The sequence below is a fragment of the Platalea leucorodia genome (assembly GCF_965183815.1).
Source record: "Platalea leucorodia genome assembly, chromosome: Z".
Lineage (NCBI taxonomy): Eukaryota > Metazoa > Chordata > Aves > Pelecaniformes > Threskiornithidae > Platalea > Platalea leucorodia.
In genome coordinates this window covers 46,331,087-46,451,160 of record NC_138858.1, presented here as the reverse complement: position 1 = coordinate 46,451,160, position 120,074 = coordinate 46,331,087, and the positions used below count along the sequence as shown (strand labels likewise).

At 39.3% G+C, this 120,074-nt stretch overlaps 1 protein-coding gene across 1 annotated transcript; it reads left to right on the top strand.

The window, feature by feature from the left end:
- Positions 1 to 27,952: 27,952 nt before the first annotated feature.
- Positions 27,953 to 119,609, top strand: FANCC (FA complementation group C; the record flags this gene model as incomplete). The annotated part of the gene is made up of 15 exons (XM_082336208.1): positions 27,953 to 27,984; positions 44,197 to 44,370; positions 45,976 to 46,060; positions 51,581 to 51,675; positions 85,828 to 85,947; positions 86,756 to 86,820; positions 90,720 to 90,884; positions 95,674 to 95,830; positions 101,822 to 101,874; positions 104,874 to 104,973; positions 109,685 to 109,760; positions 110,586 to 110,667; positions 114,319 to 114,490; positions 117,374 to 117,574; positions 119,466 to 119,609. The coding sequence occupies exons 2-15, from the start codon at positions 44,206 to 44,208 to the stop codon at positions 119,607 to 119,609; spliced, it is 1,680 nt and encodes a 559-aa protein (XP_082192334.1). The 5' UTR covers positions 27,953 to 27,984; positions 44,197 to 44,205.
- Between the last annotated feature and the right edge of the window lie 465 nt (positions 119,610 to 120,074).

The window sequence follows — 120,074 nt, the reverse complement described above, 5'->3', positions numbered from 1 at the left end:
TGGCTTGTCCTGTGCAAACATAATTTCCTGAGCATCCACCAAAGTGCCGTGGAGCCAGTGATCTTCTACTTTATCCTATTACCCTTAGGTGATTTTTTTCACGAGTCTTCTAAATTTCTCATAAACAAAAAGCCCAAACCTGTCTTGGGATAATTTGTAAGTCAGCCTCTACTTTTCACAGTCAGAGGAAATACAACTTTTTATTTTATGTTTTCTGGGAGTTTAACCAGAAAAGGGAAAAAATACACTGAAAGGACTTGAACTGCAAAACTCCTCCACATGTTTTTTTTGCTGCTCAAAATACTCTCCTTCAGATCCTCAGGACCAGCCAGACTGAGTCAGGTTGCAGATTTGGCCTTAGCAGGTTACAGCCCGTGAGAACAGTGACCACTAAAGTCTTGCATTGGCTCAACTCACTGACTTTGCCTTTTGTGTCCCAGCCATTCATGGGAGCAGCTCCATTCACAGGACTGGAAACCGTATGAATAAATCAATACATTCTGCCAGTCAGAACACAGGATTTTTCTTCAAAAATTCCATTTTGCATCAACGATAGCTTACATTTACCTTACGTTACTTGTCATGTTTAGATTTCTTATAAATGGCTCTTCTTGCTGTCAGTCTTATTAATGCCCGGTAAGACCTTAATCAGATTTTTGTCAGAGATTGGCCATATTTATTCAGGCCTTAAGTAAACATTTGGCTGAATTTTTGTTGGCATAATACATGTATTTAACAGCTTCAGGAATGCTGCATGCTGCTGAACTGCAGCAGCACCGATGTATGAACAGGTGTTTCATTTTTGTTAACTTTCACTCCCAATGAGCATCTGAGACACCGGCTGTTTATATCTGAAAAACACCGTTGCCAAATTGTAATTACCTTTAATGGCTGCTGCAAGTAATGAGAACAATTACTACTTCCCTACTCCATTTAATCATTCTTGTCCTTTTTGTTGCAGACATGTTGAACCTTACTGCTAGAACACGATGCATGCCAGGAAACTGCACTACCCAGCCTGAGCGGCTTGAAAAAGTGCATGCCCAGTTTAACTTTACACAGTTAATTGTAGCTAATTAAACACAAAAATGAAGCAGTACTGCTGCTTTTACAAAAAAAAATACACGTATCCTGGCATAGTTGGTACTGCAGAAACCATTCTGCCTCTGTGGATGTGACATAAGCAAAGGAAATCTCTGCCTCAGATTTTTGGTTGTCTGCAGTGGCATCCAGGCCACTTACCATCCCACAACAGCTTTTCTTAGGAACATTCCCACCCCCATTTTAACAGTTGTAGCTGCATGTGTGACTAGTGTTTCTACTGCCACGGCAGCTGTACCTGCTTGCCACTGATGTAGGGTAAGGCTGCAATGGAGAAAATTGTATCTCCCTTGGGTTAGTGAACGTGCCATGTTCCGCTTGCCCTAAGACGCACTGAACACAAGGCAGCATGCATTATAATTATTTGTTTTGCTAATCAGAGCATCGTCCCAGGCTCTTCTCCAGGCTTAACTCAAGCTGCCAGTTAGGAGTTTCTGGTTTGAGTCAGCTTCTTTGAATTGGGACCTCACGTTCACATGGTGGAGATACACTTTGACACAAGGGAGCACAAAACCCCATCCATTTTCTGCCTGGTCTTCCCATCCCTTGAGCTCAAACCTTTGCAGAGGGGCTGACTTGGCAGGTCCCCAGCTGCCTACAGACACCACAGCCTTCTGAAACCTGCTGGGGGGCGAGGCTGTAAGCCACGGCAGCCGGGAAGGGGGAGGGCTGGAAGCTGGAGGTTGGAAGATGCTTCCCAGGCAAGGGAGGGCTCTGCCCCGGCTGAAGAGGAAGGGCTGGGACGCAGGGGCCAGGCTTCATTCACGGGTGAGTGACTTAGGTGGGTTTCCCCATCTGTTGAGGGGGAAAGACCACTGAAGTGTTTGAAAAGTGATTTATGGCAGAAGTGAGAGACCCTGGAGGCTCTGGAAGAGGGAGAGCTCCACCATCTGATTTAGGAGACCCAAAATGGTATTGCAAGTGTATTTCAAAGCCTAGGTAAGACTGATTTTTCTGTTCCAGGTTGTGTCTGGCTTAGCAACCCTGGATTTTTTGTTCTGAAGTTTACACTGGGGAATAGACTTGTAAGGAGGAATGTCTGGCTAGCCTGTTGAAAGAGAGGGGAAGGGAAAGGAATTAAACAAGAATTATTTGGTAACTAGAAAGGACTCAAGGGAAGAGTATAATTATGCTTCTTTTTCCCAGCTTTTGTTACTTCAACGAAGGGAAATCTTTCCTCTTTCTCTCCCTTGTGACAGACGACGTGTCTTGCCCAGAAGACAAGAGGTTGCACCTCTCTGGTCTGCCAGGTCTGGGCAGGGCTTTTAAGTGGGGAGTTACCTTCAGGAGAGCCTGTCACCGCAGAGCACTGCTCCTGCACTACGGTGGCTTTAGTGGAAGTATGTGTGACTCTGTAAGCCACCAAACATGGGTGACAAATGACCTTTGAGATGGCTGGATTTAAACTAATAATCTTGAAGTTAAAATGCCAATTTACTCTTTCCTAGTTACCAGACATATAGCCCATCTGTAATTACAGTTTACCTCTCTGAGCCAAGCGGGTTATTTCTTCTCATTAAACAAGGGACCAGATATTTTATTAGTTGTTAAGACTAATAAAGGTAAAATATTTGAGTACCTTATTTCAGTAAGAATAACTGGGGTAAATAGGAAACTCACAACTTTCATGCCAAATAACTAGCATTTGCTGTAAGACAATTCAAACCCTCTTCCACTTTATTGCTTCCCTATTATGCAATCATTTTAAGTGGGCTATTTATTTTAACTTAAGACTATTTATTTTGGTAGCCAATATGATATGCTTCTGTACCATTCAGCGACATTTTAGAAGACTAACAGGTTCAACTTTAAATGGTTGTAAAGACTAAGGGAGAGTGTTACTGCACAGCATCACACACCTTAGCGTAGCACTTGCGCAAATTTTCAGATGACATCTAAAAGACAGCTAAAACTTTTCATTTTGGAGTTAGTAGTACAGAGCTTTCTACCTGGCAAAAGGGCAAGGGGAGGCTCTTTTTGTTCACTCTTGTCTTCTCAAAATTTGCAAAAAATTGTCAACAAAGTTCTTGTGAAACAAAATGGATGGAACAGAAGTATCCATGGCATGAGATCTATGAATGCCATGCATTTATAGTTTCATTCAGTCTGGCCCATACTGAATTAAGTGAGGAAACAGAACTGTAAATTAAGATGAGTTATTTTTAGCCCCTAAAAAGATCTGCGTATGACTATAACTATTTATTAAGCATATAACTGGTGAAAATACTAAATAATACCTAAGCTGTGGTGTCCAACTTGTCTGCTTAAGTTACTTAACATTGCTCCATTTAGTTAATTCAACTTTTCAATCTGCATCTCTGTGCTGTTGTCAGGCATTTCAGCATAATTTTGAGGAAAAGTGTATGTATGGGGGCAAAAAGTGCTTTTAAGCACATTGCCTGTGAAAGTTTTAATCTCATTCATAAATAGGTTTCCCAATTAGATAGGACATGGATTTAAACTAATTTCAATGGATGTTCTCTAATGCAATAGACTATAATGCTCCAAAGTAACCGTTACAGTCCATTGAATCAGTAGCCTATGAACTAATGAGGATTTACACATTAGCTGGTTAAGGTTCCTTAGGAACCCCACAATTTCAGAAAGATGTGAAGGTCCTTGAATGCATCCAAAGGGGGGCAACGAAGCTGGTGACAGGGCTGGAAGGCATGTCCTGTGAGGGGCGGCTGAGGGCTCTGGGCTTGTCTAGTTTGGAGAGAAGGAGGCTGAGGGGCGACCTCATTGCTCTCCAGAGAGAGAGGAGGGGACGTGGAGAGGGAGGTGTTGATCTCTTCTCCCTGGGATCCAGTGATAGGACGCACAGGAATGGTTCAAAGCTGTGACAGGGGAGGTTTAGACTGGACATTAGGAAGCATTTCTTTACGGAGAGGGTGGTCAGACACTGGAACAGGCTTCCTAGAGAGGTGGTCGCTGCCCCGAGCCTGTCAGTGCCTTAAAAAGAGGCATTTGGACAACGCCCTTAATACCACGCTATAACTTTTGGTCAGCCCTGAAGCAGTCAGGCAGTTGGACTAGGTGATCGTTGTAGGTCCCTTCCAACTGAAATATCCTCTCCTCTCCTCTCCTCTCCTCTCCTCTCCTCTCCTCTCCTCTCCTCTCCTCTCCTCTCCTCTCCTCTCCTCTCCTCTCCTCTCCTCTCCTCTCCTCTCCTCTCCTCTCCTCTCCTCTCCTTCTGAACATGTAAACATTTTGTTATTGAAACATACATACATGGAGTAAGGAAATTTCTGCCAAATCTGATGGGAACAATCCATGAGTCAGCAAGGACATTTAAGAGCCTTAAGCAAATATTGCTTTTAAATTGTCTTCCGTGGGATTACTCGTAGGTAAATCTGCATTTGTATTAGTCTTTGCATGGCTTGGTCCATAGAGTGTACAGTGAAAAGTGTGGTCCTGGTTATGCTATTCATACCCTTTCTTTAATCCACAGTATGTAACTTTGGCACAGTGAGTGATCCATGTGGAGGTGTCCCTCTACTGTCAATGACTACAAAATGTACATGGATTTCTGACCGTAGAGGCTCCAGCTCATACTTGAGCTAGATGTCTGTAGCTGAGGGTGGGAATCAAGTCAAAAAAATCAGGTTTTTTTTCCCCCTCAGACTGTAAATTGCAATTTAGTCAATGGTACTCTGGGATTTCTTGAATGGATTCACATACTTCAGAAGCCTTTTTGAGCTGCGGCTGAAACAGACAGTTGCACAAGGAAAACCAACAAGCTGAGGGTTTTGTTTGTGGAAGTGGCCTGTCTCGTGCCCATCTGAGACGTGCAGAAGAGCTATGCTGGAATATGCTTGTGAACCTTAATCCTAGGCCTCCAGGTCACTGCCATTACATCCAGTCTTTCATTATTGTGATATTTTATAATTGTGTTCTGCTTTGGCCATTCTGTATTAAATTATCACCTTTTTATTTTCCTTTTGTTTAAATCTTACATAACCATTTAAGTCAAGAAAATTGCTGTAACCGAAGTGCAGTGACCTAGATTGCACCCTTTACCTTTCTGGAACTGGATCTCTGTAGGGAAATAGCTCTTTTTTTTTGGTTTCGGTTTTGCATGAGTGTAATGGAGAGTTTTACATTTTTGAAAGCCAAGTCATTTATATCAGACATGTTTAGCAGAAAAAATACTATTACAGAAAACCCAAGATTCTCCTAACAAAAAGTGACATGGGCTCTGATCCTTTGGATGTGTTAAAAGTCCTTTGTTTCACAACCACAGTGAAAAGCTGCGACTATTTAAACCGGAAAAATTGAAAAAGTACTAAAGTAAGTTGCAGAAATGGGATGCGAGTGCTGCAACTGATAAAAATACGTATAAGAAAGTTTGAGTTTTACAACTAATGACGATGAGACTTGGTTCAGCTTGGCAACATGGGACTTGGATATTCTGCATGCAGTAGTACATGCTGTGGTGCTTGTTTTCTTGCTTTCATAGATGCAGGGTGAAAGGATGCTGAGACACAGAGAAGCAAAAAGCCAGCGAGCTGTACAGTAGAAAGTGAAAGAAAACAGCAGGAAAAGAAATGAGAGAGAACTATACCTGAGCCCATGCGGGAGGACTCACAAAAGTGTCTTTAAAAGGTGCATTTGAAGTTTGTGTAAAATGACTAGGGTGCCATTCTGCTGGACAAGGGAGGCTTGGCTGTGCCTGGATGCTGAGCATAAGAGCCCAGTGTTCCTACTCATAGGGGAGGTGATAACTTGCTTTGGGGGATATTTTTTATAATGTTGATGCTGGCTTTTTGAATGTTTTTCTATGCAACGTGTGTGTGTCTGTGCGTGTGTGAGTGTGTATGATGGGAAACACGCGAATGTGTAGTAAGAACTGTGGTTTCAGTGTGTGGAATTTGCTACTGGCAAGTTATTCTAGCACCGAGTCCAAGATAAATACCAGGTAGGCTTATATTTTTACATGTGCTTTTTTGTCCTGAAATGTTTTAAAAGTCTTCCAAAATGCAGGAAGTTGCACCTGGGGTTTCGCAATTTTCTTGGGGCTGACATTCCCAGCGCACATCGCTTCATTTTCTGTTCCTGCTTTAATTTTTGTTGTTTGGCAACCTCCTGAAGGAAAGCTTAGAAGAAGAGGCTCCAGACAAGTGTTTTTTTTCTTGGTCTGAGGGCTGGCTTCGCTCCCTCTTCCTAAAAAGTTTTCTTCTGCGCTGTCTTACAGACTATGGGAGTATCTAGACCTCCTTTCCACACTCCTGTTGTTTGGATTCATTTCTTCAGAGTACAAGTAGGGATTAAGCAGAATGGAAGGGTACTGACTTACTGGAAATGGTCTTGTCAGCTTCCTTAATGTACATGTAATAGAAGAAAAAGACTTCGAATTGAAGACACTCCACTGTGTCATTTAAAAATTATTTTCTCTGGCCTCAGAGTACCTTTCCCTTCAAGGTCTTCTTTGCATGGATACTTGGACTGACGCTTAGTTTTTTCCCACTGAAACTGTGCGTCAGACCCAGAAGTGGGCTGTGGCCCAGCAGACACTTTTTTCCTGTTCCAGAGAACACACATCGCCCTAATAACCACCATATTATTCCTCACGTGCCACCTAACAGGCTAAGTATGTGAAAAAGCAAAGACTCTGGAAGCCCTCGCGAAGAAGCATTGCAGTAGGGGTGCATAGGAAGCCATCGCTTATGGGACAGCTGGGAGCCTGGCTGTCGCGCTGGCTTTTCCTGGCTTTTCTGTGGGGATTTGTGATACGCGTCTTGGTGTGCGTTTTTCAATCATCCCGGCACTCGGGTCAAAAAGAAATGAAAGAGCAAATGGACTTGGCTAGCTATGAAAGCCAGTAAGACGGTGGCAGATGGGGAGAAAAGTGCCAGAAAGGGCATTGTCTGGCTCTGAACTGTGGACAGCAGCAGCAGTATTCCCTTGAACAGCCACAGGAGCTGGGGAAGAAAGCCTGTCTTTGTGTTTAGACAGTGACAGGGAAGGTTTGGGAGGCGTTGGGAAGCCGGGGATTTGGCTGGGGAAGGGTGAAAGGGGCTTGAGCCAGGGGAGGATGAGTTAGAAGGAGCAGGGGACTTCTGAGATGGGAGCATGGGCTGGTGGCTTGGAGAGAGCCAGAAGTTGGGATCAGTTTGGGAAATGGGGATTTTTTAAATGAAAATGTACAGAAAAGTGAATGAAACCCACAGACCTGAGGAATAAATCCATCTTCTGCACTTTAAAATATTAAAAAACTTAAAATATTTGTAGAACTTTGTAATAGACCAATGAAATGCTGCACGAAACAGACAGAAAACAATGCAATTGTAATTAAAATATACTACAACATCATCAAAATTCTTATGTTTTCATCACAAGAAATCAGCCCTTGTAAAACATTCACTAAATGCATGGAACAGTTATGATCTGTTCAGTCCAGATATTATATTTAAGAGTCCTACCTTACAATAATAATAATAAATACTACACAAGATCAGGTCATTGTTTGGAGGCACCACCATCACAGGGGTAAGTAATGCACTTGCAGTTCATAGAACTGAGAGAAGGAGTCTTGTGCTGGCAAACTGCAGGCTATATCCTCTTATAAATGTGCTTCAGTTGACGCTTTGCCCATTTTGCTGTCATTTTTTTCATAATTCTCAATGACACAAAACCCCCCAAAATATAAGAGGGGCCAGTGTTGTCCTAGATCCTTTTCTTTCAGAATTCTGCTACATTAAAATCACCAACAGGGAAGAATGCATTTTATATTTGTTTTTCCTGTTTTGGCTACAAGCAGGTTCTTTTTTCAAGATTGGATTCGTAATTTCTAGCTTTTTTATAAAGAAGGACTTAAAAGGCAAATGGGATTTTGTGTAAGAGTATAACCTTGCTATCAATACTCAGACAATTAAAGATATTCTTTAACTCAGAAATTCTGCTTGCAATTCATAGATGCACATCTACAGTCAAAGAACACTTCTCACCGAGTTAGCACCTCAAACATTTGTTTCTCTAAAGCTTTGAGAACAAAACACCGCTTCAAAAAGGAGCAGGACAGAGCCACAATAGAAAGAAGTGACATTGTGGACCTGTGACAAGCGAATAGGGAATTCTGCCTTCCCACAAGTCCCTTCTGGCTTTGGTTTATCCTGTGGCCCTCTCCAGGATCATACAATTTTATTTAGGCACCAAAATAGGTCACCAAAGTTTCAGGAGCACTGAGAACTCAGCTATGGTTTCTCTGTTGGATGCTGGCCCTTTTATTCCACCTTACAGAGGTAGGAAAGAACTATCAAAGCTTTCTTCTCTCTTTTCTTTTTCTTGCTATACTTTGTTCCAAAGGAAGTGGGTTTTGGAAACATTCACCGTTGTAAATCATGGCTTAAATTCGATACTTGTTCATCTGTTTAACTGCTGCTCTGTGTTTTCAGACTCTCACCCAGTGCTGCATTGTTGGGAGAACAGACATAGCTGTATTGTCACTTGAAAATATATGAAAATCGTAATGGATAGTAGTAATTTACATAAAATACTGATATTGAAGAGTTCTATAATCTCTGTTTTAAAATTTGAAGTGGCTACACATCTTATTTATTGTGTGCCATGAATCCTTTCCCATTCTTTTATGATGATATCTTACCATAACTGATAAAATCTAAGCCTTTCATCCACCACAGACGCTCCATATCCCAGTGGGCCTTTGATCCAGTATGATCTTCCTAAATGGCACTATAGGGTCAGAGCATTTTCTGCAGAGAGTTTTGAGCTGAAGCATATTTCATAATGAGGCCCTTTTATTAAGATCTCTTCTGCCACTCTAATGGAAAACACAGATTTGTGATCTGTCCCTTACAGGTTATTAAACAAAAAATCATACTATCATTATTGGATTAGTTACCTCAGAGCTTTCAGAGATTAACTTGTTATCATTACATTTTTCTAAATGGCATAGTGCTTGTTTAATACGAATGGATTTTGAGTGGTCCTCTAAGTAGAAAATTGATAAATGGATGAGCAGTGTAATCTTTTAGACTAATAAAAAAATTTGTGATTCCCAGCTTCATACAATTGAACTTCATTCAAACTCTCTTCCACATCTTTATCAGGGTTTTAATTCTCTTGTGCTTTTCCATGAAAGGGAAGTTCCATGTTTAGTAGCTCAGAAGGAGGCACTGGGAAAGGATCTTTTCTGTAACTAGTTGAGATGAGATGAGATGAGATGAAGTGAGTGTGGAAATCTGATAGCAGGATTTATGCTAATGCAAAGTCTTTAGATCATGTAGTCTGGTCAGATATTTACTTCTTGAGCTTCATATGTGTTGCAAAACATGTTGCTGAAAAAGGGTGTTCACTGGGACAGCAGAAACATCGCCACAAGACTGGTCCTCCTTCCCACGCCCTCTGATAAAGATAGTATATCCTAAGTACATGCCCATTTAAGCAGTTTATTGTCATAGCCAGGGGACGATGATGTACAGTGCTCCAGAGCATATGAAATTTGAAATTGCATGTTGTTTGCAAGCTGCTGAAAGAAGACATTGCCTCAATGAAATGTACAACTTTGCTGCTATATATATATATAACAATTTATACAAATTCTATGCAAAAGCACCTCTGTTAGGTTCTCTCTAATATCTTTACGATACATGAGAGCAAATAAAGATGGATCTGAGGAGGACCCTGGGAGTAAATAAAAGTATACCTGGAATCCTATTATAGAGGGTGCACTGCTTTCCCCATGAAATGCTGTGACTCCAAGATGTGTATGCTACCTGAAGTAACTCATCTTCCTAGTAGGCATGCATCCAAATTGTTATTCTGGGCATCGCCATTAGTGGTTCTGGCACTGCAGTAAAACCTAGGAACTTTGGGCATAGATCAGCTTAATCCTTCGTGGAATCTAACCACATCATCATGTAAACATCTACCGTTTTGATTGGCTTGACTTCAGAACTGTGAAATGAATTCAGTGGATGTTGCTTACTAGGGTCTGTGACTTCTGAACGTTTCTGCAGTGGCTGTATCTCTTTTATCAAAATACAGAAATTTGTGTTTGCTTCTGTTTTCCAGCATTCTGGTTTGGACCTCCTCCATATCACTTACATATGTCCACTTATGTTTTTCACTTGGATTTTTACTTGCGTTTTCCCTGATTTCCCCCTTCTGTCAACATAAAAAAATGAGACACTTGAGCTTGGCCCTCTAAACGGTTGTCAGGTAACGTAGAAATAATAAATGATAAGGTGTAGTGCTGCAGGAAGGTTTCTTTTTATTTTGATACAAGCTATTCAGTTCAGGAAAAATGTGCTTTCTACCCAGCTGAGTGACATCTAGCTGTCCTCGCAAGGAAAGAAGTCTGCCTAAAACCTTATGAATATGAAGAAGTGTTAATTGTTGGAATATCCCAGTGAAAACAAAAATAATTTCAAAGGGTTTTGTTTTCAAGTATTTGTCCTCAGGAAGATAAGCTGCAGTTTAAAACCTAGAGGCATTTGCCAGTATACCTCCTGAACGTCTGGTATGGATTTCAAGATTGAAGCTATCCATTTGGTGAGAAATTTTTGTTCAGAGCAATGTGCAACATGTTGGACAATATCAGATACTGCTAAACTCGGGTATATATCTGGGATGCTAAATTGTGTTTTGGAATGGTGTTTTTATTATTAATTGTCTGGTTGAGAGACTTAAACCATTTGGTGCTTGGACAAATTGGAATCCTTTAAGTAAATAGTTTAGTCTTGGCATCCTTTCACTCTAACTGCTGCAACTTATCCAGTTAATGTCGGAGGGGTGGATGTTTCATCTCGAAAGCACATTTAGAAGGACAAAATTTGGTTTTATACACACTGTCTCTTAAACTAAAAGCACAGACTTTCAAACAGTGCATAAAAGTCCATAATTCATGCCCAGCCAGAGGCAGCATTTGCAACTATTTCAGCATAAACCGGGAAAGCACCTTTTTTTGTTGGAGAAACCTGCATTTCTTAGAGTGCCTTGAATTCAGGTTGGGAGTCTGACTTCATGGATTGCATTCGGCTATTGCTATCAGAAGCTGGTGGCTGAGGGGATAGTACAGATAGTACAGTCATGGGATATAAGCATACTCCTACATGCATAATGAAATATTACAATAAAAAATACTTAAGCTTCAATCCTGCAAATGTTTACTAAGTGCTTAACTCTCAGAGGGCTCTTAAGTCTGTAAAATTAAGCAGATGTGTAACTGTTTGTAGGATTTGTGCCTTCGGACTTGCTCTGTATCCTACCAAGCTCAATGGAGGTTGGGTTTGGAATATTCAGAAGTCTTCAGGTAATGCATATGCACGTTGTTGAGGTGTCGAAACATTTTTGAAAGGAAGATAGAAGAAACCCATATGCCAGCAGAAATAATCTTAAAATAGGATGGAACAGCTGTGGGGGTGTGTATATGTGTATGGAAAGCAACCAAATAGCTACAACAGTATTTCAGCAGAAGTGACAGAAGATTTTGTAGTGCAGCAGGATGTTGACAGGATTGCTGCAATCAACTTTTGCTCTACAGCTCTGAGTATCTTAAGAAAATAATTACTTTCACTGCTGTAACATAGTTTGCCCAGCAGGATGACTGGCTTTAGAAACTTCCCCATTTACTCATAGTGATTCTAACAGTAGCTGAGAGGGATGTGTTGGTACTTTTACCTTCATCTTATTAAAAGTGGTGAAGTCAAATCCCAAAGCCCTGCCACCTCCCCCTGAAGGTAATCACCCAGGGCGTTAAATTACGGTGAAACAAAAATCTGTCATTTGGCAAGAGCAGAACTGGTTTTATGCAACAATCAAGCTCAGAAGCTTCAGGTAAGTCATCTGACTTTTAGTCTGGAAATCAGTAGTGAGATAAAAGACTCGGGTATTATAGAATTGGCAGAGTGAGAGGCTGCAGCTTTATCCATACCTGGGCTTATTTGTGTTACCACAGTACAAACACATAAAAGAGTAAAAAATAATGTTTTCTACTAAACTTCCAGAATTTCCCTTTTTCCCCCAGCAGCAATAGCTATATTTCTATGACAATTTTTTTACTGTGTTTTGGGTTTGTTTTCTGAAATCAGAATGTTACAAAAATATAAAGCCATGTGTGGGTGGCTGTTCTGAAAGATAACTGACCTATTAGACACATAAGTTTCAGGATTTATTCAGTAGTTTGCAGAGCTTAAATCAATTCCTGTTTTATTCCAAACTGTGCCCATCTCCACTTATGAGCAGGCTCCACTTATGAGACTTCCACTGAATGCTCCTCTTCTGTTCTGGCAAATCAATTCCAAATGTATTTTCTTGAATTCTTCTTTTGCTACTACACTGTCTCCCCAGAAGATGTTTTAAGTGGAATTATTTATTATTTATAGGCTCTTGTTAAAGCCTATAAAATCCTGCCTGTGTTAAATTTTCATTTTGGCCTGTTGGCCAGCTGGTATTCTGAATGATCATGTCTCTGTGCAAATGTACTAGAGAATGAGGAGAAGAAGATGGAGTACTTACTTCCTGGTGAATATAGGCACATTTCAGGGGTTTTGTTTCTTTGTTTGGTAGGCAAAAAACATTCCATGACTGCCAGCAGATCTGAAATGATAATCAGATAAACTGATCTGAAAGTTGTCAGAGTGCTCTGCTTCCATTTTTCATAATAAGCATAATTAAAAGTGTGTGACTGGAATGCCGAGAGGTGACTCTATTAATTGGCTGGTTAACATTAAGAAGGTGTAAATTATCCAGAAAAGGCCTCTGCATACCAACTGAAAATGCAACTCATGAAGTAAATCCATCTGCCTACATTTGTTTTAACAGTAATACTGACCTTAGAGCAAGGTATTTCCAAAGGATTTTTAATGACCAGCTGGAGTTAATAGCCTCTGGCTGTACCTCAGGCTTTAAACTCTGCCCAGCCAGCCATTAACTCCTAGGAAATGCTCTGTTCCTTGATTGTTACTGCTTAATGGCATGACAACCTAGACTGTAAATAGCTGTTAGCAGAGAAAATATTATTGTTGTTAAATGCACATAGTACCTTCCTTCAGAAAAGACTCCAAACTATTTACAAGCTGAGGGTTCTGAAAAAAAGTAAGCAAAGATGATTTTTTTTTGCTGGGAAAATAGCCTATTTCATAACAGACAGGGCTAGGAAGAATATTCTTACTATGTCTCTGAGAAATTAGACACCCTTAGGGTTGTCTTATTGCCCACTGCTGGTGTTTCTGGCTATAGGCTAGAGATTCATTAGCATTACCCTCTTCTAGCCCTCACTGTTGGCCAAGAGGATCTGAATTTTGTGGATATTTACCAGTCTTCTGGGGAAACATGTCAAAAGTGTGCAAATGTCTGCCACCAGAGGTCCAACATGGAAAAAAAAATATGCTCATATAAGTAGTTTGTGGTTAAGTCTTATCGTATAGGTACAGCATCTAAGGCAGTATAGCTTTATCTGCGATGGCTGCATGCTGCAGGGGACTTAGGAGGAGAACATTTGATTACTGAATGGGATCAGCCAGACAAAAGAAGTCTTGATTTCTGCCATGTCTTCAAGAACATCCACAAAGACATTAGTGACCGGAAGGATGAAGAGATGGACCCAGATAAACCAGAGGAATCACACGGCTGAAAGCGAGATTTTCTGGCTTACTCTGTGCCACTGGCGTGCTCAAAGGGGGCGCATTCAGGCCACCATTTCCCATTCAACCACAAGCATTAGTGAGGTGCTGAGGACGTTGGCCCTGATGCTGAGGAACCGTGTAAGCTTGCGTTTAACAGCGTGCACGTCAGTTTCACTGTCACTTGCCGCAATACTTTGCCTAACCTTAAGCACAGGACCAAGGGTTTTGCCAGGCTACCAGCAAAGGCTGTACAGAAGGCTTTGCTAGGCATGCAGCTGCACTGTACAGAAACACACCGTTTCTGGAGCTTGAAATTAATTCATAACAAGCCCCTGTTAATCTTGCCCGTTTTAAAATTGTGAATGAGAGGAGACTGATACTACAGATTTGTAACAGTGCTAAATATAATATGATAAATGACTTTTGACACATGTTGGTTAAGGAATTTTATCATGTGGTTATGAATAAAAACTGGTGATGAGCATAAAGCTGCTAGAGATTTCACAACCTCAGATCCACACCTGACAGAAAAAATAGTGTTTTTTCTGATAGAGAATATTTCACAGCAGTGATCTTTTTAATTTTATCATTATTTGTAACTGGCCTACTATGACTTTTCTAGATCTAACATGTTTACAAGTTCTCTGAACAAGTACTAATAGATTTTACTATCATTTTAAATAGAATGCTGCTGAAGCTAGCAAAATGACATTCTGAAACCTTTTTTTTAGTGGTTGCAGATTTTCTTAAAAGAACAGACCTCTTGTGTTTTCTCCCTGCTGTTTCTTAATTAGGCTTTCTTTATTCCATGACAAATGGGTATCACACCATTATCCAGTTACAGATCAGTCTTCACATGTCTTTCCCATTCCCATTAATGTACTGGCACAACTCGGAGCAGCATTTAATCATGTTGCATTTTTGATTCCTCTCAGAGGTACAGAGCAGCCACCACTGAACAGAGCGCTTGGCAAAGCGTGAATCATCAAGATGTCAGCAGCAGCACCAGGGCAGCTCTGACAACAGAGGCACAAGGTCTCGCTGGTGGAGTTTTTGCTCCACCCTTGTTAAAGCCTGAGAAAAACTGCAGATGGGGGGCAAGCTCCCAGTCTCCTTGTCCTTTTGGCCATCTGTTCCCATCAACAGCTTGGCTCTCACCCCGTGGCATGGAGAAGGGTTTTTGGGAGGCGACAAGTAGTGCTGCAGCCCCTACAGAGGTTTTGAATATTGAGGAAGTTGGAACCACTAGAGATCGATAATGTCTCCCTAAGTAAAATTTAGTTACTTCTTTGCCACATTTCATATGCTGTAATGCACAGCTACGTATTATCACTTTTAGAACATTTCACTGCTGTATCCCGTATGTTTCTAGTAAATACACTCACTGGGAAACCACTCAGAAACTTTTTTGCATTCTAGATACTTTCCCACTGACACTTTAATTTTCCTACTTAGTTACTAAAGCTACTGATGCTTTAATTTTTTTTTTTTTTTTTTTTTTTTTTTACTTTTAATTCTGGCCTTATTGTATTTAGTGTATGGAAAAGGCAAAGGTTAATGACTTCCCAGAAATCACAAAGCCAATTAATGAAGACTCTCAGGAACCAGGCTTCTTGATTCTTACCATTTGAATGTCTTTTTTCCTCCACAATAATTATTAGACTTACTTTTTGCATCACATTCCTTAGTCCTCATTCCTAGAGCATTTTACAATGCTAGTATCATTTTGCTCATTTACCAGAGGGAGAAAAATTGCCACTTGAAGGGAGGAGATAAAATGCTTTCAGCCACCCAGAAGACTCATGGTTCATCCAGTGCACTCTGCACAAAAGTCATTGCCCACTAGGTGCATTTTGAGTATCATTTTACTGCCTGTGACGTGCTTGTACACAAGGCACTGTGACTTCAAGGAGAGAGAGTAACATTTCTGGATAGGATAGCAATGGATGCTCAGGTCACTAGCTTTTCGGTGAGGTCAGGCTGGGCACATTTTACATTCAGGCATAGGTGGAGCTCATGGGGGAACAGGGTACAACCTCTGTTCTCTTACAGGCAAATGCCACCTGTTTCTTGAGTTTTTCCAAATGTCGTTGGCCATTTGGTCAGTTTGTACAATCCGACCATCTGAAGTAAGAGCCTAGTTATTGAGAAATTTTTAGGACTCTTGATATTTACGGAATTGAGAGTAGCTAGTATTTCTAAGTGTTTAAATTTTAAGATTGGAAATATTAATTATTCTTCTATTCTCGTTTGTACAAACTGTAGCTTAGGAGCAAAGAAATTACCACAGTGTATCAGGCCACTGGTATAGCCTGCAGCAGTAGTCCTTAGATACATAACTCTGAGCTGTTATTCACGGATGCAGAATTGCTTACACGAGCTTTACTGCTCACTGCAGGTTCTGCGGTTTTATGCCAGCTCGGGTATCAGTAACTGAAAGGCTCCCTAATACAGTCCTGCCTTCACAGCTGGACAGACTGACACCAGCATTGAGGAGCACATAAAGCATGGACACATCAGAGCTTAATCTATGGGGCTCCCTGCACAATTTCTTTATTTGATGCTTTGTCCAGACCAGTGAATTTCAGGTGAGAGTTTAACAGGCAAGACGGTTGCTTGCACTTATTTTCAGGTCACTATGAGCTCCATGTGGTAGCATTTAGTAGGGGGGGGGACTCAGCTTCATATTCTTATTTGATATCATATTCTTTCATTACAAAAACTATTTTATAAGATCAAATATAGAAGAACCTCTAATGACATTGTACCTGCCCCCAGAGTTATTTTATGTCCTATGAAAAGAAAGTACATAAACATAAGGAAATGAAGAGTTAAATTCTACGTTTGAGCTAAAGCTCTTGAGCAAGCTTCCAGGGACACTGCTGAGAGAAAACAGGGTGTGACATTGTGGGTACAAGAGAAACAGGGGACAGGCGACTATTTCCAAAATTAATAAAATCTTGTATGGAGCAACAAACTCTATGCCTTAAACTTGTGATTATTGCACAAACAGCCTTACGAGATTTTTGGCTCATACTTTGCGTTTCTTAATACCTTTAGATTTATTTTATATGAGATCTTAATTAATAACTTAGCATTGTGATGCTCAGATTTGGGTTAATTCAACACAATTTGTGTTGAATTTATTTATTTGTAATTTACAGGTCCATATTCTCAACCTTATCTCCATCATAATACAATATTTGTCTTTGCTATTTTATTATGTATCATGTATTTGCATAGAGATATCTGAAACAATGCCTTTAAACCAGGCTTTACATGGTCTGTACAAAGCTATGTAAAGCACTTTTGAGCCATATGCGTTATATGCATGAAAATGATTATCAGTTGTGAATCAGATTCACCATATTAAATTATGGACCATTTAAAGGTGATCCAATGTAAATATTCAGTTAATGCAGCAAGGAGATTAAGGAAACAAAGGAACACTGTTTTAATGAGAGAATGATGGAAAATAAATTGATATTTTCTCTGGGATGTCACAAGGAAGGGACTAAATCTGAAGATAGACAAGGTTAAAGAAAGGTTAATACCAATAAAGGAAGAAGGATTGTTAAAACAACTGAGAGGAGATTTATGAAAGAGTGCATTCCACAGATTTGCAACTATAAGTATTGCAGGCAAAGGAGTGTGGATGACAAACTGTTTAAAGAAGCAGTGAAGGCACTGGAATATTGGAGTTATATTTCCTTTGGGAGGTCAAAGAAGCACCATATTGTAGTGTCCAATAAAATAAACGAAGGAATGAGAAATATGAGGTTTTCAGTTAATGTATAGAGAATGTGGGTGCAAAGTTGGTAATCCACGAATTGCAGTTCTTGTTTTCTGCCGCAGAGCTGTATTGTTTCAGCCTTGTTTTGACTAACACTGGAATGACAGTGATTCTACAGACGTGCTATGTACTATTTTGGTAGCTACTTTAATACTTAGTAAGTGGAGATCTTTTCCATTTTGAAGGGAATCCCTACTCTAGGGACTTTTTTGTGAGGCCGGAGTCTGCAACACTGAAAAAATATGTAATTTGCAAAGGCATGAAAGCTACACTAGCAGACTGGCCTATCTTACTGTGAACAAAGGTTCATATACAACATTCAGCCAACGTTGAAAAATGCAGACCATGGAGACGATTTCTCAAACTGGTTAGCTAAAGCTGCCTGCATGAGATGACTGGGGTAAAGCCAAAGAGAGGTATCTTCTCACTGTCTCTCCATCCAGTCTTCTTTTCCTGTGTTCTATGGCATTTTAATATTTTATTATTACTTTTTTTTTTTTTTAATAGGCACCATAGAAGTCAGCATTAGGGAGACTATGGTTAATAGGTTGAAATTCATGAATTGAGTAAATATTGGTCATTTCTTCATTTTTCATCTGATGTACAGTATTTATGTTTACACTTAGGAGTTGTTTGGTTTTGATGGAGACATATGCTTGGGAAGGCTTATAGATGAAAAAACAGTTTCATGTTTCAAACAAAACTATGTCAGTTTGGCAACTGTGCTTCCATTTTTAATAAAAGCATTTCATCCAGATGATAAAAGGCAGTTATAAGAGAAATTTATCCGCTTACATGCTTACATTTTCTCCTTGTATTCTTCCACTTGTCGTCTTCTCTATGGACAGTGACTCTCTTTTGCTGTATTTTTAGTACAGTGGGATGTTACAAGGCAACATTCTGTTTTTACCTCAGTTTATGATTTGTATAATGCCATGAAAAGTTGAGGCATACCCTTTGTGTGCGTGAATTTTGCTTTTTGTTTTATTTCAAAATTTCTGCATTTAATGGAGTAAGAACTTATAAACTGTTTTACTTGGAACGTTTTACAGTGTTGTGGGCTTGTTTGAAATTTCAGTTTCAAGTGGACTAATCAGCTTTCTCATACTTTTAAACTGTGCAGAAAAAAAGCAATTTATTGAGATTTAATTTCTTAATTTGAAAATCTCACTTGTAATAATCAAGTTTGCAAAGGAAGAAAACTAGTGTGTGATGTCTTTGAGTTCACTGATGTACATTAAATTATGATGGTAACTTCATTTTCTAAGATTTCATGCTTCTTATCTTGACACGAGTTTGAATAATGATGTAAGTCATGGAAGAATATAAAATTTTGTAGCTGCATTCTGATTCTCAACAGGCAGTTTCCCACACATGCAAACTTCTGTAAATTGGTTCAAGCATGATCTTTATCACATTTTGTTGGTTTGTTATTTTGGCTCCTGCTTGCTGCCAGTAAAATCAGCATTTCCCTTTTTATTATCTTAAAGTTTGCTAAAACTTTTCAGGTTCTAGAATGTGTAAATACCTCTTCTAGTTAAGGAGAGTATTTTATGTAAAGCCAGAAGGAATATAGTCACACACATGAAACTGAAATTCTTACTAAAATATTTCATATTGTTAACAGCTGTCAGTAAGAGAACAGGTCAAGGCGAAGTCATTAACTTACCATTCCATAGCAAGTATTTTATACTCCTTCCATATATGCCATCGAAACTTTTCAGAGTATCAACAGGGAATACCGTAGAAATGAGTAAGCTCTCTGCTGCTATGCACTGTGCTTAGTTCCTGCGGACCAAGCTTCAGAAATGCTCCATCACACAACAGCAACTTCGGAAATGCAACCATCACACAACAGCAGCAGGACGTCATGGAAAATTTTTGTATCTATCTTTGCTGTCTCCATGTCTTGGGAATGATAGACTTCACTCATGTATTTTTCTATAGCAGCTGCTGAGAGTGCAGATAGGTACAGGGAAAGGAATTATTTTCAGGATTATTTTTCATGAGGAAGTTTATAAATGATAGATAGAAACATAATCAGTCACCAAGCTAAATAATTCAGCTTCTCTAACAATGCACATATTGGAAAGATACGCAACAAGACAAATTATGAAAATCTTGACTGCGTCAAGATTAGCTCATTGATTGATATATGGTATAATTTCCAAATTTTATCCTCATGAACATATGTTTTATACAAACATATGTATCTATCACTTGGAACACAGAACACAGAAAATGTTACTGCCCTTCCTCAGAGCAAGTAAATCATACTGGAAAGTGAACGGGAGATACGGGAGAGAATGAACACCTGGAATTCGAGGATGTTAGTATGCCTAGCTATTACACTAACAGTCGCCCAAAATACAGTATTTTAGTGGAGAAATTTTCAAAGATAGAATCACCATCTAGAAATGGCACAACCGCCTATTCAGAAATCCCCCAATGTGGCTAGCAAACAGCAGTAAACTGAAGTGTACTGGTGGCGTGTTACACGCTGTGGTCTTCTCTGGAAGGACAGGAAACCTCTCGAATATTACTGATGCTTTGCTTGCCACTCTAATACTTTGCCAGTTCCAATTCCATCTGTAAAGGACAACAATATGTATGCAGTGACTACATTAGCTCCTTGTTGTCTTGTAGCAAGAATTTTGAACTAGCCACAGACCTGTATCATAGAATCACAGAATGCTTTGGGTTGGAAGAGACCTTTAAAGGTTATCTAGTTCATCCCCCCTGCAATTGGCAGGGACATCTACAACTAGATCAGGTTGCTCAGAGCCCCATCCAGCCTGGCCTTGAATGTTTCCAAGAATGGGGCATCTACCACATCTCTGGACAACCCATTCCAGTGTTTCACCACCCTCATTATAAAAAATTTCGTCCTTATATCTAGTCTGAATCTACCCTCTTTTAGTTTAAAACCATTACCCCTTGTCCTATCGCCATTGGCCCTGCGAAAAAGTCTGTCCCCACCTTCCTTGTAAGCACCCTTTAAGTATTGAAAGCCTGCAATAAGGTCTCCCCACAGCCTCCTCTTCTCTGGGCTGAACAACCCCAGCTTTTTCAGCCTGTCCTCATAGTAGAGGTGTTCCATCCCTCTGATCATTTTTGTGGCCCTCCTCTGTACCCTCTCCAACAGGTCCATGTATCAGTACCCCTGAGTCCTTCTCAGGAGGGCTGCACTCAATCCCTTCATCCCCCAGCCTGTACTGATACTGGGGATTGCCCCGACCCAGGTGCAGGACCCTTCACTTGTCCTTGTTGAACCCCATGAGGTTCACACAGGCCCACCTCTCCAACCTATCTAGGTCCCTCTGGATGGCATCCCATCCCTCAGGTGTGTCAACTGCACCGCTCAGCTTGGTGTCATCTGCAAACTTGCTGAGAGTGCACTCGATCCCGCTGTCTATGTCATTGATGAAGATATTGAACAGCACTGGCCCCAGAACGGACCCCTGAGGGACACCACTCATCACTGATCTCCATCTGGACATCGAGCCATTGACCACTGCTCTCTGGATGCGACCATCCAGCCAATTAGCTATCCACCGAACAGTCCACCCATCAAATCCATATCCTTCCAGTTTAGAGAGGAGGATATTGTGGGGGACTGTGTCAAAGGGCTTACAGAAGTCCAGATAGATGACATCCGTAGCTCTTCCCTCATCCACTGACGCAGTCACTCTGTCATAGAAGGCCACAAGGTTGGTCAGACAGGACTTGCCCTTGGTGAAGCCGTGCTGGCTGTCTTGAATCACCTCCCTGTTCCCCATGTGCCTTAGCATAGCTTCTAGGAGGATCTGTTCCATGATCTTCCCAGGCACAGAGGTGAGGCTGGCGGGTCGGTAGTTCCCAGGGTCCTCCTTTTTACCATTTCTAAAAATGGCTACAATGTTTCCCTTTTTCCAGTCCCCAGGGACTTCACCTGACAATATGAAGGTATGGATAATTGCCTGGTGGGTGAGGTAGTGGTCGGAGGCTATCTCGGGCTCAGCAACCATGACATGATAGAGTTTTCGAGTCTTGGAGAAGTAAGGAGGGGGGTCAGCAAAACCGCTACCCTGAACTTTAGAAGGGCAGACTTTGGATTGCTTAGCAGTCTGGTGAACAGAGTCCCTTGGGAGGCAGTCCTGAAGGGCAAAGGAGTCCAGGAAGGCTGGATGTTATTCAAGATGGAAGTCTCAAAGGCACAGGAGCAGGCCGTCCCCATGTGCTGTAAGTCGAGCATGTGGGGGAGAAGACCGGCCTGGCTGAACAGAGAGCTTTGGCTGGAACTCAAGAAAAAAAGGAAAGCTTACTGCCTTTGGAAGAAGGGGCAGGTGGCTCAGGAGGACTATGAGGATGTTGTGAGGTTATGCAGGGAGAAGATTAGAAAGGCGAAGACCCAGCTAGAACTTAAACTGGCCACCGCCGTTACAGATAACAAAAAATGTTTTTACAAATATATCAGTGACAAAAGGAGGGCCAGGGAGAATCTCCATCCTTTGTTGGAGGCAGAGGGAAACTTTGCCACGAAGGATGAGGAGAAGGCTGAGGTACTTAATGCCTTCTTTGCCTCAGGCTTTAATAGTCAGACTGGTCATCCTCAGGGTTTTCAGGCCCCTGAGCTGGGAGATGGAGATAGGATGCAGAATGAAGCCCTGGTTGTCGAAGAGGTGGCAGTCACCGACCTGCTCCTCCACCTGGATGCCCACAAGTCCCTGGGGCCAGACGGGATCCACCTGAGGATACTGAGGGAGCTGGCGGAGGAGCTGGCCATGCCACTCTCCATCATTTATCAGCAGTCCTGGTCAACCGGGGAGGTCCCAGATGACTGGAAGTTAGCAAGTGTGACACCCCTCTACAAGAAGGGTCAGAAGGAGGACCCAGGGAACTACAGGCCTGTCAGCCTGACCTCAGTGCCAGGAAAGGTCATGGAGCAGATCTTCTTGAGTGCCATTATGCAGCACGTGTGGGACAATCAGGGGATCAGGCTCAGCCAGCATGGGTTTATGAAAGGGAGGTCCTGCTTCACTAACCCGGTCTCCTTCTGTGACAAGGTGACCCACTTAGTGGATGCAGGGAAGGCTGTGGATGTTGTCTACTTGGACTTCAGTAAGGCCTTTGACGCTGTCTCCCACAGCATTCTCCTGGGGAAGCTGGCTGCTCACGGCTTGGATGGGTGCACTCTGCGCTGGGTTGAAAACTGGGTGGACGGCCGAGCCCAGAGAGTGGTGGTGAATGGAGTCAAATCCAGTTGGCGGCCGGTCACGAGTGGTGTTCCCCAGGGCTCAGTACTGGGGCTGGTCCTGTTCAACATCTTCACTGATGATCTGGATGAGGGGATTGAGTGCACCCTCAGTAAGTTTGCAGACGACAACAAGTTGGGTGGAAGTGTCGATCTGCTGGAGGGCAGGAAGGCCCTACAGAGGGACCTGGACAGGCTGGGTCGTTGGGCCGGGGCCAACTGCATGAGGTTCAACAACGCTCAGTGCTGAGTCCTGCACTTCGGTCACAACAACCCCATGCAACGCTACAGGCTTGGGGAGGAGTGGCTGGAGAGCTGCCTGGCAGAAAAGGACCTGGGGGTGTTGGTTGACAGCCGCCTGAACATGAGCCAGCAGTGTGCTCAGGTGGCCAAGAGGGCCAATGGCATCCTGGCTTGTATCAGGAATAGTGTGGCCAGCAGGACCAGGGAGGTGATAGTGCCCCTGTATTTGGGACCTCAAGTCCTGTGTTCAGTTTTGGGCCCCTCACTACAAGAAGGACATCGAGGTGCTGGAGCATGTCCAAAGGAGGGCAATGAAGTTGGTGAGGGGTCTAGAGCACAAGTCTTATGAAGAGCGGCTGAGGGAGCTGGGGTTGTTTAGCCTGGAGAAGAGGAGGCTGAGGGGAGACCTTATCGCTCTCTACAGCTACCTGAAAGGAGGCTGTAGAGAGGTGGAGGGTTGGTCTCTTCTCCCTAGTGACAAGCGATAGGACGAGAGGAAACGGCCTCAGGCTGCACCAGGGGAAGTTTAGGTTGGATATTAGGAAAAACTTCTTCACCGAAAGGGTTATTAAGCATTGTAACAGGCTGCCCAGGGAAGTGGTTGAGTCTCCATCCCTGGAGATATTTAAAGAATGGATAGATACGGTGCTCGAAGACATGGTATAGATGGACTTGGCAGTGCTAGGTTAACGGTTGGACTCGATGATCTTAAGGGTCTTTTCCAACCTTGACGATTCTATGATTCTATGATAATGTTCATTTCAGCTAAGGGGTCAGGGCATTTTGCTTGGTGCTGTGCATTTGTTCGTTTAAGCAGAAGCTCTTGTGTTGCTTAAAGCAGTATGTGCTCTTTAGCTAATCACTATAATGTGCATAAAATACATTACATATGTGGTGGTCATGTGCATTGATAAATTGTATTTACCATGCACCTTTGTGTGCCTCACCTGCAGTTTGTCCCATCAATCTATCTCCCCCAGTATTTATTCTAACATTCCAAACCTCTGAGCAGCTTCAAACAGCTGGGACTTCTTTTTTCTCCCCCCCCCCCCCCCCCCCCCAACCTGTCAAAGATATATTTCCTTCTTTTCCCCCAACAGTGGATTTTTTCCTACCAAATTAATACTGGCCAAAAGACAAAATGCTGATATTTTGCCCTGAACCAAAGTGTAGTATCTGCTGTATCTCATCAAAGTGCAAAGCTTAACAAGGGGCTTTAGCAACATACCTTGGGGAAGAGGAGATTGCTAGGGTTCTCAGGGAGCAGGCAGCAATTCTCTGGCATTTGGAAGGTCCTTTCCTAAATATTCGGGTTTTGAAGTCATGGCATTCTTATCTATAGCAGTGCTATTCCTGGTGACTTTTAACAGTTTCAAATATTTCTTGGAAGTTTCAAGGATTTACTATTAGTAATTCTCTGTTTGAGACTAGGCAGCTGGATTAGCTCTAAGTGTAGTAGTACCTGCTATTAAAGATCAAGGCTACGAAAACCAGTCCCAATAACATATTTTTAACACTCAAATGTTTTGCATTTATTGAGTGTAGGAGAGTGGCAAACTGGATACAGCATGTCTGAAGTAACATAACATTTGTATTGGCATTCACTTGATTTGTACTACCTAATTCATTATTCATATCATAGCCACTCATTTTGTGACTATTTAAAATGAGGGCCATTGAAAGTAATACTACCAAGTGTTCTTTCCACCCGCTGGAGTTTATGCATATTAGTCATTTGCTTTCATCTTTGCTATTATATTTATTCCTATTTTTATACATCTGTCTACACTACCCTTTCCCATGACTTTCTTAAATGCTCTTTTTTTTTTTTTTTTTTTTAAATTCCTGAGTCTATTTTTCATAGCTTCTGGTATATTACAATGATCTTTGGCCGTATGTCCGGGTGTGCGTGAGAACTGGGATATGGCTTCTTGCATAGCAAGAAGAAAATTGGCTCTGCTGATGGCATAAGCATCAAGCTGAGTAACAAAAGCAGCTTTTTGCTACTCTGTGACTATGGGATAGAAATAGACTTTGAAAACAGTGGAATATGTTCTATCAATCAGAAACATGAAAAATGATGTTATCAAACTTCTTCCACTCAAGCTTCTTCCACTGTACCAGAACAGTTACACGTTTCAGCAATTAAATAATTGATAATGCTGACATCTGAGGAAGCGTTAACAAAATTGATGGTAGAAAACAAAAATAAATTCTCCTGTGTTTTCAATTGAGAAGAAAGAGAAGGAACAGAATGATTAAAGACTTGAATGAGTTATGAACTGGACTCACTGTGTGAATATGGGCATTACACCCAAAGCTCTGAGTTGTGCTCTGCAGATGTGTGGGAAACATCCCCGCCAGCTTGCCTTGGTGAGTTGCCTGATGAGCAATTGCTGTTTCCCAAGAAAGTACTTTGAAACTTCCACAGACAAGCCTTTAATTCTTCAGGTGTTGCTGATTTGATAGGATGAAATGAAAAAAAGTAACGTAAGTATTCACGCATGGGGTTTTCACTATACAGGTTAGGTTGAATTTCGCTTTGTACTGAAGGGGATTTTGTCTCATTTTACAGAAAATTGAAAGCAGTGGTGATGAGAAAAGACGACACACTGCACAAAATCTGAAGAATATGAAAGCTGAATGACAGTAAGGAGTTTGGACATCAGCTGGACTGGGTAAATTGTAAGGAGAAAAACAGCAGCTTCAGCTTTAGCAGCAGCGGTGGTCCTATGTTCATGCAGAGTACAAATCTTGAATAGAAATCTAATACAAACTAGCCTGTTAGTTCAGACTGATGATGTCAGTGGGATTTAATTTAAAACCCATCTAAAAAGATACATTCCAACCTAGGTTCAAGATAGAGAGCATTTTCCCTTAACGACTTTGTCCTTTCAAATAATTTCGTTTTTGTTTTTCTTTAGGTAGGATGACAATGAGTGCCTCACTATCCACAGTTTGTTCAAGGGGGAAGTGAGGACAGAGTGATGTATACGTAAGCATACGTATTTGGGAGGAGGAAGATGCTAGGAAAGAAAGAAATTTTAAGTGCTGATGGCTTCTCAAAAAGACAGGTGGAAATATTGCAGCAATTTCCCATCAGCTCTTCATTGCAAGTAGTGAACGTGGAGGCAAAACCAGTCAGGAGTAGAAAAACTACCACGGCAGACAGGAGAAGCAGCTGAGCAGCTGAGCAAAAGAGGAGGAATGACAGGAAGGTGACTAAAGTATGAGCGTGTAAGTGGGCTAGGGAGTGATGAGCAAAACTGCACGAAGTAGTCAGATTGTGTAGTGTCGGTATTTTCAGCAGAATTTCCTTGAGGACCAGCATAACTCAACAGTGGTTAAGTGACAGAATATGGGTCTTGGTAGTTTTACTACTGATGCTTTTTAACAAATTGAGGGCTAGTAAGGCGCACCATGTGTATATTTCTCATTTTAGCACCAGCACAAATTTCAGTTAGAGAAATCAGGTATTTTTTCAAACCCTAAGTTTATTCAAAGCAAAGTTTCTTATCTACTGTACATCTGTACTCACACTGTTCGCATTTTTTTCACATGGGTGAAAAGGCCTGTTGATGTTGACAAAACTGAAAACAAGCAAAAGTTTAACAGGTTTTGCACTTAGTCTTACCAGAAGGGGAAAAACCAAAAGATTTTATTCATTCCTGCTCAGAGACCAGGATGGTGAGTCATGGGCAGGTATTTTTACGGGGCCACCACCACCAAACGGTCCCTGGTAGACTCACCACAACGTTCACCAGGGGCATAACATCCCTGTCATTTTGATTTCCCCACAAAGTTGTTACCTTAGCTGCATACACAGGATCAAAACTGGCTTTACCTATCTTGCTCTATTTCACCCAGTAAATTTCTGGATACGTAGGTAACGCATACATCTGGATATGCAGACATCTTTGGATACGCAGGTAACAAGGCCAAGTGCAAGGTCCTGCACATGGGTTGGGGCAATCTCAAGCACAAATACAGGCGGAGCAGAGAATGCATTGAGATCAGCCCTGCCAAGAAGGACTTGGGGGTGTTGGTTGATGAGAAACTCAACACAACCTGGCAATGTGCGCTCACAGCCCAGAAAGCCACCTGTATCCTGGGCTGCACCAAAAGCAGCGTGGCCAGCAGGGTGAGGGAGGGGATTCTGCCCCTCTACTCTGCCCTGGTGAGACCGCACCTGGAGCGCTGTGTCCAGCTCTGGGGTCCTCAGCACAGGAAGGACATGGACCTGTTGGAGTGGGTCCAGAGGAGGGCCACAAAGATGACCAGGGGGCTGGAGCACCTCTCCTATGAAGAAAGGCTGAGAGAGTTGGGGTTGTTCAGCCTGGAGAAGAGAAGGCTCCGGAGAGACCTTACTGCAGCCTTTCAATACATGAGGGGGGCTTATCAGAAAGATGAAGAGAGACTTTTTAGTAGGGCCTGTAGTGACAGGACAAGGGGCAATGGTTTTAAACCGAAAGAGGGTAGATTTAGATTAGATAGATAGAAGGAAGAAATTCTTCGCTGTGAGGGCGGTGGGGCACTGGCACAGGTTGCCCAGAGGGGCTGTGGATGCCCCGTCCCTGGCAGTGTTCAAGGCCAGGTTGGACAGGGCTTTGAGCGACCTGGTGTAGCGGAAGGTGTCCCTGCCCACGGCAGGGGGGCTGGAAGCAGATGATCTTTAAGGTCCCTTCCAACCCAAACCGTTCTGTGGTTCCATCATGCTACGGTCTTGGTTCCCAGTCCTTAGCAGCCCTCGGAGCCCATCACCCGTGAAGACCCATGAGGCTTCAGCTCACGCTGGCGTCCCGTGCTCGAACCGGGAAGCGACAGGCGCGTGGGGAGCGAGAGGCCGCGACACCCAGGGGGGCGGGCGGCCCCACGGCCGCTCGGGGCCGGACCCCGCTCCCGCCCGGCGCCCGCCCCGCCCCCGCGGCTGCCGGCGGCGACACGCCGCGCGCGCAGGCGCACCGCCCGCGGGCCGGGGGGCAGAGCGCGCGAAAATTCCAAACCGGCGGCGCGAGCCGGGCGGCGGGGTAAGCCTCGGGGGAGGGGCCGGGGCCGGGGGGCGGGGGCGAGCCGGTGCGGCGGCGGGGGGCGCGGCTCCCCCCCGCCCTCCTCTCGGAGCGGGGGGCTCGGGGGCGGCCGCCGGCTCCGCCGCCGCGGCGGTGGCGGGGGCCTTCCCTGGGCCTGGCGTCTCGCCCGCCGCGCCCCCAGCGGCCCCGCCTCGGTGGGCGCGGGGTCCGCGCATGCGTGGGCGCGCCCGCGCGGGCCAGGGTCTGGCGTGAGGGGCGGGTGCGGTCCCCGCGCCGGCAGCGGTGGCCTGGCCGCGGGGGCGGGCGGCCGGCAACCGGCTGCGGGGGCGCCGGCGGCGGCACGGCGGGGTCGAGGCGAGTCGCCCCGGCCCTCCCCAGAGCCGCTTCCCCGCTCTGGCAGGGGAAGAAGGCAGTGGCGCCGGGGCCGCTGAGGTCGCTGCTCGGTGCTTCCCGTGCCGCTGCCGCCGCGGCCCACGCTGGCCTTGGCGCCGGGGGGCGGGAGGTGTGAGGCGCCTCCCCGAGCACGGGGCGCGGAGCCTGGCGGGAGGGCCGCTTAGGCTGTGGGCTGCCGAAGGCGGGAGCGGCGGTGAGGAAGGAGGTAGCCGGGGCGGCCTGCGCGTCCCCGTCAGAAGCTGGTGCTTGGTCGGTGTCGCCTGGCACTGAAAACGTTTGAAAAGAGGGAGACTTCCACATCTGCCCTGTCCGCATCTTGCTGTTCCCCTGCGTTCTAGGAACGTTGGAAACCGGGTGACAAAAGTGCCCTTTTGTCATACCTGTACGAGATCCGTGCAACTGTAATACACAGATCCCTTCCTGGGCGCTTTACAGAGAGAGGGAGTAAAAAGTGTACAGCTTTGTTTCTGATTTAGCAGATGTGCCAACTTTTGTGCGGTCTGACACTCGCAGGCATCTGCTCCAGTGGAGGAACTCCAGTACCGTATGCTTTCACAGTATACTGTCAGATAGTGTAGCTGGCCTTTTATTTAAACTAAAGATTAGGGATGACCAATGCCTTGTAAGTGCTAGGAGAAGTTGCCATTTTTATTTTTGGTTTTGGTTCACAAATGTAGGTAATTAAACCACTACCTTCCACTCTCAAAATTTGTTTTCCAAATCACCATTTTTGATGTGGAAGAATAACTGAACTGGAGTAATGGTTACTGCTCTGTATCACAGTGAAGAATACTTCAGGTAGAATTTGTGGGACATCATATTCAGCGACGGGCCTTTGAAAACCAGGAGAATCGTAAGAATTAGGAAATTTTTTCTAATACATCATTATAAAGATCTGAAGGTCTCCCCCCCCGCCCCCCCAGTGCAAACTCTATGAATGTTTTCTGTAAAAGGAAAGCTTTTGTCTGCAGCCATTAAACGACGTAACATTCAATTTAGTTTCTGAGTTAGATGGATTATTTACTGTTACTTGTTTTTATCTTCATCTTCCCTTCTTTGCTCGAGGTTCAAAAGAAAAAGTTCATCATCATATGATATTTGAAGCAGAAATTGAGATATTTATCAAAGTATATTGTGAGCTACTGACAGGTCCATGAAAATCTTCTTTCTGTTGAACTTTGGCATTGCTGGAAAGCCCTCTTGTTTATCGTTTTTTCCTCCCTGTTGCAGTCTCTCTTCCTCTCTCTGTGGATGTTTGTTTGCTACTGCCATCTCTCGGATAGAAGCAGGCCTGCTGAACGCCTGTGATGGTTGTCCTCCAGGGGTTGGTTTGTACAGAGAATATAAACGCTGCTACACTTGCCCCTCAGTGGAGACTTTCTGTAGCGAATTTGACAGTGGGAAAGTATGAGTCAGGAAGAGATCCTGGAGGTTATCTTTTCACTTATAGGCATGGATCAAGTTTTGATAATAATTTCTGTGCTTTCTATCTTAGTTTTCTCGGGAAATGAGATCTGTGTGATTCCACATCTTCCTGTCTTTGGCTACTAAGAATTGAACATGTTAGTCAATTTTAACCAAGTTTGAAACCAGGATAAAGGTTTAAAACAATTCTATTGCTATATATTTTCTAAAAATTGAGAGCAGGGTCAAAGAGGGAGACTGTTGTTCCATGTTTGGTTTGGCAGTAGTCCTCCATCTAGTCAGCCCATGCATATGGGCCAGCCGGATGGTATGTGCCTGAAATTAACCATAGGGTACCATGGGTGAAAGTGTCGTAAGGGACACCAGTGGGAGCTGGCGTTTTAAGGGTGATGTTACAGAGAGTTAAAGCAACAACAGACACCCATTTGAAAGTACTAGACACAGTTGTTCTCCTGTTAATGGAGTGGCCTTGTGCACTCGGTGTACTTTTAAACTGTATTTTCTTTTCCTTCTTTTTCCCTAAGCCACATGTTTCAGTATACTGACCTACTGTTGTGAAGGTGCTGTTTTTGACAATGATGTCTTTCAAAAGAGGTTTCTGTTATTTTTTTAACTGTCCGCCTTGCATATGGTTGCAGGTTTCTGACACAGAACTTCTGCATGCATTTTTAACTTCTAATAGAAATTCTGTAGGTAAGCAATGCCATGAGATATATTTTCGTAAACTTACTAGTCATGAATTATATGGATATTATTGGACACAATCAGATGACTTGCTCATATGTAATTTGCACAACATCAGTTATGCTAATCTGGCGAAATAAAGTCCACGAGGCTACTGCAGCACAAGGAACTTTGTAAATCTTTGAGAGGAGTAAATTCTTTTTGTTGCAAATGGAGCAAATCTGATGTTATCAGACATGTATTTTTAGTTTGATTTAAAAAAGAAAAGTAAAAATGTAGACTGTACTATTAAACTTTAAAATTAGAGCAGTACTAATCAGGCTCCTGTAGATGTGATCTAGAACAGGCCTTGGAAACTTAAATGACTTCTTTAGTGTCGTGTGTGAGATGTGTCAGAAGTGAGAATCAGACTCTTAGGCTTCTGACTCCTGGAGCCAAACTGCAAGGCTGTCCTTCCTCCCTACTAGTAGATTCACTAGACATGTTTGTTTTATAAATCTTGATTAACTACGTGACAGTATTGAAATATTCCAAACAGTGACCGTAATAAAGTATCATAATACACAACTAAATTGACATATATGAGTGTCCAAAGAGAAGAGGCCAAGAGACATACCACTAGCTAATACTATTTTCCTGTGTTGTACATTAAAAGTTCTCATCTATCATCAACTGACCCAAATTCATAAGGAACTCCCTTCCCATAGAATACCAGAACTATATAGCTTTAATTTCATGACAAAGGTGGCATTGCTAAATTTTGAGTTTTTCATGAATGGATTTGACAAAAATCTTACTGGCAAGTCACAGGATCCACTGTTAACACATTAAAAAGTACATGTGCATAGAATATGCAGGAATAATTGACTGAGAATTCCCCAAATCAATGCCTCATCGCTCATCAGTGCCCTGTCTCCAGTCTAAATGCCCACATAGCGAATTGTTGCTGCAGTATGAGTTTGACTGGGTGAATCGCTGAAAGCCTTTGCTCGAGATGTTTCTGAGGAAACTTATCTCTTCTTGTTTGTAAAGAATGAATAGCCTGATTTAATGCCTGTGAATAGCATGAAACCCTGTCAATGGACTCCAGGGACAGCTGTCTGTGGGAGTATGTTAAAATAATGTACAACAAAAAGGTGTAAATGTTGATGTGGATGTCATGAAGTTATTTTTATTCTTCTGAAGAATACATTTTTCTTTTTCTGTCAGGTGTACTTAGTGCCATAAATAGATCTTTATTCAGAAGGCTTTATTCTGTGGCTATTTCTGGGTGTGAGTAGTCAGGGAGAGAGGGGAGAAAAGTATGAGACTCTTCAGTATTTTTTTATTGCAAAGAGAAATAGATTCTTTCATTTGCAAACTTGCTTTCGTTGTATATGGACTATGTGAATGTTTTTCACCGAATTTCAGTAGCCTCAACTGATGTTAGAATAAATATGTTTCATTTTTACTTACACTTATGCTGTCAGTAGAGTTCATACAAAAATAAGTATGTATAATAAAACTTTGAAAGAAAATACTTTACCATGATTGTTGTGTGGCCATTTTCTTTTTGGTGGAATGTTGCCCTTCACCATTGCATAAGCCATTGTGTCATGCCTGAGGAGCTTAGACTGAGTAATAGATTATCTTTGAGGAAATCCTGGAGAAGCAGTGTTGTCTAATGGGCTAGAACATACAAGATTTGTGTCTCTTCCTGTCTTTTGTTTCCTCAGTGACTTTGGACAAGTCATTTTCTGTTTGTGCCTCTGTTTACTTATTCTTATGTAGAAATGCTTTAACTCTGTAGAGCTGAAGAATTTCAGTGAAAGGTATGTGCTTCGTTACTATAGTAAATGTTAGAGGTTCTTAAAGAAATGGTTCTAGAGATCTTCAGAGAAAAGGAATTCACTTAGTATAAGCAAGACAGCTCTATACGCTGTATGAATGGCTCTGGATATCAATACCATAGGCAGTATTTTAACATGTTCAAATACTTGCCATAAAGATTTTGGATCATGTGTCGTCTTTTCTTGTATCTGTGTAAGTCAGGGGTAAAGCTTGAATTTAGCAAAGTTGGGTGGCTATTAAAGAAGCATAATTGTTGGAAATATGAAGCCCTTTAGTGTTAACTTACAATGTAATTGAAGAAAGAAAGGCTAGTCATTTTTCTCTATGTCTAAATAGATTGTATGCCCCTGCCCCATCCCTTTTTTTTTTCCAAATGGTGAAACAAAGGTGAATATTTTCAGACTGTGCTACCCATTTGCAGAATCTTCTCCACAGCTTAGTTGGAGGAAGATGTTGTTCTGGCAGGAACTTTTTTAGGCTTTCCTCCCTGCCTCCTTGTAATTTTGGTGTGTACAGGTAGAGGCGAGTACTGTTCCTTGATATAGTAATACAAAGGAATACACTTTTTTCTTTTTATGTTACAGGTCTTATATGACTCCTCTGAAGAGAGGACTAATGTTCTAACTTGCTGTGTACAATTTAATATATGTTCTTCTACTTATGCTTGGAAACTATGCAGGGAATTACTGCATTTTTTTTAATTGCAGAACTTAAAATGAAACATCTAAAAAGCAAAAAAAATGTGCCAAGGATTGGTGTATATGCAACCCCACCTCACTGGTAGCTCAAAGTATTCTAACTCTGGAAGGAGAGGAATGCTGTTTATTTCATGGTGAAAGTTTGAATTAAGCTCTAGTTAATTATTTTTTTCCAGAGGAACTGAATTTTAAGGAAATACATGTCTGTGTATTTCACTCAAGCAGTATACAAATACATCATAATTGGAGAGGAGGCTCAGTGATGAGGGAGGCTTGGATTATTGCTTTTGTTTATGTTCAGATCAGAACAGAATAGACTAGACTATTTCAGTTGGAAGGGACCTACAACGATCACCTAGTCCAACTGCCTGACTGCTTCAGGGCTGACCAAAAGTTAAAGCGTGGTATTAAGGGCGTTGTCCAAATGCCTCTTTTTAAGGCACTGACAGGCTCGGGACATCGACCACCTCTCTAGGAAGCCTGTTCCAGTGTCTGACCACCCTCTCTGTAAAGAAATGCTTCCTAATGTCCAGTCTAAACCTCCCCTGTCACAGCTTTGAACCATTCCTGTGCATCCTATCACTGGATCCCAGGGAGAAGAGATCAACACCTCCCTCTTCACTTCCCCTCCTCAGGAAGCTGCGGAGAGCAATGAGGTCGCCCCTCAGCCTCCTTCTCTCCAAACTAGACAAGCCCAGAGCCCTCAGCCGCCCCTCACAGGACATGCCTTCCAGCCCTGTCACCAGCTTTGTTGCCCCCCTCTGGATGCATTCAAGGACCTTTACAGCCTTCTGAAATTGTGGGGCCCAGAACTGCACAAAATACTCAAGGTGAGGCCACAGCAACCTTAAAATACAGCGGGATAGTCGCCTCTTTTGACTGGCTGATTATACCGGGTTTGATGCACCACAGGATGAGGTTTGCCCTCCTGGCTGCCAGGGCACGCTGCTGGCTCATATCGAGCCTGCTGTCAGCCAGCACCCCCAGATCAGTTTGTTTCTGCAGAAGTGTTGTTCTGTAGAGAAGAGGTTGAAGAAAGCCTTTTAGGCATGTGAAGTTACAGTAAAAATGTCTAATAGTGGATTTAAGCTGGAGGAGACAGTGATAACCAGAAGTAAAAGTTTAACTGAGAAAATACAATTTGTGTTTGGTACAAAAATGTCTCTGTGTCTAGGTAATTATAATTCATTCACATCTTTGCTTTGGCTTACATGAGGCTATGTGAGAGCATAATATTTGCCGGAAGAGGGTAAAGAAAACTTTACAGTCAAAGTTCATGTCAGATAGCCCACAAGATACTGAGTGACACATTAGCTGGCAGATTGGGTACAGGAGAAGGGATGCAAACAATAAATTATATCTAACGAGAATTTACCGTTATTGCTAATAGGTCTAACTTTTCCGGTGTAGTGACTTGGTAAGCTCGTATGTGGATATGTGTCTCAGTGTCTTGAATGCACCATGTGAAATTTAGGCTCCATTGAGGCTTAGAAAAATTTTGCTGTTGATGTAAACAGAATCAGAATTTCATTCCGTTTCCTGTAACCTGCAAAACAAGGTCTAACTTACGTAGTGTTTAGACTACTGATATTGGAGGCCCATGCACAATTGATGTGTGATGTTGCTAGCCATAGTGAAGCTAAACTGGTGTTAGCAATGATTGGACTTTTTGCGAAGTGGTGTAAAAATGTGTTAAATTTTATTTTTGTGTTACCAGATATTCTGCAGAAGCAGTTCTGCCTCCTGTAGTTTAGAGGCTGGATCAGACCTAATGCCTCTTTCCAGAGTTGCATTTATTCTTTGTTTGCATTGTCTTCTTAGCTGCATTTTCCTTTGTGTGGCCTTTATTGCAGCTGTTGTCACAGAAGTCAGCTGAAAATGAATTGGGCTGAGTGAAAAGGCTCTGTCCAGCAAGTTAAATCCAAGAATATTTTAACATTCGTCTTCATTAGAGCTATCCCAAAAAGTCTTTATCACTTAAGCACTAGGAGAAATTGCCACATTACAGTGACCTGAGTGTTACCAAAATAATCTTGGAAGGTTTGCTATTGTCCTGGTTTCAGCTGGGATAGAGTTAATTTTTTTCCTGGTAGCTGGTACAGTGCTGTGTTTTGGATTTAGGATGAGAATAATGTTGATAACACACTGATGTTTTGGTTGTTGCTGAGCAGTGCTTACACCGGTCAAGGACTTTTCAGCTTCCCGTGCTCTGCCAGGTGCACAAGAGGCTGGGAGGGGGCACAGCCAGGACAGCTGACCCAGGCTGGCCAAAGGGCTATGCCATACTGTATGACGGCATGCTCAGTATATAAACTGGGGGGAGTTGGCCGGGGGGGCAGCAGTCGCTGCTTGGGGACGGGCTGGGCATCAGTTGGTGGATGGTGAGCAACTGTATTGTGTATCACTTGCTTTGTATATTATTATTGTATTATTATTATCTTATTATTACTACTACTACTATTACAACTATTCTATTTTACTTTACTTCAATTATTAAACTGTTCTTAACTCACGAGTTTTCTCACTTTTACCCTTGCAATTCTCTCCCCCATCCCACCAGGGCGGGGTGGGGAAGGGAAGTGAGTGAGCGGCTGTGTGGTGCTTAGTTGCTGGCTGGGGTTGAACCACAACAGCTGTTTAGTTTGTGAAAGACAAAATATGTAACTTTCTGCCTTACTGAGGAAATACATTGAAAGGAGATGTGCTTCATCCCCACCCCGCTCCCCCTTCTAGAAGATTATGAAGGTGCGAACTTCTTTGTGCTTCCGTTCACTGTGCCCAGTACATGATTTCTAGGTTGTGCTGTATTTTGTCATATATTGTTGTTACCCTTTGTGGCAGATCTCTGTGTGCTCATGAGAGGTAAGCAATTCAGATATGGAAGAACAAGCAAGGAGTTAAAGGGTGAACTGGAAGCACGCTGTTTCTTTCAAGTCTGGCTTTTGTTTTGGAAGGCCATGTTGATCTGCTTAACATCAGCGTGCACCAGTCAAGTCTGGGATTTGCTTTATTGCCTTGAAACAAATTTCCATTTTGTACATGCATCTGATTCCCTGCCTGGTGGTAAGGACAGCTTTATGTGGGCCTTGCTGGATTTTGATCTGGCTAGTCCTGACATTGAAATTCTTTTAAATTACGACATCATGTGGTTTGGTACTCTGCTGAATTGCGCAGAGCCTTCTGCCAGAGATATAGTTACTTTACCTCATTGTCTGTTTTCTCCTCTTAAATTTAACTTTCTTAAAAAAAAAAAAAGTTCTGGTGTTGCAGTCTTAATAACTCGGTGCATTTCTTGCAGGAGCGACTTCCAGCAGCTTGTGATCAGACCTTGTATTCAGTTTGTGCCTAAAAACATAGTAATCCATTCTGTGGGCTGGTAATTGCATCTTTTGTATATGGAATTGATAATAAATTGCCTTGTTGTCCTGTTAGGATTCATTATGGAAAGGTAACAAATAACATCAGTTAACTTCAGCAATATCACTCCTAAATGTCTTTCACATCTTTCACTCTTCCCTTGGGCAAAAGATAAGAGTTAGATGGATGTGCTGAGGTATTATTTCTGGCTTTCCCATTAAAGAATGTTTTATTCTTATCCTCTTGAAATGGGGTAGATCGGAAGGAAGATTTGCTGCTGCAAGACAAGCCTGCCATTAGAACCAGAAAGTTTTAAAATTCATTTTTGTGTGAAGTGGATACTGTTATCAGGGAAGGCTAATAAATAGTATTTTTTTGGTCATGAAGCTTATAGCCTGATGAATGGGGAGGAGACGGCTTTATTATGATCATACGGTCCTCTTGGGGAGAGAGGGAGATGTAACGTCTTCAGAGTGCTCTTGAAAAGGAGATCTTGTATGAATCCCAGCAGTGCATGCTTCCTGGGGGCATCGAGTCTTCTCCAGTCCTGCAGGGCAACAGAATGCAACTGGAAAAATCATTTTGCTGTTTGCAATGTTACTCAGATTAAACCTATGCAAGAGTTTTAATACCTCTGCTGTCCACAAAAGTAGCTCTGTTAGTGGCCACAGTCCCTTAAAGATAAAAATTGGGCTCTTTTTCCAGTGAGACCTGATAATGTAATTCAGAAGGCAGATCTGGCAACTCTTAAAATACTAATTATTGGAGTAAATAGAGGAAACAAATACAGAGGAGCAAAATAGAGGAGTTAATTACTTTCTCCAGGAGAATTGTTAGTCTAAATGTTGAATGGTAATGCCACCCATATGCTTGACAGCTATTGAGTTTACCAGAGTTTGTGTGCTGCTTAGCCAACGTTAGTTCCTTTCTTTTGGCAAAACTCTGTTCTTTGGTTTTATTTCCAGAGGAAGCTCTATTTGCCTGCAATTTGTTTTAATTTGGAAAGTCTGCATATAGACAGGCAGTTTTCTATAATAGTGGTTTGTTCTTGCTGTAAAATATCTGTGGATGTAGGCACAAAGAGGAATAGGCAAACTTGCTCTTATCTGAAAAGTTACTAAATAAAAAATCAACAGTAATCAACACTGGATGTAAGCACACTGTCCAGAATCAAGATGGAAATTATTCTCTAGATTATTCTTGACTGCTGGACTGCCAGTGAGCATAGATTGGACTTACTACCAACCTATAAACCAGCCTGTGAACCTAATTTCTCAACAAGGGACACTGAAAAATAAGATGACAGGAATAAATGGCATATATTTTTAATTTTGCAAATAGTTTTTACTACTCTTGCGCCTTTCTGAAGTTTCTAAAAGATTATTCGCTTTTTCCTAATAAACTTTTCTGAATTTTTTGGGGGGGGCTAGTAATAGGTTTTCTTTAAAGTAGGAAACAAATCATGTTTGATGTTACTGCCTAATTAAGTACGTATTACATTTTCTTTTTGTTCTTGGCAAGTAAAAGGACAGTTGTCAAGGTGAAGATGAAGAATATACTTGTGGGAACAAGCTGAAAGAACCTAATAGGCATTTTACATAGAGAAATAATAAATGAGAAAATAGTATCTATGTTCTGGATAACTGCTACTTTTTTGTCTTTTGGCATAACCTCAAAATACCATCCATTAGATAGTAAATTTGTGACATGATTATCATCACGTTTGAACCATGGAAACAGTACATTAATAGTCTTCTGCTCTATTAGTCTATGAGCCATGCTGTATCATAATCGAGTTAAGGGTGATTAAGGAGTCAAAATCACGTTATCTTTTGATTATATAATATACTGAAGTGCCTACCTAATATCTAGCCCCCTGATTCCTAGTGTTAGTCTCCTAATATCTATTAGAGTAATAAGCAAAAGGACTGTTCTACTGCTTTTGTAAGTGTTAACAACCCTAAAAATAATTTGGAATTTGGAACGTATGTTTGTGTGTTCTGTTAGCTCAATGGTGACCTGTTCTGCTTGGGGCCTGTGGACCCTGATGTCATATAAGTATTTTAATGGTTTTCTTCCTCTGTTTTTTCCTCACAAGCTGAGGTTGCTGATGGGCAGGATTTGAGAGAGGAGATGGAGTAATGGAAAGTGAAGTGTTCATTTGGAGTGTGGAGCTACTTATCACGGGTTCAAGGAAAAGTACACAAATGAGAGCTTTATACCTTGAACGCAAGTTTTTGTCACATTTATTTGGAATGCTGTGACATAAGGCAATATTATACCTTAATGGTATCTCAAAGATCCTTCTACTTGAAATGCTTTTATTTATTTAAAAATAACAGCTGAATTTACACGATTAAAGACAAACTAAGTAATAAAAGTTTAGTAGTAATTTTTGGCAATCTATTAAAGCCAGGTTTTGGGACATTGAAAGCTATGAGAGTTTGTTACTGCATTTTCTATGACTGACAGAAATTGTTTCTGAGGAGCTGTAATGTTTTAGCAACCGCATATTTCCTTTTTATTATAGCTGAGTCCTAGGTTTCAGACTTTGTAATAGTAAAGAAGTTACTTTGCTTTCACTTGATTTTTCTCTTTTTATGGTTTCACTTCAAAATATTTTATTTCTACAGTTCTAGAGCAAAAAACCCCTTTGTTCTTTTGCTCCCTTAAATGCCGAATACGCAAATATTTCATTTTCAGACTCTAGGTAAGGAGATAGTTGTGAGAAGTCTTCTGAACACTTTGTTGGTGTCTCTTCTACCCGTGCAAGCAGTTCGCCGCCTGTCACCGAGGGGTAGGATGCAGGTGTGTCTGGGGTGGCAGGCTCTGGCAGCGGGGTGTTTGTGACGTGCGTGTCCTGGAGGATGTCGCCCTCACTCCGGTTAAGTGGAGTGCCCCGGTATACTGTAGGGCTTTGCCTCAAGATCTGGTAACAAAAGTTACTGACTAAAGTGTTACGTTTCAGACACTAATCCAGATAGCTCACTTGACAGAATAAAGCTAATCCAATCCTTGTTAGAAATGCTGCCTTCAGCTTCTGAAAGATATAACAAGTACCCTCATGCCTGAGCTCCGCAGGGTTCCCTGTGCTTGAAAGTACAAGCCCAGGAGGCTTTGACTGCGGCGGTCCAAGAGACGAGGTCTAAAGAATATTTCCTCCCCTCTTTTCTAGAAGTAAAGCTTATTTTAAGGCGATTCACGGTAAATCAATCATCTTCTGAATTTCTCATCTCCTGGAGTAAATAGTCATAAATAAGAAGCAGGTTTTGATTCTTGGCAGCTGAAATAAAAGGAGTCCCAACTAAGAGAAGAGAGTGGAAATGAACCTGGAAGAGACTTTAGGAATATACTTGACAGTATGGCAAGTCAAATTATTAATCAGGTCTCTATTACCTATAATTTCTGTAGGTCTTTTAATATGTTCTGTGTCTTACTGGGATCTGAATGTTTAAATTACACTTAATTAACTGATAGTTTTATATTTCTCTTGTTAATAAATATATATCCTGTGACAGTTTTTGAGATGAAATCTGTGTGTCAGGTTTGGTATGTTAGGATTTTTTTTTTTTAATTACATTATTTATACATTCAGTAATTTTACTGTATGCTTTCCAGTAATATTGAGGTGAAGACAACAGTAAGCTATATTAATAAAATTGCTCTTTTCAGGACTAGATGCTGTAGTTAAAATAAACAATCAATAAAATAACTATTTCATTGGAGGCTTCTAAAGAAAGCAAACACATAAGTACAGTTAAAAATCATGCTATTGCAAATAGAACAGGTGCTTGGGATCATTTTTTTCTGGTTTTCTTTTAATGTGGCATAAGCAGCGTTGTGATGCAGCAAAATACTAGCGCATATTACATTAAGCATGATCTTGATCAAGGATGAATTGAAGCACATACTAAATGCTAAACAAGGGCCAATGGCCTAGATGAACAACTTAGCAGTTCTTGGAAATGTCACTTTAATATACTCTTCTGTAGATCTCAGGATAAGTTTTATAAGAATGTGAATTAATTGTATGTCAAAACCGATAATAGCAATATTTTTAGCACTTACAGATTTTTTTGTGGTGATAATTTTTGAAAATCTACATTCAGTTCCTAATAGTTGCTGTAAGGTATTCTGCTACCATTGAATTGGCAAGAGTAGTTTTTGTCTAAAGCTTTACAGAAGTGCTCAACCTTGCCTCCTCGCCCCAAAAAGAGTGTAAACAAAGATCATTATTCATGTCACTCCTAATGGTTTAATTCCATTTTTTTTTCAGTGTATATACCACAGTTTATTACAGATACGCATTGCGGATTACCTGTTCTCTTAGTCATATAGATCACTTGCTCCTTATTTCTGATATTATAGTATTTTGAGCAGTTTCAGAAAATTAATTGCACAGAAAAATACATTTATTTGTCCCTTAACCCACTTTAGAAATGGGATGGAAAACTGACTCCTCCATTTTTTGCCTTTAAACTTGTCCATGAATGAGCAGTAGACTGCAGCTAAAATTTCTGAACTCTGTTTTAGGAGAGGTGTGAAATACAGAAAATGATGTGAAAGGAGCAAGTTGAGGATTGATCCTTCTGAAGATAGGCTCTAGAATGTATAGTTTGGAGTTTTTTTGGTGTACGTCCTTTTCTTATGCTTTCATACAAAAAGACAACTGTGGAAAATACACTGCATTTCAGCTGAGGATTTTGAATAGCACTGAACATAGAACTACTTTGTTTTCTTGGTGAAGGAAAGACAGGTTTATTTATGTGACTAGTACAGGTCTGTTGATGGGACAGTACTTTGCTCATATCCCAGATACCCAGGAGTGGTATCTGAAGGGAATTAACTATCCGAAACTGTGAAAAATGCATACTTGCAGTAAGCAGCATATAGAATAGATATACTTCTAAGATTTCTTTTCTCTTAGGATTCATGCTGGTGTTCTCCTTTTGGTTTTGGTGTTGTAGTTAAACAAGAATGTACATCTCAGTCTTTGATATTTTTTTCTGTAAGGCAATGGCTCTTGACCAGCGAAGGAGTTGCTAAGGTTCAACAACGCCAAGTGCTGGGTCCTGCACTTGGGGCACAACAACCCCATGCAACGCTACAGGCTTGGGGAGGAGTGGCTGGAGAGCTGCCTGGCGGAAAAGGACCTGGGGGTGTTGGTTGACAGCCGCCTGAACATGAGCCAGCAGTGTGCTCAGGTGGCCAAGAGGGCCAATGGCATCCTGGCTTGTATCAGGAATAGTGTGGCCAGCAGGACCAGGGAGGTGACAGTGCCCCTGTACTCAGCACTGGTGAGGCTGCACCTCGAGTACTGTGTTCAGTTTTGGGCCCCTCACTACAAGAAGGACATCGAGGTGCTGGAGCGTGTCCAAAGAAGGGCAACGAGGCTGGTGAAGGGTGTGGAGCACAAGTCTTATGAGGAGCGGCTGAGGGAGCTGGGGTTGTTTTGGAGAAGAGGAGGCGGAGGGGAGACCTTATCGCTCTCTACACTACCTGAAAGGAGGCTGTAGAGAGGTGGGGGTCGGTCTCTTCTCCCAGGTAACAAGCAACACGACGAGAGGAAATGGCCTCAAGTTGCGCCAGGGGAGATTTAGGTTAGCTATTAGGAAAAATTTCTTCACGGAGAGAGTGGTTAGGCATTGGAACAGGCTGCCCAGGGAAGTGGTGCAATCACAGTCCCTGCGTGTGGATGTGATGCTTAGGGACATGGTTTAGAGGTGTACCTGGCAGTTAGGTTAACAGTTGGACTCAATGATCTCAGAGGTCTTTTCCAGCCTTAGTGATTCTATGATAAGGAGTCTCTTCGGACCAGCAATCCAGTTTATTTAGCTGTAATTAAGAAGGGAGATAAAACACCTTTCTCATTGTGGAGCTGGGATTTCAGACTTCTGGAAAAAGACCATCCTCACCCTGTAATAGCTGTGCCATTCTGCATAGTGGAACAGTAGTTACAGGTACCTGGTATAGGAGATAAGCCTGCTTGATTTGCTTACCTCTAATCCTCTCTTAATACATAGTCAACTCATGTGACTGGCTCCAAAATGCTGGAATATCTGTGGTTCTTTTTTCCCTCCCCCCCTTCCCTTTTTTCCCTTTTTCTTAAACTTTTAGGAGCCATTTTGTTAGGGGACTTATTTTTCAGTTATTCAGGGGGAGTAATCTTACCTGGGAACATCAAACACACTCATTAATTTACTCCAATCTGTAAATTCAGTTCCTGGCTTTCATGCGTTCTTAAAGTCTTCGTTATGTCCCTGTGATGATAAGAGTGTTTGATGGCTAATTGCTGCTGGGTGTTTGACCTATGTCACTTCAGAGAGCTATGGTGATGAAGTCTTACAGCCTGTTCTTGATACTCGTAGAGGATTAGTAAGATCTTGGCACTGCACAGGTCTGTTAAGAGTTGTGTTGACAGCAATAGTTGCAGGTAGAAATGGAAGTGTAATAAAGAACACAAAAGCATTGTCTTTGCTTACATTACTTTGAACATGTTTAGGGCAAATATGGATTAACTCTGGCAAGCCAACAGCTTTACCTTACCTGTTTTTGCTGGACAGGACCCAAAGTCAAATAATAGTTGTGATTCACTATGGGGTATTTATTTATTTATTACCCATAGAAATTAAACAAGTTTATTAATCATCTTCAGATTTTTATCTGGCTCAGGTTAGCATGCTATATAAATGATGTGATTGTAAGGGTTAGCTTTATAAAGCAAGCTTGATTTGCAGGGCTGCTGCACAGGTTCAGGTTTATTTTTTTGGTCTGTAGCTTACAAAGATAAATATTCATTGATTTCTGTTGCTTCTATGAGCGTCTGAATTTGTCTCCAAGTGGGCAACAGTTCATTTCTGAAAACTGCCACCACATTTGTGTTAATTGACAGTTGTCTTTACAGTCTTGACAGAAAGCACAATGATTGAATGTCTGCAAGAGCTCGTTTGCTCTTTCAGCCTACGAGGTGTTTCTTTCAGAGAGATTTAAAGGTTGGTGTAGTGCCTGCTGTGCTATTCTCTGTCCTTCTGCCAATGAAAAATATAATAGCAAAGCAGAAAAATGGAGGGGGAGGGTTGGTGTCTTTTACTGAGGCAGTTTGGTTAGATTTTAACATTCTGGCTTGGCAATAATGCTTATCTCTCAAAGACCCAGTTTTTACAGCAAAGTATGCCATTGGATATAGATTATATATGGTACAGCTTTTATTCAGAACTGAGTTATATGTAAAGCTTCATGTGGTTATATTTTTCCCCTCTCCTTTGTACAATAATAAAAAGAAAAACAGACCTGACATACTAAATTTATTAGTTTCCTTTAAGGAGAATACTCTTTTTGCACTTAAAACTAATGATTGATTACAAGTGTAGAACTTAGAAGCAAAGGCCCCTTAACCCCTTTTGTTTTGATTGAGCCTTATTTTAACGCTTTCATTTATCTTGAAATAGGCATTTTCAGTTTTTCATCATGCAAAGCATTCTAAATAAATGCACACTCATTATTCTAATATTCTTCGAGTGAAATATTGGTGATGACAAATTCAGATAATAAAAGCCTGAGACACAGCTGGGTGGTACATTCTAAGGTAATTTACTGATTACTGTGCCCCCTTTGCTGCTTTGTCACAATGGGGTTATTATTTAACCCTCTTACTACTAGAAAGAGAATTGGCACCCTTATGAGATGTAAATACAAAGACACCCTCCACACTCCCTTCACATGTGAACACAAAAAAACTTAGCAGAAATCCTTCTTCTGATTTTCATTTTTGGTTTGAAGCCAGTGTTTAGTGCTGCCTGATGTGGAGTTACAATCTTTTTTTCAGGATTGTGGAATGGCCCAGGACACGACAGTGCCCAAACTGAACTTTGAATTTTGGTTGGATAAAGCTATTGAATGGGGTCAAGCCACTACACTGGAATCCCAGAAGGATGTGTGTCTTCACTTGCCCCAGCTCCAGGAGTTTCTACATCAGATTTATGAAACTTTAAAACATATGGTAAGCGACTTTAAAAGGAAGAATGACCTGTTTTGAAGACACCCTCGGAAACAATCTGCACTATGTTTTGACAAAACCAGAAGCTAACAGTAGCAAAGAGGTTTGTGTTATTGACCTGATGTATTGCTGGATCAGAGAGGCAAATTGGGGAAACAGTCACAGGTAATGCAAACAGGAGCGTGCTTCCTGTTCCCCTGATTTATTGTGAAAGGAGCTTTTTCTTCTTGATTGGTTGTTGTCACGTGAGATTTCCCAGCCAATGCTCTAGCCTCTTTAAAAAACTCTTTAAAATAAACAAGAATTTGATTCTGGTTGTCAGGTCATAAATTGGATTATTTAAAGGCCTTAACATGCAAAACTAACTGATCCTTTAAATCTTACAGAGTCTGTTGACACGTTAACCCCAGTGTTGTGGCACATGTAGTGAATTCTAGCAGCATGGTCAGATCGTTGGCATATGCTGCTGGCTGTTCTGTTCAGTAATTTAATTATTGTCTGTACTCACTGGAGTGCTTTTTTTAGAAGTAAGTTTAGTTCTTTATATGTTTAGTTGTGTTTATGTTTTTCTGAGCATGGCTTTTTCCGTATATGTATTCAGTATAATTAGCTTTAGAAATATTGCATTATGGCATGAGGCTGACTTCTTATGGAAGTACTTATTTTTAAACATTCTTCCTATCTGAAGACTGCAGAGTTGTTATTTTTTTCTGACCTGAATTTAATTTTTAAATAAAAGATTTTTGGGGAGTGGTGTTTCTTCCCACATTTATATATGTCTTTTTCTTAAGAAGGGGAGAAACATCTATTTTTAATATTGCTACTTCAAGTAATCTGAGGCTTGGCCTGAAATGGACCTTGTGAATATGGCCCCAGAAAGTCTAGGGCTAGCCCCAAATGTGAGACAAATGTAAGGAATTTATTGCAGCAGCAGGAGATGGTTATCGTTCCTGCTACTAGCATGTTATCTCACCACAGCACCATTTTTAAAAGCCTTCATTTATTAGATAGTAAAGCTACAAAAATGGAAAAATGAAACTGATTACACAAGATTGTATATAAACTACATTGTCTACTACTTTTATAGTGAAGCTGCTTTCTATTTGGTTAGAAGTTAAATTGCAGTTTTTTACTGGCTAGTCATTACGTAAGTTAATCTAAAGAAAGCAAGCGAAAGTAACAGAAAGATAATTAATTTTATGCCAGAGTAGGTATTCATTTCTTCAGAAACTCCGTGAGACCGTGTATTAAAGCAATGAGGATCAACAAAAATATAGTTTAATTGTGCTTTTATTATCATGAAATCTTAGTTACCCATACTGTTTTCTGATTACTGGATGTGAGGAAAATGAAGAAATTTTCTACCATAATTATTAGGTGAGGAAATAACTTACTTAAGCTTTAACTTATTTGAATTATGACATTATAGCCAATTTCAGGAAGTTCCATTTTTATTACATACCTGCAGGTGTTTTGCTTCCAGAGCATTTCACAGCAAAACCATTGGGACTGTAATTTACGACAATCTGTACCATTAACAGTTCTCCTAACCTACTTCTGATGTTCAGTATATTTATTATCTTTTTGTTTGTTTTTATGTTTTAACAGGATTCAATTGTGGCAATCCAGCACTTCCCTTTAATTGGCCAGCTTCTAGGAAGGCTTTGTTGGAATCCTTTTGTTATAGGATATGGTAAGAACATGTAACGATATTTCTGCAGCAGTTCCGTAAACTTTATTCCATAGGAATTAGGAAAATACAACTTGTTATATACTTTGATTTTTTCCATAAAGACACAGCATTCTTTTTTACTTAAGTAAATTTAGAGATGAAAAGGTTAGCCAAGTTACTTAAAATATGTGGCGTGGAGAAATCTTAAATTTACTTTTGGAGCTAATTAATTTCATAGATTAGTTACAGAATCTTGACTTAGGAGCAGTAGGTTTTAAACCCAGTGAGTCTTTATGTGCATCATGATTTCCATTTTTCTTATTTTCTTGTTGTATTAATTACATTGTTGTTAGGGTCTCAAAATGCACAAAATCTAGTGTGTTCAGATTACTTTCAACAGAAGTTTCTTCCAGTTATACATTAGAATATTCTATTGTGTATGCTAATATAGAAGAATTAATTTTTCTGATGCTTGGTTTGTTTTTTTATTAGTGTAAAGCTCTGCTAAGTTATGATTGTGTTTGTTTTTATTGAGTTGATTCTGAATGTGTGTTTTCCCCATCTTGCAAACTAGTGAAAATGCACATAGAATCAAAAGCAGAACAGTGAAGTGGTAACATAAGAAAAAAACCCAAAAGTGTAGTGTATATGTGTGTAGATGAGAATAAAGAAGAGAAAAGAAATTGGGGACGGGAAGACTGTTGGGAGGTAGGAGACACTGCGTGTGCTACCTCACCAGCAGTTCCAGTACATTTTTCAGGAAGTGAGATGTTGATATGTTGATAAATGACTCGGGATCTACTTTTAAGCAGAAAAGTAATTCTGAGGTTCTCTGTGAGCCCCTTAAAATACTCTTTTGCCAGACTTCTGCTACTACTACAACAACTAGGAAAAAAAAGCCCCATTTTGTCTCTTCTGCTTTATGCTTCCTTTTGGTGAAATACGGGAAAGGACAATTTTTGTGTTCACCTGCAAGGGCTTATTAAGTCAAGCACAGCATTAGGCTAAAGTGATCATACGTCTTTTGGTTTGGCTTTATTTTCTTCTAGTCAGCTCCAAGCACAGGCAGAATGAACTTGTCTGCAAAACACATGGTTGCTGTGTGTTATGTCAGCACTTCCCTTCTGAAAGGAAAATTTGGGAAGGAACCATAGATTTAAACATATTCACTTTCGCAGAGCAGCAAATGTCTGCTTTTGTGGCACCTTTTGAGACAAGCCTTTTTCATACTTTCTAGACTTATTTTTACAATGGAGAAGTTCCCTTTTTAATCATAGTTTCAGTTTTTGAGTGTGTTGATAACTGTTGATGTTTACAATTATACACATGCTTTTCTTCTAAGTTTTTGTTTGGAATATACTTTAGACCATCAGTTTTTCTGAGCTGACAATATATTGTGTATAGAAAGTAGCTTCATCTATATCTTTCATCAAAGTTGAAAGCCGTCTCTTTCTGCTTTTGACTCCTTTTCACAACAATCCCAGCAATACGTTCTTGGTTTCCTCTACTTCCTTCCTCTTCTTTGGGATCCCTCTGCATATTCTAAAGCGAGAAAAGCACTTTTTCTGCAAATCGATCATTACTTCTGATCTTCTGATCATTACCTGGATTTTTACTACAGGTTTTTTTTGGTCTCAAAGTTGCAAGCAAGCCAGTTCAGAGAACTTCACTTGCTCAGAATGGAATCCTTCCCTTTAATGCTTAAAGATGAGTCAAGGAGATTTTCTGACATCAATAGGCCTGAAGATGTCTGCTCATACATTCCCACCACTTCCTCTTTTTAGAGACACCTGAGCACTCTTTGGACTGCTGGCATTTTAGATTCAGCAGATTTTAATTTTGGTTGGCATTAGTTCTGAAGATATTCTTTAAGATAGTGCTGGCTATAGCAGATGCTGACTCTCAAGTGGGTTTCATGTAATTTCTCATTTGGATAAATAGCTCATTCAGGCATGTGTCTGAGAGCAGGCCACCCTCGCAGTAGAAGGAACTAATTTCGTTCAATTCAGTCTTTCATACTAATAAATGGGGGAGGAAAAACATTATACTTCTGCATCATGTCCAAACCACAATACCTATCACCTTAGATGAATGTCTGTTGGTGCTGGAAGCTGACATGGCTGACCACTCAGTACAGGAAGTGTGGTCTCCAAGGGAAAATAATCTCCTCATAAACACTCCTGAGCAGGAGGTGACCGAGTTAGCCTTATTTAGAACGCTAATGTGAAGGAAGCACAACCGAAGAAAATCTCATGGCTGTACTTGTGATCCTAAACCACAAGGGATACATGAGGAATTCAGTCTTGGTAAGGAATTCCAGTGTTTTTTCTGTGGGCTAGGGGATTATCTTCTCAGTAGGACCCTCCTGGTTTGAGTTTTGAGCCCAAATGTCTTGAATCCCAAACTAATACTATAAATGCTGGGGAATTTCTTGGTGGCTCTGTATGTCAGTATATGTATGTGAGCGTGCATGCTTATGTATGCATTCATTTCCACAGAAAGTTCAGTTTTAGCTAATCAACATTTTCTGATATATTTCAATAAAATTTTACAGCAAACTCTAAGAAGAATGTTTCTGGCTGTAAGATTAGGGTTTTCTTAGTAGTTCCTTGCATCTGGCCCCATTCGTGACAAGGTATTTATAAACTGACTGTATCATAGGATGATTGAGACCACACTGTGTTATGAGAATAACATTGCCTTTTTTATTTTTTATTTATTTATATTTTTATTTTTATTTTTAATGTGAGACTGGCAGGGAGGAAGTGCAATGTGATTAATCATAAAAGTTTAAGCTTTTGTTTGGCTGGTTGGTTGGTTTCATTTTTTACAAAACAGCTTCCAAGCTGTCCTAAATTTCCTACAGAAAATTTTCATTCCTTTAGTTGGAGTTACAACATTAACCTACTTAAGCAGTCCAGTAGATAGTTGGTGACCATTTTTGGGATGTAGTTTCCAACTTTCAGTTACTAATTTTGTTCCTTGGGAATGTATGAATTGGATATTTATTTGGGTAGTGAGCATTCTTTTATGACATAGTAAGATCCAATGCCTTCATTCGTATTCCGATAATGGTTTTCAGTGCATACCATGATGGTATGTTTTCCATGGGGATCACAGAAAAAACCCACCAGTAAGTTTTCTGTGTCTCTCTGTGTTTGGTCTTTTGATGTGTTTATCTTTTGCAGCTGCCATAATTATTTTAAGATCTGTCCTGCCTTAATCTTCCCATCTTTCATCCCCAGTTCCAAAGCAGTTGTGAAAAGAAAACAGTGAACCTGAGAGTGGCCCTCAAAGTGTCATTGGGTACTTCAGCAAGAGGACTGTATGGTCCCTTTTCCTACTTTTCACCGTTCTATGGGAGGCTACTGCAGTTCTGGTTGTAGCCAAAAACTAATTTTCACTGGGAAAATTGTGAAGCTGTACAAGTCCCTTATTTTTTGGGAACTGTTGGCATAGCTATGACACCAGTATAAGTTGTTTTCACTTAGGTTGAGGTTTGAATGTATCTAGCTAAATCTGTTTAAACACATTATGCTGGTGAAGTGCACCAGTATATCATTTATCTAAGCTTTGTTTTCATCATTTTAGCTTTCATCGTACTGATTTACATTTCTGACAGGCAACAATATATGCAATTTACTTTATAGTATGCAGCAAGTCATCATGTGTAGCAAAAAGTCTTCTCATCCAGAAGTCTGATTAAGCTGTTTGTTAGATGCATTTTTTCACCTCTTTCCTTTATTTTTTTAGGTCAAAAGAAAAACATAAATAAGATTACTTAATGGAATACTGTGGATATACAGTATAAATAGGATGAGTCAAAAGAAGGAACACTTGAACTATGTATATTTTGTTCGGGATAGGTGATTTGGATTTGATTTTCCTCTTTCTGTATAGTTTGACTTGTGTAAAAACATAATTCATATAACTGAAACTTATCTCAAAAGCCAGACATTATAAACAGACAATATTTTAGTACTAGTAATTAATAATGTCCAAAATCTGAATTTTCTATGGCTATCATGTAGTCATTTAAACAAATAAAACAGTATTTGTTTATTTTTCCTCCCCTATAATTTCATATCAGAGTTTAGGTGAAATGTTTTTTGAAGCAGATAGTGTTGCCTCTTAGTGCTGGTGTCTGAATGCTAGTTGGATATAGTTACAATCAAAGTATAAGGATACTTTGAATTTCTGCTGAGCAGTATGCAAGATGTCTCCTTTAACTCCAATCTTAAACCACCTAGGAAATTATTAGCCTTGTAAAAATCCATATTAAAAAAAAATCCCCAAACACATAATGGCAGAATACCCCAAACCGTAGTCAGTTAAATGTGTATGTTTGAGAAACCATTTCTGTGCAGAGATCTTAGTCAGTGGGAGGCCAGTAATGGCCTACAGGCATGTTGGACATTTATTGAGGAATACTGTTTTAAATCAATATTAACTTCTCCGATCACCTGGTGAAAATAGAGGCATTACTTAATGGAGCTTTTATTTTTTCTTCAGGCTTTGCCAACAAAGCACTTCCAAATAATACTGTTTATTACATCCGGGATAACAAATCAGAGAAAATAAAAGAAATCACTTGTTGAGCTTGATAATCAAACTATCTCCTAATATAATTTCTAAAACTCATGTGGTATTACTCATTTGTATGGTTTTTAACAAGACTAATATCGCTTACTAAGTGAATGTTATATCAAAGCTACAATACTACATCCAGTTTTCATAATTTTTATTACAATCATGCACTTTTATTTTGGGGTGAAATTCAGTGAGGAGACTCCTGGTATCTGCCAAAGAACATTTTTTAAAAAAAAAAGCCTATTGAAAACAAAGTTGTGGGAAATAATCATGAGTTAAATGGCTCTTCAACTGCTTACTCCAAATTATCGGCTCCTCTATAATAGTATTTGTTCATCTGAGCAGTGACAGTATTGCTCAGTATAGTAGGTTTCTAGAGAAGGCAACTCATTTCCAACAATGGGCTGGAATTAAGTAAAACCTGATCTGATCCTCAACAGAAAGTCACAATAGGATTTTTTTCCATCAGCATTTAGCTATTCTGCTGTCTGCAGAAATGTCATTTTCCTGAAGCATAGAGAATCTTAATATATTCTTACAGAAAACTTTATGTTTTACATTGTTGTTATGAATGGTTTCATACTTCACGAACGTAACTTTTTCAGAAGTGAGCATTCTTTAGTTGTGCAAGCTTTGGACACAATGTATTATTTATGTAAATTAATCACTAGGTCACACATGTTTCTTAAGACCATCTAAATATTGTATAGATTTGGAACTCTTTGATACCTTTTAAATTGCTATTGAAGGAAATGATTACACAAGAACTACATATGAATAACATTAAATGTGTGGTGTGAATCTGGTAGAATAGAAGCATTATGAGTTGAGACTGATATTTAGGGCCTGGGTTTTGTGGATGGATAGGGATTGTTGTGTGTAATTCTGTCTGTGTTTTGATTTTTCTTTTTTTTTCTCTAAATGTATCCTTATTTTCTTTTTTCCTTGCAGATGAAAGCCAGAAGACTCTGATGTGGTGCTTATGTTGTCTATACAGCAGTGAACCACAGAACCCTGTGGAATTGAAGGCCAACAGCTGGATACGGGTAAGTGAATGAATCCTTCCCAGGACTGCTTTGAATTAAATTGATTATTTAAAGGTGCTACATCTATAGCATAGAGACACTGTCATTTAAGAAACTGCTCCAAACACAACTTGCATACATATTGTGTTGAAATATATATCACTCTAATTATAACACAGTGAGTGCTAGTCTGTCATTTTAAATATTAAAAAGATGTAGCATTTTAAAGTGGATAGTTTTGATGGCTTTTAACCTACTAGATTAATCAAGTCTAGTAACTGTGAATAGTGAGCAATGACCACAAATCAGAAGGGAAGCAAGTGTTATTAAAAAAAAAGAACCTTTCAATTAGGATAAAATAAACAGCCTGGAGAAATGCCATAGCTTGTTTTGAAATCAGCTTATATTTGCTCCTTAATTTTATTCTTTTTTGCTTTTGTTTAATCTCCTGCCTATGAAGAATTTAATTGTATCCAAACTTTCTTCAAAGGCAGGCGGAGACGGGAGGGGTAGTGCTTGTGTGTGGATTTATATTTAGTGACTTAAGGAGTCATGAATCCTTAACTTTAATCCCAAATTTAGGGTTTTGCATGGCACATCTGTTCATATTTTATATATTTCCACACTAAACTAGCAAAGCACATCAGCATATAAATAACTTGCAGCACATCGATGCTTAATGCTTTCAATTGCTGAATAGCAATTTGAGGGTGCAGTGTTGTTGATTTTACGTCCTTACATTCTCCGTGAGTCCCTATCAAAATATGGTTAAAAATATTAATGGAATTGTTAATGTATTTTTTTTGTATCTTATAGTCCTCACAACTAGTGAGACTGTAGAAGCCTGATCATTAGTTATGACACATCTGCTAAAGCTGAAGGTACTTCTAGGGTTCTCTAAGTAGTTAATTTCTTACTTACTAGATGACTTTCTACATGTCATTTTATCTAAGTATGCATGTAATACTAGGATGTACAAATTATTATAAAATAGATAATGATACTGCAGATGTTTATGTTGGTAAATAACTGTATTTAACTATGTAGTAGTGTTGATTTAAGTGCAGTAATTCTCAGCAGTAAGTTCTCACAAACTTTCAGATGCCCTTGGGTGCCTGTGTGTACCTATTTGGTGGGTTGTACCACACGCCGTGAAATTCTCAACAACTTAACACTAACTAAAATCACCCTTATTTTCTTCCTGTTTTTAACCTTTTTCAAGAGGCTTTTTCTGAGGTTAGTATACTTGGAATTCACAGTGTGGCAATGCTTGAGTACCAAACTAAAGTGATGCAAAAAAAAAATCTGCCTTTTCTAATGAAGTCTTGCTGGTTGGATATATTCTTCATAATGACATAGAAGGTGCACAATAGCATGCACTTAGTTATCAAACATAGCAAAATTTGTCAGTTTATTTGTTATTAGCAGCAGCATATGCATTAACGATGTTAAGTGGAAGGGAGAATTGTACCCAGACAGTCTTCTACAGGTAGCTTCCATTTCTGGGAGGGAAAAAACACGTTATTTTAATCTAGATCAGTTGCCTTATCTGATTGATGTAACTGAATTGATGGTGTTGCTGATATAAGAAAAAGTATCAAGTAAACAAGAACAAACAGTTGGGGATGGATGAAGGTGGGGCTGCTGCTTTTGGCAGCACTGCCACCTGAAGCTGTCTTAGATTGGGACTAGCATGTAAGTGTCTGATTCAAGCCTCACTGCAGTCTGCAGGAATTTTTCACCCGCTCTGTGTGTTTGAATCAACCTTAACAGTCATGGTGACTTGATAAGTCAAGAGTTAAAAGTGATAGGGAAGAGGGCATGGAGGAGTGCAAAGCACAAACATGTCTTACTAGCTATTTTTACCATTCAGTGCTTCCCTAGTTGCTTAAAGTGGGTATAGCATAATATGATCTGAAATGTAATAAGTTCATATTTTGATTGGAGGGAAAGAAACAGCTCTTGGAAAACTTCTAATTAAAAAAAAGAAAGGATAGGTAGAGAGGTTGTAAAATGCACGGCATAAGGATACAAAAGTTGAGATTAAAAGAAAGGGCATTATTAAATTTTTTTCTATAGTCATTAGAACTTCTTATTGGTTTCTTACTGTCCAGTGTGCATCATCACAAAGCTTTTTGAAGAAGGTGGTTTTATCTCCTTTTCCTAATCAGCATTGTAATTCTAGGCATCAGCAATTGTGATATAATAAAGAATATCATGTTTGTTTGTACAGAAGAACCTAAGTTAAATATTTTGCTACTATTGAAGTGTTTCTTTTGCCATGTGTGATAAAGATTTATGTTTAGAAAAAATAAGCATACAGTAAGTCTGTTGACCCACCTAGTGCATACTTAACATTGTTTTCTCCTGAACTGCTTTATTTTCCATATTATATGTGTCTCAAAAGATTGTGTGTCCTGGTTTCAGCTGGGATAGAGTTAATTTTCTTCCTGGTAGCTGGTGTAGTGCTGTGGTTTTGGTTTAGAACAAGAATAATGTTGATAACACACTGATGTTTCCGTTGTTTCAGAGCAGTGCTTACACTAAGTCAAGGACTGTTCAGCTTCTCATAGTGCCCTGTCAGCAAGGAGGCTGGAGGTGCACAAGAAGCTGGGAGGGGGCACAGCCAGGACAGCTGACCCAGACTGGCCAAAGGGCTATGCCATACCCTATGGCGTCATGCAGAACAAAAAAACTGGGGGGAGTTGACCGGGGGGCGCATAGCCGTTGTTCAGGAGCTGGCTGGGCATTGGTCAGCAGGTGGTGAGAATTGCATTGTGCATCACTTGTTTTGTATATTATTTTATCATTATTATTATTTTCCTTCCTTTTCTGTCCTATTAAATTGTCTTTATCTTAACCCACGAGTTCTACCTTTTTTCCGATTCTCTCCCCCATCCCACTGGGGAGCAGCGAGCAAACATCTGTGTGGTGTTTAGCTGCCTGCTGGGTTAAACCACAACATTGTTACAGAAAGGAATCGAGAGACATTTGCCATCAGAGCCATAACTGGAAGTTTGCATCAGCTGTTTTCATATTGACTGGATGACCAACCTCTGCAGTGGTTTGATCTGACTTCGGCCTTGTTTGTAATAAGGCGGAAGCGCTTTACAGCAGGGTTATTCACTGTCTGGTGGAGAAGATGCCAAATACACTGTGGTACACTATGGAAAAAATGGCCATAAGTCTAAAATATATAGTTGAAACAAATTCCTGGGGGTGGGAAGGAAGGCAGTTTTGTGGCTTCATGATGTAAAGGGCACTGAAATCCAGAAATTAATTCTAAATAAAGCTCTGAAATTTGAACGCTACTTAAATGGGTTTTAGTATTATGGAAAACTTGCCCGTACTTGGAATGAAATGATATATTATCTGAGATATTTAAGCTCTCCCTAGAGGGTATGGATGGAAAGCCATCCATGACCACACAGAATGGGGGTCTGCGTCAGGTCCATACACGCTGACACAGGAGCCATGGAAGAGGGGTTTACATATAGGAACTGCAGTTCACTTCTGTGGAACTGACCTTCGCAGCAGCCTTGTCCTTTGGCCCTGTCGCTGAGAGTTAAAGTGGAGTAGTTCACTGTGTAAGCCAGCACACATCAAATAAAGTGGGACCTCTGGGTGTACATTTAGTTGATGACAGAAGAAATAAAATGTAAAAAAGCAAAGTAAAGCAACCAACCAACCAAAAAAAAGCCCCACCCAAACAACCAAAAAATGAGGAGAAGTGTGTAATGGAGATAGACAACTTTACCTGCTTACTATTAACTGTTTAATTTTAACAACAATAACAAAAAACCTTTTTAAGATTGCTGCCTAGTTTTATGGGTTTTAACTGTGGCTTACAGGAAAATTTTCCTCCCAAAATGCAAAGTTATATCTGATTGGAAAATGACATTATTCAGCAAGTTAGTGGTGAATATCCTTTGTTCCTTTGTTTTTATAGCTATGTACATTGGCTATTAAATTACACCTTTCTTTTTGTCATGGCAAGCGTGAGTTCCTAAACAGTACTTCGTGGCCTTTCATTGTGTTTGACTAAGGTCATTGATAGGAAGGCTGATCTCAAGTCTTTTGTTTTCAGCTACTAAATTGCATTTTCAAAGTAGCAAAAAATGTATTTGATGCTTGCTTACTTTTTAACTTTCCTGCCACTGTCATGGAAAAGCTGTGTTCTTTTTAAGGACAAGAAGGGTAGCTACCCACTTGAACTGCATTATTAGTAAGTTTCAGAAACCAAGATCATGCAGGTCTGCAAGTCTTCTGAAAGAATAAAATGTGCAATGAAATGACTTGGAGTTTAATTAATGTGCGATGTAGACGGCAGTTTTTTTAGGATCAGATGCTGTTTAAAATAGTAGAATTTTTTTTTTTTTATGATTCTGAATTTTAGTGCTGGAATCTAGGTTCCATAGGTCTTCTATAGGGCTAGATGCAGTGTAGGAAGCCAAGATACCAATGCTGCCCCAAATTTCTCACTGATTAAATCAACCATGACCTGGTGAAACTAGTCTCTGAGAAAGAAAGCAATTTAGATTTTCCAGCTGGCCTTCTCTGAGCAGAGAGCTTTGGAGCTGTGCAATAAGCATGGTTCTAACATGGGCTTCTGTCTGGTGGGGCTAGAACAGCTTCCTTGCACTGTGGGTTGCTCTTGCAATCATATTGCAGCAACTAGAGAGCTTTTCTGAAGTAGACTTGCATTTCATTAACTTGGTCACACCTCCTTCTCTGCTCTCAGTTTATAAACTGCGTTTATGAATTGTTTATGGCTTTGGAATTTGTTTCAAATACCGCTTTTGTTGTCTCATTTTGGAAGGCCATACATACTTGTGAGAGTCTTACAGCCCATTCCTTTTTCGAATTGGGTAAAACAGGAACAGTTAATATGCCTGTTTTAATTTTTTTTTTTTTAATATAAGATACATTTTCTCAATGCTTTACTTTCCCTCAAAGAAATATAAGGGAACAAGACAGTGTATACATAATAACTTAAACACAGGGGTGGAGGGCCTATCAGCCTTGGCACATGTTTTTAGAAGTGGTTTTTGGGCTTGGCCAAATTTTCATTTCTGGAAATGTGTAGTTCTTTTGGCTATCTGTATCCTGTGCAAGGCCACATTATATTAATGGCCGCAAAAGTAACAGGTTCTTTGTAAGAGTAATTTTTAATGGCACTGGAATTATAAAATCAGTTTTGTTATATTTTCCAAAAATACCTAATGAAATGTGTGTTTTGTCTTTCATAAGATTTCATACTTGTTTTCTCTTACCAGTCTTATTCTGGGTAATTTTTGAACTGAGGACGGTACGATGCCAAATCGATGTAAAAATTTTGATTCAGAAAGTTTTAATTTTATTGCATCAGTGAGTTTCTAGTTCCTCAACAGAACTGTGTAAAAATAATGTTCCTATGAAAATACTAAAACTGATAAAAAAAAAAAAAAAAGCCTCTAAAACTCTGACTCATCTATGAATCATCTCTGAATGTTGCTGAGATATTTCTGCTGTAAGATCAAGGTTTTGAATTATGGTGTGCATTCCTTGCCTCCGCCTCTTGGAGTTTGACAATTTTCTGCTGAGCTAAGCAATGTTGGTGGAAAGGTGGTGGACACCAGTTATTTCCAAATGCATGCAATGGAAAGCAGACACCATATTATTATTTCCTTTGGACACTGTCAGCACTCAATGAACAAAGTTCACCACTTGAGAGTACCTCTTTGAGAATGCAAAAGTAGTGTTTTCAGGTAAAGGATTTCCATTTTGCCAAATTTAGTGTTTGCAGTAGAACTGCAATATTTGCTTGCTGGAGTTTCTCTGCTTTTTGGGGAAATAGAAGGTATACCAGAACTTCAATGTCATCTTGTTATTTTCTGAATAGCAAACATGGAAACATGTTCGAAAACCATTAGTTTAATATGGTATGTATTTAGTAGAACCCCTGCTTGTACAGCAATGCTTGAATGTTTCTGGTAAAAAAGTTTTTTTGTTGTTTTGGTTTGGTTTTGTGTTTTTGAATTTGAGTTATAAATCTGAAAACATAATGTCAAGGCCTTCTGTGTGGCATCTTTCCCTTTAGTATTGTTACACTTGCCTCCTGCATTAAAACATCTGAATCGAAGTCTTGTTTTCCAGAAGAGTGGAAGGCATGTACCTGTCCTCAACATGCCAACCTTTTGATGTACCTTCAAGTTGTATTTGTTTAGAGTAAATTTGATGGAATTCTGTCTATTGTATTAAATTGTATTAAAGTGTTTTGCAGGGGGTTGCTACTCCTCAAATAGGCCAGATAAGAAATTTACTGCCAATTAAGCACAGGATGTTTGAGATTTTTAGTGATGTTCTCTGGATGACCTGTTTTTTTTATGATCATCTTGACTTTTTAATTAAACTACAGTTTTAATTGAGTTGGTTCAGTTAATGAAGCACTGACCTTTCACACCTACTTCTGAAACTGTGCCAGAATTTTGAGCAAAATGGATTTTTAAGACCTTTGCTTTCTATGTAGCAATATATCTAAGACTGTGATGAATTAACATTGAAAGAGTGGTCTCTTAGTGATGGTTCAAAATGGAAACATTTGTGATTTACTTCTTGGGACAGATGCACCTGCATTGAAATGCTTAGTTACCTCTCACTATAAACTTGCACTTGTGTGTGCACTTCCTTTCCTCTTTAGATGTCAAGTGCTGCTTCACTCGTATTTTGGATCATCCAGCTGGCTGATCAGGTGTTACGTTATTTGTCATTCTTAATAGTTTAATTCATTGACATATATTTTGCTTAGGTGACAATATTCAGGAATAGAAGAAAAACAACACTGTTATAAAAACAGGAGTTCAGCAAAATGAAATTTCCTAAAATTTTAGGATTTAAGTGGACTTACTCTTTTGTCTGTGAGGGAAGAGTTGCTCATTGATTTACTGGGACTTTGCAAGATTATTTAGTTACTTCTGAGGAAGTCTCATACAAATCGAAATAGAAGTATTACAAGGTCAGGGAGCTTGAAACGTGTGTGTGTGTTTTCATGTATTATGGCTTCTATTTTGAATGAGTTACCAAAGCGTTTTCAAAATTTCTATCACAACAAGGATAGTAAGGACAGTAAATCATGAAGGAACTGAGAGGGACTAGATTATCTTTGAGAAATACAGGGATTCTCATCATATCTTTATAAAGTATCCAAAATAGCTTTTATGTGAAATGGAAGATGAAAAAGGGAGGTAGACTCTATACTTCTCATTATAGAATCACAGAATGGTTTGGGTTGGAAGAGGCCTTTAAAGGTCAGGTAGTCCAACCCTGCAATGAGCAGGGACATCTTCAACTAGATCAGGTTGCTCAGAGCCCTGTCCAGCCTGACCTTGAATGTTTCCAGGGATGAGGCACCTACCACCTCGCTGGGCAACCTGTTCCAGTGTTTCAACACCCTCATCGTAAAAAATTTCTTCCTTGTGTCCAATCTAAATCTACTGTCTTCTAGTTTAAAACGACTACCCCTTGTTGTATCGCTACAGGCCCTACTAAAGAGTTTGTTGCCATCTTTCTCATAAGCCCACTTTAAGTACTGAAAGGCTGCAATAAGGTCTTAAGACCTTAGAATAAGAAAACTATATTTTCTTCCTGTGTCTGTTTTATGGGAAGAAGCTTATTTTGCAGGATATATGGCTTATATGTATTTGTTAGAATGCAGTATGCCAAGTATGTGAAGAACAGTTTGGAACTGGACACTGTTGCTTGCAGTACATGGTAATGACAGCTTTGTTGCTTATTATGATAGCTATTTATTAACTTATGAACGGTGGTGTGTGTTCTTATATACCGGTAGATGGCATTCTTTGTATTGCATACAGGTGCACATGTGTTTGTTTTATATTAATTTGTATACAGCTTTCCATTGCACAGCATTCTAATACCTATTCTTCTAAAGGAAGATGAACATTTTCTTTTATTAGTAGTCTCTAGATTAGAAGCCAGCTTCACTGCTGCACAGTTTGTGTGGTATTATTTTGAGTCTTAGCTGTCTAATGATGCTTGCACTACTGAGAGTTCTGTGTTAAGATTTCTGAATTTTTTGGCAACAATTCAGGATACTCCCTAATAGGAAAATTTGTTTAATGATCTTCTTTCCTGTATGCGCAATGCAGGTAGTTGAACTCATTTTTATCTTTTTTTGCCCATAATTATTCCAGAGATGTGGAAGAACTTGTCTGTGTTTTCACTTGTTGTCATGATAATGACTAATTCTTCATATTTATATTTTTTTTAGTACTTAGGAGCTTTGTATCTGAGGATCTGTTGTATTAAACACTGTACAAGAACAGTTTAGAAAACATTCTTGGTTCTGAGGTGGTTACAATGAAACACTCATCATGCAAATAGATTTAGAAAAAAGAATCAAAACCAAACAACTCTTCCTTTCCTGCAGCTGCCTCCTTCCACACTGTTCTAAAATTACAAATAGTATTCTGAACAGTGCAGGTTTTTTGTATGTCCCCCCCTCTGTTTTTCTCCAGGCGAACATTGTTACACCGTTTCATGGTGACCCATTTATGTATGGTCATGCACTGTATTTTTAAGGGTGAGTCATCTATCTATTCCAGAATTGGTTTTAGTATGTCTGTCATCATATTACTTGGTTTGTTGCTCCCATGTTTTAATTTATTCTATCACTTTTTTCACCGCTGCTGGTTTGAAAAGTTAATTTGCTGTAGGCATGAGACTCTCCCCACAATGTCGGGTACAACAAAGCATCCGTTCTTTTGTTTCTGGTACCTCGTTAAGAGTAAGCCTTTTGCAGTGCATTAGCACAGCCAACTCCAGCAAGCGCAGTAAGCTGTGAAAACTTATACCACTGCATACCAGTAGATGGCACTCTCTGTATTAAGTGGTTGCCAGTATTACGTCACAGAAACGTGCATACACGCACTCGCATGCACCGTTTTTAAAGAGTAGAGAAATTTAGACGTTGTTAGGGATTTAACTAATGATAATAACGTTGCAGCCTTTCCCTGGTTCCATCTGGATGTGTTTTGTTAGAAAGGCAGTATTATGTGGTAGTTTGCCTTTAATTTGTCAAATTTGTCATGAGGATGACAAATAAAGATGAGTGCTTCCTCTAAGGAAGCACTTCTGCAACCAAATTAATCGCTATAAAATAATGCTGTTGCAAAGTAAGCATGAACAGGCCATTCACTGGAGTTGGTAACAAGAAGTAAAAACTGGGAATTAGCTGTTGTGCATTATACTTTCACTTAAACTGTTCTATGTTACAAAAGTTTTCCATTTTTGGTTAAAACTAAGAGCAATTATTAAAGAAATATGACTCATAAAAATAGAAACAAATGAAAACAGTCTACCAAATACTGTGCTGCTAATGATTGCCTGTTCTGGAGGCATTTGTGAACACACAAGAGATTCTGGATAATTACAGGCTAGTGAACCCTTTTATGATGTTGTTTTCTTTATGTTTCAAGATTTTTAGATTATTCTTATGGTTGGTGGGTCAGAGCATTGAAGCACTTACAACTTAATGTAATTTTGGAAATTTTATTGTTATGCAATGCAATTATTTATGTTCTCATCATTCATGAAAATTTTAATCCAATTTTAAATCCCACGTGGGCTCATATCCTGTGGACAGGATGGGAAAGGCAGGCTTTGACGGCATTTGTAATTTGACAGCCATGAAAGTTGCATCCAAGAGACCTGTATTTGACTTGTGAGTCAAGGAATAATACGGAAGCATATTAGCTTTCTGAACAGGAAAAGCTGATTTTAAAATGTTTCCCAGATATAAGGGGAAAACATAAAAGATACTGCTTCTCAATTCTATGTTCAGAATTCTGTTTACGTAGTTTTATTTTTCATGTGTGAAGCTAAACATACAGGGGTTTTTTGTTTTAAACTTGATCTATCCATTTAATAATGAAGTTGACTAAAGAACAGCAAACATACGTGAGTGAGTGTAATTGTCACAGCAGTTAAACTGATGGTTTTCCCATTGTTTATTTAAGCAATAAAGGATCAGAAGCGTTTGTGCCACCCTAGCCTCTGGGTAGTTCACAGTCCACCACGTCAGCTTCATCAGGGACCCAACTTAAATGCCTCTATGCAAATGCATGTAGCATGGGAATAAACAAGAGGAGTTAGAGATGTGCGCACGCCTGCAGGGCTGTGATCTTATTGGCGTCACAGAGACATGGTGGGATGGCTCCTATGACTGGGGCGTTGTAATGGAAGGATACAGGCTCTTTAGGAAGGACAGGCAGGGGAGATGAGAAGGGGGTGTCACCCTGTATGTCAATGACCAGCTGTAGTGCATGGAGCTCCACCTGGGTGTGGAGGAGGACCAGACCGAGAGCTTATAGGTCGGGGTTAAAGGGAGGGTGGGGATAGGTGATATTATAGTGGGGGTCTGCTACAGGCCACCTGACCAGGAAGACCAAGCGAATGAGGCCTTCTATAGCCAGATAGGAGCAGCCTCACATTAACGAGCCCTGGTCCCCATGAAGGACTTCAACCACCCCAACATCTGTTGGAGGGACAACACAACAGGGCATAAGCAATCAAGGAGGTGCCTGGGCTCCATTGATGACATTTTCCTTCTCCAAGTGATAGAGGAGCCAATGAGGAGAGGTGCTATGCTGCACCTTGAACAAGATGCTCCTGGACAAGCTCAAACACAAAAAGGAAGCCTACAGAGGGTGGAAGCAAGGACAGGTAGCCTGGGAGGAATACAGAGAAATTGTCCGAGCAGCAGGGATCAGGTTAGGAAAGCTAAAGCCCTGATAGAATTAAATCTGGCCAGGGATGTCAAGGGCAACAAGAAGAGCTTCTATAGGTACATTGGTGATAAAAGGAAGACTAGGGAAAAATGTGGGCCCTCTCTGAAAGGAAACAGGAAGCGTGGTTACTCGGGATATGGAGAAGGCTGAAGTCCTCAATGACTTTTTTGCCTCAGTCTTCACCGTCAAGTGGTCAAGCCACACCACCCAAGCTGCAGAAGGCAAAGGCACTGGGAGAATGATGAACCGCCCACTGTAGGAGAAGATAAGGTTTGAGACCATCTAAGGGACCTGAAGGTGTACAACTCCATGGGACCCGATGAGATGCATCTGCGGGTCCTGAGGGAACCGGCAGATGAAGTTGCTAAGTCACTATTCATCATATTTGAGAAGTCGTGGCAGTCTGGTGAAGTTCCCACTGACTGGAAAAGGGCAAACATAACCCCTATTTTTAAAAAGGGAAAAAAGGAAGACCCAGGGAACTACCTGCCAGTCAGCCTCACCTCTGTGCTGGGCAAGATAATGGAGCAGATTCTTCTGGAAACTGTGCTAAGGCACATGGAAAATAAGGAGGTGATTGGTAACAGCCAACATGGCTTTACTAAGGGCAAATTGTGCCTGACAATTTTGCTGGCCTTCTGCAATGGTGTTACAGCATTGATGGATAAGGGAAGAGCAACTGATATCTACCTGGACTTGTGCAAAGCATTTGACGCTGACCCACATGACATCCTTGTCTCTAAAATGGAGAGACATGGATTTGACAGATGGACCACTCAGTGGACAAGGAGTTGGCTGGATGGTCGCACTTAGAGTTGCAGTCAACGGTTTGATGTCCAGTGAAAACGGGGGACGAGTGGCATTCCTCAGGGGTTGGTATTGGGACTGGCACTGTTTAACATTGTTGTCAACATGCATAGTGGAATTGAGTGCACCCTCAGCAAGGTTGCTGATGACATCAAGCTGCGTGGTGCAGTCCACATGCTGGAGGGAAGGGATGCCATCCAGAGGGACCCTGACAAGCTTGAGATGTGGGCTTGTGCGAACCTCATGAAGTTCAGTGAGCCACGTGCAAGGTCCTGCACATGGGCGAGGGCAATCCCAAGCAAAATACACCCTGGGCGGAGAATGCATTGAGATCAGCCCTGCCAAGAAGGACTTGGGGATGTTGGTTGATGAGAAGCTCAACACAACCTGGCAATGGCGCTTGCAGCCCAGAAAGCCACCTGTATCCTGGGCTGCACCAAAAGCAGCGTGGCCAGCAGGGTGAGGGAGGTGATTCTGCCCCTCTACTCTGCTCTCGTGAGACCCCACCTGGAGTGCTGCATCCAGCTCTGGGTCCTCAGCACAGGAAGGACATGGACCTGTTGGAGTGGGTCCAGAGGAGGGCCACAAAGATGACCAGGGGGCTGGAGCACCTCTCCTATGAAGAAAGGCTGAGAGAGTTGGGGTTGTTCAGCCTGGAGAAGAGAAGGCTCCGGGGAGACCTTACTGCAGCCTTTCGATACATGAGGGGGGCTTATCAGAAAGATGAAGAGAGACTTTTTAGTAGGGCCTGTAGTGACAGGACAAGGGGCAATGGTTTTAAACCGAAAGAGGGTAGATTTAGATTAGATAGAAGGAAGAAATTCTTCGCTGTGAGGGCGGTGGGGCACTGGCACAGGTTGCCCAGAGAAGCTGTGGATGCCTGGCAGTGTTCAAGGCCAGGTTGGATGGGGCTTTGAGCAACCTGGTGTAGCGGAAGGTGTCCCTGCCCACGGCAGGGGGGTTGGAAGCAGATGATCTTTAAGGTCCCTTCCAACCCAAACCATTCTATCATTTTGTGTTGTACACGGAAGTTTCAATATGTAATAATGGCAGTGACTGTAAAATGGTGTTTTGCTCACCTAGTCCACCTCTCTTGATACACAATGCATATGCACACTCTTAGACTAGATCTCAGGAGCAGAATGAAACAGGTATCTGAAGGGCACTTTATTCTAGAGTGGTTTTTCAGTTATGTATCTGAGCAAAAATTAAAAAACTCTTCCGATTGTAGATAGAACAGGTTAAATGCCAACACCCCACCCCCTGTATAGCTGAAAGGACATACAAAAGGCTGATATTTGCCATTTTGTCAAAGGCAATGGTATTAAAACCCAGAAAAGCCATAAGGCAGCTTTTCTTTTTGTAATTATTTGAGATAAATTTTCAATTAATTTAACCACTGGGAGCTGGGTGAATTGTTGTTTCAGACATGTATGCAAAAGCTATACACACATGTGTTGGGTAAAATGAAACATAAAAATGAGATCTTTTAGAGAATGCATGAGGAAAGTGAAAATAGTAAATTCTGTAAAACAGTTTGTAAATAAGACTGAAAAAAACAGTCTTACAAACTTAAGAGCTGACTCACAGGGAGAGATCACAGTGTGATCAGGATTTGGAAAAAGTGGTGAGATACATGTTAGCAGGTGTAGATCTAACTTCTGATGCCTTGTATTTATTAAGCAGCAATTTGACAATTAGAGTTTTGTCAAAAGCAAACAAAAAAGCTTGTATCAGTCAAAGCTAAAGCATGGGGAGATGGAGTGCTCATTTTGTCAAAGCCAGTTAGCAAATCAAATCTGGCAGGGGAAGAAAAAAAAAAAAAAAAAAAAAAAGATGAGCTGAAAGGGCATGCAGATCTAAAAATACTTTGTGGAGCTTCATAACTTTTGCCAGGAGCTGAGGCAGTAGAAAAAAAAAATAAACAATAAAATCTTCCAATTTGGAAGAGTAATACTCGAAGTGCAGAATAAAACTGAAGACGCCTAAATATTATGTGACTTTTTCCTGAAGGATGGCTGTTCTGAAGAACACCTGAGCAGTGCATTTGTTGGCTGTGTACAAAACCAACTCAAACCAAAACCACTGAAAGATTACTGGATTAAATATTTAAAAAGAGAATATCTGATAATGACACACAAGGAGAGATATTTCTGATTGGTGCCAGATATTAAGCTTGCTGTAACATCAGGGTTTCATAGTTGCTCTTAGGAAAACAGAGCAAACATTTCCAAGTTCAGCCCTCTCCATAGGGAAAACTGCTTTTGTTTCTTTGGCTGTTATTTGGGTTGGGTACTGCAGTCAGTTTGTCTTTCCAGAATGCAGCAACATGTTTTTAAAAATCAAGAAGTTCTATGAATCTGGAAGAAAATAATAATACGCAAACCCAACAATAAAAGAGTATAGTCAGAAGCTCCAAGCCATTTTTGAAAGAAGCAGAACTTCTGAGTTAAATGAAACAAGCAAAAATGCCTTTGCGGAGATGTAACATACCTGTGGAGAAGTGTATAGCAAGGCAGATTGTACTGAGGAAGAGTATCATCTATGTGGATGGACTGTGTAAAAAGTCTTCAGAATGCAGTTTGTGTACTTAGTCAAGCTGCCTGAACCATCCTTGTGAGTGTCTTGTTGTGCAAAACTGTTTAATAAGCATTCTCTGCAGTTCGTGAAAAGAGTTTGAGAAACAGAAGGGATTAATTTACGAAAAAAATCCTCAATTCTTGTGACCATCTCTGCAAAAAAGAGATGGTATCACTGCAGTCATGTCAGCTAAAATAGGAAAATGCTGTTGTTTGTATCGTGGGCCTAACAAAAGCAAGAGTAAGAGCTCCTACTCTTCCACTGGCCTCAGTTCATGCAGTAAAATGTTTGGGGTTTTTCTTTCATGAAAGTCGAGCTCCAAAGAAAGAAGGTCTGAGGATAAACGTAGTAATCGAACAATTTTCACCTCTAAATATAGCATTTGCAAAGGTAAATTCAGACCTTGGACAGAATTGCTGTTTGCTGGAAAATCCAGTAAGCATTTGGAAAAACCTCAGTGAAGCAAAACTTAGGTGTAGATCAACTGTTTAATTCATGTAAGATCTGAGAGTATTAAAGACAGAGGCTAATTGAAAAGACTTGTTAGTGGCGCCCTGTGAGGTTGCGTATGGAGGCCATTACATGACAGAGGAAGTTGAGTGTAGGTAGTTGGGCACTGACACACTTGGTGTGAGGGAGCACCAAGGGCAGGCTGCTGCACGGGGGAAGGCGAGCCAGGACCCGCAGGTGACTAGAAGGCAGGTGCGGCTGTGGCTTTACGCAGAAATGGTGCAGTTGCACAAGAAGAGCAGAGCAAGTCCAGGGTCAGACGTGAGTCCAGTGGTCGCCAGACCAGGTTCACAGTGATGAGGCAGGTCCAAGGTCAAGCTGGGAAGTCACAGCCATGGGTCAGGCTCCAGAGCAGCGAGGTGCGCGACCAACCACAGGCGTGACTGCAACGCAGCTCAGGCAAGGACCAAAAGCCTTGTTTGCCTATGCTTAACTGCAGTTCTCAAGTGAAGCCAGAAGGACCGAGCTTCTTACAACTCTAGCTCACACAGCACTGTATGACAGCTGGCCTTGAGCACAGGCAGCCAAACCCCTAGGAAAAAGGGTTAAGGAAGATACAACTAGATGCCTGCTGTGTTCGTACAAGTTTGCCTAAGGCTTCTGCATTTGGCTGTTGTCAGAGACAGGATACTAGCTAGATAGAAAGCTATTTTTATGGTATTTCTGTTCCTGTGTAATTAAGCTTGTCTCGTTTCAAACATACCGTGTGTATTAATTGCTAGAGGTAGCGTTAGGGAATGTAATTTAAGAGTACAACAATGTAATTTCAGAATACTAGTTCAGAGGGTCACAACAACATCGTTCTGATTATTCCTGTCAGTTTGAGCAGGTGAAGGGACAGTATTGCAGTACTCTGGTGGTTTTGTTAAGACTTGTCATGGTGGTTACTTTAAGACACCAGAAAAGTATATTAAAAGAGAAAAACAAACCTTATTCACAGATATAAAAATTCTTAGCTTTGACAGAGATGTTTTAGACTGGTCTCAAATAAATATGACATGATTCAAAGAAATCTGTTAAGGCTTATTTCAGAATTTGAAATTGCAGTCAAGTGAGAATCCACTAAAGCTGGGTAGGCATAGATTTACTTACTTTTTAGAAAAATAAAAGTGCTTTGATTATTGCTCTGTTTCCCAGAGGTAGTCTCCCTATAAGATACTATATTTAATAGAGTTTTTTTCCCTATTCACTTATTTTTAATAATCATAGCATATTCCGTATATGTATACGAGAGGTAACTGGACAACCTGTGCACTGTGAGAACAGCTCTACAGATGGTGATAGAAAGGACTTTAAGTGGGGAAGTGGGACAGATTATTACCTGTGAATTCTTTCTGCCCAAGGGTCACAGTGTGTTTCTCCCAGATGGCCAAAGCAAAGTTTGTTGATTTAATGTCTGAACACAAAGGTGAGTGCATTTGTTAGAGATTGAGAATAAACCGATGCTGGGATGTTGTGGTCTAATATAAGCTTGCTGGAACTGGAAGTATTCTGGTAGATGAAAGGAGCATCTTGTGGTGTGGAAAGTGTGTGACAGTGAAGTGCTTTATCTGCTCTCCAGACACTTTCCAAATCCCTCAAAAGTGAAACCCCAGAGAATGTTCTCCATCCAAGCATTCTCTATTTGGTCTAATTGATAAGTAAGAGGTCTATACAGGGACTCTAGATGACTTGATTTCATCTGATTAGTGGAGTAATTTGTAGCCATTACAGGCTGCTACAATAAATAAGAGAGAGGTTGACTAATGTATTTCGTAATGGAGCAGTTTTTTCTGTCACATAGACAGAATTTCAAAATCTAATCTCAAATTCCCTTATGAACACTCTCTTGCTGTAAGTACCAGTGCTTCATAATAGCTCGTGCCTATGAGCAGATATTTGGCTTTCCTTAGCACCAGTGGGTTTTGTGGAAGTCTCCCTCCTGTCAGCAGGTTATCTCAGGAGGTTTATTCTCTTCTGTCAAGACAACTTGCTGTGCGAAAATGCCTCAGCAGCTCAGGTCCCCATACACGTCATACATTTTGATCATCATGGTTCTTCAGGTAAACAATGACAAATATATTCTCCTTTGATACACTTGGTTGAAGTAACAGGGAGACTTGGTCTCCATGAGCATAGTTCTTTCATGACTACTTTCCCACTAGGAAGGACTTAACTCTGTACTGTCAGACTAGAATCTCACCTGAAAGTTTCAGTCAAATACCTTTACTTCTTATACAAGACTTCACACTGGGGTCCTTTTAAGCTTCGAATGTACAATTGGTTTCTCAATATCTAATCCACTCAGTCAGCTTTTCTGCATCCAGGAATATCCTTTCTCCTGTGATGGTGAGTCCTTTAACATCTGTCAAGGGAGCCGGTTTCACTTTTTGCCTCTTTAGCCTGGGTGATTGTTGTAGTGACCTGGTTTTGGGCAGGGAGACAATTTCACAGTTGGTGAACATTTTTAATGTTTTTATTCTCCTGTCAAGAAAAGTTTGAATATTAACATTTGAGAGTTCAAGGCTGCTTGTACTCCCTGTCTGCTGATCATCTTAACCAGATGATAGTGGGTAACATTTTGAAGTATTTTGCCTAAGTAGAAAGAAGGATAAAACATGATCTTGTCTGAGCTGGGCAGTAGTTCATACAGTGAATCATCAAACCCACTTGCTGTCATTTCTCCTTGATTTTATGAAGGTATATTTATGACACAAGATTATGATCTGGAGACCCAGGATGTGGGTTTCTTGAGGTGAACCATTTTGCCTCAGTAATGAACAAGAGATCCTTTTGCCCAGAACTTCTCAGTATCTTAGTTTTTTACAGCTCCTCTCCTCATCTGTTGGTCAGAGACTGATATACCTTTTCCCTTATGCCCTCTTTTTTCCCCAGGATCAGTGGTTGTTTAGTGTTTGCATATCTTAGTCTCTTTCAGCCCAGCTGTAGTTCCTGTCTGTATATTTGGCTCAGATTTGCTTGGCTGTTTTCTTCTCCAAAATTCATGTTTAATACTTCTCCACACTTAGGTTTTTAAAAAAAGAAACACTCCTGTTATTCTCCCCATTTGTTTTATTTCAGTTGCTGAAATAAACATAGCATAGTGCTTATATGAAGAAAATGTCCATAAAGATGGTGAGTTCTGTTAGGATATACTGTAAGAGTGCAAAAGTATTCAAGGGATACAGGCATACTCCACCAGAAGTTGGGCCTCATGCCAGTATGTGTGGGATGATTACTTGAAGTTCTGTGCATACGTTCACCAAACAACAGGTCATCTTGGAGGCTCCCTGAAACAATATCATCCTTGGCAGAATGTCTTTTTCTAAGACAACTCCAAGATCCTCTACTGGACTCAAGTTTCCCACAGTGTGAATTTGCATTCAGGTAAGTACTCAAAAGTGAGAGAAGGTTTTCTCTTTATAACTTGAAGAGCTGTTGTCCATTAAACATTTACTGACTTCCTTACCAACTTCTTTCTAGTAAGAATTGAATTTATTAGGGTGTATACGACTCTTTTGAGGTCACACATCTACCACAAGATAGGGCAGGGTATGATATGCTCTTTTTGCAAAACATTCCCTTTTTCGTGAATGCTTTTTTGATGGAATAGATGTCTGCATGCCAGCACATCTCAAAGAACTGCAATTGCACTGTATTCTATATTTTTTAGAAGAAAAGCAATTTCTTTTTTAGAAGAAAAACAATTAGTGGAAAGTATGACCTTCATAAAAGAACATTTTTTGGCTTGTTTTTACTATTGTTGCTTATAAGCTTGGTTTAATATAAATTAGATCATTGTGATTTAAGGAGACAGTGTTCCATCTCTTCATTCTCTCTCTAACATTACCAACTCTAATATAGATGCATTAATTTATACATGAAGATGTAGGTTGTACATTGGAATTATGCTAGGCTCTTCTTAGGTGAAGAGTATTGATTTGATTTTGTGACCAATATACTTGTCATCTTTTAATAAAACTCGCTACACACTATCTTTATTTATATGCATGCTTTGTCAGATGGTTAAGAACACCTCAGAAAATGTTGTTAGGAAAGAACATGATATGTTAAGAATAATCCAAATATAATGTAAAAAGCTTTTCTCTTTTTTTCTTTTAAGTATTCTCTTGTCTTTATAAAAGAAAATCTACAAGCTCACATTTTTCTAGGAGATCGGAATTTAAGGTAACACAAAGATATTTAGTGCACAAATTATAACGAACCTCAAGATCTGTTCTTTAGTCTGCTTTGTTAAGTTAGGAAGAGCCTAAAATAAGTTTTCATTTGTCTTTCCACAGGGGCAAATGGGCCCCAATACCATTTGATGCAGAAAAATATTGAAATAATGTTGGATTTACAATAAATGATGTCTCTGTGAGATAAGAATACTATATTAATGACATATATGGCTAATGCATCTATTAAAAGGCTTATGAATTGCTAGAGGTCACACTGAGAAACGCGTTTTTTCCTTCTTATCTAGACAGTTTTGAAAGAGGGAGATCAAGAGCTGAACTGAGATATTTGAGTTAAAATTATGAACATACGTCACCTGCTATTTATTACTGAGAAAGTTAGAGGAGAACGAATCTGTGTCATAGAGCATAGGTTTTAGCATGGTTTTATTACAAATAAAACATTTGAAACTTTGTTTTTGTTGTTTCCCCTCTCTGAGGGGAGAACACTAATTTTAGCAATATTCAAACTAGGATAACTAGTTTCTTTAGACTATTTCTTATCTTTCTGATAGTATCACTATAATACTTTATCATAGGTAAAATACAAAATAATCAGAACGGAATGCCAGTTTAAGAGGAAAGGGGAGGTGTGGAGAAGGGGATCTAGTCTTCCCTAGCAGCTGTGGGAAGAGAGAGGTCTGTGTTCCAGGGGGCATGTATCCAAGAGAGAAATGGAAAATGTTAAGCCTCCCGGAGGCCAAAGTAGTTCAAAGTTATTTAATCACTTTCTGAGACTCACTCTTGTGGTTTTAGGGATCTTATGGCTTTTTTGGTATGTTTGGAAAGGAGGAGTTGTCATTCCTCCTCTAACCTGTGCAAATAATCATCAGGAACTTTGATCACTGCAAAGACTGTAGTGTATTCCTTCAGATGAAAGACATCTGATGATGATTAAAGTATGTATCTTGTTTATACTTTCCCTACTAATTTTTTCTGTATTTTTCTCTGGTCCTTCAGGAGTCTTTGTGACACTTCTCCTTAGTCACTATATGTGGAATTTACCCTTGCCTCTAATCAAAGGTTTATATCAAAGAGGGTCTAAAGACATTTCCTCAGGAAGTGGTCTGGAGTGGGTGGAGATGAACGAGCTTTTACTCAGTCCTTGATTTTTTTTCATTCAGCCTTGCTTTTGGTACACCCTTCTTCTCTCCTTTGCTAGGGGGTGGCATACTGCTTAGTGTAACACTTCATATTTATAGCCAGTAGAAAATCTGTGCTTTTCACAGGAGCATCTGTGCAGCCAGCTCCTGGCAAAATTGTTGAAATGGTACAGACTGCCTCATAAATTTGGTAGGGAAGAGTGCAGTAACAGCTATGTGTTGTGCTTCCAACAACAGCATTGTACTACTTAATTTTGTGTGATAGAGCACCAAACAGCATCAGAAGAATGCATGGAATATAAATTTTGACCTTTTTTACTACTTATTGCAGAGGTCAGAATTTGAAATAAAATTTTCTGCTAAGAGAACTCTTACTTATTTTGATGTTTAGGGCTTACTTTATTGTTTTCAAAGTTACTGCTACTATGAAATACTAAACATTCTTGAAGAGAAAGAGAGAAGTTATACTGCATTTAAATCATAGGATCATCGGAAATGTTCAATGTGTGTAATCACTTAACAAATTGGTAAATGGAATTATAATATTTTAGTGCTCTCTAGGTACATGTCTAATCCACAATTCACAGGTTTTGTGCTTTAAAGATCTAAAGCAATGATTTAGCTCATTATAAAGATGTGGGGTGAAAGGGTGGTGTGTCAGGCTATATCTTTTGGTAGGTAGGTTAAAGTGAATGTTTCAGTGGCAGATCTGCTTTCACTATGGCACTGGCTATGCTATAAGGCAAAATATTTTCATAAACTTAAAAGAGAAGTATTTAAAGTATCCAGTTTTTGAGCCATTTGTGCACATTAAAAATAACTTGCTATTCATGTTCAATGGTTTTCTTGTTGGACAATGTAAGGGGACTTGCCGCAACAGATGCAATAGATTATAAGAAGACTGCAAGTATAATAATTACAGCATGGAGCAGACTTTGCTGGCAGATACAAGAACGTAGCACTCTCTTTAATCATAGTGCTTCCCATAGTGTGGGTGGCCACGGGCTGCAGACATTTCAGTCAATCCCTTCTTCATGCAGCAGTGGTTGTAAAACAGCTGAAGTAAACAGCACTCCACAGCCTTTTAGGGGCTTTTAATTTTGAGAAAATATAGCTTCCCTTCGCCCCTCCTTTTGGCTGCTTGCTTTTGTCAGCCGAAACCATACAGGTCATGTTTCCTACCAAATCAGTTCTGCTTGAAGTAAATAGTATATAATGTAATATATATAGACGCTTCAAAAAGTTGTTTGGGTTTGGGGTCTTTTTTTGTTTTTGTTAAAATATATGTTACTTTAAAACCTGAGTGTTTTGTTGTTTTTTGGCAATAAGAAGAAACCTCTGCACTTACATTAAGTGCTGTATAATGTTTAATCCTTTTTTAAAAGCCTTTCATCTTCATTGTTTTCATTCTCCCAATTTTTTTGCTTCGATGCTCAGTGTTGTTTTACTGTTTCTTGAAAATGTTTTACTGTTGCTCTACCCACTAGCAACTAGCACAGCATTTTTCTTCCAACCAAAATGAAGAGGAACTTTTTATTTTTTTTTTAACTTGGCAGCCAGTTTACTGCTTTGGAAGCTGATTTCACCTCCTTAATGTTTGACATATACTCATCTGGAATCTTGAGTTTCATGAAATAGATTTAAATGGCTAAACTTGGTGTCATGCAAATACAGGCCTTTTTGCAGTACGTAAGTCAACTGCAGTTGAGGACAGATACTGTAATTCTATTATATAAGTGTATGGGCATGAAAGGATACATTTTGATAGATGAGTTTTTATATTATATTTAAGCATATGTGGAATTAAGTATGTAAATGAGCTTGAAAGAAACGTCTTAACTTTCACTGGGTAAGTGGTAGTTGAAAGTCAGTTTTCCTTTGAATCAAAACAGAAAGCAAAAGACTGTTAAATGAGATATATGCACACTTTTAAGATCTGACATCATTAATTAGAGCCTAATGACTTAATGAACTCCTAATGTGATATGGGATTTTCAACTTTTAAATTACTGGTTAAAATTCAGTTTTGAGGACCAAGCCTGCTTGCTTTGCAATGTGTTCTGAGGGAGTAATGAGTGATAAGGGCACTTTTCTCAATCCTTTGTGCGATTTTTTTTTGTGTGTGTGTGTGTGTCCTAGGTACGAACCTGGAAAGGGAAATGAGCTCCTTAGAGCTGCTGGCGCTCTTTATTCCTGTCCCTGGTGTGTGTGTCCTGTTCATACACAAAATATGTAGGCCAGAGATGAAGTGATTTCAGAGCCATTGTTTAACGTCTTTGTTCAGCTGCACCAGCTGTTGAAGTGTGTGTACTGCGCTGGGTACACACCTAGGGCAACCCACTTCTCCCAGCAATACTTGCTTCAGATTTGACATATCTGCCTCTTAAACTTGCTCATATACAGTTCTGCCTCTAGTGGGTTAAAAAGCAAGATTCTTCGGTGCGGTTAGAGTGGGTCACTTCTGGGGGAGGGGGAAGATTGCAGTGAAAATTGGAATTGACGGATGAATGAAAGATGAGTAAGTAGTTGATACAGTGATAGTATGTATTCAAGAATTCTAATAGAATATGTTCTAAAAGAATTTTGTTCATAAAGGACAGGAGGGTGATTGAAGATGTTAAGGGATACTCATACAAGAAGAGATTGGGGCTGGCTCTTTTTAACGTAGTGAGAGAACATTTAGGAATGAAGATGGGTTTTGATACACAGCACATAATCAATTTCCAATGCTTATTGTCCCAAAGTTTTACTGAGTTCACTGACAGTATTTTTCTGGTGTTGTTGTTCTTTCAGTTTTTAGAAAGCCGTGTGGCGGGAGTTCTTTGTCATTTCTATAGATTATACCTATAAATTGTTAGCCTTCTCACTAACCTCTTTATGAATCAGCTTTCTAAGCTGATTTGGATCTTCTCTAGTCACCTATAGATAACTGTATTGGTAGGTTGTAAGAGAATTTGCAATGTTTGCAAATTTGCAAGTATTACCATATTCTTCTGGTTAAAAATAGTATGATAATATGAATGGACTGAGGGAAAACAGACCTCTCTTCTTCTTTTTCAAATAGTTAATTCTTTAACAATGCCAAGCTAACATGCATATAAATAGTTTCTTGACTTCTGGGCCAAAATAAACAAAAGCTAAGTATCTCAAAGAACAAATGAGAAACTAGGGATTCTGCTTTCCTGCAAGGCTGCTCAAGCTTTAACAGCAAGAGTCACAATTTGCTAGCCAGCTGACATTTCTCAGAGCACTTTAGTAGTGCCAGGTGGCTCTAGTAAAGAATAATGATTTCTTACTGACAAACAGAGGTCTCTATTTAAAGAAATTCTACTGGTGTTAGATATTTTTGCTCAGCCTAATATAATTAGTTACCAGCAGTTGTTGCATCACCATGTATATGATGTATTTTGTGCTTTATTGCTAAAAAGTTCAGTGAACATTTTTCTCCCCTTAAACTTTTAACAGCTTGATACTTATGAAGCCCAAAATCAAGTGATTAAAAGTAATTTCTCCTAGGTTAGGTGATCTTCGGGTATTTGCAACATGTACCTATTGGAAATATAAAAATCTGACATTGGGCACTTACAGTTATTGAAACAAAGCATAAGTTTGGGATTATCTTTTTTCTAGAAATTACTGAACTCACAGATAAAACTAAAAGTGAAACCATTTTATGATGCATCCACTCTTTCTCAACTTAAATTTATTCATCCCTCTTTTCCACATATTTTTTTGTGGATTTCAGGAATTCTTCTGTGGGAAGCTTGCATTTTGGCTTTTGAAAATTGTGGAGGGAAGAGGGAAATTAATTCTAAATCTCTGGCTAGTTAAACCAGAGGGCTTTAAAAAAAAAAAAAGATTTACGGTTGACTCTGGTAAAGCTATTGAATTTCCTTTTGTAAGTTAGTGTAAATGTGTGTTTTATTTCAGCAGCAAAAGTCTCCCCTTTTTAATACAAAGAGTAATAGCACTTTCTAGGTGGGTGTTTCTTAGAGGGAGAGGAGAAAGAAAAGAGAAGGAGATTTGAAACAGCTTTTCCTGTCTGAGGCCAAGAGTAGACTCAAAGCTTGCCAGCCCCACAATTCTTTAGCTTCTTTCTTATGATTTCCAAGGGTTTTGTTAGTGATTTGCAGATGGAGCTTAGGTTTTGGAACTCATCCATTAAGAAGTTGTGTGGTCTTAGCCACAGTAGTAGTGCAACATGTTTTTCCTATACTAGTTTCACAGAAGTTAACTGAGCTTGAATTGGTGAGGGAACAACAATGCAGCTTCCCTCCCCGGCCCCTCCCCCTGCCCCTTCCCATAATTTTCTTTGCTGCATATCATTTGGAAATTAGGATCACGTTCATTTTGAATTATAGGAAGTGTGTAACGTTTTTCTTCCATTTTAAGAAACAGAGGTAGAATATGAGCCTAGTCTTTTTAATAAGCTACATGTGTCAGCAAGATTAACACAATTCATAGCATACATTAATTTCTAAAGAAAAAGCATATCTATCTGAATGGGTTTTTGAGGTTTTTTTCAGTTAAGTTTTTCTAGTAGGTTTTCATGGCCCTTTTGTGTATTTTTGCCATTATTACTTTTTTAAAAAAGCAAATTGCAATTACAGTTGTGGAAGCTGTAAAAAAAAAGTTAAGGAAATTGGTCTAATGTAAGAGCACTTGAGCAGGTTTACTGCAAACACTGACTGAAGGTGAGCCTGCTTGCATGCTTCAAGGAGAGAACAGGGTGAAGGGCTCTGTTACATCAGGTACAGTGTGGAGAACTTCATAGAATCTATGTTTTCCTGTCTGGGAATATGTGAAAAGCAGTGAAGTCTGTGCATCTGACAACATGAATTTTGTGAAAGTATTATTCCTGGATTTTTTTTTAACTCTAAAGTAATATTAACTCAGTCTAGTCATTTATCTATAGATTTTCTGTAACTTGATCACATGCTTAAATGGCAAGACCCTCATCTCTGTAGGAGCGTTTAGCAGAATAATTTGTTTACCATCAACTAGTCTTTCATGGTTATCAGTGGAGATTTAGATGTGGGCAGATGTCAGATTGTCATTCCAAGTGAATAAGGAGAAAAATGAGAAGCTCCAATAAATCCTAAACATGTACTTGTGGCCAACAATTTTATTTAGTGTGCTGGTGTAGAATTTAGCTAATGAAAACCATCCCATAAATGCAAAGAATGTGTATCCATAAACTGTGCTGAAACAAAAAAAAACTTCCTGACAGTAAATGTCAGAAAGAAATGTGGGAAGAAAGCCCCTCCCCACCCTATACTTAGGTTTGGCCCTGGTCCAGTAAGTTACTGAAGAATATTCTAAGCTTTCTTAAAGTGAAGTTAGAACTGAAGTGATTTCTTTGTGCAAAAACTCTCAGTGGTTACTGAGAGTAGATTCAGTTTGGTAAAATGGGAGGTTGTGTAGACTAGCTAATCATTGAAATATATGTGTGTGCCTAGTATAACATTCTGTCTATTTGAACTGTGTTTGAAACAATTTTAATTTTAAAGCAGAAATTGGAGATTTTGATTAGGTTATCAATGGTAAGTAGTTACAGAAATTTTTTTTACTAGCTTATAAAATACACTCTCACATATTGATAATAATTAAGTTGTTAACAAGCATAGGCCATATAATTTCCCCTAATTCATACACTGAGGTTTTTGTAAAATGTTGAGAAAACAAGATTGTTTAGAGTGAAACAGTACTTTGAAAGCTACATTATGTTTAAATCTGTATGATGTTTTACTACCTTATTTTCTTTTACATTTTGGTTTTGGTTTGTGGAAAACTAATTTTCTGTCTTTTCCTGGAACTAAGAAGCAAGTGAGCAAGAGGTCTTTTAAGCAAAATTAAAAGTCACAGACTTGTTATGATTCAATAAGTGTGTGGAAATAATATGAATTCTGTTAATGTCAGCATCCTACTCACAGAACTGGTTTCATAAACAGTTGGTGTTGACATGGTCTCTGAATGAGCATGCTGCCTCATCATTTACAGACTAAGCCACTACGATTCTCCAGAACTGGCTGTTTATTTCATAGTAAAAAGATTATAAAAATCTAGACCTTTTGTGTTTTATTGTTGGTCATTTAATCTAGAGGGTATCGGGCACAATAAAACTCTTAAGCTTTCAGGCAAGATTTTTAAGAAAATATTGCTAAAAAATATCTGGAGGAATTTGGTTTGGACTGAGCTGCTGAAAGCTAGCAAACAAACAAATTAATTTACATTTAAACAAGTCAGAGCAATGTGTATACCTTGCTTCCTGAGAACTGTTTAAATAATTTAGGAATTAATTTGGGATGTTAGAATCCTACCAATGTAAAGAAAGAAACAGTACCTATTGTACAGCATTTTTATTTTTTAATAATTATTGGAAATCATGCTATCTAATTTATCATTAATGTTGTGATTGATTACACAGTTTTGAAGTCTTTTTTAAAGCCAGGTTGGACATAGAATTTGATCTCTTGTCTTCTAGACCTGTGTTGAAATAAATGCCTGACTGTACAGGGAACTCCTAAGAACAAAATTGATGTACAGACTCTTGAAATCATTGCCATAAAATAAATACTCATTCCAAAATCTGATAAAATGCGAAGAGGAAATAGCACTTACTTCTAATGCTTCCTCTGAATAAGATTTAGTTTTTCTTATTCTATCTGCTTTTTCTTAGCAGAACTGAGGAAATCTGGTTCCTGTCGAAGCAGATGGAAAAGTCAGAAATAAACCTGTTACTTGACCAGATTTCAGAAATTTACCCTTGGGTATGTTGTACAAATTCCAACAAATTCACATAGATCATGATTTTCAGCAAAATGTAATTAATGATCTCTTCTCAAAAAATAATGGCAGTCTGTGTTTCAAGGAGGCTATACTAAAGAGAAATATGCTTTAGGAAAAATGATAGATCCTTCTGTTCCATCCTGCTCTGCCTGTTGCTTTGACTCATCCAAGTTGGCAAAAAGAGCCCAGTAGTGTCATTGGGAAGTCCTAATCAGTATCAGGTTTGAATGGCTCATCCCAGTGAAACCATCCATTTCCTCTCTCCAAAATATATTGCCACTGTTGATTTTCACATCTGCTTCTGAGGACATTCAGAATCATAAATACTTTGGAGAGAGGGTGTTGAGAACTTTCCAGAAACAAATTGGTTTATCTGGCTCCCCTGGAATGTCTTTGAAACTGTTATAAATTCCAGGACAGTTGCTGCACAAATATAGTTACTAGCATAAAACTTGTCATGTGGTCCTGTAATAAAAATCAAGTGCTATTTCTGTGTTGATGTCTAATTTCAGAGGTAATTGTGCCTTTAATTCAGGCTTCTATATTTTTCCCCATCAACATGAGCAGGAAGATATTTCCTATTACAGAAAGAAGGGGAAAAAGGCTTCAGAGCTTTTGGATCCCTGCTTAGTAAAGGCAGTATCAGAAGACTAAAGCACCTCCTCTTCCTTTCTGGAGTTGTGGATACTAGCTGAGTTGGTATCTGCCTGGTGCTGTGCAGTTTATCTCAGTGGAGGGGCAAATTCTGCTCCAGGAAAATAATTTCCAGGCTTTCATACACACATGCTTGAAGAGATGGTTGTCTCTGAGAAACAAGCTTCGTGGAGTAATTCAACAAATCCCTTGTAGCACATGGAAATCAGCCTTCATTACCTAAAGAGGAGTATCAAAAGCGTTGGCTTAGCTTAATTGAAAAGTGATATGTAGGAAAAGTTTTTCAGTCGCTTAGTCTTCTTTAGATACAGGCGGAGGGTAACCAGGGAACATAGTGACTTGTTTTCTCCATTTGTGTTCTCAGAAGTCTTTAGTTTCAAGTCTATTCTCATTCCCTTCACTTTCCCTGAGTGAATTAATAAGGGACAGCCTTATAGCCAATCTATAAATCAGAGGAGTAAATGTTAAATCAGGCCTCCTCCACTACTGGTAGATATGAAGCACTGTGTGTACACTGATAAAGTAAATGATTTTATGTCTTCATGCAAATGCTCCTAGGATTATCTGCCTGTTAAGGGTATTAGAAATCTCTGTGCAGCAGTGGATGTTAAATTGAGTTAGCTAGAATATTACTTAGTATAAATTGCATCAATAACATGAAGCCACTGGCAAGGTTGTTCAAGGAAGCTGGTCATTGTGAGGGCTTCATGAAAATTCATTGATTCAGTTTAAGGCTGAAAGGGATTATGTCGCAGAAATTTAATCCAAGGCCATAGGGATGGATGTATTCTCTTGCAACTGGAACCAAGGTGGTTTCCTTCATGCTTCCTACTTAATCAATGTTGAGGGAAATCAAGAAAGAAATAATTTCTGATATCACAGTATGCCTGACTGCTGTTCATTTTCCGGAATCGTGACACCTTGTTATTTTTACTTCTGAATGTAGCACTTCTGCCACAGACTCATCCATTTTTCTGGCTTGTAGAATATGGCAGGATTAGACACTGAGTAGTAATTGATTTACTGCGAGAAATAAATTATGATTATGTAGATCTCAAATTGTCTACTTTGCTGGAGTAGGCTAGGATTCATGACTGAGATCATCAATACAGGAATGCATTTAGTATTGACAACTTTCTCGTTGTGTTCTTGAATACCTTCTATTGGGTTTGAAATGATTCCTTAAAAGTCATTAGTCTCAAATTACTGGTTTCTCTGACCCCAGAAATCCACACTGTGGCTATATAAAATGTTATTTTTTTTTCTTTTCCACAATGCTTTGTGGGGGCTTCATAGTGCAATAATGGAACCTATTATTATTTTTGAATATTTCTATAGCATCCTATAAGGACCTGTGTCAGAAAATCTCCTGAAACCTTCTAGATTTCTCTATAGTATTTTCTAAAAAAGTTGATTTCAAAAGTGAAAGGAGCAGCTTACATTTAAGAAAACATTGTTTTACACTTGGTCTCAGAGTTGTTTCTAACCAAGTTCTGCAGTATGATGTGAAATAACTACTGATACAATACCTTTAGACTTGAGAATTACTGGAATTTAAACATTGTGAACTTTGAAGCTTGAGGTAAAAACAAGTTTTCACTGCCATTTAGTTAAAAATTAGCTATTCCTGGTTTATGCTGTCTTTTTGGTAATCAAGTTAATGATGTATAGGATGAAAGAGGATGGACAAATATCATAAGAAAATAATTACCTGATGATCTTTTTGTTCTCAGTCAGTTTGTCTCTTTAGAGATTATCTCTTGGAATGGTTTGCTTGTTTTATCTTTCCATGTTCTAACCGGAAAATTTGTTTTTTCACAACAGCTGAGTTTGCCTTATCCAGCTTACCTGCTAAGTGGCTGGAAAAATCATATAAAAATCCCCTGTCTTTAGTTGGAGGTTATTAGGTATAAGCTTTATTTCTGGCCATTATACTACCCCTTCCAAACCATTTGTGTGCTTACACAGAAGTGTACTGTTACAAGAGGATTATGCGATAGAACAGCTGGAAGCATCTTGTTTTCAGGAAACAGTTCTCCTTACACCAATCATAGAATCATGGAATGGTTTGGGTTGGAAGGGACCTTTAACTATCACCTAGTCCAACCCCCTTGCCTTGGGCAGGGACACCTTCCACTAGATCAGGTTGCTCAAAGACCCATCCAACCTGACCTTGAATACTCCCAAGGATGGGGCATCCACAACTTCTCTGGGCAACCTGTTCCAATATCTCTGGCTTGCTGGGCTGCAAGCGCACATTGCTGGCTCAGGTCCAATTTTTCATCCACCAGTATCCCCAAGTACTTCTCTGCAGGGCTGCTCTCAATCCATTCATAGAATCATAGAATCATGTAGGTTGGAAAAGACCTTTAAGATCATCAAGTCCAACCGTTAACCTAGCACTGCCAAGTCTACCACTAAGCCATGTCCCTAAGCACCACATCTGCCCATCCTTTAAATACCTCCAGGGATGGGGACTCAACCACTTCCCTGGGCAGCCTGTTCCAATACTTAATAACCCTTTCGGTGAAGAAGTTTTTCATAATATCCAATCTAAACCTCCCCTGGCACAACTTGAGGCCTGTTGTCCTATCGCTTGTTACTAGGGAGAAGAGACTGACCCCCACCTCGCTACAACCTCCTTTCAGGTAGTTGTAGAGAGTGATAAGGCCTCCCCTCAGCCTCCTCTTCTCCAGACTAAACAACCCCAGTTCTCTCAGCTGGTCCTCATAAGACTTGTGCTCCAGACACCTCACCAGCCTTGTTGCCCTTCTTTGGACACGCTCCGGCACCTCAATGTCCTTCTTGTAGTGAGGGGCCCAAAACTGAACACAGTACTCGAGGTGCGGCCTCACCAGTGCTGAGCACAGGGGGACGATCACTTCTCTGGTCCTGCTGGCCACACTATTCCTGATGCAAGCCCGGATACTATTGGCCTTCTTGGCCACCTGGGCACACTGCTGGCTCATGTTCAGCTGGCTGTCAACCACCACCCCCAGGTCCTTTTCCTCTGGGCAGCTTTCCAGCCACTCTTCCCCAAGCCTGTAGGGTTGCATGGGGTTGTTGTGACCCAAGAGCAGGACCTGACACTGAGCCTTGTTGAGCCTCATACAGTTGGCCTTGGCCCATCAATCCAGCCTGTCCAGATCGCTCTGCAGAGCCTTCCTACCCTCCAGCAGATCAATACTCCTACCCAACTCGGTGTCATCTGCAAACTTACTGAGGGTGCACTCGATCCCCTTGTCCAGATGGTTGATAAAGATATTAAAGTTATTAATATATTAATATAATAAAAATATTATTATTAAAGATATTATCACCCCCCAGTCTGCATTGATATTCAATACATTAAATTGATATTACAGATATTATCATCCCCCAGCCTGCATTAATATTGGGGATTTCCCTGACGCAGATGCAAGACCTTGCACTTGGCCTTGTTCGACTTCATGAGCTTCGCACAGGCCCACTCCTCAAGTCTGTCAAATTCCCTCTGGATGGCATCCCTTCCCTCAGGTGTATCAGCTGCACCGCACAGCTTGGTGTCATCTGCAAACTTGCAGAAGGTGTACTCAATCCCACTGTCCCACTCAATCCCATCCCATTGATGAAGTTATTGAATAGTATTGGTCCCAGTGTGGACCCTTGAAGGACACCATTTGTCACTGGTTTGCAGTTGGACATTGAGCTGTTAACTGTAACTCTTGGGACACAGCCATCTAGCTGATTCCTTATCCATCTAACTGTCCATTCGTCAAATGTAAGAGTGAATTGTCAATATTTACTTTTCTTTCAGACAGGTCTTTGCTAATGCAATACATAGTAGTAAAGAATTACCACATACAACCAGAATTATGTGCAGTAAATGAGCTACATTTTCTAGAGAGAAGGACAACTTTCTGGACATGTTTTGGACCAAAGAAAGCCTTTAAACCTTAAAAGAGAAATGCTTTAAATTATTGTTACCAAATTTCTTACCTTTGTTGCATGTGGGTATGTCTCAGGCTTTACACTGGCAATAGCATCTGTAAAATGAAATATATAAGACACAGAGCTGAATTCTAAATGTTTTTCACCTTTAATACATACCTTTCTTTTTTACATGCCTAATACCTCCTTTCATCTTGACTATGGTATCTGTCTCCTTACCCCTGTTTCCCTTGCCCCCTTCTGGCTGCTCAGAGGTTTTGTGTGTTCCAAAAAAATAACTGAAGTGATCTGTAAAATCCTAGCATGAATGTAGTAAAGTGCTCAGAAAAGGAAAAACAAACAAAAAAACCAACAACCAACTAAAGAAAAAAGTGCAGGAAGGTGGTGCAGGCCATAGGCAGACTCTGTTATGTGTAGTAATTTTGTCTTGTCTTTTTCTGTATGGATTGGTTAACAATGACTGTTACACAAGGGTAGAGGGAAAGTAATTTTGAAATTACTCTTCACATAAATAGTGTTTGATTAGTTTTATCCTTGGAAAATTCTGGTTACAGAGAGGGTCACTAGATAATATATTTTGTAGTGTTACAGGTGAATATATAGGTTTTTAAGCTGCTCCCTCATTTAGCTGTCATTAGCTGCCATGTCAACCTGTCAAATCCTTTTCAGAGCTTTTTATGTTTGTTCTTCTCACTGGTGAAGCTTTTTGCAAGTCTTTCACTGAGCAATCCAACAAACTTTGTACTTTTCAAGCCACCCTCCTTACCTCTAGCAAAAGTGGCATCCCAGGTTTGTTGTTGCTAACTCTTCCTTTAGTTTGTTTTCAATTTGCAATCTGATCCTTTATCTCATTCTACTTGGCAAACCATGCTATTTTGTAGGAACCACTTGTCTGAACCCTTGATAGTGTTCTGAAAACAAATTTTAACTATAGCAATAGTTGCAAAGGGCAATAAAAATATATGTGGTTCCATATTAATAAATTGATTAAGGGGTATTTGGAGATTGTACAGTTTAATAGATTTTAGCCTTCACCTTTGCCCATATTTAGATGCTTGTACATTTTGAAAATCCACCTTTTTATGTCTTTTTCTTAAGAATGCACAAGTTGCACATAGATTACTTCTGTGAAACTCTTTGTTGCCAGTGCTTTCCTTCCTACTTAGTTTTAGGGAAGTCACTAGGTGGCGGCAAAACAGCAGTTTCTCCTGGTAAGGGCTATTTAGGAAAACAGGTTTACAATGAAAGAAAAGGGTATTTAGGCATTTAACCTAAGTCTGCAAGGTAGTAAAATAATCCTAAACAAAATTACAATACATAAGGTGTCCCAAATGCTTGTTACCTATTTTGATAGTAATGAATTTTCTCAGACCTCTGGTGTGCTTCTGTGGATTGATTGTATCTTCTCTCTCACATTAGTCAAATATGGAACACATGGAGTACATCTAATTCCAGGACTTCTGAAGCAGTTGCTTAGGGATGTTCAACAAAAGCGTTCATAAATATTTGGTTTGGATTTCTGAAAGCAGAAAATGAGCTAACGGATTTTAATTTTTTTAGTCTTGAATCTTTCATCAGATCCCTCTTTTAAAAAGAATACATAGAGTGAAACCCCCTAAGACCATGGAAGTCACAGAGCTTTTGCCTGAACTTTAATTTTAATTACATATTTTTAAAATGAAGGTCTTTTTCAGTGTTCTCTAATCCTGACCCTCTGTTACAAAGAGTTTTATACTTATTGCCATACAAAGTGTAACTTAGTTTGTACTTCAAGTGTCAATGATGTATAAATCCCTGAAATGCATCTCTGAAAAGGGAATGTAGCTGTTGTTATATCAGCATATAGCAATAGAGGACAGGAAGAAAAGAAAACTGTAACAAATTCAGAGCAGATCATTTGATAAGCAACATAAAACTACCTCTGCTCCGTTAAGACAGCAGGATGCAAAAACCTGCTCAAGATTTAACACCTCAGTTTTCATAAATGAGTTCAGCTGGCAAGGTGCAGGGATGTAAGATCTGTCCAAAAGACAGCAGAGCTGTAGTATAGTGCTGAAGAACTGAGATAGCATGAAACCAGAGTACTATGTTCAGCGTCCTCTGTACGCACCTGCAGAACCAGTGTATCAAATGTGCTAATCTGCCTTTACTCTGAAGGTATCATCAAAGGATTGTTTTGATTTTTATATGATGTATTAAAAAGGTTTTATTAAATGTGACTTAAAACATTCCGTAGTGAAATTGGTGGAGAAGTAAATGTCAAACTAAAATTTTATCATAATCTTGTCAAAAAAATGAGGAAATTAAGCAAATTAAATTATGAAGCCAGACCCTGAATCCCATCAAAAATACTGGGGCGTCTTGAAGGAGTGATACAGAAAAATAAATGTTAACTTCCTGCTTTCTCTTCTTGATCATGGTACTGATCAAGACTACAGGTCATCGTTTTGCTGGGTAGCAACGTGTCTACTGCTATCCAGATGACTTCAGACTGAAATGGCTCTGAGAGAACTGAAACCTACTTAAAATCTGTCTGGTTTTGACACAGATGGCCTGCATTGCTATTGCACAGCTACTGAAATTGTGTGGCCTATGAACCCACGTTTGATTGTAGCAGCTGCAGCATTTTCCTGTGGTTGATGGGAGCTGCCTGCTCTTCTGTGTTGACAGTGTAAAATGGCCACAACCCATCAAAAGATCTTACCCCTGATATAGTTCAATAGCAGTCGGTTCTTTTTACACAGCGTGTTGTAGTCTAATACTCTTTTTTATTGCCCTTCTGTTGATTTCTCACAGAGTTTGCTGTGCCATCTCCTTTCTTCTTCTAAGTGGGAAAGTAATGAAGCTGAAACCAGTACATTCATATCAACTCTTGGCTACACGTCAGCAGATTATTATTGTCACTTAGTTAAAAATGTAAGTATTTTGTGCAATTGATATTTTGTTAATAATAAATCACCAGTTTATAAGCATATATGTGGAGCTGTCATTGTTATAAGGAACATGAACTGAACTTTGTTTATCTTTTCTTACCTTGGTTACTTTTACAGCCTTTTAAGGGAAAAAATGAAGTGGGAGATCTCTGGACAAATGAGAAAATTTTTTATTAGATTATACTGTAATAGATGTTCATAAAAACAATTCCTGTTGATGTTGTGTTATAACAAAAAATGTCTGCCCTATCATTAATTTTTTTTCGCTATGAAGTTTAAATTATATATATTATTTTGTGTATTAGAACATAACTTTTGGAATGTTTTCTTTGACTGTATGCACTGCATTTAAAATGGTAGATGAGCCCTAAATTCTAGGAAAAGCGTCTTTTACATTTAATATATAAAAATATTGTGAATAATATTTCATAATATGTTGACTTAAATTAGATAGAGCACATAAAAATTATAAGTAGTGCTCTTCTGAAAGTTTTGCCTCAACTCTTGGGGAAGCAGAGCTAAAATAAATAGCTTCTTAGTTTTCAAATGTGGAAGGTATATAATGTGTGTTTAAAGAACGTTTTGCAGCATAGTTTATTCAGTGATCTGCACAGCTTTAATTTGGCACCAATAATTAAATAATTAAAAAATCAAACTGAGTGAACAGAGAAAGTTGTTAACCTCCACAGTACGTCAGTCACACAGAGAACTATGCAACTAATGCCTGCTTATTTGCAGTATGTGTAATTTACTTTATTTTATATTTTATTTTATTTTATTTTATTTTACAGACGGTCTTTTCATTAGTAACAGAACTCAGAGAAAATCAGTTCAATGGACTTAACATTCAGGGGAGGTAGGTAATATCTCTACATCATTGTGATATGTTTCAGTTTGGATCATTACAGTTCAGTGAGGACCTTTTTACAGTCTTGGGCAACTTGGGCTTCAGCTGGAAAGTGTTGGATATATATGTAGATAATTTCAGGTGTGGACAAGCTTGTTAAGTTATGTTTCACATAAGAGTTTATACTTAACCTGAGAGTCATAGAATGGTTTCGGTTAGAAGGGACCTTCAAAGATCATCTAGTCCAACCCCCCTGCCTTGGGCAGGGGCATCTTTCACTAGATCAGGTTGCTCAAAGCCGCATCCAACCTGGCCTTGAACACTTCCAGGGATGGGCCATCCACAGCTTATATGGGCAACCTGTTCCAGTGCCTCACCACGCTCATAGTGAAAAATTTCTTCCTTCTATCTAATCTAAATCTACCTTCTTTCAGTTTAAAACCATTGCCCCTTGTCCCATCACTACAGGCCCTGGTAAAAAGTCTCTGTCCATCTTTCTGATAAGCCCCCTTAATGTATTGAAAGGCCACAATAAGGTCTCCCTGGAGCTTTCTCTTCTCCAGGCTGAACAACGCCAACTCTCTCAGCCTGTCCTCATAGGAGAGGTGTTCCAGCCCTCGGATCATTTTTGTGGCCCTCCTCTGGACCCACTTGAACAGGTCGATGTCTTTCTTGTGCTGTGGATCCCAGAAATGGACACAGTACTCCAAGTGGGGTCTCACCGGAGCAGCACAGAGAGGGAGAATCCCCTCCCTTGACCTGCTGGCCAGGCTTCTTTTGATGCAGCCCAGGATATGGTTGGCTTTCGGGGCTGCAGGCACACGTTGCTGGCTCATGTCCAGTTTTTCATCCACCAGTACTCTGAAGTCCTTATCCACAGGGTTGCTTTCAATCCATTCATCCTGCAGTCTGTACTGGTACTGGGGATTGCTCCGACCCAGGTGCAGGACCTTGTAGTTGGCCTTGTTGAACCTCATGAACTTCATAATCATAATGTTGGCTGCTATATGCATCCTTATAACCAAAGTTAACTGGCAGTTACTATAAGAAAAAGCAAAAAAATTTTTCCAAAGGATTTTTTTCCCTGCTTGTGTGAGTGATAGTTTAATATGACAGAATAGTAGTTACTTTGCACTTGTTATTAATGATAAAATTTGTCCATGCTTATTTAAAGAACCTCTCGTTCTCCTTCCATTAGTTCCTTAATCTGGTACCAAACAGTACTGTGGCAATACTATGTGTTTCATGTACAACTATTTTCAGTGTACTCAAGTACATAATATTTCCACCCTTTAACTGCTTCTTTGGCCTGGTTTTCCACGGATGAGTCTGAGAAAGTGGGTGGGAAGGAAATTGCGATGTGCTCTGCCAGATCTCCAATCCAGATTATCAGGAGATGCTAATAATCACCTTGCAACATTGTGTGGGGTGTTTCTACATGTCTAGTTGTAGTCAGTGAGAATAATCACCTTCTTCATCCACACTACATAAATACAGTGAATTAAGCCAAAATCTGTGGCCATAAAAAAGGGAATACGTTTGTCTAATCCTACTGTTGTCAGTATTTTTTGACATGAGTGTGCCTTTTCACTGTGTAATTTGTTCCTTGCCACTGACCTTGAAACGCAGATCATAGTCTTTTGTCAATACTTTAAAAATTATCATATTTGAATACGTCTGTAGATTCTTTTGATTGCATAAATTAAGTGTATTCCAGCTAAAAACCAAAAGCAGAAATAAGGATAGATATTTCTAATATAAACTACATACTCAACTTGTGTCTTCTCTTTTAAATTTATGACTCTCCTGTGCGTATTCTATTGGTCTGCAGAGTCAAAGCTGCTGATATGATGAAATGAGTTTTATGACCTATTTAACCACATTTATGACCTATGACCACATAGCCTGCAAAGTTTACAGAAAAGAGGAGGCTGATTGAAATATCTGCCTTGTATCATGAGCCAATAGCTTGGCTATTTTTCTCCCTTCTTGCACCTACGTGTTTGTGTAAGGAAGAGTAAATGAGCTGAATTCATTTAGAGCTGACTTTAGTACTGAAATGATGGACACAGTTAATGAGGAGTATCACAAAGTTTTGTTCAATGTAGAAAACAAATACCCACATTTTATAAAGTAGCATGAAGCAGACTTAGCTGCAAAGCTGATAAACTGTTGGGAAGAGAAATATCTGGTTTCTACTGGGAGAAAAGGAAAACTTTGAACTTAGGTGGATTTTTGAGTGTAGATATTATGATATGGCTGTTTATTCCAGTTGCAGAGACAAATGTAGTTTGCAGTTAGAGGTACACATCGTTTCATTTCTCGTGCTTACAGCAACACAGATGACAATGTCTGTGCAAATTCATTGCCCACAGTGGAATGCACTGTGCAGTAGTCTCTGAGAACATATTTTGAAGATTATGTAGAAGAAGAAGAAAATTGCCTTTGCAGGGTTTTTCTTCCAAATTTAAAAGTAAGAGTAAAGTAAACTGCTAAAGTTTGCTAATCCTCGATAAGGAATTAGAAACAGAATTTTGTAAAGGGGACTGATTTAAAGAGTTAGCTCTGTGAACTTTACATGTATATCCTGAAAAATACCACTGCACAATAAATATCAGCCCAGTAATTACCATTCCTACAGAAACACTTCTCATAGTAAAACTGCATCTCAAAGTACTTCAGTGTAAGAAACCTTAAACACATATTTTGTTAGGTACTAACTCAGAAATCCAAGTCTTTGAAAATGTGTTGTGTTTTATTTCTCTCATGGTGGAAGGCACAATGGTACCCCGTGTCCACAAATGATAGTGCTTCTGTCACAGCATATGCCAGTGACCATTAGGCAACATCTGTTTGGGGGTAGCTTTAATACATGCAGGGCAGCAGAACTCAGAGCACCCTCTAGTGTAATTCCTGTCTCAGCTCTTTATAGACTGTATTGATGGCTCCTCAAAGAAAACAGTTTTGGGTTCTTGCAAAGAATGCACCCCTTTTAGTGAACAATGCAATCAGGAGGAACTTGCAGCAACTAAGGAAGCCTTTTACAAACAATCTAGCACCTTTTAATTTGCTAGAATTCAGTATTTCAGAGTTCTTGGTCTTCATAAATATCTTCCTGTCAAAACCGCATCTAGAAAAATTTGCAGTTTCATGTGCTAGAAACTATATATACTCTGGGAAACTTGTGATTTCCTTTTGCAAATGTTATCTTTTATATTGTGTGCCATTTTCCTTGTCGTTTATGTTCCAAAGTTTCCATGTTTTGTTTATGTTCCAGGTTCCACTGTCTTGAATAATTTCCAAGCATGTAGTTTTAGTAAGCAGGTCAACTGAATGGTTTGTACATTAAGATCCAAAAGTGTTACATATTCCTTCAACTATGCAGCTGTAAGACAAATTTTTTCAACTGAGCACTTGAAGACAGCAGGATTCGTATTGTTTGATTTATAGAAATTGTCTCTGTTGAGAGGAGAGAGGTCATGGAAACAACAGGAGGCCTTAAAAGCAGCTAGGTGGTCTCTTGTGAGGGTCTAGCAAACCTACATGGGAGCTGTGGATCTGTAGTCCTCCTTACCTGTGCTTCGCTGATCCTGGGAGAGACAAAGCAATCCCTGCTAGGAAGGGTGTGATTACTGAGTGAACACAACTGGCTGCATTTCAGAACTGGGTTGATATTGTGGTTTGCCTTGAGCACTAAAATATCAAGATTTTATCTGACTTCTTAAGATTCTTCAGACAATATGTAACGACATGTCAACAGTCATTCCAATAAATAATTTTTCTGCAGTTAGGTATGCAACTCTTACATTTAACCTTGTGTAATTAATTTAATCTTCTTTTACCTTATCAGTTTAGAAATTACAGTTTTGACTTTTCTGAAAAATTAACTGTATTTATTTTCCCCTCAGACTGTCAGCCAGTCGTGTGAATGCTGTGTCCCTTTTCTGTCTTCCTCTCATTACTTTGCCTGATTTAACTCCGTTGCTGGAAACGCTCCTTCTTTACCATGGAGGTGCATCAAAAGAAATTCTCAGTTCAGAGTTTCTGGAGGCTGTGAATGAGGCCTTTTTAAAGTAAGTAGAATGGTCTGTATGATTTTTATGCTCTTTTCATAATGATTATTAATGCAATTAAATGTCTTTTCTCTGGGTTTGTGTGCTGAATGCACTGTACATCTTCTGCATTCCAGTAAAATATTTCCCTTGCAGTTGAATAGCAGAGCTCAGGTTGTAGGCCAAAGCAGAATTTTAAATTGCTGATGTACAAATTGTGGTATAACAGCTTTAAATATTGACTGGAACTTTTTCCCACCTCTTCTTTAAAATGGAGGTTAAAGCCTTCAATGGGTTTTAGGAATTTTGTGAAAGGTATGTGTATGTATGTCCGTTGAGTTCATTCAGTCCGTGACTTTGGGTTCCATCTGTCATAACAGTCTTTCAGGGCAGGAGAGATGGTGTGTAGTGTTGGATAGTTGCATGCTGAAGCCAGTTGGGGTTCCATCACTGCTGCACTTTGCCCGGTTTCATCAAACTTCATTCTTCATTAATGTGGGTAATTCTTACTGTAATACCATTGATATGGCATATAGCCACCATAGAAGCAATGATATACAGTATTATATAGTAATTAACATCATACAATTCTGTTCATTGGCTATTTTCACCCAAAATCAAATCCCCTTGAGGTACACATTGGACTTCCCCATCCTTCCGCATCACCCACCAAGTGCACCCAGGTCCTTGAGCAAAAGCAATCCCACAAATGGGTTTGCTTTTGCCGAAGGCAGGAAGAACCCAGACTGTCTTCCCCAGCATATTTTTTTATGTGGACTATGGGGACTTCATCCCCTTCTACAGTACGTAAAACTTTTGACTGGGCAGGGCCAGCTCGACTGGCGGATCCTCTAGTGTTGACTAACCAGGTGGCCTTTGCTAAATGTGTATCCCAATGTTTGAACGTCCCAGCACCCATCGCTCTCAGTGTAGTCTTCAACAGTCTATTGTATTGTTCGATTTTCCTGGAGGCTGGTGCATGATAGGGGATGTGGTACACGCGCTCAATGGCATGCTCTTTGGCCCAGGTGTCTATGAGGTTGTTTCGGAAATGAGTCCTGTGCATGGGATATGTTTCCAGCCATCCAGTGGTTGCTTCCGCCACTGTAAGCACATGGTGCTTGCCTTGGTGGGTTTTTGGGAGTGTGATATAATCAATCTGCCAGCTCTCCACATATTTATGTTTCAGCCATCGTCCTCCATACCAGAGAGGCTTTAACCTTTTGACTTGTCTGATTGCAGCATGTGTTTCACATTCATGGATAACCTGTGCAATAGTGTCCATGGTCAAGTCCACCCCTCTATCACAAGCCCATATATATGTTGCATCTCTTCCTTGATGGCCTGAGGTGTCATGGGCCCACTGAGCTATAAATAATTCACCCTTCTGTTGCCAGTCCAGACCCACCTGAGCCACTTCAATCTTAGCAGCCTGATCCACCTGCTGGTTGTTTTGATGTTCTTCAGTGGCCTCATTCTTGGGTACGTGAGCATCTACGTGACATACTTTTACAACCAAGTTCTCTGCCTGGGCAGCAATATCTTGCCATAATGCAGCAGCCCAGATGGGTTTGCCTCTGTGCTGCCAGTTGCTGTCCTTAAATTGCTGTAACCACCCCCACAGGGCATTTGCCACCATCCATGAGTCAGTATAGAGACAACACTGGCTACTTTTCTTGTTTAAGAATTCTTCCTCTTCCTCCTCTTCTCCTCATGATGGCCCTGTGTTTTCATCATTCCTTTCTGAACGAGTTGACTTTCGCTTCCAAGACTTCTTCTTGTGTATGGGGGTGTCATGGTTTAACCCCAGCTAGCAACTAAGCACTGCACAGCCGCTTCCTCACTCCCCCTGCCCCCGGTGGGATGGGGGAGAGAATTGGAAGGGTTAAAGTGAGAAAACTCATGGGCTGAGATAAGAACAGTTTAATAATTGAAGTAAAATAAAATAGAATAGTCGTAATAGTAGTAGTAGTAATAATAATAATAATGATAATAAAATAATAATAATACAATAATAACATACAAAGCAAGTGATACACAATACAGTTGCTCACCACCCTCCGACCGATGCCCAGCCTGTCCCCGAGCAGTGATTGCTGTTCCCTGGCCAACTCCGGCAATTTATATCCTGAGCATGATGTTGTAAGGTACGGATAGCCCTTTGGCCAGTCTGGGTCAGCTGTCCTGGCTGTGCCCCCTTCCAGCTTCTTGTTCACCTGGCAGAGCATGGGAAGCTGAAAAGTCCTTGACTGGTGTAAGCACTATTTAGCAACAACTAAAACATCAGTGTTAGTATTCTCATCCTAAATCCAAAACACAGCACTGTACCAGCTACTAGGAAGAAAATTAACTCCATCCTGTCCAAAACCAGGACATCAGTCTGTGGATGAAGACCAGCTGAGTGAAGCTGGACATCAGCAAGATTGGCTATGCCAGGGAAGGAAAGACATCAGAGAAAGCACAGCCGACTTTTGGTTAAGAGTTGCTTTATTCAACTTGTAGCTGAGGGACTGTATTAAAAACAATTAAAAACAATTTTTTTTAATACTAGAAAAGGTCCTTTGTGAACACTTTGCCTCAATTATCCCTTTGTCTCCTTTTTAATCAAAGTTTTAATTGCTTCCTCTGTACCCAACATCATAATTTCTGAGATGTTCCAATGAAGATTGTTATACTGCTCCATTGAAGGCTCCAGCAAAAATAAATAATTAATGAAAAAGCACAATTACTTATTTGTACACGTTGCTAGAAGCTGAGGACAACAAGTGATAAAGGAATGTGAAGGTCTCCCAAAAAAGAGAGAGCTATCTTTCACTTGTCCATCTTTTGTGGCTTCAGACTGGACATGTTCCACAAGCAGTAACGCAGTTTGGAAAACTTTCGGAGCAAGTTCACAGGTTCAGCATGGATGGTGTATGCTCATGTCAGTGAGCCAAACGGAAGTCCATCATGACATACTTTTGCCACTTCATAATGTGAATCTGAATCCTTTAGATGGTCGTAAAAGGTTCTTCTGGCTGAAATAAACATCCCTTTGCTTAACTTCTGAGCTACCTATTTATCACAGTGAGCAAAAATAATTCAGTTTATATGGCTCTTGACTAAGTGAGTCTTGCAGGGCCCTTGACAAAAGTATATGATTTCCCTGAGAGCAGATGCAGGCTCACATGTGCTTTGCATGGTACACTCCTGTCCTGCCACTGAAGATCATATGATTTTAACTTGAATGTGCTTGTATTTTATTTTGTTTCCCCACTTTAACAATTGAATTCTGTGTTCCCTAACCCTGTCATTGTGTTCTGAACACTTGTTTTCCATCTGAACACGAGTGAAGCCTGCTCCAGGAAACAGGGTTACTAAATACTGGGACTTGCAGTACTCCACAGAATTCAGCATTGGCCCTGTGGGATTGCCTGGAAGTTCAGTCACAGAAGGATAATGACTACAGTTTACTTCCTATATGTTTTTAAAATCTCAGAGTTGGAACACCTCTATGTAAGCTTAATAGATTTCTTTTCCTGGCATAATAATATCTGCCATGCTACCACAAAAACAACAAAAAAGAGGATCGTGGCAAAATTAAATAATCTGTTGTCATTCTTAATTTACTCTGATGGGCATATGTGCTTTAATAGTGATACTTAATTAAACAGCATCTTGAAATTGAGCATTGCTTTACAATTTTGAGATTTTACATACTAAGATATATTTCTTGTCTACAGATGTACACTTTTAAGTTAAGCTATTACATAGATTTGAATGGAAAAAATACAGCTTTTCAATGGAAATCAGAATTCTGAAGGCTGATATTTAAGCAAAAGTATGGTAAAATACATATGTTGAAAATAGATTCTAAAGTGGTGTTAAATCTTTCTTTCTGCTGATATTTTTCTTTTTTTTATCAGTACTTTAGTTTGCATGTACTCCCAGCCTAATTTTAGTTTTTTAATCTTAAGACCAGAGCACATATTTCTTGTTATTTATGCATTTCTTGTTTTTAACCTTTTAATTTGCAACTATCATAATAGCTGCAAAAATATTCCAGGATGTTTTGTGCTGTGATATCTCATCTTCTTGGGTGGTTACTTTTAGTATATTTTGATTTGTGCTGGTCCACATAAATTACAGCGTTGTCTCAAAATAAGCTGTGCCTTTTATTTCCTAGTGAAAATAAATTATATAATAATAATAATAATATTTCCTGTTTTCCTGAAAGCTTTAGGTGAAGAGATAATTGCCTTCTTAACCATTTATCTTTTAAAAGGCTCCGGTCAGTGTTGGTGGGCTGAAGACTTACCTACCTCTACCTCAGGTTTTCTTTTTTTTTTTCTTTTTTCCCTGCAAAGACAGGTAATGCTTTGATTTAGCCAGCAGTAAAATTATCCAGGGCCTTCCTGCTTCTCCGTCAGCTGCTGACGCTTTCCGAGCAGGCCGGTCTGCAGGAAGCAGGCTGGGTCCGAAAGAGCAGAGCGCAAGCGTGGGGCAGGGCCTTTCTCTAGAGAGGAAGGGAACTCCAGATTAAGCCTTCCGACCCCATTTGCTGGAATCCATCATAACCAAATTTTTAGGTTTTAGAGACATGTGGCAAGGTTTCATGTGTAGATGATGGTGATTCCCTGTTATTCTTTGCCATTATTATTTGATATTGAACAGAGTACGGTAAACAAGATTTTCTCTCTCTTGCTGCAGGTTGATCTTTGTGTCTTCTTTTTCCCCAATGTGCCTTTTTTTTTTTTTTAAAAAAAAAAAGGTCCATTTTTGTCTTCCTTCCAGTTTCTCAGGGAAAATGGTATTTTTCTCTCTAAACCAGGAAGAAGATCTCCCTCCCCGAATCAGCCGTCTTCAGCCTCTGGCTTCGTCACTTACCAAGCCTTGAAAAAGCTACACTGTATCTTTTAGACCAGCTGGTTTCCATTCAGTGGCATTCACTGGAGGAAGTGTCTTGTGTCATAAAAGATTCGTTACTGGTATGTGCAACATGTAGTACATTTGATGCTGCTCTTTCATGCTTCAGAAGGGACAGAGAGTTTTCAAATACGTCAGCATCTTTGAGGGAAATGGCTGTCATGTGGCACATAACTTGCCAGTGCTAAGACAGATCTTCAGTCTTACAAATGTTGCTAAATTTTTAGCTTTTACACTGAATTGGTAGAAGAGAAAAAAGATTTTGTCCAGTGATGAAGAATGCATGAAGAGATGAGAATCTGACTGGTGGGGGTGCTGAGTACCTGCCTCTGTCTTAAAAAATTATAAACTTTGGCCAGGGAGGATTTGAATCTGTTTTTACTTCAATCTCTGTACCCTTGGGAGTTTAGCACTTTAAACAATTGAAATTCCTTGTAGATTATTTTATTACAGACTACTTAGTTACTTGGTTTTGTTTGCAAACCTGAAAATTCTTAATACAAAACATTCGCTAAACTGTAATTAAAGTTTGTTTTGAAATGCTGTGTTATGCAGTGCACCAAAAATCTTTCCTGTGAGAAAACATGATGCAATACCTTTTCCAAAATAATGAGCTAGTTTGCAGTACTAAGTGTAAATTTAATTGTTAATTAGTGTGAAATAGCATGTGTGCTAAGTACTTAAATTATGTATTTCAGAAAATGGATAGAACTAAAAAATGGCACATGGAGTCTTATTTTCAGCCTATGAAACTGCATACAGAGTATGTATTTTAGATAGGAAAAGAATTATACCTTTAAATATTCTTCCTTTTTATTTGAATCTGCAAGTTTCTCTTTTAGGGATCCATTATAATACTTGCAAATCTCCTAAGTGCTTGCCGTCAACAGCACTTTGTATGTCACCTGGGTATCTAGGTATTCCAGAAGACAAGGCTATATACGAGGCCTGTGCGTAATTTTTCTGTGTCACATACACTGTGAATTGAATACAGTATATGGTACCACATGTGGCTGAGGTAAAAAATAAAAATATCTAGGTTATATATAAAAAGAAGTAAAATATTTGCTTTAATTATTGGCTTATTGTTGTTTATTATCGGTGTTCATATTTACCTTGTCTCCACATCCTGATCCCTGAGAAGGATGAAACATTACTGTGCTAGCACACTTGGGTTGTCCTTACTTACCTCTGCTCCAAAGATTTCGTGCTTTCAAAATAAGATACTCACAGAGTGGAAAGACCAGTGCAACAGCTTTGAATGCTGATTTAGAGAGGACATCCTGTGGACAAGGAGCAGAATGAATGGAAGCATACAGAAAAGAGCTGGAAGATGGACATTGCTGATTGATAGGCATTGATAAGACGGAGGATGCATAAATGGGAGACGGAATACCAATTAAAACCAACAGGATGAGAAGCTTCAGAGAGGCAATATAGAAGGAAAAGATTTGAACCAGAATTTGTGTTCTAAAATACTCAGTGATATTTTGTACAACTTGTACGTGGTACTATAAAGATACTTGAGTGACATTAGATCAGTCAGCACTTTGAATCCAACAGCATGATTAATTTAGTCCTCCTGAAAGACATTTGAATATTTATTTAGGAATATGGGTAGGCATTTTTTGGCAGTTGGATTATGGTATTTGTAGGATGTGGCCTCTGTTTGCCTTATGGATATGGTAATAAAAAGTGGAATCATGAGACAAAACTTGATTTATACATTTTCTTCTATTTGGAAGGAAACCTCTAGAGTACAAATAGCCAGAATTATGTAAGTGATTTGATTATAGTATATGATAAGAAGGAAATTTCAATAAGCTCTTTCATAATTGCATTATCAGTCATTTATCTAAACAAAATATCTTGATACAGCAACCAAACTGTACATAACCCTCATAGACATCTGTAGTACCTAGACAGTTGTAAACCACTGTACTTCCATTATGAAAGAAGCTTGATATGCAATACTCCTATATTTTATTTCCAAGAGTAATTGTAGTGTGATGGTCCGCTAACTTGTGTTTTATATGGTATGCTATTAGGTTTGTAGTTTTGGGGCTAAATTGAAATTAATATTGGAAATTCTATAGTTATTCAGAAGTAATAAAAACAAATTAAGTGACGATCACAAATAGTCTTTTAGCTTCTTCAGAATTTGTGAGTGAGTGGATGTCTTCCTTTCTGAAGTAACTTTAAGGTTTGTATGTGTGTGTTAACAACTGAAATTTAAATAAATACACATATTAGAATTTTTTGCTTTACCAGAAATGCATAAATAAGTATATAAACAGATTTTTAAAGCATGTAAAGCATGTAAATAGAGATGTGAATGAATCAGTGTCAATTATAGTTTGTGTTCAGTTCTTAGATAGCTTTCCAAAGTAGTTTTATTTCTTTCAAAGTTATGTTGCCAGAAAAGTGCAATAGGTTGAAGAAGGCTTAAAATTTGTTGGCTTCTGCTTTATAAACCATCTGTTGCTGCTGCGTTTTGTTTTTCCACCTTGCCTGCTTTCCCAAGTCCAGCCCAGAATCGAAATTATGTTGTTCTCGGCAGTTAAAGCTCTAGCTGTGGGGTCTCCCTTGGTGTTACTTTCGCTTCAGCATTACAGAGCAAATACAGTTTTCGTGGGTGATGCAGCGACTCTTGTACTGCCTGACAGGATACCGAGCTGGAGACTGCTCTGGTTCCCGTGCCTTTGCATTGCCCTCTTGCTGTGCCTTATCCCCAAGTTCTGAGTCTAGCTGGATCCACACTCACCTTTCACTGGGAGCTGTGCCAATGAAATAGGCATTAACGAGGGATAAAGGAGGAAGGACAGAGAGAGGAAATGAGAAGCTTTTTTTCTTGTTTTAATACATTCCAGCTAAGTTACAGTTAGTTCTCTCAGTATTGCCTGTCTTCGAAACCTGTGTTGTTATGGTAAAATTTTTGAAATAGCGCACACTAATTCATTCATAATGTTGATGAATTCAGGAGCTTTTTAAACCTCTGTAGAAACATGTTTGTGCGTTGAAAGTAAGTGTCTGCTTCAAAATAAAAATACATTTGGCACTTGGTATAAGAAAAAAATGAAGTGACATTTCTCATTTATAATTGGTAAATATAAAATTCAGGAATACAGGTAAATATACAATTTGGAAATATAGACAACATTTGAAATACAGCAGTGTAGTAGTTTCTTAAAGCTAGATGCGTTTAACTGTAGAAGTGTTGTGTCCAATTAATTGCATGTGAGTCTGGAAGTCAAGAGAACTGGTATTTGCAGTGTTACCACTTCAAATCTATTGCTCTGTGATCTTGGGCACAATTTGTTTCCCTGTGTTTACTCTTACTTGCAGTTGTTACAGAGGATTCTATGATGTGAATAAAACGCAGTATATGATTATTAGTCTGTTCCTCTTTGTGCCATTTACTCGCACCCTATAGATACAAATGTATTTTTCTTATTTCTTTATCCAGTTCTGGCTTTGTATTATAAATTAGTTGTTTGTTTAGGATTCTTCTTTCTGATAATACAGATACAAAAGTAGTGTAGTTCTATAGAACTTGTGTATGTAATACTTTGTTACAGTATATTTTTCCTATCTTGTTTCTTTCAAAAATCCCAGTTGTTTTGTGTGTTTTTTTTTTTTTTCTGAAGAAGGACACATACTTAAAATATGTAATCATGATATCACACACGCAGCTCCAATTCCCTGTGTTTGGATCTTATTGGTTTAGTGTGTGTTTTGCCATGTGTGTTGTGCCGTATGTATTGTGCATGTTTTAAAGGTGATGGAACAGCATGTTTGCATTTCTGAGCTTTCTGTGAAAAATACTGCATAGTCACAGACAAGATTATTAAAATGTAAAATACCTTTTTATTTTGAAAAAATAAGGACATAATGTCAACAACATGAAAACCCTATGAGAATTCCCTCCTGAAATTGATAACCCCTCCCAAACTCCAGAATTGCTGCTGGCTACAGCAGAATCGTGCTGCCTGCTCTAGTCCTACTACACAACAGGCACATCTTCAAATTGCCGTGGGGACTTTTGCGCTATGATAGCATTCTTACTTTGAGTGCATGCAAATTAATTCAATGCAGTCAATTGATCAGAATCTTGTGGAGTTAGATAACAGTGGTGGCGGCTGGGTTTTTTCTTTTGTTTTCACTTTCCAATACCAGTGATGAAATTCATATTGATTTCACTAGTGTAGATTAAATATTAGGAGCTATTAACTGTGGTTTCTTGTAGTGGGTACTGTAGATTGCTGTTGTCTGGCAGGAAAGGGCGGAGAGTTTTTCATCGTTGCATACAGGACATTTAGTTTGGTCTTGTTCAAATGAACTGTGATTTGATATTGATTGGCAATATGTGCTGTGATCTGATGTTGATTGGCAATGTGCTGATGGACCCTTTCTAGTTTATACTCAACCTGTCTTAAGCAACAGTGGGTTGGTACATCATCATACAAGTATGTGTGCAAATGTAGGTGGAGTATCTGAAAAGACAGTGGAGAAATGGCTGAATTCAACCATTTAGCCCAGAGGACTGAAAAACACACTTCTCACTTCCCGCTGTTTTCACAGAGTTGCAGAATGGTTAGGGTTGGAAGGCGCTTCTGGAGATTGTCTATTCCAAGTTTTCCTTTTAAAACAAAAGAGATGAAGGTGCCTCTTTTTCGTCTCATCCAGCCAGTTTTTTTTCTCTCCCTCTAGCAGTGGAAGTTTGGAGACCAGCCTTGCAACAAGCTGCATGCTGTTCTTCACACGTCCAAACAACCGGCTGTAAATACTCTCGAACACTAGATGGCACACGTTCAATAGGACAACTTAGCTACAGCCATGTGACAAAGAAAAAGTGTGGTAAAACATGAAAATGAGGTGCCACCTAGTATTTGCAGTATGGCAAAGACAACTGTGAGAAACAAGGAGCTTTCCTAGACAGTTTGTGTTAAAGGTTGTCTCTATTTTCTGAGATTATCATATAAGGCTCATATAAAGTCTTCATTCCGTCTGTGTGCAATTAAAAAGAAAATAATTCTATTCTACTCAGTACTTTTTAGCTTGTAACAAACGCATAAGAGTTTTCTTTGGAATAGTGCATCAGGCAGTTAAAGCTGTTACAATAAATGCCATTTATAAACACTATTCCTTCTATGCATCCCGAAGTTTATAGAATGCATTTTATTACGCATGCATTGCTCTGCATTGTTCAAGAACTATATTCTCATCAAATCTTCAGGTGCTAACTTCAGAAGCACAAAGCGTGAGTTTCTTTTTTAACTTAGGCAAATACACTTTGGGGAATGTGTAAGCAGTTATTCTTGGTGCTCTATAAAAGCCTAATAAATCTTAGAATTTAAGAATATGGGATTAGAAAGTAGTGTATTTACTAGTGCATGTTTAGTATAACAACTTTCTCAAAACAGTCTTTTGTGTGGTAGCATGATAAAAAGCTTCACTAGTTTTAAAAAAATACATTTTGATGCACTGACATATTTAGCTTGTACTAGCAACTCTGAAATTCACAGAAGATAGTACTGTGAAAAAAATGTCTTGGACGAAAATGTGTATTGTAGTATTAAAGACAAAGGCGATAAAATAAATTTAACTTCTGGAATTTAATTTTGAAGATGGAGCAAGAATCTCAAAGCCCATCCAAAAGGGGTTGTCTGTGAAGAGGAGAAAACAGCTTTTTGTAAATCTGCTCTCTGTCTCATGCCTCCAGCAATCGCATGCAACAACCTGTTCTATCTGCCACTTTTAGTATTTTTAGTGATCGTTGTCTTAAACAGTCTGAGATCCCAGGTGCTTGCATTTATCAGCTGTTTAGCCTGCTTGGTATTGCAGTGGATCTCCTTCCATGACTCTGACGTAGTTATTTTGAAGAACCTAATCCTGAGAAAATCTGAGGATTTAGTAAGAGTTGATTTGAGATTTACAGTTTAGTAATTGCAGTCTAATAGCATGCATGAGTTAAGCTGTCAACTATATGGTGGCAGTTGTTTGAGTTGTTTCTTATTTATGACTAATTTTCTTTCATTTGTTTATCAAAACAGCCACAAGCAGCAAGCCATCCTGCCATTTTCAGAATTGTTAATGAAATTTTCAAGTAAGTTTTGAAATTATAGCGGGACGTGTTTCAAATGATTAGTTTATACATTGAGGTTTTCTTCATGAGAAGAAGGAGTATACTAATCTGGGATGTATTACAATTTCAGGATGTCTTTTTCTTTAGCTGTATGCCTTAGTGTCCCCTTCTGTGTAATATAGTGGAAATAATGAAAAATGTTAAAAATCTTGTGAACTTTATATAGAAGTTACATTATAATAATCATTGATACAGTTGACTACATTGTATTTTAGCCTTTAAAATTTATAATTTATTTTGTACTTCACTAGAGATTTGTGATTGAAATATGATTTGAGAGGTGAAAATTATAAATGCTGAAATGGCTTGGCCCATGCCAGCATGAAGATGGAATTTAGCTAAAACATTTGCATTTACCAGTGTAGCCTATTTTACGTTATGTTAATAGTCTTCAGGATTGATATCTGATAAGATCTTAATGGCATTAAACTACTGATCTGCCTGTTAATAATGAGTTTGGTTTTGAATGCATTAAGATTATTTTGAAGCAATATATATCGTTTACCACATGGGGGCTTCCAGTCCTTTGTACTCAGTGTTCAGTGGCTTTTTCTCTTCACTTCACTTGACTTATTATTTTATCTTTTTTTTTAAGTAGATCTACTGCTGGGGTTATCAGTATTACAGTTTTGATACAACAATAATGTATTTAGCGACTGATGTTCTTTGTTCATCAAGTGTCTTCCTTTTTAAGAAAAAAGGGCTCCCAGCTGCACATGTTTGGGGGCATTTGTGTGTCTGTGTGCATATTTAGGTTTGTGCAGAAACTAACAGAAGAGTCTTTGCTGTAGAAACTCTAGACTGCTGTATTGTGAGCGTGGACCCACGCGGCAGCTATTGCTATGGCAGTCCTTTCTGGGGCTGTAGTCCAGTGTCTACATTTTCTGAATAGCTGAGACCAGTCACTTTCCCAAAGCAAAATGCACTTGCAAATTGATGCGACTTCAACAGACCTGTGCTAATGTCTTAGGCTGGAGGCTGTATATTGTGATGGTATAGGGAGAAAAAATTGTTCAAGGTTCTTGGCTTATTTAGGGTCATGGTATATAAAATATTTTCTAAAAATAACACAAGACTATGTAACTCTTCGGCACCCTTTCCTTTCGGTAGATAGTAGAAATGGATGAGATGGTGTTTCTTAGATAATGCAGATCTTTGTCTAGCAGAGTATTTCCTAATAAAACTTTGCACTTGTATTAATGTTCCAAATCGTCTTAGAAATTAATCATGTTTTCCTGTTGCTCAGCCTACATTTCTGCTCCTTTTTTTGTTTTCTGTTGTTTCTGCTTAGTATGCTTGTTCCTCTACATTGCCAGTATTAAACCTTTTGTATGTTTTAAAAAGACTATGTTTCAGGTCCTCTTGGTAGTAAGTGAAGCTATATATGTTAGCTGGCTTTTGCAGACCAACTGGTTTCTGCAACTTTGTGTTCATTTGTGTTGTATTTCTCTGACATCCTTCCAGCTATTATAAAGTGGTGTGCAGATGTTAAGATACTATTCTAGATGTGTCACATGTGAGATTATAGAGAGCTGCCAATATAGAACTTGCACTTCATTGTTTGGAAACTGTGTTATGTTTCTACACCTGGCAGAAAACTCCTTTTATTTTGGGGTCTAATATTCTGTTAGGAGCACAGATCTAAGCATTGTGTCTCTTTGAGGAACAACGTTTCCTGCTATTTGCGTGCTTTTTATTGAGGTTGATTGTGCTAAATTGTTTTCTCTCAGGGATATTAACTTGTGTATTTATTTCCCAAGTAGAAGCTTATTTTGTTGCTGTGTGAGGCTACACAGAAGTCCACACACCTAGACTGTCTTGAGTTTCTGTGTACTATTTCTTGTGTTTATATTATTGATTATATGTGCCTGTAGTTTTGTGAAATTTCTCTGTTACAGTAATGTGTTAGCTGTTCTTATCTTTTAGTTCGTTAGGGAAAGAGTGAAACAATTCTCTAATAAAAAACATATCTCAGTGGCAGCTTACTTTGAACATTTTTTCTTCTTACTATTACATGTCTTTCAAATAAGAGAATGAAAATTACACTTTGCTGCCCATATGTTTTTCTGCTCTATTTGCTCAAGGTTACATTATGCCCTATGGAAGGCCAGTTAAAGCATTCACCTTCCTGAACCTCCAGAGTGAATTTTATTATTTCACCATTGAAAACATGTTGGAATGCATTGGTTCCTAACTAAATCTGTAGCAATTACTGATCTAAAGTATGCCTTTGGTATATACTCATTTCTCTTTGTGCTTGTGATTCATTGCTTAATGATCACTAAGGAGTCACAGTGACTGAACAGCAGAGATACTATTTAAGCTCAGTCTCCTTGTGTAGCTTTTTAAATATGTAACTTCTAAATTTGATCAACAAGTTTTGTTTGTTTGTTTCCCTGGCTCTAGTAGGAGTGCTATATTTAACAGTTTAAGTCAGGATTTTTTTTTAATTTATTTTTTGCTCCAGGTACTATATCCCAGGAGATTGTACTAGATTGTACTTTCTCTCTAATTTGAGATGGCCTATGGGATGCAGTCCCACAAAACAGTAAAGTATGCTTAACTGTAGGCATGGGAATAGTTGCTCTGAACCCAATAAGACTGTTCAGGTGCCAAATTTGCCTAATAAAGTTGTGGTAGCCTCTTTTTTAATTTTATACTTTTTTTCCCTATTGGTAGGGTAAATTATGTGTGTCTGCATGTATATTGCATGTATACTTACTAAATCTAGTTTATTTGTAGGAGTTGCATATGTTTTTTTTAAGTAAAAATAAAATAAAAAAGCCTGCAAAGTTAGTATTTCTATCAGTTCCCACACTGGGATAATGAGCTCAGACACAGCTTGAATCTACAGCATACAAAGAATGTACCTTTTTTTTTTTCTCTTCATTTCAATTAACAGTAGTGTGGTGGGCAGACTAACTATCTGATCTGTCATAATCTAACTTTTTAATGCTTAGGAATGCACTGCTGGAAACTGATGGAACTCCAGAAGTTATGACCATAATACAGGTGTTTACACAGCTCTTCCTTCAGGCTCATCAGAATGAAAACAAGCAGGTTAGTCAAGATCTATTTCTTAATGTTTCTTTTCAGTGAGAAGGTATGAAATTTCACAAGAGAAGATCAATGCTACTGTTAAGAATGGTGACTGAATATAATGAGCTGAATAGCAGCATCTCTCTAAAGCTGTATATACATGCCAAAGTTCAGTTCAAACATTTTCAACTAAATATAATAAATAAAATAATAAAATGAATAAAATTATAGTGTGAAACCAATATGTAAAGCAATTTACCTGGCTTTGTCCTGGAGTAATCCTGCAGCCTAAACTGTGCTATTTCGCAGAGGCAGTTCCCCTGGTGCTGAAGTTTCTGCCTGTGTATTGAACATGATCGTGATCATCCATCTTTGATAGAAAGGATGAAAAACTTTAGATGCATTTTTGTTTTGCAGTAGCAGGGTTTCTGATAATAAATGCAACAGAGATAATTAATAACCCCATCCCTGTTCCCCCAAATAATTGTAAGTAGGACACCGAATAGTCGGATTTGTCTGTTCAAAAGGTAGAAGACACAGAATACATACTGGTTTCAGTTTCTGGTCTTCAACAGTAGCCTCGGAAATTTTTCATTAGTCTAAAGCTTCAAATTTTCCAGCTTAGTGTCTCTTCTTCTGCACAGATTTTTATACAGGTTTTACTAAACTGAATTAAGTAGAATTAATTTTGTATGTATTAATTTAAACAAGAACAGGATCAGTTTCTTATTTTTAAATTTCAAAATGGAGATACAAAAAAGTCTTGTCTTGTTTATAGGTTGTAAACTTCTTTTCAGGTTCCCAAATCACACTGTCATTTCACATCCTGACCATTTTGTTTGGTTGTTTAACTCCAAATCATATGATGTAAGTTTGGAGAGTATCTTATCATTTAATAGCTTTCACTTTAGACTTAAGAAAATTTCCACTTCCTTTGATTTTTGCATCTTTTTGAGGGGATGGTAGTTAAGAAAATTTTGGGACTTCTTGGAACTTGTGACGTACTGTCCTCTTTATTAGCAGTGTGATTGAATCCATCTTCTAGCTTTAGGCAATGTGAATTAAGGATGAAACTGCGGGTGTCTTGCTTAATATATAGGTGCTGTGCATGTTAATTTTATGCCATCCTGACTGCATGGCAGCAGCACAGTGTAGCCCCAGCTGGGGGTGACTGGGTGGAGAACACAAGTAAAGATTCCCCACCCATCAGACACCCAAGGGCTAATCCTGTTGTGCAGGTGTTGCATTTGCTTCAGGGTGAAAGTCCTTCACCTGCTGGTATTGCGACATGGACTATTGCCCACTTTTTTGAAGTGGTTTTAAATGTTAAGTTTCCTCTGTTTAACTTGTATACAGTTTAATTCATGGTGCTCTAATTAAGGTATTATAATTAATATTAGAATTTAAAACCCCTTGTTTCATAGTTTATGAATCAGCCATAATGTTAATTAACAGCTGGCATACAAAAATGCAGGCACAGACTGCTTCCTAAGCTTTGTTTAAATCAGTCAGATCATATTTTTTTGCCATACCAATATTACATATATTCATAAGGCACCCATCTCTGTGGTATCTGGATGCCCTTGACAGGACATAATGTGCTCCATTACCATTTCACAGAGGAATGGTAAAACTATTAATGACAGAGGATGAAGAGGATTCTGGCTGGGTCATCTGAGACCTTAGGAATTTATAGTACAGTTAATCGAAAAAAGGGTAGGCAAACAGATGCGTCCACAAAATTTTCAAAAGAACCAGCTCATGACTGGCAGTTGCACAAGTTTGCAAGGTAGGAGAACGATTCTCTGTTGCAGTGTGGCAACTGTCAGAAATAGCTGTCTTTTCTAATAACTTTGTAGACCATTTAGAGAGAACAAGGTCTGGCAGAAGAAAGCTGAAGAGTGTGAAAAAACAGTGCTACAGGGTTTAGGAATAGTCTTATTTCCTCTGTGTTTTGGGAGACTGAAAAAGGTATAAATGGAACATGGATTTTAAACTTGCTTAGGAAAAAAGACCATTTGTGTAGTCGTTGAATAAGAAATTTAAGAATGGGTGTACTGAGATCCCTTGGGATAATCCCTTCCATGTTTTGTACAAGCAGATTTCTTGAAGTTTGTGATGGCAGTGAAAGCTGACCTAAGGATATTTGGGTCACGTTACTTGTAAATTTATGAACTTAAAGTTCATGTTTTTATTTGATTGAAATTATAATTTCTCCAGGATTATTTTTCCTTGATCATTTCAGAATTGTCAGTGTTTTAATTGTTTTAAATAGTGTTCAACTTTTATTTCCTGTTATACATCATGGCTATTATTATAACCAGCCACATCCAAACTCATTCTGTCTCTTTGTACCTTGTTTGGCACTTTGTGATGGCTTATGTAGAGAAATAACTGCCTAAAATACTGTGTTTGTATGATAGGAAGCAAACATTTTTTGCTTTGCTTAAACAGTACGATGAAAACTGTTTTTCACTTACTTTACAATACTGTTTTCATACGTAACTCATGCTGTGGGTTGTCTTGGCTACTACTAACTGTGTCAAGGGCTGCTTTTTCATGGGGATTTTTGGTGCAAGCTAATTTGCTACATGCATACTTTACTATAGGGATTATTAATTTTTAATTAACCTAATTAATTAACTTGACACGTAGACCTTTAGAGTCTTACCATACCAGTGATACATAGACTGTCTGAGAATACTGTATATATTAGCGTGCTGTAATTTCAATTTACTGTTGTTTACAGAACAAAAAAAGGAGTAGAGAGAGAATATGTCATTCCATTTGTTTATAAGATACATGCATGTATATCCCAAAAGAAATGAGTCACTAAATACAGTCTTCGTTTGATTTAGAAATTTATCACATTTTATAGAGTCTGTATTCCCAGTCTGTGTTTCAAGAGGTTATCTATTTGCTAAATAGTCTCTTATTCTTAAAGAAAGGAGACAGAAGCTTTTGAAGGTCATTGGTAAGAAGACTTGAAGACTGAAATGACAGAATCATAGAGTGGCTGAGGTTGGAAGGGACCTCTGGAGGTCATCTTATCCAGCCCCCCAGCTCAAGCAGGGCCACCCAGAACCCGTTGCCCAGGACCCTGTCCAGTTGGCTTTTGAGTATCTCCAAGGACTGAGACTCTGAAACCCCTCTGGGCAACCTGTGCCAGTGCTCAGTCACCCTCACAGTAAAAAAAAAAAAAAAAAAAAAATCTGATATTCAGACAGAACCTCCTGTGTTTCAATTTGTGCCTATTGCCTCTGGTCCTGTTACTGGGCACCACTGAAGACAGCCTAGCTCCATCTTCTTTAAACCCTCCCTTCAGGTATTTATATACATTGATAAGATCCCCCTCGAGTCTTCTCTTCTCCAGACTCTCTCAGCCTTTCCTCATAGGAGAGATGCTCCAGTCTCTTAATCATCCTTGTAGCCCTTTGTTGAACTCTCTCCAGTACGTCCATGTCTCTCTTGTACTAAGGAGCCTACATCTGGATAGAGTGCTCCAGGTTTGGCTGCTGGAGTGGCTGCTCACTGGTGCTGAGGGGAAGGATCACCTCTCTCGACCTGCTGGCAATCCTTTGCCTAATGCAGCTCAAGATACCATTCGCTGCCTTTGCCACAAGGGCACACTGCTGGCTCACGTTCAACTTGGTGTCCACCAGGACCCCCAGGTCCTTTTCTGCAAAACTGCTTTCCAACTGGTTGGCTCCCAGCATGTACTGGTGCCTGGGGTTGTTCCTTCTGAGGTGCAGTACTTTATACTTCCTCCTTGTTGAACTTCATGAGGTTCCTGTCAGCCTGTGTCTCTAGCCTGTTAAGGTCCCTCTGGATGGCAGCGTGACTCCAGCATATCAGCCACTTCTCCCAGTTGTCATCAGCAAACTTGCTGAGGGAACACTGCCTCATCATCTGGATCATTAATGAGGATGTTAAAGAGGACTGGACCCAATATTGACCCCTGGGGTACACGGCTAGTCACTGGCCTCCAGCTAGACTTTCTGCCACTGATGACCACCCTCTGGGTCTGGCCATTCAGCCAGTTTTCAGTCCACCTCAAAGGGAGTTCATATTGCACTTGCACATGCATGCTACGCATTAGATGTGCCTGTAGTAGATGTTTGCAGAACAAAAAGATTAAAGGTATGCCGCTGCAAGTCTCAATTACACAAGCAGCAATGTTCACAGTACACAAATCGCACGTACCCAGATAAACGGAGGACAAGTCTGTTACCTATGACCACCCTACCTTGTGCTGAATCAGATCCTAAGAATTTCAGGTTTCCATTTTTGAACATAATGCAATAATCTACATGACACTCTCAGATTTTGTAATGTTATTAATTCTTAGTTTAATATGATCCGTGAACCTGTTTACACTGGAAAATGAAATTAAACTAATTAGTGTCTGTTTTAACCTCTGCATATTAAGAGTGAAGATGTTTGTAATTACAGGGAAAAAGCCTAAGAATATTAAGATGTAATTTTCTTCATAGTCTGAACCTTTTTTAATGCATGTATTTTAAAAATCCATAAATAATTACTTTTCCTAAGCAAGATTTTCCTAACTATCCCCCTTCTTTCTTTATGCAAAATCCGAAAATTAAGTGTAGAGTTTTTGTGTTCTCTTGCTTCAGTCTGTATTGTTAATTACTACCTTAGATGAGATTGTTCACTGTGGGTTTGTTTTGAAAACTGACCAGAAAGCTCTTAAAATAACGATTTTGTATCTTAGCATAAATTTCCAATGAAGGCCTACTTCCCTTACCATCACCAGCCTCTTGTAACAGCTTTACTCAGACGTCCTCTTGGTAAGTTTCTTCATGAAATATTTGCAGCGTTAGCCAACATGCGTGATCTGTATATGTCTTAAAATAACTTTAAAAGGGATGAAGACAAAATTTTGCCATTTCCTAAATAGGGTGTGTTGACTTAGCAATTTTAATAGTATTCTTTTAATGTATTTTTTTGCAGGAACATCTAATTCTTATGTAACAATAATAGAGATGTAACTTTAAAGAAAACTAAACCAGAAGTGAATAACAAAGAAAAAGTGCATAATTTTGTAGGAATGAAGACAAGTTACTGAGACTGTAAAAATACTAAATATTCTTATCTTATAATATTAGTAATTGTCATTATGAAATTTTTCATATGTATATTACAAGAAATAGCCTTGCTGTTTGTCTCTGAAGCTTGAATTCTGATGATCTTTTAGACTGCAAACCTAATACTTTTTTCAGGTTTCCCATTTTTATAGATCAAGAAACCACTGCTCAGTGTGGTACAGTTTTTCATGAACAATAATTTCAGCTCAGTACGAGAGTCTCTGGGAATTTTACTCCACTGATGATATATTTAATATTGAGGTAGCATTTACACAAGGGTACATCAGCCTCATTTGAATATTCCTAGCTGTACTTCCTCACAAGGCTTTGTCAATTAATTGTTCTAAGAAACACAGTAATAGGTGTTGTTGAAAATTGGGAAATTTTTAAATGAAATTTTAAATGCTTTGTGATAACTGAATCAAGTTGCACAAATTTTAATGCTAGCTTAATATGGTTAATTTCACTATTCTATTCTAGTTGGACAGACTAGACTTTTAAGGTTTTATTTTCATCCTCCCTCCTCAGAATTGCCAACCACACACTGGTCTCAACACTTGAAACACATTTCGGATATGCTCAAAGCATTAGTGGAAGATACAAACATTAGGTAAGCAGTATTACACTTTCTAACTTTTTGTCCTTTGCATATGTTACTTTGTGAAAAGTCATGTCATTTAAAGTCTCTAGTGGCTACATTTCATCATTTTCTTATTATTCTCTAAATAGAGCCTTGGTTTAAAGAATAGGGCCTAGATTACTTCCTGAACCTGAACTTTGTAGCACCTATAGACCTGACCAATAAGCCTCTGAGTAAACAAAATCTTGTTCTTTTCATTTCAGCAAATAGCTAGGTGTATAACAGAAATGCTTACTTGCCTACTCTCCCATTTCTCCCCCACAACTTTAAAAACTTATTCTGGGTTGAATAACAAGACAACTCTTCCAACCAGAAAAGCAGCTAGTGTTGGAAAGAGCCTGTTGTGAGCGGTACTGTTTTATGAAGGAGATTGTATTGGCTTTCTGCAGGCTTGTGCAAACATCCAAACTTCAAACTTCTAGATGTTTTTCATAAAGGTATGACTGCTGGACTGCAGTATCACTGTTTGTTGTATTACTCTCTGAGCTGACACCCCGTGTTTCTGACCTGTTGCCCTTAGCTTCTTTTGTCCAAATAGTTACTATAATGAATGATAGTGTTTGTCTACATGAATTCTGCTTTGGTAGTAGATGCTCTACGACTATATGAAAAGAATGAAAAAAGAGACATCTCTATCTATTGCTGCCCTGTAATTCTTTCTTATCAAGTGTATGATGAGACCTGACTTGCCTAGAGCTTGGATACAAGTCTGCTTAGATCTGTTCCGAGAGTGAGCTTCCCACAGAATACTGAACAGCTTTTAAATTCAAAGAAATCAGAGATTTCTTTGAAAACAAGATACCCAACTGTTCCCCTGTGTCCTGGAAGGCAGATACTTGCATCCATGCTTGGTTTCAGTTAACTCATGGAGGCTTTTATTTTTATTGTTGAGTGGCAGAAAAAAAGCTTTTTCCTGTTCCCTCTGAGGCCGGGCTGGCTGCTGGCTGCTTCTCACTTTCTGTGTGAGCTCCAGTTCAGTGCTACGTCTCGCCTCTTCATCCCTGAAGGCTGTCAAACCTTTCTGCCCTTGGAGTGTGACCAGTAGCTGACCCTGGCTTCTTAAAGAAACACATAACTCAAACTTAGTACAAACAAATAAACCAAATATCATCCATTATGATGTGTTACAATAATAGAAGCAGGTCTGTTCTCCTTTTGTCTTTTTCCCCCTTTGCTTCGATAGTACACTAGTTTGAAAAGTATTGTACTTGCTAGAATATCCTCTTACTTCCTTTAGAACTTGTGCAACCATTATGGTTTCCAGCAAACCCTCTCAGTTACAAAGAAAATGGATCTGGCTTAAGTTTTTAAATACTAATATCCATGAGCAAACTGTATTTTTTTTTTTATTGCTTTATTCCTGATTCTCCATCCTTTCTACTTAATAAGATTAACAGAGGAGCAAAAAATACTACTATACAGCATATTCTCTTGCTTCTTATAGTCAGTGCTCTCTGTTTATATAGCTTGTTTTTCAATGGTTTTATTTTACACCAAATGTAAGTCTTACAGCAAGGTCCTTTGTGTGTACTTCTAATCAACAGATTGCTTCTGTGCCATTATTTATTATCACATGTAGTCATCTCAGTGAACAGTAAATATTGTGTGACATTTTAAACCAGAAATCAACTGATGTACATTTTGCGGGGGAAAGTCCCAGAAAAAGTGAAGGGTCTCTTTTGGCAATGGCAGTGGAGCAGTTGACATAGGTGCCACTACAGAGCGGGTAGAAACAGCAGTGGGGGCAGAAGTGGAGGGTACACGACTCAAAACCAAGCACTGTGATGGTACAGGAAAATTATGGTGAGTTGTAAGTGCAGTGATGCCTAGGCTCTCTAGGCAAGAATTAAATTCTATTCTGCTAAGTACCTGTTAAAATTAGTGTAATGCTTAAAGTTTAAGGACTTGTATTTACCCTTTGAGCTATGAACACTTCCAGTCATAAATAGTGTCAGTATTACCCTAAGTATAGTTAGCTGTTCTCAGTAATTAACTTTTAATTAAATTTCATCTTTGATTTTACATCACTGGGTTTCAGAGCTAGCTTATACACTTACATTGTCACAGCATTGAATTATGGTCAGATAAGTAGATTATTTTGCTGAGGTGAGGGCTGTTGTCCTAGATTGCTATCACATTTGTTTGTTTTTTTCAAAGGTTTTTAAGTTGCATTTCCAGATTCTAGTATCTTCAAAGACTTTACCAGTGCAGATCCTGTTCCTTTAGTTAAGGAATTTCAGTCTCAGATTTTGTCACACATCTCTAGTTCCCTGCAGTCTGAGCCATGCTGCTGCCCCTCCAAAAGCTGCGGAATATCAACAATGGTAACTTTTATAGCAGTCACCTCAGTACTCTGTTTTCTCTCTATGACTCTCTGTCACTTTATATCAACCTCTTATGTCTGATGTCAGTGATCACACTTATCCAAAAATACTGATGTGGTGGATTTGGGTTTTGAGACCCTGAGATTCTGTGGCATAGAGACAATACCATTTATAGGATCAGTAATTTCTGGGACACCTGTCACAGTCACCAGTATACTCCAGACATAGAATACTATCTGCACACATCACACCTTCATCCATAAAACTGTGCCTCCCACCTCCAGAAAGTCTTCAGGATAAAGCAGTTTATTCCAACTATGACCTTGTCACGTTCCCCAGATGACGTGATGGTATCAGGCAACTTCATCAACTCCTGAAATTCCTAAGATCTCTTGGAGTTTCCTGGGAAGGGTGGCACAGCAGCTCCTGGAGTCCCCAGAAATAAAACATAAGAAAAACCTCTGATTCTTCAAACTTTTGCCAAACTTAATAGGAATAGTTGTTCCTGGTTCTTAATCTCCTTCCAGCTGTCCTGTCTGTGCTTCCTTTCACACTCAGTTTGACTTTTCGCTTCGGAGACACCTACCATTAGTTTACATCTCCCCATTATTTCTCTTTTCTTTAGTCTTATCTTAACTTCAGAAGAGTATATATGAGAAAGTGTAGAGATGAGCTGTGGTGCATTCTTACCTTTCTTTTTCTTACTGCAGTAACCCAGTTGTAAATACCTTCAAAATTTTCATTAAGGAGGACCTGACTTTTAAGAATCAGGAGATGAATATCCTTAAAAACTTTATCTAAACTCCATCTAAATGTAATGCCTCATGAATTACCAAAAAACATGTGCCTCATGAATTACCAAAACCCAGAAAATAACCCTGGAAAGCAACAGAGAGAAACTGGGAGACAATATAAGGCAACAGTATGTTAGAATACAACACCTGAGATATGATTTAAAGTTTTGAAAATCCTTCAGCTGGAGAGTATAAACAATAAGGTTTAATTTTATGATGTATATTTTAATACATAGTATTTTGTCCCAGTTTATTAGAAACTGGTGTTATGGGTAGTCTGTTCTACTGACAAAATTAATCTGTTAGTAGCACTGGGTACGTCTCATTTGATCATGACTGCAGATAATAGAGTAGTACATGGCTGTATGCTTAGCAGGTAAGGCATTATTTGTTGAAGAGTAGTTTAACGATTTTTATTTTCATGCCAGCACCCTTTGCAGTTAACTTGAGACATTTAAAAAATGTTAAGTATCATACTTCATTGTGTCTTTGTTATTTTCCAGTTCTCTTGCTGACCTTTTTGAAATCTGGTTTTTGGTTGCTCGTTTTGGAGAATGGCTGGATATTGCAGCAGAACAATTACTGAAGGCTGCTGTAGAACCAGATGCTTTGCTGTGGCTGCTGGCATTTTACTACTGTCCTCAGAATGAAAATCAACAAAGGACTCAAACAATGGTGGGTAATATAGAAACAGTAAGCAGCAATAAGCAGTCAATAGTCTGCTTATATCTTATTGCTATAAAACAAGTAGTGCACACCAGAAAAATGAAAGGTCTACACTGAAGAAGGTTTTGGCTTTACAAGGTCTTCTCAGAATTGTGTTGCAGTGAAGAAGTTGAAAGATAATTTTTGTGGATTTTCTTGGTGACATTTGGAAAACATTTTTCGTCTTTATAGTGTAGTATGTAGATTAACACCTTGACTTTCTTTTGAATAACATGGGTGCTTTTAATCACAAGTAAAACTACTCTAGGAGTGGTATTTTTTAAATCACTGTGTGGCAGAATACAGCATTCCTGTGTTATGGCATCTTCTGAGAAAGAAACACAAGAGAAATCACAACAGCAGATGAAGCGGTAAAGATACTTATCAGACGCAGCCCTGAATCCTAACCTTGCCCATCTATTCTGATTTCTCTTATGTATCTTTACTGACTTTTGGCATGTATGAGATTGTAACAAGTGTTATATTCCCACATGCTATTTTTCTAACAGAAGGAAGCAGTGTTCTAACCTCACGCGCTGTACTGCATGAAGAGTGCTGTGTGTCTGTGTATGCATGCAAATACACGAAAACCTTTAATTTAAACGTATTATGCAAGTTTGAACTAGCCCAAGCAATCTGATCTACAAAGCCCAGATTCAAAATCTGGCTGTAGCATCTCTAGTTTTCCTTAATTTGAAAATGGATTCTGTTTGATTTAAAAATGCAGCTCAGTACATCATGCTAGTAAAACATCATGCTTTCATTTTACATCTCAATGCACAACAGCGTGTTCTGCAATACTTTATTTCCTTCCCTTTCCCTCCCGCCACCCAGATGGCACTACAAACTCAAGCTCACATCCAATCACTTTTAAATTTTTTTTCTCTTTAATTTCTTATAGTCTAGGAGTGGGAGTGGAATGTTGGCTGAGCAGAGCTAGGTTAGAGCTACAGTGAAGTAAAGAAACCAGGGCTGGTTTTAGAATGCAGTTTTGGGAAGGAAGGCAATACCCAAGCAATAAACATGAGTGAATGAAACTGAAGGGCTATAGGTGCAGATCTAGGTATGGAACATTGTTCTAACTCCAGCACCACAGAATGAAATCACGTTGTCCCGTATATATAATCATCTCCCTGTTCATGTCCCCTGTTCTATCAGTTTGTTATTCTGTCATAATGTATGACAAACTTTAGTGAGAAAAAAGCTTTTCCACTGACAGCCCACACAGTTACTCATCTGTTCCCAGAGGTCTAATATTTCAGTTCATTATGATTCTTTTCTCTAGTTACTTCAACTAAGACTTTTTTTTTCCCACAGGTCAGGCTACTTCAGAAGCATTCTCACAGTTCATGCAAAGCTTCTGCCTTTAGTTAGATACTTGCTTTTTCTTTTAATTTGTCCTTTGGCAGGTTAGCTCTCAGCTCTTTCAAATGCAGTGGTTTCCTCCTCAACCCCTGCACCTTTCACCAGTTAAGGATTAAGATGGGATGGGAACTTCTGGCAGATGCCAAGCTGGAAGACTTTTCATTCAGCATATTTTTATGTTGAAAGGCATGCACTCATGACTTAAGATTTTGTCTTCCTGCTACTTACTTTAGGTAGCAGCTTACATATCAGCAAGAGTGGAATACATAGGGTTAAAATGATTTAAAGAAGAAAAAGGCTAGTTTTGCTGTTCACTAGACTTCAGTCATATATGCAGGACTGAATATTCTGTTTCTCGATATTTATTCATTTGTTGGAGTCCTTTCATACCTTTAGACTCTGAAACATTGGAGGAACAAAACTTGGAGGTTGGTCATAGTGACTTTGGCAGTGAGTCTCTTAGGGTATGTGAGCTCATGGAGCAGAGCCTACTACTATCAGTCTCCATGGGATAGAGGCACACCAAGAATAGGATGCACAGAAGGATAAAGAATCTTGAAGAATTCCAGTTACTTTTCTTTAGGTGCTGATATCATTTGTTTCCTCACATGTAATTGTGGACATAATTCAAGAATAGCAGCTTTTTTCAGACTATTTTATGTGCAATTGTTAATAGGGCAGGGATGAGAAAAGCAAGGTCAAGGAAATGACTGAAACAAATTGTCCTGATGCACATGCTTGAAAAACATGTGTCCTTTTCCTTTGGGTCTGCAGTGGTATATTTTTCCATTGTTCCTTTCCATTGTTCACTTACTCATTTTGGTTTTTTCTACCAGTTTGTTTGGTTTATTTTTAATATAGTGAACAGAGTTATTGTTAGGATTTTTTGTAATAGTTGCTTATAGTTCTTTTTCCATTGTGTAGGTGCCAAAATCTTCCGTTTTCTACTCCCACTAAAAATGAGTTTTTATTGGCTAGCTCAAAAGGTAAAACCATAAGTTGCAAAACAACACAGGAAGAATGAAAAAACTGCATTCTTACCAGAAGTTTTTATCAGCGAGGTCAGGTTGCATGGAGATTTAATTGATTTGTAGAAGCAATTCTGAAATGAGCCCTTGAGGAGTCTCTGTTCTTTTTCTCACAATGCAAAAATCTGACCATGTTCTGCTGAGGGACTTTCTCCATTTCCTTTTATTATTAAAAAAGGTCAAATCCTGGCTTGATGCCCTTCCTGCTTAGTTTGCAAGACCAAAGAGAGTTAAAAAATCCGTTCTGTCCACCTCTGTGTGTGTGAATCAGTGTAAAAGAAATGTGTATAGCCCTTCCTTCCCTGTTCTCCCTGCTGCTTAAATTCAAAGTCTTTTCATGTTTGGGTAGTTTCTGCCAAGGATTCAGTTTCCTGTTAGTGAATAAATCCAAACGAAAAATACCATAGGTATGACCTTTACTCTTCTCTGATCCTGCATCCTTTGAAATTGTTTCCTACAGGTAGAAGCTCAAGCAGTCTACAATCATCTAATGACACTCTTCAGCTGTACAGCCCTTTCTGTCAAAGATGTGGAGGCTGCTGTACACTGTGTAGCAGATACACAGCAGTGTGGTAACCAACATCTTATAACACATCTTCTTACCAACTTCTTGCTCTTTTCTTCTGGTGGACATATGATTGCCCAGGAATTTATTTACCATGTAAGTGTTTCTTCCTTTTTTTTTCAGTTTAAGTAAAATATATTTTGTTACTATTTTGGATTTAAGTTCCTACCTCTTAATGAAAATACATAACAGAGAATTAAAGAAGATCACCACTACAGCAACTATACCTAACCTGGTACATATCTGTTTCAGCTACAGTCAAAATATTTTCCTTCCTGACACTTCTTGACAAGATCTCACTGAAAAGGTTGCTGTCCTGACTATACAGCTGCACAAATATTTGGAGTAGTAGCTTACAGTTAAGGGATACCTACGGTTCATTTACACCTGGCATAGATAGCATGTGCAAACATTTTACTTTTCCCAGTTATAAATCACTCCCTTAATTACCCAGCTGCTTCAGAGATGACGGGACTGTCTTCTCTCTGTTTTCCATTATGTAAAACAGCTAGTTACTAGGTGTTATCATTGATGAGGCAGAAGCTTGGTGCTTTAGCAAAGCCAGAGAGGAAAACGGTGTAATAATTGAGAGGAAAAAAGAACGAAGACCTGAGAGAGTGTCACTTAGCGTGTGAAAAAAGCTGAAGAGGAGTAAAACATTGGAAGCATGCCACAATATCTTGCTATTGTTGATGAGAGCCTTCAGGTATATTGGTGCAAACAGTATAATGTGTTTGTGTCTCTCAAGATAAACAGCGCTATCTCAGTATGAGGTTAGGAATTTATTCCTCTCTAACTATAAAACCATACTCTTTTAAGAAGTACAAGCCTCCTGTGTAAGCAGGTCTGGGGCCAGTGTGTGGCTTTACCTTTCCAAAAGATTTTTCCGTTCAGCAGCAGTGTGCTCTTCCATCCATATAGGGTGTATGGCATGTATAAGGAGTATGATTTTATGACACGGGGAGCTGGAAACCTATTTTGGTGGTTATTCCTTCTGGCTGACTAAACAGACATAACATTTTTCTGTTTAAGAAGGGCTAAGATATTTCTAGCATTTTAGGTGTAGGTTCACAAATGATCGATTTCTGCTTAGCATAAGAATGTAATAATAAAATTAGGGGGGTCGTATGTATTTTTACAGTCTGCTAGTTTTAGTATTTCTCTTTTGAGGAGTGTGACTGTTGAGCAGTGATGCTGTAATATACTAGTCTGCTGCTTTAAACCGCTTCAGGAAGACTGAAGGCAATTTCTTATTTCTTTATAGAAAGCAACATAACTAACTTTCAAAACTCTGAGTATTCCCCAGTGCAGGGTGGTCATGAGCTGTTGCAGGCCAGAGTATGTTGGTCTGATTAATTTTGACTGTATCTGTGTAATCATTACTGTGTAGCTAGGTTTTCCATGTGACTTGAAAAAGCCTGAAGACAATATATGAAAGGCAGAATGGTGTGGAACCAAACTGGAATGCATGGCAGTGGTTTTGGTTAGCATAGTGAACTTTGGGATTAACACAGCAGATAACGTGGAGTAAAGACTTTCCTGATCTGCAACACGTGCAACTTAGGGTCTTTTCCTGGTACTTTGTCATCTTTTGGGGAGGGGATTTATTTCTACTTTTGAAAGCTTTATAGAATTGAATTGTCTCCCCAAACCCACCTAAAACCTTCATGTGCTTTTAGTTGTTTTCCAAGGAGATTACTTCTAAATGGTTACACTGTCTATCCATTTGTGTTTCCATTATAAACTTTTTGACCTCTTGGTTTGTTTCACTTAAATTTGAGAGAATAATAGAAATCTCAAAGTTGCTCAGTTCCACCAAGATGTATGAAAAGAGACGCCTTGGGCAGCAGCTGCTTTTGAACTCAGAGCATCTCATATGTTCAGTGGTGAGGGACAAACCTCTGGTTTTGTTGCAAATATCAACGGAGAATTCTTAGTACTTAGCAACATAATTGCATTATTTCCCATCTTCTCTGTTTCCCTTCAGATTACTGAGACAACTGATACAAGCAAAGAAGTTTGTAGCCTTCTTATCCGTACTGCATACAGAATTAACCATAATGGCAAAGAAAACCAAAGGACTGTGAAGCTGCTGAATGAACTTCTTCAAAAACTAACATTGAAAGATTAGATTCTGAATGTCATCTATTTATCAAGCCAACAAATCAGATCTTTATCCAGGTGTCAGACTTTCATTAACAGTATTGCACCGCAGGTTACCAAGGATAGAAAAATATCTACTTAAGCATATCCCTCAACTGTGTATTCCCTTGTATATATTTGAAAATGATCCTTTGTTTGGAAATGTTAACCTTTTAGAGCATTACAGTAAATATTAAAAATGGTTGAAAATTTTGTTCTGAGCACCTTCTTTAACAAGAGACCTACATCATTTAAAGCAGTTCACTCATCTCCTTGTTGATTATCTGGCTAAGGATCAGGTTTTCTCCCAAATTACACATGGTTTTATTAGCAACTCATATCCAATTACTTCGTTGGTAAGTTGTTCCTAAAATGTTTTGTTCTATAATTCTGCTTTTATGAAACTAACGATGATCTCAAGTGAGAGTTAGTGATTCATGGTGAATGCACTCTA